The sequence below is a fragment of the Aphelocoma coerulescens genome, chromosome 4 (assembly GCF_041296385.1).
Source record: "Aphelocoma coerulescens isolate FSJ_1873_10779 chromosome 4, UR_Acoe_1.0, whole genome shotgun sequence".
In the NCBI taxonomy this organism is placed as follows: Eukaryota; Metazoa; Chordata; class Aves; order Passeriformes; family Corvidae; genus Aphelocoma; species Aphelocoma coerulescens.
In genome coordinates, this window is record NC_091017.1 from 28,021,441 (window position 1) to 28,165,619 (window position 144,179).

A 144,179-nucleotide genomic window follows, 5' to 3' on the forward strand; every position below is an offset into this window, starting at 1 on the left:
TGGTGGGAACATGTCTGCGTAAGAATGCCTTGCATATTTTCAGATGCAGACACAGGAGTATTTTTACATGCATCAAGCTATGAAAAATTTGTGAAAAGAGCCCAAATATTTTTTTTTTTCCCTTGTGGAAGTTTTTCGTCATGAATCTTGTTACTTTATCTTTTGCAGAGAAGAGTCCATTGCCACAGTGGTATTTTTTTTCATATGTGAATCTCCAGTTTAAAATCTTTTGACCTTTCTAAAGTCAATCAGAAAGGTTCTGTTAAGGTCATTGGAGACAGACCTTACCCTTAGTACTAAGGTACAAAGTTGTTGGACATTCATCAAAGTAAAATATTCCCTTGGAAGTACAGATCCCATTAGAATCTAATGTTTACTAATATGCAAACTTTGGTAGAATTTAACTTAGTCTCTTAGTCATGTTCTCCTATTCTTATATATATTTGCAAAATTGTACTGTTGCAGACAGAGCTGAACTGCATTCATGTGAACTTAATTTTATCTATTTGTCTGGGAATGGGACTAAATTGTAAAACAGCTTAATAGACATGGGGCTCATTAGGTGTTCATTATAAGTACATTTTTATAATCAAATCTTATGTAATTTTGTTACTGCAGAATTAATACACTCATAATGGAAAACATTGTACATTTCTGCTACAATAAGTAAAGGAGCCTGTTACATTTCAGGAAGTCTAACATAAATAGCAGAGGTTGGGGACAACTGAAACAAAGTTTTTTATGCCATTGATATTTTGGGTAATCCCTACAAACATTGTTGTGTGTAAGATGCAGCTGTGCTTTTGGGCTGAGGTGTACGTATGTCTTCAAATTCCTCTTTCTCTCCCAAGAAGAAAAAAAAGTAAGAGATGGCTAAAAGTCTCACGATATTTATAGCTAGGGTTTGTTAGTGGAATCTGGTTTGCTTTCTTGTAGTATGAATATCAAGTCCCAAAGTAGGAGAATGTTGACCAGGGTTGCCCTTCTAGCAATGCGAAATATTTAGGAATAAACATCTGCTGATGTGTGCAGTGAACTGATGAGGCTTGAGGCCATGGAAGTGGTCTTGGAATTCCTCTGTGAGCAACCATTGACGTTCAGGTCCCTTGGAGCTGCTCTTTTCTTATGGCTGGTGTGCATGCTGTCTCCATCATTAGTGTCGAACACCACTGTCATGCTGGAGTCCATCCTGGACACAGCGTAGAGGCTGCTTTGCCGTGTGGGGTGAAACCTGGCTGCCTTTAGCTCCAGCTCATCATAGCTGGACACCTCAATGAAGGGGCACCAGTGGAAAGCTCGTTTGAAGCCAGCTCGGAACCTAGGAGGGAAGAAGCCTGGTGAAAGCCTGTGCTTGGCAAGAGCCAGCCTCAGGCCTTCATCTGAAAACCTACATGGTGCTGGCAGGGCACTGACTTGGCAATTATCCTGCCCCTACACCTGGGTGTGGTGAAGTCAGTTGGAGTTTCCTTGACTGAAGTCTGAATAGGGTTAAAATGATGGTAGTAACAACTAATGTTGGTTTCTGATTTTCTATATGCTTTCCCTGCATTTTAACGGTGGTATTTTCCTCATAATGAATTTCCTGTCCTTTGCCCATGCTTAAGTGAACAAACACCAACTTTCATAGAACTGTCTTCAGAGAAAGTATTTTTGATTTGACCTCTAATGAAATCTGCACCTATATTTTTGTCTTCTTTCAGCAAGAAACTTTGTAACATTCTTTTCACTAAAATACTATCCCAGTTTCCAAATTTCAATATCTCTTCTGTGTTTCTCTCTTAACAGAGATGCTTTTACAGGAATGGTGTAATGACTAATAATTGTTAGTGTAAAATATTTGGAAAATAATTTTTAATAATTAAAGAGGATCCTAGAAAGTTGAAATCTGAATGTGAGCAATATAAAACCAGGTGTTTTGAGGCTTTAGATTATTAGGGTGTACAATATTTACACAGAGTTATTTTAATTCAGAGGCAGGGATTTACCAGAAAGACCATTATGTTTTGTGTGTATCCATTTCCAGAATAGAAGTTTAATATATTAGAGGAGCAATTCCCCATTATATCTATGTATAACTGGAAAAAGAACACCTTTTCACCTAGACCTAAAGCTTACCTGACTTTCTCACTTGTCTTGCTTCTCTTGTTTTATTCCAACAATCAGCTCTGTTGTTTATACTGTCTGTAAGTTTTTTTAAAAAATGGTTCAACTACCACAGTGATGTCTGCAGTTAAGAATTCAGATGAAGTGTTCAGTTAAAGTTAACTGATCTCACAGAAGTGACTTTTCCTTCCTCAAATTTTTAAGTTTGCCATGGAGTTCTCACATGATGACAATGGAGCAGGTAGGTTGCTATGCAGCATTCTCTGTTTACATGCAGTCAATATTTTGGAAATATTTTGGAAAAGTACTGAAAGAACCTCTGATGGAAATGGAATTAGTGCTGGAACTGTAAAACCAAAACATCTTTAAACTGTATTACTTTTCTTGGCACTTTCCATCCTCTTTTTAATTCAGAGCATGTTTTTTTTTATCTTGAAATAATGCTCTCTTTATCTAGATATGTAATATCCTAATTAGCCTGGAAGATGAAGCTGGGGATGGATGTTCTAACTCTGTCTGATACTAGATCCAGCAGAGACATGAATTTATCTGACTCCCAGCAACAAGCTCTATTTTCCTACTTAATGAAAAGGAAGCAGACATTCTGGCATCTTCATTTCAATGTAGACCTTAATTATAAGAAAATTGTCACCAGTATTTCATTCTTGCATCAAATTCTGAACAAGGTGACCTTTAGTGTGTCTCAAGATTATTAGTTTTTCTTTGGCTGTATTTTTTAATCCAGATGTTTAATTTTGCAGTGTGCAAGTGTCAACATAAGCAACATCAGAGATGATTTTTTAAAGAATACTTTTGTAACTGTGCCATTAAAAGTTTTTGAAGAAAATGGGGTTGGTTTAGAAGTTTTATGGTAGTAATTGAAAAATATGAGGCCTCATTCTTCCTTGCCTTTGATTTTTGCAGCCACTTACTGAAATCTGGTTTCTGTTGAAATTAATGGAAAATTTGCCATTTGAGTTACGGTTCTGTTCTGGCATGCTAAAATTTTACCTCATCTTTTAGCAGTTGTAAATGATGAAAAGAGGCAGAGAAGGCTGTATGAATTTAGTCATTACCTCGTCCTTTTGAAAGATCATGAATATTAATTGTCATAAATTATCCTCATCAAGGAGGAAGAGTCCAGTGTTTTTACACCAATAAAAACTCATTAGGATTTGTTAACTTCATTTTTGATTAGATTCCTTTTGTCAGGTACTGCATGATCTTTAGCAGGGGTTTGGAACTATCTTGCAAAATTGGTATAAAGTTTGACAGTAATTAAACTTGGCACTGGCTGCTAAGTTAAAAGAGATTTTAAATAATATTTAGGATTACTGATTCATACTGACTGAGTTTGTGAAGTAATTAATTGTTTTTGGTGATCTTTATTTAATAATACTAGAAGAAATACTGGAGAATAGGATTGCCAGGATGATGTTTGTGTAGATCCTGGTCCTACAAGTTGAAATGAAAAACTTGAGTCCCTTCTGCAATGGAGTAGTCTCAGACTATCAAATATCCATAAAATCTCACCAAACTCAACAGGTGCAGTGCCTTTGAAATTCCGAGCATCATGTGTTGCTATCAAACATTACTCTAATTTAGTATTGAGTAATGAGAATATAAGTCTTTGTACAATATTTATGAGCCTGTTGCAGCTCTCGGAGTGCAGCAGAAATCTAATGCTGAGGTATAGAAAACACAGTAAATCACGTTTTATGTTACGTCCTTCAGCAAAACAAAATTGGGGCTGCAGTTAGTGAACATATGGCTTGCACTTTATATCACTAGTGGCCATCTTCTTTATTTTAATCTTTTGCAAACCAAAAAACATTAAACTGCCATAGATTTTTAAATTTTGCAAGTGGACATAGGAAAGACTGGTTTCTGAAAACTGAATTTTGCTCTGAAATTTTAAGTACACCAAAATATTTACTAGAAGTGCATCTTTGGTTTTTTGGGATTCTTTTCAAGTACTAACCTAAAGAAAGGTTGGTTTGTTCTTGGTTTTTTAATTTTTTTTTTTATTTCCCACTCACTGAAAACTATTTAAGTGAAAATTCTATGTCTTTTATTTGATTGAAACAATTTATATTCTTGTTGCAGTTTTGCATCTCGTTTCATAACCAGCTCTTACCTTTTATTAAGACAGCAGTAGATAATGGGATTGTACATTGTAGAGCTCATGGCAAGCCAAAAGCTGGCTAAATAGATTTGCTGAATGTATTTCCACCGATTCAATTGTTGATAGATCCCAGTAACTATGAAGTAAATGTGGTAGGGCAGCCAGCAGACGGCAAATGTCAGCACAACCACAATCATCATTTTTACCACCTGAAAGAAAGAAATAATAATGATATTTTGCCTTTTTTATTTGAACTAGCATTTCAAGATCCATTAATAATTTTCTTGTAATTAATTTTTAAAGTTAGTAAAAGGAAAGATGAATATGCTTTTATATAGTTTTTCGTTTTAATCTGACTCTCTTAAATATTTTTTTTCTTGACTGGAGATATTCTTTTCCCTTAGAAAAATAACATGAAAATCTTCTCTAACTTTATTTGTATTTATTTTTCCAAGTAGAGTGTTTGCTTACTTATATTTGGCTATCTAAAATAGCACGTTTTTTCTGTATGCGTAATCATGGCGTAAGGTTACAGGGTGTTTTATTAGGACACCTCATTTTGGTCTTTATTTACCTTGGTGTCTCTTTTTTTTGTGGTCTGAGAGTCTATTTCTTGTCCCCCGTTTTCAGATGTGATTTGAATAACACTAGGTTGTAGGAAATGAGCAACTGCAGCATCCTGTGTAATTTCAGAGCCTAACAATTCTCTTGGCTGGTGATCCTTATTTGTTGTTTTCTGCAGGCATCACAACATCTGTTAGCTACCATAGTTTCCAGTAAGCACAAATGAAGAGGAGCTCTGCTTTGTGCTCCAAACACATGAAGAAATCTTGGAAGTCATGTAAAATTTTCACTCCCATCTTTCTCTTTTCAGCTATGTCAAACACTAATCCAGCTACCATTTTCAGCGCAGTATGTCACATATTTCCCCACAGGTTTTCTTTTTGTAGCTAAAATGAAACTAGACATGATAGATCTATGCTGGGAAGTCTTTGCTCCTTTGTACTTGTGAATACTGAGGAATAACAGGAATCACTATTAACAGTCCCTTTATTTTCTCTGTACAAGGTGGCATTTCATACTGTTTCTAGTTTTACCAGGGGGAAAAACCAAAAAGCTGAAATTTACTGTACTTATGTACCTTTAGTTATTACTTTTATAAAATTCCAACTAACATAATGAAATCATTTTCCCTATAAATGTTATGGTGTCCTCCTTATCTCATATTACATTTTCCTATGGGAAACATAAAGCAATTTTTCATTGAATAGCTGGCACCAGTTTACAATCTTTCCTGCTGGGTGGGACTGTAGCATGCAAGATTTTACTTATAAGAATATTTATTATTGCTGATATATATACACTGATCATCACTTAAAGGTAAAAAAGAGGCATCTGACCACATATACAACATTAATAATAGTTGGTTCTTCTAAAACACTTTTCATCAGTTGGCTATAAATCATCCTGTGATCAGGAAGATCAGTATTATTATAAAGGAAGGCAACACAGCAAAACATTGTATCACTTTCACCTTTCACATGTACATCTGTGTGTCTATATCTAAGCATATATAGACGTTTATGGGACTATATATGCAATTTTTTTGGGTGGGAAGGCAGAGGTTATGATATTATGTGGGCTTCCACTTTCTTTTGCTGGGGACTGGGCACTTACAGCTCTGCCTTGCACACATTGTATAGATAGAAGACTTAACTCTGTAGTTTTACCACAATACTTAAGCTCTCTGTCCTCTGATTTACAGGTGCACTTTGCTTGTTGCTGTGTTCTTATAGATCTGTCAGGAATGGTGTTACCTCAGTGACTTTCAAGACTTCTGTAATTTCAGAACATTTGAGAGTCAAATTACTTACCTTGATTTAATTAGCAATTCTTGCAGTACCACCTGTGCATGTGAAATTGTTCCTAGGGTTATTAATCATTGGACTATCATAGGTCCTAAATGAAAGGATTTGTGTGTCCAGATTTTCAAAATGTAAACAGACAAACCTGTATTTACGATTTACATTTCATCTGTGCAGTGCTTGAGAACCAAAACAGTAGAGTTTCCCAGCAACTAACGTAGCTTAATGTGATTGAACACCGTGTCACTCATGCCCCAGAGTTGCTAGAAATCACAGAAAGAGTCCAGGTTGCTCATTTCACATAGTCAATTGTGTTAATATTTTCCAAAAGAAAGTTGTTAGTCTTTTTTCTAACATCCAAATGTTTACTGTCTAGTTTTCTGTGTTATACTGAAGGGCAAGGCAAGCAGTGCTTCAAGAGTCTACTTAAAAGTCTCCTAAAAGCTAATAAACGTCCACAATCTGTACAAAAAATAGCTTTTAGATTTCAGCTGCTGCAAAAATTAACCCTGAAGGAATGAAGTTTCGATTTATATTACTGTTAAATATAATATTTCAGATTTTCATCAAGGGAACAGAAATCCCCAAATAACTTTTACCCTGCAAAGAAAATCAACAATTTTTATTGTCAAAATTTTGGGCAATAAAATTGTAATTTTGAACGTTTTAACTTCTTCTAAGTTTTGAAATGAAAAATGCCGAATCACCCCCAGAGAATTGCATCTTTTCCTGCAAGTTTATTGTTTCATTTAAAACAAATTAGTAATTTTTTAAAACAGTGAGAGTAGTATAAGATTTTTTTGTTGCTGTTTCTGTCTGGAAATCCATGATTAAATATTAAGTCATCATCATTCTGAAAGCAGAAATTTCTGAAGCAAATAGTGGAACTAGATAAAAAGCTAAAGATGATTTTAGATGGGCATTAGCATTTGATTTAATTTGTGAAGTAACAGGTCACTTGAATGACACACAGTGATACATATTACATTTTTAATCATTCAGGTTTGCAGCTGTTTTTCATAAATGAAAACATAATCTAAAATGTCCAGAATCATTTTTCTCTCAAGTAAGGCTGTATCAGTCTGCGTTCCACTGATGTGAATGGTGATATACTGATAAATGTATGTCTTGGGGCAGACATAAGATGGCGTTTCCTTATTAATATATAAAAATGGTTTTTCCCTGGATCAAAAAAGTACAAATTTTTCCTGGAGAAAGGGACATTTAAGAAAAATCAACGTTGTCATTTTGAGTATTTGTGCACTTACTGACATATTTCCTAGAAGATAAGTGAGATATTGCAAGTCTGTGTGGTGATAAAGTTGTTGGAAACACAAGGCAATTAGGGTTAAATTTGAAGTCAACTGCAGAAGTCGTGAGAGGAATCAAAAAGCCCTAGTCTATTCTCATTTTGTCATCTAAGAATGACTGTGTGTTGGCAGAAACAGAGGAAAAAAAAAAGAATCAGAGGAAAAGGAGGGAGATTATTGCCAATTTCCTCTTCTCTTTCAGAGGGTCACACATGCTGTGCAAGGCCATACCTTGCAGTTTATCGCTGCAGTTCTTGTCCATAATGTTGGTCTTACCTGTATAAAATTTCATTTATTGATTATATCAGTAACTATGAACAGAACGTGACTTCAAGGTCTAAAAACCCAGGGCATCTTGAGTTTACTTGAAATAAATTCTGATGAACAAGTGCCCGCAAACCAATAGGGCAAATAAATTAAACAGACCCACTATGAATTTACCACATAAACCTGATTGTCTTTTCCCAATACACTTGTGATATTTCACTAAAGAACCTCCAGTGACACTTCACAGGTCCAACTGTAGAGTATAAAAGACACCTTCAGTGTTGGGGTTGTTTTTGACTATTTAAACCTGTGACTGGAAAAAAAAAAGTTCTTTTTAATAAGCCTGTTCTGTTTCACTTTTATGAGATATTACCATTTTTCAGTTGCTTTTCCTTCTGTTCTGAGTTGCATAGAATTCATTAATAAGGGTTTGCTCTTGTGCATTTGGAAACATTTCTAAAGCAAGAAAATTACTGAATTCAGTTGCTTGGCTTAAAGTCTAGCTCTGTTCCTGCCACCATTTCACCATGGAGCTTTCCAAAATGTGAATTGCAGTGAAAATCGCTAACCTTTATCCCAGTGGCACCATTTTCCCTGGTGTTCTGTTCAATCTCCCTTTGTGTATTGTGGGCAGCAAGCATGACTGGAGGAAAGAGTGTTTTTTCTGTTCTAGGCAATAGTTTTGTTAAAATGAGTCATACTGAGTCTCTCAGTTGTGCAACCTTCATGCAAATCTAGAGGCTAGATTGGTAAATGGAAAACCAAAGTATTTGTTTTATGCACTGATTTCCATTAACCTGTTCTGCTGATATTGATGCACTGCTGCCTGTATCTAGTAAAGAAAGTTAATTTATGTGCTTTGTGGTCTTGTCCATTCCTTTAAATCCTTTCTGTCTGAGTAAGAAGCATTCTTTCATTAATGAATGTAATGAGAAAAAATACCTTTTTTGCTCTTTTAAGTATATAAGTTCATTGGAATTGGAGCTTGCAGGTTTGCCTTTGCTGTGAAACATTTGAAACAGTAAAAGTGAAAAGGAACTAACAAATTCAGCTGCACTCAGAAAAACCAGTAAGTACATTTCCCCCCCCCCCGCCCCATACTGTTTTTATTTTGCATGAAGAATAGCTAGAAAAATAGTCTAATTTAGATGTAGCATTGAGAACAACTCTTGAAAGATTAGGAATAAAATATACTTTTCTGAGAGACTCAGTCGCTGCTGGAGAAATATAGCAATTCACATTGCAAGGCATTGATTTGCCAGCAGTACCTAAGACTTGAACCATGCAGTCATTTCCTTTTCAATCTTCTCTGCAGCTCCTTATTGTCTTTCTAAGTCATCTTTGATACTGCTGCTTCTATGAGTACAGGAATTTGGCTTTTGATTGTATTTGCACTTTTATCACACAGAACAACTTAATTACTTGCAGAATTTTTGCTCCTGGGTGTTATGCAGATATAAATGAGAAGCAACCAATATAAGAACCCATGGAGTGTAAGAATGTCTTTGTTTACCCTCTCCTGGATGTTATTTATTCATGAAAACAACTTAAGCACAGTCCACAGATAATCCCTGAGGATCATAACTTTTGCCCTGTGCTCTTTTGGGAGAAGTAAAATGCCACACTAACATTTCACAAAGTGTTTCTTTCAACATGTTAGCATGCAGCCAGTAAATCCACTTCCCAGTCCTGGGGACATACATGGCACTTATGCATGAAGCACCAGAGAGAAAGGAACACAGATATGCCTTTGCTTCTCCACAATGCTTATTTGAAGTGAACTGGTTTTTGTGCAAGAAAAGTAGGATTCAAAGGGTAACTCTAAAGGCAGTAGTACAGAAATAGGACTGACTGCTAAGATACCAAGTGCTTTGACAAGCTCAGGGATTTTCGGTGTTCTCTCAGCTCATAGGAAAGGACAGATTCTTAATAGCTGAAGGAGATGCATGTTTAGGAGGAGAAAGTATGTGAGAGCTTGGAAGTCTTTCAGCTAGGTAAGGTACTTGGCAATTCCAATGCTCCAGATAATTTTAGTCTTCTGACTTATGCTTTCCATCTGTTTTTTTCAATTGCTTGAAATAAAGAAACTGTTATTCATTTCAGTTTGCATAATCCCTTGTCGCAAACAGAATTCATAATCATTTACTTTGTTATTTAAGCTCTGAAGTTCAAAAATATATTCTCTTCTAGTGTGAAGTAGTTTTTAATTAGTTTGCATTCTTCCAAATGCTAAAATGTGGGGCTCCCCTAAAAGCAAAGCAATTCTGACATTTTTTATGAGTGGCCTTAGCTACTGCTATTTTTAAATTATGTTTCCCCAAAGTTGCATAGACCACAGGTTTGACAGTGCCTTTGAGTTTCTCTCAACATGTCAAGAAATATCTGTTCCATTGCAAAAAGGGGTAAATATTTTGCTCAGAGTTTTATTTTGCTTGAGAATGCATGATTTTACAAGCATCTGATTGGGGACAAGGAGGAAAAGTTTCCACAAGTTTTATGTTACTTTATCTAAGAAGAGATGTCTAAATTTCTCACAAGAGATTGTTGGATATTAGGCAATATGATAATGTCTGCTGCTCAGACTGAGAGTTTTTTTCTGTAAGCTGGACGACAAGTAAAGGTAAGTGGCTTTGTATCATTGTCTTGGCCTTAAGCATCGAGTAGCATAAGAAGTTTATGTTCTTTAGAAAATGACTCTGTGTGGCTATTGTGGGATTGGCATTATTGGGCATGGTTATCTACCTGCGACCTATTTCTGCGAAAAAAGTGAAAAAGCTGATCTAGTGCTTTTGTACTTAAGATTCATACCACCACTTATTTTACAATACTTTCATTCCAGGTAAGGAAGGAATGATGGGGCATAATTCACTTCCATGCCTCTAACTAAATATGAGATTTAGTGTGGGGGAAACAAAATAATACTATCTTCTTTTGTTTTCCCAATAGGGGTAGTTAATTCTGAAGTCCACTTTCTGACACAATTCTGAAAGTGTTCTGGAACCGTTAATCCTCATTGAAGGCTCTCCCAGAACCTTGCCAATGTTTAAATGAATTTTCCATATAAGACTTCTGAAGGAATGGCACTAGTGAATGTTCTCTTTTGGAAACTAGATCTTATATGTTGGACACTGCAATAAACAACTAATGCTATGATGAATTATGCCAATGAATTATGCAAAAGTTGGATACCATCCTACCTGTGGTTTACTCTGTCTGGACTCCTTATAATGGAAACTGTCCTCCTGAAACTAAAATGAGATGGTACCTTTGGTTATCTTCAATAGAGGAGCACAGGCTCTTATTTCATCTTGAAAGACTACTTTTTGAATTGTTTTATTTCCAGTTTATTCACCTAGGGCAATTGAATAAGTGATTTATATAATTAGAAGCCATTTGAATGTTTACCATATTTCTCTATAATTTTGGCACCAGAATATCATGGGAAGGAATGCAGATTATTTACTACATAGTTTGAAAAACCTCTTTCTTCTCTGTTCTGTTGATAAGAAAAAAACTATGAGTTATTCCTGGACTGTACTTGTGTAAATTCGTAGGCAAAATTCTGTTAGGAAAAAAAGCACAGTTAAAGCTATTTTTTAATTGCCATCATAATTATGCATTTGCAGTGGTAGTAGCATCTTCCCTTACAAAGGTTGAAAAAAAATGTTTATTACCACCTAAGGAAAAAAAAAAGGCAAAAAAAATTTAATATTGTCCCCCAGTCTATTTTCTTTTAAGTTGACTTCAAAGGAAACTGTTAATGTCAGTGATGTTGAGGTTTATATTTTGCATTTGATGCACCTGGTTTGTTTTTGTCATTCTGCAAATGGCTGTACAAGGTTGTGAATTTATTAGGAGAAGTAGACTTGTGACTCACACACAGAACATTTTGGAAATACTTGGTCAGTAAAAAGTGGTATATGCTCTGGTCAGTTATTGATGAAAAGTATCAGGAGTGTCATTCTCCTGACAGCATCTACTTTTGTACAGAGAAGCATTGCTTCAAGCATTAAAGTAATCACATGACTTGGCCATAATGGTCAACACTTTGGTCATTATTGCACTGGTTTGATACTCCTGTGTTATCCCAATCCTGTGGAATAAGGTATAAGGTGACCCATGCCAGGGTGGCTGAAAGTGTTTCCTAGGAAACCTGCTCTAAAACCGGGAGAAATCAAAAAACTGCTATCCACCCCAGCAAATGAGTGATGAAATAAAGCTGCTTTGAATAGGTTATTTACAATGTTGCAGTACAGAAACTTCTAAACAATGAAGTATTTGAGTTAAAGGATTAAATTTGTTAGGTGAAGGCATTAATAGACATAACATAGGCACCCCTCTGTGTGTAGGTGTGTAGATTTCTGCTTTAACTCAGAAAAAAAACTGGTGAAGTTATGTTTTGTTTTCACATGAAGAGCAGCCTTGAGTGAATGCAGAAGTGTGTAAGTGCAATACTGGAACTGCAGTTCTGTTCTGCTGAATATACAGATCTTGGTTCTGCAGTCCTCCAAAATGACTGATCAGATTTCCTGGGTTTTTCACCACACAGATGCTTGGCAGTATTCCAGAAAGATCAACAGACTGAAAACTCACGCTAAAACTAATTAGTTCATGACTTCCCTCCAAGGACTCGATGAGGAAGAGATTTCTTATGCACAATCTCTTATCTCTTTCTGTGTGTGTATATATATATGTGTGTGTATATATATTTACACACCCATGCACACACAGGACTATTCATGTGGTCATAATTTAGGATATATAATGGGATAACTTTGCAGATTAGATAAGACAACAAAAGACCTTTTGAAGTTTCCAAGGTTTGTTTATATGCTGGTGAAAAAGTTTGCATACAACTTAAAGAACACACTTTGTCCTTCCTGAATGTGGGATTTTAAGGTTATCTGTCTGGAGGATCAGGTCCAAGACTTGAACTTGGGGAGAACTGCACAGAGAAAATGAAGTCTGTCTTAAAAACCCAACTCTATAGTTTGAAACATGGAGGTCATAATCTCCATGCTAAAAATCTGAATGTTGAAAAGGAGACATTTGACTTTCATTTGTCTTTCTTGTAGGTATCTCGGTTTTATTATTAAAGAACATTTATAGTTGAATTCAGCAATGCATTTGAAAACACACTGAACTCACTAACATTGGAGTGAAGCATTGTTGAAATTTTTGGTCTGTTAACCTAGTGTTACTTCGCTTCTTAAAAATATGAGGCATTACTAAGCAGAAATTTTTGCCCTAGGACTGTCCCTAGACTTAATATTTCGCATAAATTTTCTGCCACCAGTTATCAGAAATAGAAGAATAATGAGGAGAAACATCACAGCAACTGTGAATGCACAATTCTGAGCCTAATCACTGACCATGAGAAGCAGTCTCTTAAATCTGCCCCTGACCTGGAGATGTTGCCAGCTGTTCTATGGAAAAGTTATAACCAGAAAACTTCCATCAGTTTGCCAGTAAATACTTAAACTGGCAAGGTTTATGCACAGTATAAAGCCATTTTTAGTATTAACTCTGTGTTTACTTCCCTGTAGTTGCTGCTTGAAGCGTGGATGATGCCTGTGGAAAGATGTGCTTGTTCACAGTTCATAGCTGAGTTTTAGGAACTTGAGACAATGAATGGAAGCTGGCACTGCTGTGGAGTGTTCTGTAGCTATTCAGATATAGAGAGCAGAGAAAGCAACTTCCAGTAATTTTGTTACATTTCACTGTGTCAGTCATGTTCAGAAAATGTTCAAGAGGTCTGACTTTATTTTTACCTCAGTAGGAAATCTTCAAAATTGTGGGCAAATCATTAAAAAGAAAATAAATTACTAAAAAAAAAAATCCTGAAAAGGAGAACAGGTGAACCCTTTTTTCTTTCAAGTTCTAAGACCATAAAATAGCTCTGTAAAAAATATTTTGAGTTTAACATGCAATGAAAATAGTTCCCCTGTACCTCATGTCCCAGTCTTTCCCTAGGCAACTTCTAAGCATGTGAAGAGTGAGACTGTGAAATAAAAATTATGATTCACAACATTAATAATTACTTTGCTCATTCCCTACATGTTCAGTGGGTTTTCAGTCCATATACTCAGTAATAGAAAGAGTTTAACAGAACTTTTTTTAAAACTTAAACCCAAAGATTATTGGTTATTCTGCCTCATCCTACTGGAAAAAAGTGCTTCTTTGTGTGCATGTGTTTAGGGAGGGGGTCGTACATTGTAATTAATGTGATGATTTTGCAAGAATTTAATTAATGGTAAATGAAAATGCCGAAATCAGGCCTTCCTGTCAATACTCTATATCCTTGCTGAGATTTTTGATAACTATGGGAATGTATTACAGATCAAAATAGGAAAAGGTATGTTATTCTGCTAGTATTTTCACCACAAAGATATTCCTATGATATTCTGACCCTCATTACCCTTTTGAAGTTTTTCTTAAACTTAAGAGAAAATAAGCTTAAAAAAAATTCTTTTAGCTGTAATAGCAATTACTTGCAAGTAGAGACTTTGACTATTGTGTTAATACCAATCTGGTGAGTCTGGCAGGGTATTTGTGTTTATGGTTATGGAACAACTGCTCAAAATCTTAGTGGAACACTAACATTTGCAGTCTGGTCCAATAACCTTCTTAATGAGCAGTCCTGACTCACATGCAGAACCATGGAGAAGAGCAGCAGACAGGATCAGCATCTGTGCTTTGTAAGAAGCATACTAAGCAGTGTGTCAAATCTCCTTGTGTAACTAATTCCATCTGCAGGGTTACAAACCAAGTTTTAGGCACATGTTAGTTTGTGAAGTCAGGCTCTAGCTTTATTAGGATTGTTTTACATCTACCATATTAACAAGGGTATTTCATGCTTGCCATAAATGGTCAGAGTTAAGGATATCGTAGTAAGAGGTGCCCTGAAGCAGAATGAGAGGAAACATACCTTTAGTATTAATTTTTGTAAGTAATTTTACCTGTTACATTTCACTACTGAGCATGATTTGGAAAACACTTTGCACTGGAAAGGTAGTTGAGAGAAAAATATTTTTGTTAGAAAGTATTTAATACTAATTTCCCTCCAATCTGGGATATATTCTCTAAATACCAATTTTGATATCTACCTCATTTAATGTATTTACTGAGGAGTTTTGTACAGCAAAATAAAGGCATGCCAAATAATTTTGATGATGAGACACTTTTAAGCAACTTTGCTGCGACAGAGGCAAGGAGAGAAAGAATGTGGATGTGAGAGAAGAGAACTGCAGGAGCAGAAATCCAGCTTTGCAGTGCTGGTCATATACTTTGTATGGTACCAGTAGTGATTGTGTCCCTAGGTGGGGTGGTGGCAGTGACAGATATCACAGAGCAGATAGAAACTTCTGGACTGGTACTGTGCTAGTTTTGGGGGTCATTTTACACTGTACTTCCATGGGTAGGATCATACTCAGAAAAATTCTGGCATTTGCTCAATTAAGGGCTAATAAAATTATCTGCTGTGAATTTGTTTGCCTGTTGCGAACAGATGAAGAGGAGACAGATGTTATTGACTGATTATAGCATGACCAGGTCATGCATTTAATGAAAGGAAAAAATGAGATATTAGGATCTTCCAGATGAGGCATTCTCAGTGGAGAACAGAGAATTACTCCTGTGCAGGACCATGGTGACACTACATTGCTGGAATTCCTTGTCTGGTTTTGGTCACTTGTTGCATAAAGATGTTATGTAAAGATGCTATAGAAAAGATCAGAAGCACTTTTTTCATTTATATAACAAATGTAAACAAAACCAGAGAGAAAATGGATATAAAAACATCTGTAGAGGTGACACCACTGAGGATATTAAGTAATTAATTAAGCTATCTGAAAATAGTGGCATAAATAGAGCTGTTTATAAAGAAATTTAGCCTGGAAAAGTGAACTCTAGGACTGGTGAGATTTTTTAGAAGATGGAGGTTTAAGATGATACCAGAGGAATTCTGTTAGAGTTGCCTGTGGTGACAGGTCTGAAGGCTGGTTCCTATTCTGTTTTCATTTAACATTTAAATATTGAAAGAGACAAAATGACACTCAATGAGTAAGTAGAGAAATTACTGGACATAGTTCAACATCTTCCAGTGTCTGGCAAACAAAGGACGAGCTTGTTTTCAGGAGAGCCTTTAAAAGCATCTGAGGATTCCTTCTTACTGTTTTTTTTTCTTTTTCTTTACATTAAGTAAGAAATGTGACATTGTCAAACACAACCATAGATTAAAACTTGCCATGACTCATTGATGTGAAGATCTTCAAAAAGATTTAATTTCTAGAGTAGTTTCACAAAGTCTGAGATACGTGACTGATTATAACCTTGGAGGAGACTGATTTAACAGTATGAAGTCATAAAGTCAGACTAATTGCTTCAGAAATTTCTCATTCAATTTTTTGTATTTCACATAGAGGAAACACAGTGTATGAGCATAACAAGCTGACACTTTGTGTGGTATTTTTGTCACACCTTCGGTTGCCTGAGGAATTAATCAGCAGACATTTCCATGTAAGGACTGGAATCTTTAAAAGGCATCTCTGTTTCTCTTGATTGTTAGCTGATAACACAGCAGTGGAGTGTACAGGAGTGGTGCTAGCTGGGTTAAGTTGTCCTTCAACCTCATATTACTTAGTCTTTTTGCGTATTTGAATGTGCTGAACAATGATTGTTAAATTTGTCAATGTGGCTGCACTGAAGTACACCTGTGGTTTTCAATCACAATAGAGCTTTGGCCTACAAAAGGTGCTCACAGTGCATCAGCATTTTGGATAAATGATAATTTAACTGTAGCTGTAGGAAATTTCAGCTAGTCAAGCAATACAGCAACCCACACGTTATCATATAAGTTATAGGGCTATGACTGTTAGATCACTGAGACCACCTGTTCTTAAAACAGGTTTATTTAAAATGTAAAAATTTATTTCTCCAGCTTAATCTTTGCTGTTAGTTCTCTTCTAGTATTTATTTATTCTGTTTTGCATTTTATTTTCATTGTCAATCTCTGAAAAGTCAAAGAGTAGACGTATTTACAGAAGGTGAATACGGATGGACAAAAAATACTATACAGACACCTATTTTTGACAGGAGAGTTTGAAATTGAGACAGAAATTGAGTTTCTGAACCTCATTACCCCACAACAGAATGGGTAGGTTGTTCCACATATTGCTCCCAGAAATGTGAGATCAGCTAAAGGGAAGAGGTGCCTTCCCAGGGGAAAGTGCCTGTGACACTTTGTGTATGTTTGTACCATTCTGGAGTGCATCCCTGATTCATCCTCTCAGTATCTACTTGAACATTAGGGAGAATTTTTGGACATCAGGAAGCATTTCTTCACTGAAATGAAGTTGAATGGTTGTCAGCCATTGGAAAAGGCTGCCCAGAGAAGTGGTGGAGTACCTGAAAGTGTTCAAGAAATGAATGGACATGGCACTTAGTGCTGTGGTCTACTTGACAAAGTGGAGACTGGTCAGAGCTTGGACTTGTTGATCTTGGAGATCTTTTCCAACCTTAAGAACTCTATGAGTTATGAATTTATTGCTTGTTAATTTGCCTAAAACCTTTCTGAATCTTCTGAGAAGCATCTGGCAGTAAAGCATCTCAGATGCTCTTTACCAACTTTTAAATGACCCTTTCTTAAAATACTCTCTCTTCTACCTGCCTTAAGCTGCTCTCATATCTGTTCTTGTATTTCAGGATTTGGTGACCAACAGTTCTTCAGCCACTTGACCCATCACCTTTGTGTTTCTCTAAACCCTGACATCTTGTCCCTTGGCCTCCTTGTCTCCAAACTGAAAAGTTCAGGCCATTTTAATCTGTTCATAAGTCCATAGATGATTTTTAGCTGCCATTCCTTGGACTTTTTCTAAATCTATGAACTGGAGGGGGAACAAAATGAGAACAAACCTGAGAAATATGTATGAAGTGTTCATACAGGAGTTCTCACAAAGACTGCGACTCACCATCAAACATATGGGGTTTTTTTTCTTGTTTTAGACTCAAATTTGAGGAACAATTTTTATATTGAAACAATGCAGCTTTTAATCAATCTTCATTGCTAAAAGAAGTTGAGATGATACCTCGAACTGTGTTAGGAGAAGCAAAAATTACAGGCAGAAGCATAAGTGTGGAGGAATGAAACTTACTGAAAAAGATGCCTGATGACATCACAAAGTTAACAGTCATAAGTAAAAGGAACAGTAAAGAAAATATTAAAGTTAAGCACATTTCCCATTCCTCTATATTCTTCCCATTGTGGCCAGGCAATGGCATCTTCTGTTGAGATGAATGTTCTTTTTTTCAGAAAACAGTTGTATCAGAACTGTATCTCTTGATAAAAACAATAGTTAACTGATTTTATTTGCAGTACATGGTTATTCCCTCTTATGGGTTAATTAAAGCTGAAAGAGTGATTGAAACTTGTTAGATAGCAAAAACAGGGTGTAGAGACAACATCTGAGAGCAAGTATTTGCAGTGAATATAAAGAACATTTTGACCTAGTAAATCTTATAGTAACATTATGAGACACCTGTATAAACTTGTTACGTATGACAGCATTGAGACTGTAATTCCATATTATGAAAATAGGAATTGCAGGAGAATAAATGATGTTCAGCTGAACATCAGTCAGTCTCATGCCAGGAGATTTAAGAAGGGATAATGGCTGCAAAGTCTGCGTGTGAAGCAAATATTCAGAAGTTCAAAAGACTGATGTCAGGCAGATTTAAATGAGTCAGTCCCTGAAATATTTGAGCTGTCAAAAAAAAAAAAAAAGAAAAAAAAAAAGAAACAAAGAAAAAAAGAAGTAATGATGTAGTTGCATCCAGTCCTGAACTTCTAAACATTTTGTCTTTGACCTTAAAGATACTAAGCATGACTTTGTGTTGTCCAACCTGCAGTATGCACTGTGAAATTCTTTGAATCCTTTGTTCCTTAATTTCACTTTCAGGAGGATTCAGGACTGTGTTGCACAATCATATGTATGAAATGATGAGACTGTCTGTTGAACTACTAACAGCTTTCTTGAGCTTCAAATCTTTTGCTGGCAAACATTGTTTCCTTTAAAGGTTTTGCATGAACTGTTTATATGAACTACCTTCTTAATATTAAATACCATTTCAAACAACCCTAATCCAACACCTTTGCACTGTATCATTGCCTGATATGAAACATAGTCAGCTATTGTATATTTCTCTTTCATTATAAGTGTGCAGATATCCCATGTGTCTAGATACCTATTTACTAAATATCAAGAAAAACAGATGATTTCTTTGCCTGAAAAAGGCAAAGCACTAGCTCTGTTATCAGAGACAGGCTGAGTTATAGCTTTATTTGGATTCCAGTCTGTTAGTTCCTCTCCATGAATAACCAATTATGATTCATCTTTCCAAATACCAGTTATTTCATAAATCCTGCTGGAGAGCACAGCAGTGTAGCTAAAATGCTGTCATGGAGCTCTACCCAAAAAGTCACTGATGCAGTTATAATATATCTGCACATAATTTAATTCCCTTGTTGCATGTCTTGAAAGTATGCATTCCTGTACTCTCACATTTAAAATTCTTAATTAAGGATGCTATTCCTTGTCTCTTATATATATTTAGAATTCTAAACAGGTGCTGTTTTTAAAGTATTCAAGGGATTTAATTGGGCCCTCTATTTCATATGATAAAAGCCAGATTTTCTCTTCATGCCACAAGATTATTTTACTTAGTTATTATGATAACGGGTCCTGAAGTTCTGGCATGTCCTGGATCTCCAATAATTTAATAGTTTTCTTTCCACATTTGCTTTTGCAACTTGTGTCTGTTACAGAAAGTGATTTCTCAGGTTGTCTTTACAATCAGAACCCCGTCACCTCCAGCGGAGTATTTGCTTTATTTTTTTCCGATGGCTGGGTTAAAGGGGAGCATTGGTGTTAGCACAGCTAGTTGATCAGTGAAATCTTTTTCTGCTTATGTTCTGTAGGAAGGGCAATCTCGTAACTTTGAAAATACACTTTTGGGTAATTGACAACATGCATGGTGAAGACTGTAATGGTAATGTTGAACTTTTTGGGTAATGTCAAAGCGTGAAATCTGATCTTTTGAAATGATTTCAGTATTTCTGGAAATTAGTGTAATAATATTGCTTTGGGGCAAATACACAAAGCATACTGCATAGCTTTCTATGATTTTTTTTTTTTTTTTGGTAATTTTCTCTGTTTTCATTCCAAATAATTTTTGAACAGTTACAAAGCAATAGTAGTGGCAATACTGGTCAAGCTGCATTCCAGTTCCTTAAGAGAGGCTAACATTTTTCCCCTCTTAAAAAAGCTATGTTAAAACAAAAATAAATGACACTTTTGGTTTCATGGTAGACATTGCATGTCATGCCATAAAGCTGTCTAGGCATCTCTACTATTCTGACAACTGAAACTTCTGACAACTTGGCACTTTTCTCTTATGAGTCTGAAGATGTGTGAAGGAGAAAATGATCCTAATCTTTCTTTTCATATATCCTCTGCCATAACAACTTTTTCTGTGTAGTGTGGTGGGGGAAAAAACCCCACTTTCATATTCCTTGCAGTGTCCTGAAAGAAATGAAAATGTTAGTGCTCTCCAGAATTTGCAGGAGATCTCGTGCTGTCTCAGGACCCAATATGTCCCACTCTGCTATTGCTGCAGCAGAGTAATGTATTCCACTGTTCAAACATACTCACAGTGATAGGAAGCAAACAGCAACTGAAAATGTTGTCATCATTGTGAATGAGAAGTTTGTATTAGGGTACCCTTTTTTCAAATCTGAAAAGTTAAATACATTTTAGTATGAAAAAATTTTGTCAGAAATAAAAAGGAGAAGGCTGCCTTATTAAATAAGAAAAGTTAGGTTAAGAAAAGGAATGTTATAGGAAAGAAACCTTCATGGCACTGCAACATTTTGAAAACTAAACTGGAGATAGTCAAATACTCAGTTCATAAGAAGTCCCAAATCTAGTTAGATTAAGGAATACCTACAGTGAAAAAGATTGAAAGAAAATATCTGGGAAAATTTGTTTGCATTTCTCACAAAAAGGTTATTGTTTAAAAATCTAAATTATTCGTTACAAATAGGCTGATCAGTGCTTCTCTCAAATATATATGGACCTCAACCACCTGAGAATTACAGCAAGATTCACTTTTGTTTCAGTAGGATGAGAATCTTACCTAACAAGTGCTAATGGTTTGCTAGCCCATTGTCCAAAACCCAGTATTTTAACTCTGTGAAGGCTGAACTTTTTGTCTTAGTTTCCATATATCAGACACAATATGTGCTGCTACATGTGGAGTAAGAAGTTAAAACCCAAATGCTTCCTTTATTTAATGACAAACATTAAAGTTACAAGAAGAACAGCTAGTGAACGTAGAAGACAACTGTCCAACTTAATCAAATTTTGTATTGAAGATGATCTCTCGTTCCTGCTATTTCTAGTGATTTGGTGTTTCTGAAAGAATTTACTGTGATACATTGTGACACAATTGCAGACGATTTTGTAAATATTCACTTAGTGGGATTTAATGGAACAGTACCTTTCTTTTAGCTTTGAGCTGCTCGTGATATTTGTTGGATGTGTCGCCTGGTATTTCTCCTCCCCAGAGGGTAATTCCCACCATGGAATAAGTGATGCCCATGACAAGCAGTGGAAAGCAGTAGACCAGCACAATCACAATAACATGATACCTGCAATGAAAAGGTATTAAGGTGGTAAGTGCTTTCAGAGGAGCTATACCAATGGAATGGGCTGCTAGAAGTCAAGACTACTACTTTAGCACAAGACATGTTTTATATTAACTGGCTAGTCCTTGGTGTTTTCACTGTCCTTTTGAAAGTCTTGAATTGTGCTGCAAATTTACATGTGTTTTAGTGCATGTGCTTTGTGGGCTGTCTAATGCTGAGCCTGCACTAGCATATATTATGGATTACTCTATAGTTATCATGATTAGTGACCACAGAATAAGGTATGTTTGTCCATAACTAGCTGAGTTCATTTAATTGCACAGCCAAGTATCATGAGGGCAAGCTAGGCATTTGGAGCTCTAGTCTGGACCATAAATGAAAGGAAAATAAGTATTTTAGTGATACATTGATGCAAAGACCCTGATAAGAGTCCTGTCACTCAATGTTTTTCATATAGCAGATCTGTTGCACACAGACAGCACAGATCTGTAGCCTATGTGCAATATAGTCACTACTGCTGATGTAAGCCCTGGGAAAACAAAGATCATTTCTTTTGCCCCCTGTTAGCTCCTGGTTAAATGCCAACTTCAGATAAAATCCCCGTGAATGATCAGTGAAGAATCCTCAGCTGTCACTGAGCGTGACCTTCCTGCCCTAAAGAGAAATGTCTGTGTATGGCTCTTAAAGTGATAAAAATTACATATGACCAGGACTCCTTTCACCTGCCTCAAAAAGAGCAAAAGGTCAAATTTGATTCTAGATGGTTACACAGGCTTTCAGCCTTGAACACAATGTTTTTCTTAAATGCCAGTGAAGACTTGAAAGGACAGATGCCTAAGCAGCCACTTATTCCTAATTCTACCAGAGGGACAAACAGGATATATTTAATTTAATGACTGGTATTCTCACTTTTAGAAAGTGGAACCACTTATAGGTTTATCCAGTTTTCTCTTTTGGACTAATATCTGACATAAGTAATTGTGACAGTGTAACAGAATGAAATGGCAAAATCCATCCAGCCCTCTCATGAAGAGATCTAGAGAAAAAGATCTGGTTAGAGCCGTCTCATTCTCTACAATTACCTGAAAGGTAATGGTACCTGAAAGGAGATGGTAGAGAGGTGGGGGTGTTTCTTTCTTCTCCCTAGTTACAAGAGAAGAAATAGCCTCAAGTTGTGTCAGGAGAGGTTTAGACTGGATATTGGGAAAATTTTTTTCATGAGAAGGGTTGTCAAACATTGGAACAGGCTGCCCAGAGGAGCAATTGACTCACCATCCCTGAATGTATTTAAAAGACGTGTAGATGTGGCACTTAGGGGCATGGACTAGTGGTGGACTTGGTAGTGTGACTTGATGACCCTGGACGTCTTTTCCAGCCTAAATTATTTTAAGGAGAGACTAGAAATCCTTGTTTTCCTGGTTAGGATAAAAAGGAAGCTTGCTTTGAAATGCATGTTATGTTCCTGATTCTGACCATCTCTGTCCGTATAGAAGTAGCCATTTTAGATGGAGCAACGATGGTAAACGTGCAGCATGGGAGGGAGCACACTCAGAGACGTGGAAGAGAATAAATTTGTTCCATTTATCACGTAGAATGCTCTATCATCCTTACTTGGAAAACTGGCTCTACATTTCTCAGTGATCAAAGCTGCTAGTTATTCTGCATGTAGAGTATCTTCATGACACTCCAGAGATTTTGCCAAGCCCGTTGCAAGTCTAGACATCACCATACACAAGTTTAAAAGAACAAAAGCTTACGTAAAATGCTGTTTTGGACCACCTGGCCATGCTACATAGCAAAGAGTTCTTCCAGGCATCACCTTGGTTATGGAGTATAGGCACTGGGGAAAAGCCAACAGGAAAGCCAAAATCCATATGCTCCCAATGACCACCTTTGTAGCAGTTGCAGAGAGCCTAGGTTTCAAGGGATCAATAATGGCCATGTATCTGTAAAAGAAAGCAAAGACCTTTGTGTCAGAGATTCATATATATCTAGAATCAGTCAAAGCTTAGAATGAAAGAGAAGGATAAATGCAGAGATATTCATGTTCCTGGAGTTCTGATGTAATTGTGCTTATTGTGTGGTTCAGCTCCAATGAAGGCAGTGCTGGAAGGAGAAGGTTCATTGGATATTGTTTTGCAGGCATGGGACACCCAGTTAATCATATGTACATCAGCAGGGCAACAATTTTGCTAAGACCTCGACCATTCTGTTACTGTATAGCCTGATTGAAAATCAACAATGCAGCTGGATGCTCTGTTTCTCTGCTAGGTCATACAGCATTTATTTCTAATAGGAAAATTAACAGCCAAGCTGTCAGGATTATTAGTCATCTGTCCCAAAGCTACAGGAATCTGATAAATCCACATGCATTTATTTCACTAGAGATAGACTTGACTTTAGAATGTTTGCCAAAGAACCCCAGAGCAACTGGTTCATAGAGAGACTGAGAAAAGAGCCAGTTTAGAACTGGTAAGAGCACCAAGGGAAATAGATGCATGAAGCAAGAAAACACCTCATTTGCCTTCTCAGTTCCTGTAGGATAGCGTTATATCTGGGTAGGATAGTGTTCTTCTTGCTGCCCCATAATTGTATTGGCAATTAATGTATGCTGGTAACCTAAGAAGAACATGCAAAAAATCATCAGAAAGTTTACTCTAAGCAATTACAATGCAAAAGCTTAGGGGAAACAAAAGCAACGAGAGAGAAAGCATCAAGACAGACAGTAATAGAAGAACAAGTCTTGTTTTCTACCTCTTGATCTCTGTTAGGGATACAAGGAACAAGGGAGAAAGAAAATTTGTATCAATCATTTTTTTATGAATATATTGTGTTTGCTGCAATTAAAAAACAAGTACTCATTTCAAATGAAGGGAGGTGTGATACATCTTAATTGTTACAGTACACTCCTAGGTTCTTGTTAGACTTGCCCAAGATTTTTAGGTACAGACATTAGCCATGAGACAATAACAATAATATTTGCAAGATAATGTTCCTGATAAGAGTTTGTGCAAGAATCTTCTGCATCCATATTTACCTGCTGTGGTACATAAATATCACTCAAGATAGTCTTATTTTTTTTGGAAATTTTATACTTGACAGATGAGTAATTACAGAACAGATGTTTGTTTTAGCAAAGGTTAGTCTGTTTATAGTTAATAATAAAATATGTGATAATCCAACAAAAAGTGCTATGCATCCTCTAGTAGACATGATAATTGCCCTAATGTCTTAAAACCTCTCAATGCTGTCAGAAACAGGGAGTGATCTAAAACAGCTTCAGTTCTGAATTGTCAATTTCCATATCTAGAATTACAAGCTTGTTCATTTTTTTAGTGTTTTTACTGCACTTCATTGTTTTTCTCCACAGGGTAACAATTAGTTCCCCTCTCTTTCACATACCTTTTAGTTTTTTATTTCAGCTAAACTGGTACTTTTGGTATTACATACTATGAAATAGTTTTATTTGAGTGCTGGGTGTCTCTTGTTTCTTGAGAATAGCAGTTCTCAAGAAAATATGCATCAGTTGGATTGTTGCCCTCTACCATTTAGGTACTTTTTCCTTCAAAGACTAAGTACAACTTTGTAAAGCAGTCAGGTTTGTCAGTCAGTCATGAGCCCTGTCTTTCAAATTTGACCTGGCTTTTGTGTGGACTGCCAAGTACTGTCCAAAAGCTTGATGATCTTTACTTGTAGTAAGTGATAAGCCATAAACAATCATTTTCACATGCTTGTGAGACTCTTAAGGCATGTCCTTCTAGCCTGGAATTATTCCTTCAAATTGCTACTTTTCTTCAGATTGCACATTGCTATTATTTTATGTGCTATTGTCAGATTTCCATTACATTCCTATTATTCCCAGTTATATTATTCTTACTCCCAATAGATACCAAAAGACGTTCTTGTTGCCTAAGATAATATTTGGTTGTTTTATCTCCCTGTCTGCCCTTTAAAGACATGGATTGTTTAGGTGAAATGACTCATACAGCTGTACTGATGGAAATTTTAACAATTGGGTGTCTGAGTAAGGTAAGTCAAAGGACAAGGATTAGATGAAAAACAGGTTATTTATCTTTTGAGTTCAAATTTGAGTGATAAGCCAACAGCCTAGATATTGCACAAGATCAATTACAAAAATGTAGGAGGCAATCATTCTAACAAACAAGATGGGAAGGAAGTGGAGGAACCTTGACCATTCATTCCCTCAATAATACCTTTGTGCAGGATAGATTTAGCTGAGGAGAGTATTGACAGCTCTCTGTTACAGAGCCATGGATAACAAATCTAATTTATTCTACTTTGCCAGTACACTGACAATTACAGTGAGGTATCTAACTTGTTCTAAGTGGATTTTCTTAGAAACAAAATTGCCTAATTAGCATAGTGAGATATTACTTTATAACTGCAATTGTTACATTCACTCAGATTTGTCATACAAGTTTGGTAGCAGTTTCTTAGAGAAGCTATCAATGCCACAAGTAAGTATAGTAGAAAATGTGGAACAACTCTCAGTTGCAGGTAAAAAACTACCTCCACATTTGAACAGAATCTGGATGTTGATCTCTGTAGCCAAAAGAAGCCTTGAAAAGAACTGAGTTCTTCCTGCACTGTTAGCTGTCATTTGCAAAGGAGACACACACACTTCTGCCAATAATTTTGTTTGCTGTAAATGTTATCTTGCCATTGCAGGTATCTAAGGGTAGTTTATCTCTTTAGGCTCAATCTGAAGTAGCAGTAGCAAATTTTTCAGTTGGTTCTTGTCTTTGATCTCTGTCCATTTAGCAAGGGTGTTTCCAGCAGGAATGAAAGTTCCTGCTAGCACAGGCTAGAGGTTCCATGCTTACATGTTGCTCAGAAAATCAATGAGGAAAGGAGGCTAAGGATGGGATAATGTGTATGTATGATGAGCATATTGCCCTTATATATTACAATTACTCATGGCTGACAACTGTGTGTTGTCTCAAGGTGTAGCTCTGTCATTATGGCTCATTTTTTTACTCTGTGTGATAGCCATACATATATTAAGGATGGCAAAATGCCAGTTACAAGGAGGAAGAGTAGACATGCTGTCTGAATTGTGCACTGAATGGTGCTGAACATGGTGTAGAAAAAATAGGAATGTTTGAGTAGGCCAGGAGTAAAAGGGAGAATGATGAGACAGAGGATCTATCAAAAGAACTGAGACTGGGGAACAGTTTGCTGAATGAAAAAATAGAAGTGAAAAGAGGAAAATGAAAAACCAATAGAAGCAAAGAAAGGAGAACTGTAGAATAACAGCATATAGAAATTGTGTTGAGAGGAGAGAATAAGAAAGGAAACTGGGGTCATGTAAGAGCAAAAGACATGACAAAAATCAGCCCTAGCGTACCAGAGATTCCAAGGTAAGTAGAACTGGTATAAAACCAGAGCATTTTGGCAGCGGGGCTGTGTGGTGGCAAGCCCTTCTGTCTCTGCAGGTGTATGGGAGAGAACTCCCAAAGAGTTATTCTCTCTGTAACCAGTCAAACTGCATGCAAGGGGAACAGCAGGACTTCTTGGATGCTCTGGTGTCACCTGTCTGTATTACAGACTGTTCTGCTACTCCACTGTTTTTTCAAATGGTCTGAACTTCAACATAGAATCACAGAATATGCTGAGTTGGAAGCAACCCATGAGGATCATTGAGTCCAACTCCTGGCCCTGCACAGAACCATCTCCAAGAATCACACTGTGTGCCTGAGAGCATTGTCCAAACGCTTCATGAACTCAGGCTGGTGCTGTGACCTCTTCCCTGGGGAGCCTGTTCCAGTGCCCAACCACCCTCTGGGTGAAAAGTCTTTTCCTGATACCTGACCTAGACTTCCCCTGACACAGCTTCATGCTGTTCTCCCAGGTCCTGTCACTGGTCACAAGAGTGAAGAAATCAGTGCCTGTCCTTCTGCTTTCCATTGTGAGGATGTTAAAGACTGCAATGAGGTCTTCCCTCAGTCTCCTCCTCTCCAGGCTGAAAAAAACCAAGTGACCTCAGTCACTCCTTATAAGACTTCCCCTCCAGACCCTTCACCAGCTTTGTGGCCCTCCTTTGGGTGCTCTCTGATAGATTAATGCCTTTTTTATGTTGCAGTGCCTAAAATTTATGCAGTTGGTCTGAAGCCAGTGGCAAGTGCAGAAGCCCTCATAGGTTCACCATGTTCTGTGATATTTATACACAGACCTTGTACCTCTCTACACCTCATCTCCAAGGACAGTAAAAGGTGATAGTCATTTGAGCTGAAGAAGGATTTCTAATGCAGGAAGGCTTGTTATACCACTGAAAAGCATTCTGTAGCCACACAGACATTTTTTCAGTGGGGTGCTGTGTCAATTTGCTTTGCAGTCTTTGGACATTTACTGTTCAGTCTGTCACCAGCCTTGAGCAGTGGGACTTCTTGCTAAAATAAGGGCTCTGAACTTCCACTGAAGCGGTTTGATTTAAAGATCGGACTTCTAATGCTTTTTCACTCCAGTGGGAGCTGCTGACAGTGCCACAGATAGCTTATTCCACGCATCAAAGCAGGGATGATGAATGTAAAATACATTGCTGAAAGGAATTAACTCATTATACTCATTTATCACAACAGGCAGAAATCATTATTACCCTGCCCAACATAAACGTTTATACTTGGAAAGTGATTATAAGATTGAATATGCACATTTAGAAATGTAGGGATGGAAATATGTGCAGGTAGACTCAAGCCAGCACTTCTAAGAATGTGGATTGCTCACCAACTGCACCATCTTCTATGTATGACTCTAAAGCATTTTTAGGTAGCACTCCAGTTTCATATGCACATGATTAGCATGTGATTTTGTTTGTTGTGACTATATGATATCTCACTGTCATCACTTCTCTTACAGTTTTATCTTGTGTTAATCTTTGTCCCTAACTGATTACTTCTGAAGTCAACAAGAGTCTTTCCACTGAGCTTAATGAGAAAATCATTCAGGCTGCATGATATAATGGCTGGTGCATCATGGTGTACTTGTTGCTGCACTCTTTTCTTAGCTGCTGGGGTCAGAACAGATCTAGTTCCCTTCTGAACTGCTCTGTTTGTCTAGAATCTACAATTCAGTGTTCTGTTCTTGTTTCTTGGGTTCACCAAATCAAGAAAATCTGTTTTCTCTGAAACAATAGTAGAGACAGTCTTCTTTTGATTAATACTGATAAACTCTTTTAAGTCAGCAGTTTTACTGGCAGCATAATCATGTATTTCTTACAGTTTGCAATGAACATGAGACAAATAGCTGGTACATACTATAAAAGCTTAAGAAGATTGTGTATTATGGTCCCAACAGTAGAAAAGATAAAAAAATAAACCTAATTTGTCTTTTTGTAAAATAGCATACACTGGCTAATACAGCCAGGAAAAACCTTTCATCTTTAATATGTCATTTAGAAAATTGTGGCAAAAATACACAAGATGTTATTAAAACAAAATGATGTTCAGAATTGGATCCTACAAATGCCCATCTGGAGACACAGTTGGAAGCCTTTAATTATCCTAACTGATTTGTTTCACCTGTTTACAATGTGTTTATAAACTCACATGGGGCAAAATGTAATTGTCCCAGATTGTAACAGGAAATTGGAACTTGACAGAGGAAGAGACAGAGAGAAAAATCATAATGCTTGCATGTAAGTGGCTTGTCAACAGGAGACAGGAGAGCATGCTTCCTTCATGAATACACAGAAGCTGTTATTCCCTCAAGACAGAAGCTGATTTTGAGGCTTTGTGTTTAGAATCAACTGGTATTTAAGAAACTTAGGTCGGGAAATTGCTGTGATTCCCTGCCCTTGTTTAAAACATTGCTGTGGAAAATCCTACAAAAGGTAAGCTATATAGAGTAGACTAAAGATAATGGAATGAACTGGGCTTTTAAAGGCATTTTTTGTATGATGGAAACCAAGTCTTTAACTTTTGTATCCTTTAATCCCTATCTGCTAGCTCCTAGAGCAAGGCTCCTTTTCTTGCAGGACTGGTTTGTATTCATTTATTTAGACTGACTTTCTCTGCAGGAAGAGTGGCTGTGGGCTTTTCTGTAGGGCTGTAACTGGCTGTTGAGAAAGACTGGTTTTGGTGGCCTGAAGGGTCTGCTGTGCAGTGATCACCTTAAAGCTAACGCCATAAAGAAAGAGTGTGTGACAAAGTGTCAGATAAACACATGGTACATTTGAGAGATCAGTGGGCAATATCCCAGGGGTATAACTTGGCCTTGATTTACCCAGAGGAATGTGTGTTACTCTGGGTGAATGGCTATTTGTGCTTTGAGAAGGGAGAAACACTGAAGTTTTTCTGAAATCAGGACTGGCTTCCAATGCCTTATTTACAAGTACCTCTTAATGAAAACCAGGAATACTGAAAGTCTTCAGGAAGGCTGAGCTCTCAAAACCAGTGCTTTCTACTTGAGGAGCATCTGGTAACTGACAATGGGCTAGATTTTTATGAGTATGTAATTGATTTTACACAATGTATTCCATACCTATGAATATTGGTAGAAAAGGGATAAGACTTTTCTTTGGTCTGTCTCATAAAATGATAGACTGACTTCCCCTGACAAAAGGGTTTCTGTTTCTCCTTTTCTTTTAATATGTTCTACCTGGGCTATCAAGGACCAGTATCAGTGCAAAGTCTGTAGAAACAGCTCCATCTGCATAAACCCACTTTCAGTGTCTGTGTTTCTGCCACTGTTATCTAGATGGCTTACTTCTTCTTTTTGCATTTATTTTGAAATAATTTTATTTTAGGTAAACACAAATATGTGAATGATACAACTTTCTCTCCTGGTTGGTAAATCAGTCAGAAAAACATGCATTTAGGCAATAATATATAAAAAAATAAACAATGAAACAAACCTCTCTCCCCAAAGCACTCCGCACCTCAGCCCTTGGCTAACTTTCAAAAGTACCACAGGCTACATTGCATAGTAAACCACAGATACATATTTTGATAGTTTTCATTAAATTATAAACAAGAGGATGTATTTAAGGCTAAGACTCTGTTTAAATGAACTTCTTGTTTGAACATAAGGTTCAAACTTATCAGATGTTTCCTGTCTGGACAAAGGAGTCTGGGGGCTAGTTGCCGTTGCTGTTGTAAATGTTGCTTATATTTCTAAAGATATTGGTGTATCAACCTCCATTTTTTACAGTGCCTATTGAAAGCAGCTTTTAAAATATTTACTCAGTACAAAACAAAAAGGAAAATATAGCTGTTATGCTTGTATTTCTTCCCAGACTGACCCAGTATGTTATTAATAATGTAACTCTGACATGAATTTTGACCAAAACTGCAAAAAAAAAAAAAAAATCCTGTCTTTTTGCCTGATCACTGAAATTGTCCCATTGCAAGAAAAGGATTATTTTTCCTAGGGTTCTGCATGCTGAATCCTGCAACCATTGCATCAAAATGTTCTGCAGAAATGATTTCTCTTTTCTAGGAGAGAAAGAAAGACAATTGTCAAATCCAAGAAAATATTTTTAGGCCCCCAGGTGATAAAGAGTCCTTCACGTTTCAGCTCTTGATATTTGAACCCTTAATGCCCTCCTATTCAACTTTTTCTGTCCAGTTCTAAGGACTAGTATTTTTCAGAGGGCAGCCCAGGTACTGGAATGCACAAATAAGATGTGTTTCATCTTCAAATACTCTTTAAGGAAGACAGAGAAATGAGAAAGAGATTTCCTCTTCGAATTCTATAATTTGACTGGCAAAGTAAGAATAGAAATAATAGTGATAATTTCTAAAGCATATCTTGCATTTTTTCCCTTCATGATATGCAGTGACCAAGGCTAATTCCTGAAGTCATGATTATGAACTCATCCATTAGTTTGAAAAAAACGTAGTATTGCACTTCAGTGTGGCAGTAGGGGGTATGGCAGGTAGTGTTTTCTGTAGTTATGTGTCACCAGAGGCTTTAGGAAAAGCTAGGTAACAGTATAGTGGCATCTTATGGAAAAAAAAGACAGAAATGCTATCCATTTCTTCTGGTAAAAATATTCTCAGGTATGAGGGGGAGATCTCTAGCCTGTGAAGCACAAGAAACCTGAAAAAAACTCCATCTGCTTTTTTTTTTTTCTTCTTCTGATGTTCTTCGTCTCTCTCACAAGTCTTCACTGCAAATTCCCACTTCTTTTACATGAAAATAATTTCTTTTGAGACATCTAAATTTGAGGGAAAGGGAATGAGAGAGAGGCCAAAGGCTGCAGTTCTGTTTGAGCTAAGCTCTGCCAGGGCTGGCAACCGGCTGGGCAGCGCAGCTTTCCTGTCTGGGACTGCTTCAGCCTCCTCCATTCACCAGTGAGCCAAGAACAGAACACTTGGTGCCAAGCTCATGTTCAAGGATGCAAGTGCCAATAGACCTTCTCGGTGTGCATCTTCTGCTCACGCTGCTACCATGTGACCACAAAACAGGGTCATCCCCTGTGCACTCCATATCTTAACCTGCTAGAAATGTTGAGATCATTTTTACACATACACATTTCCCTGTACTTCAGTATTTCTGGGCACACAAGGTGGGTAACACATACTTAATAACAGTCAGATAATAGATAGTTTGGAAGGAATATCAGTTTAAAATGTTTATGGTGCATGAAGGCCTTGAGTAATTTGTCCCAGGAACAGGAAATCATGCAGAGACTGATACCAAAATGTATTCTACTGGAAAGATAAGACATTTTTCAGTGTGCCAACTGCCTACTTCAGAATTTCAGTAACATTAATTTATAGGGCTTGTGCTACTATTTTGTGACAATAATAACTGCTCTTACAGAATACACCTGGAGAGATTGAAGAGCCTAAGTGATATTTTGAGGATGTGAGTGTGTATATATGATGAGTTTAGGTTTTATTTTATAAGGTGAATCATGTGTTTATGCCTCATATCTGTCTTCTGTTACAAGCTTGTATCATATTACTTATGCTGGAGTCTAATGAGTGTATAGAGGGATTATTAACAGCCATCAGTAACTGAAAAATGTCACAGAAAAAAAGAAAACTGACCCAGTATATGTGTGCTTCTGTAGATATATTGAAAGTGAGAAAATAAGGTGGGAAACTAGAATGACAAGTATTGAATAAGGACATATATATGTATGCTAGAAACTAGGTAATACTAAGGTTCATAAAAACGAGAAAAGACTGTACAAGAGGAGAAATAAAACTGTATATTAAATATATTTTAAAGTCACATAAATGTTTTTTGCTTCGAAGACCAAAAACTTGCTTGCATACTAGAAAAAAAAAAAAAGAAATGCTAAGATATGAATAGGATCAGCAACTGCTCACCATCGCTATTAAAATACTTTAAGTCCAGAGGAGCTGCTTTTAAAAGAGTTAAATTCATTGACATGAGAAAATCATTATGGAATTGCAGAGAGAAAAGTAACTGAGGAAGTAATACTGTACATGTGCTAAAACCAGGAAAAAATGCATAATACTAAGTGCTCTACTGAAGGCATGCTATTTTATGCTATATTGCTACATCCCCAAACTTGCACTGTAACCATCAGGTATCTGCAGAGAATTTTTAGGCCTACACACAGAACTGGTTGTATGACGAGGCAGTCTTGGGACTCACAATCAATTGCTGGCATACCTGAGCCACTTTCTTTGCATGCAAAGATCTCACAGGAAAGGACAGTGGGTCTTCAGTGACCGGGTGGCTTAAATTCTGCCTAATTTACTGGCATTAGTATGTCCAAGAACAGTACTGCAGTCACACACTGTATTGCAATGATCACAGAGTTTAGGATCATGGATGGACCTTTTAGGATCATGCACTGGTCAGTGACAAGGGCATATTGGCTCCAGAATTATCTCCTATTCTGTCTGTCCTGGACTATTTACCAGTTTATCCCCATAAGGTAGCTAAAGGAACTGTTGCACTGGAAGCAATGTAACTGTGCAGTACAAGCTACAGAAGAATGCAGGAATGAATGCCCACGAAGCAACACAGTGTAAAATCTGTGCTGCTTCTGGTACCTGAGACAACTCGGTTAAAGCTACCTATGGCATCTCTGCAGTAGACTACAGCTAGCCTGTTGGAAAAGGAGAAAGCAGGGAGAAAAAAAGCACCAGGAAGAGGTGGTCAGAAGTGTGAATAAACCCACATAAATCTGAGTCTTTGTTCAATGATCAGGTACTCTTACACCAGTCTTGGATACTTTCATCCTCAGCTGCAGATGCAGCTCACCCCACTGCAGGAACTGCCTAGTGCACAAATTCTGTGTCAGTTCAGTAATCTCACAGTTCACACAACTTATAATGCCCTACAGAATCAGATGTGAAAGGAAACATGTACTACCCATGTATGACCTCTGTTCAGTGATGTCCAGGTTTACAGTGACACATTTATACTCTATGAACATTTGGATGCTCTAAAGCAACCAGTGGAGAATATCACAACATACTTTTTAGTGAGTTACAACCCATGACCTTTCAATATTTTGGGATGGTAACAATTTCTAATGGAAAGTCATCTGATCCCATCATTTCAGTTTCCTCAGCAGCTTTATCCTAATTTGCAGTTTTGTTTTAAATTTTTAAATTAAAAGAATGTGTAAAGATGAGTTTACTGGGTTAAGACTAAAGCAGAGTGTTCTGTCTAAAGTATTGGCTGAACTTTTACGAAAGGCAAATGGGAACCCAACTTTTAAAAATCATCCACCCAGCAGATCTTTGCCTTGAATAGGGCAGTCTGTACATGCAAGGACATTCCTTGGGACCTATTTTGACCCTTGGGTTTCCTCAACTTGGCAGAATCATTTTGCAGAGGTAGCCAGGGAATGTTTAAAGGCACTGAATGTATCAGGTGTGATTTGGTATAAAAGGAAAAGGAACAGCAGTGAGAATAGGGAAGGAGGCATAGACTGCTCTATGGCATTGTTCACTGGGAAGATTTTGATTTGCCTTTGGAGGCAGGTGAACTTGGAGGATGTGATGGCATGCAAATTGTGATTTCTTCAGGGGATTTTCAGACAAGAAGTAGATCAGAGTGAATAACAGTAGTTATTTACTCACTTCTGAGCACCAGCCTTTCATTGGTAAACCAAGGAAAACATTTCCAATATATTTGTCCATTGCACTTTAGTCAGTGTGGAGCAGAGCTATTTTCTCTCACTCTGGAAATGCAGTTTGGATTTCTAAGGAACTGTATTCACTTTTGTTCCCAGTTTCCTAGCATAAATTTAGGAACTGCCAAAGTAGTAAGTACTACATCTCTGTGGATAATTTTGTCAGGAAAAATGAAATGAAGCCTTACTCAGAACATCCAAGTAACTGCTCAACTAATGCCTTGATGAGCTGCAGCAGTAACTAATAAATACACAGCTCTAACTGTTAAATACTTAAACTAAAGCCCCTTTATGTTTCTGAAAACCTCAAGCTGGATGAGAATCTTAAGCTAAACTCAAAAAGGCAATGAAAGAAATCTCTGCCTGGTTAAAGGTACAATCACTGGTCTTACATTATCTTCTCAATTTTTAATGGGGACTAACAGTTGAGAAGATACATCACTCGCAGGAGGAAAGCATACTGATTTCCTCATGTTTTCACTCATCCCCAGAGCAGAGAAGTACAAGAGTTGCCAAGAATCTCATTTGCTCTTTCATTTCTAGCTTTACAGAACAGACATGCATCTAGCTGAGAATGCCACCAAAAATTTGCAATAAGTAGGGCAAACAGAAAAGCATTATTATGAACTTGTCCACAAGCACAAACAAAAGGCACAACAATGTACCCCAATTTTTGTACCCGGAAATAAGAAATAACTTTTCAGAAGGTGGATTGAACCTCATAAAATCTTAACTACCCTCACTTGGAAATACTGCAGTTGTGACAAGTCAATTCAGCAAAGATGTATAATGTGATTTGAAAATGTAGAATGGAGTTTAGTGAGTAATTTCAGTGCATTGCTAAAAGGAATAAAAGATCTGAAACACAAATCGATGTGTTTTTCTAAAAGAAAATACAGTATGTTATCTCTCCAGCACAGCAAATGTGTAAACAATAATAAAGAAACATTTTCCAGGGTAGACTCACAGCACTCTCTGAGAAACAGTCCATCAATGCATCTGTGTAGGAAACCTGGCAACTACATCTCCCCTTTGCGGTATGGGTACTACAGCTCTCCTATTCCATTATTGTCAGGAGTACAAACGTAAAGTTTTTCCCTGACCTTTTTTCTTTGACAGTCACAAAGCTTTATTTTGTTTCAAGAAATCAAAAAAAAAAAAAGAGCACTTTGAAACTATGTTCTTACCAGACCTCCAGATATGCACAGATGGCAACATAAATAGTCTCATTAGTTAAAATCAGGAGGAACATAGCATCTCAGAGCTGTCTGTGAGAAAAGCTGTTAAAAACAGGGTCTGAAGTGATTTCTGAAGAGGAGGCAAATGTCTCTGCCAGCTGCAAAAATACAGAGAAGAGGGAAATTTGAAATCCTCTCCCTTTACACACAATCTCTAGAGCTCCTTGTCAGTATGTATTAGATGACTGGCTGAGAAACAGACTGTTTTCACAGTGGGAAGCAAAACCCTGAGTAATGGCTGCTGTTACAGAGTAAGTATTTAAAGACAGAGCACAGAAAGCAGCTGAAGTCAAACAGAGAGAGGAAATGTTTGTTGTAAAAGAAAGCAGAAGAATAAAAACCAATGAAAGACTGAAGGAGAATGACCAGAGACCAGGAGATAAAGTGTGTTAGGGAGAGATCCTAAAGAAGTGCAGAGGAGAACAATGAATGAACTATTGAGGTCTTTGCCTCTCACCACTATGATTGTTATCTCTGTATTTTTATTTTGGCAGAGAATCTGATTGCAATCTCTCATCCCTAAACTTTTCTCACCTGTCCACAGCGATTGCTGTCATGGAGTAGATGCTGGCGAAGACAGCTGTGATTGGGAAAAAGTTGTGGAAGCGGCAGTAAGCCTCTCCGAAGTACCACTCACTGTGCAGTGCATAGATGAAGTTGATGAGAGTATTGAAAGCAGCCATGGAGGCATCAGAGAAGGCCAGGTTCACCAGGAAGTAATTTGTCACCGTCCTCATGCGCTTGTGAGCCAGGATAATCCAGATGACAATAAGATTTCCAAAAACAGCTACTGCCACCACACCACCGTAAGCCAGAGACCACAGGGCAATGCGCCAAGAAGGTTGTACGAACTGATTGGAGAAGTTGCCCTCCGAGGAGGCTACAGGGGCAGAAGTATTTGCAGCTGGTGCTTCCGGTGCCTGTCCCCAGGGATTGCCTGCTTCAGCAAGGCTCACATTCCACCTGCTGCTCATGCTCATGTTCCAGTTGGCTGTGGGAACCAAAGTCATCTTGGGTGTTCCTCTCCTCTCTTCCAGAAATGATGTACCTCTCCCACCTCCCTCTCCCAACCCTCCAAAATCCCCAGCACCAGGTAAGAAGAGGGAAGTAAGAAAAGGGGAAGTAAGGCAGCTGAACAGGTACTGGGAAGGAGAGCTCTGCCAGAAAAAAATCTTCAGCTATGCTGTTCAAACTGTTAGAAATGCTGTAACAGACACGTCAGGAGAGCTACCTCAGAGTAGAACAGCATCCTACTTCTCTTCTGTACAGCCTCTTGCTTTTGATTTTGCTCAAGGAGAAGGGGACTGGGAGCCAAGGCACATTTTATAGGCTTGTGAGTTCCCAGCGTCATGAAGGGAGTGGAGCGATAAACTCCATCGGCTGGTAAGCTAACACCTCTTTCCCTCTGCTCTCCCTCCCCTTTTATTTCATTCGTTTCCAGCAGCAGGCACTTTCAGGAGCTGTGGAGACCATCACAGGGAAAATGAATTCTCATCTCATTTATGTTGAGAGATTTGTTTTATATTGTTTTTTTTTAAGTTTCATTATTGTGGTTCCTTTTTTAAATAGTCTTTTTGCCTTGTATTTGTAGGGCTAATCAGCTGGCTTAGTTGAAAATCCCAGGACTGAGGCTGCCTTTTTTATTAAAGCTCTTTCCAGATGAATTTATTCCAGATCAATTCAGATCTGCTTTTTTGCTGCTGTCTTTTAATTTAGTACACACTTTCCTTTAAACCATTCTGTTTACCTACAGATTTAGAATAGTGACTCTTTCAGACAAATAAATACATCCTGCTGCTCTCTAATTTCACTTTTCATTCTGTAATATGTAATTGATATCAAGAAACGTTTATAAAGCTATTTGCATATTCAGCAGACACTGATTTTTACTGAAACAGTATGCAGCCCTTAACATACGTGCCCCTAGTTATGGGCAAAATATTAGGGGTTTGTTTTCTTTGTCTTTGAAAAAAATTATTTTAGTTCTTTTTACTGATTTGCATTTATTTCACTTTTAGTACTATTATTATTTTGAGCAAACAATATTTTTATGTGCCTTTTTTGTATGATTTATCTAGTGGTAGAAAAGGGTAAATGAGGAAATTTAAGACCTGTTGTTTTCACATCCCAAATCGGTTTTCTTCTTAATGTGTTAACAACAGCTGGCATTAGGAATGCATGTTTTATGCAAGGGTTGATTGCAAGGGACTTCAACTAACAAACCTTTGTTATTCAATAAGCTGCACTCTTAAGGGAGAAAATCTGTTTTGGTGACAATCTTTCATGTTTCAACAATTTAGAGCTACTACTTTCATCAGCAGAGATTTCAATTGTATCACAGCAGTGGGAGCTATTCAATGTCCCTATCAGCAATGACACATTCAGTACTTTTTAAACAAAAGCTTCAAACAAAAATCAAATACTCCCATGTACCACGTCCTCCCTGATGTATTTACCCAGTGGAAGCAGTGCCTGAACTTTAATTGTCAGGTCTTCACTGCAGTTTTAATTTGAATGACTGTAATTGTGGCTGTTTCTATATGAGCTTTTACCAGCTGACCCCAGCCCAAGCAGCAGCTCACGTCAGGCTTTGCTGAAAACCACAGAGGCTCTGCTGTAAATCACCTGGTGCTATAGCATGCCTAGAACCCACCCATACACTGCAGATGCTTGTAACAGGAAAGTCACTGGAGTTAATCCCACATGTCCGTTTCTTGCGCTTTCACATGTCGGAGGAAAATAACTTTCAGGGATGGGACTATGCAATTACACGAATTTATTGTTTAAAATAACAAACGCATCAGCCAAGGCGTGAGATTTTACAACACCTCAGAGTAATGGCGACTAGTCACAAGATTTAGGGTTACATCGTAATTTATAACTTTCTAATCCAATAGATACTTAAAATGACACTTTGTTTTAGATTAATGACCTATCACCTGTGGCACTTCTCACTGCAATGCAGCTATGTCTTGACCAATAACTTTTCATGTCGCGTACACACAGTTGTCTCTCTTATACCATCTACATTCTTAACTTAAACTATATAAAATCCCACTATTATATTTTAAAACCCTTCACCAAAATACCCAGTGTACAATTTTACTTATAATGATAGGAACAGAAGTTTGTAATCCTTTTGCTTAAAGTCCACAAATCTCTGTCAATTAAGCCAGACCTAGTCTCTTCCAGGGTTGTAAATTAAAGCCTTCTTTAATTGCAGGAGCTTCTACTCCTCTGTCTCCCACATCTCCCCCTCCTTTCTGCACCAAAAAATCTCTGATGGATTTATCAATCATTCGCTGTACACATTGAAACAGACAAGGCACCATTATGAGAACTATTACTATGACTGCCAAAATGTATAGGCCTGTTGTAAGACACTTCTTTACCCACGATGCTAAACCCCATCCACTAAACAAATTATCCAGCCAAGTTCCATCATCGATTCTTATTTTTGACACACCCTCTTTAAGTTGTTGTATGCTCTTGTAAATAGACTCCTAGTGGTCAGACAGATTCATACAGCACATCCCCTCAAAGTCTTTGCATCCATGTCCATGGGCCAGCAAAAGAAAATCAGTGGCTGCTCTATTTTGCAAAGTTGCATGCGTCACATTTTTGACATCTGCTAAAAGGCCACTTAATGCAAGGGATGTAGCGTTAGATTGTTTACTCAGCCAACATCCCAACCGATCCAACTGCTTTAACGCAACTACTGAGGCAACTGGTGGCATAAGAAGAGATGTTACAAGCCTTTTTCCATAGCCCCATGGGGTAAAATCATCTTTGCAATCTGGTCCATATTGATGTGGAGTAGACCTTTTTTGTCTGTGTCTCATGTTGGCAATTGTCTTCATATTAGGAGTAAACAATGTAAGCTCTCCCAAAGGACACGGACCACCCTTAATGTTTGAAGGGATAGCTGGCCATGCTCTGTCTCCACATACAAAAAACATTCCTCTTGGTAATTGCAGAGGAATAGAGCTAGGTGCAGATGAAACTACAAAAGTATTATTACACCAAAAGGAGTGGTTCTTATACACAGGGTGATACGGAGAAACATCTCTCATCAGTGATTGATTCATGTTTGTAGAATGGAACTCAACACAGAATTTCACTTTTACAGAACCAAGGATTTCCAATTCTTCAGGTTCATCAGAGGTTTTAGGAAGATAGGGAGTCCACCATTCCCATGTATTTACTGGAGTATAGTGTTCCCGGACTTCTGATCCTGCAAAGGTACCTCGTAAGGCCCTGCCAATTTTCTCTGGGATTGGCCAATTCTCTATTGGAACATTGACTAGACAAGTTGAAAATGGATTTTCTGGAGTTGTGGTAGACAGACATAGAGTATCCAACCCTGAAGCATTAGCTAAAGTCACCCAAACATTGGTCTTAGGTTGATCGACTGGCAAAGCTACTCCACCAAAAGTAAACAAGACAAACAAAGCAAAAAACAAACTTAACATTTGATTAAATTTCATGTTTCTTCAAAGTTCTCTTGGCAAAAGACTCCTTCTCAAATCTCAATCTCTAAACTAATTTGTAAGAATATTTTTGTATTTCCCAATTTTATTTTGACTTCATCTAATGATGAGGATTATTTGCCAAAAGATCTTTACAACACATTTGCTTATGCACTCTTACATCGATCTAAAACCTAAAATTTACAGCTTTAACAATAAAACAAAAGATTGCAGGTATGGGCTGTAGTCTCTGCGAAGTTCACGTCTGCGTACTCTCTTCTGTACTCGTAGAGTTGTCAGCTTCTTTCTGCGTGTGATATGGTTTCACATTCTTCGCAGGAAGCCATCTAGGTCCCGTACCTGTAGAAATACAAGCAAACCCTTTGCCCCAGGTTATTATTGGGAATAGACCTTTTATTTGTCCTGTTTCTGGATTTCTAATCAGAACCAAAGGATTTTCTCTTAATTTTGCATGTGTGCTATTAGAGAAATGCCTAAATATTGGAGGTCGGGCTCTGCAGAAGAACTATTCAAAAAGTTATAAGCATACAAAGCTTTACTTAATCACATCTGTGGTGTTGCTTGTGCTAGATCTCCCTTTTGCTGATCTAAAATACGTTTCAAGGAATGATGTGTCTTTTCTACAATTGCCTGACTCATGGGCGAATAAGGAATGCCAAAAGTATGGTGAACACCCCAATTCATCAAAAATGTGGCTACTTTCTGGGCTGTATAAGCAGGACCATTTTCTGTTTTTATTTCTTGAGGCACCCCCAAGGAAGCGAAAGCTTGCAAAAAATGCTGACACACATGATTTGCTGTCTCTCCTGTGTATACAGAAGCAAAAACTGCATTGGAAAATGTATCCACTGATAGATGGATATTTTTATATTTTCCAAAAGATGGATATTTAGTGATATCCATTTGCCACAATTGCAAACTCTGTAGCCCTCGAGGATTTACTGCTCCCATGGAGACAGGAGGCTGCACCAGTTGGCAATCTGGGCAGGTATTTACTATTGCTCTAGCCTGATCTCTAGAAAGACGAAACATTCTCATAAGAGCTTGTGCATTCTGATGAAAAAAGGCATGACTCAACTTTGCTTGTTCAAAAACATTTGGCAAGGTGTTCACTATGGCAACTGTTAACTTATCAGCCCTGGAGTTGCCTTCCGCCAGGAATCCTGGGAGTGAAGAATGAGCCCTAACATGGGAGACAAAATATTGATTAGTTCTATTTTGCACAAGTCTATTAAGACATTTAGGATGACCATACGGAGCATTATTGCTAACATCCTTCGAAACTAATCTTTCTATTCTCTTAACTATATTAGAAACATAAGCAGAATCTGTAATCAAATTAAAAGGCTCCGGGAAAAGCTGAATTGCCCTAACTACTGCTGCAAGTTCTACTACCTGGGTTGAACCCTCTGCTATTTGAATATTCTGTTTCCATGTTTTAGTTTCTGTGTCTTGCCATGTTACCACAGAACGATATGTCTTTCCTGATCCATCACTAAAAATTGTCACAGCATCCAAAGGCACTTCACTTAACAGTGGTCTTTCTCTAAAGCTTAATTTTGCCTGAAATAGTTTATGACTAGGGAAATGAATAGAACAAGTACCTGGATAATTCAATAATGCAATCTGAAGTTCTTCTGAGTTTAGTAATGCCCAATCAAAATATTGCTTCTTCAGAGGCAAATAAATTATCGCAAACTCCTTGCCTGCCATAGTTAACAACCTTGACCTGCCTCTGATTATAATCTGAGCTAACATTTCCATCATTGTGAAGATTGTTTTTGGAGATCTGTAAGGCAAAAAACCCTATTCTATTATTAATAAGGGATCTTTGGCAGAAGCATCCCATTGAAATATAAGACCATACAATTGCATTTTTGCCCCCAGTACTGCAAGGAAGAATGGTTGTGAATCTATACAATGATGTGCTTGTCTTTTCTGAAAAGCCTCTGTTACTCTGTCAAGTGCCTTTAGAGCTTCAGGTGTGAGGGTTCTTGGGGATGTAATGTCACAATCTCCCTTTAACAAATCAAAAACTGGAGCAAGTTCATCATTAGTAATCCCTAAAGTAACTCTAATCCAATTTATCTCTCCCAAAAGCTGCTGCAAATCTTGTAAAGTATGAACTTGAATTCGAAGCTGTATTTTCTGTGGCCTTATTGACTGTTCTGTCATTTTCCATCCCAAATATTTCCATGGTGGAGTTTCTTTTATTTTTGACGTAGAAATCTCAAGTCCAGCCCTTTTAATCTCAGTTACAACACTGTCACGAGCTTCCTCCATCTCGGGTTTGCTCCTCTCATATCTCACCGGCAATGCTAACAATTTACAAGCTGGGACAAGATCATCCTCTTTAGATACCTCCCGATGTATAACATTCCAATTTGTTAAAACAGGCTTTTCCCTTAGATTTATTTCTCTCTGCTTATCGGCAGAGGAAAGCCTATTCATATCTTGAAGGCTTAAATTAGATTCATCCACTGATGGTAAACACTCATCCTGAGTTTGCACATCTGCTGTGCTACCGGCGACCCTCCAAGTTGTCATGGGGGCATCCATCTTTGCTTTCATCACTTCCGAAGATGTCATTTCTTGAGGTGTAATTTCCGGGGCCTCCCGCCCTCTGGCACCATACGTCACTTCCGAGGGCTCCCCCCTCTTTTCTTCATCACCCCCCCCCTTTCAGGTGCAATATCACAAGTGGCCGGAGGGGGCGACTGCGAGGGAGCTTGTGGCGCAGTTAAAATTTCGGAGCTGCCATTAATCACTGAGCTGTTCAACAATTCTATCACCACGCGGCAAGCAGGGATTAACAGAGCCGCTGCCTTATCGCGTTTTGAAGCGAGATTGTAAAGTCTGGTTGCAATATCATCCCAAACTGATTTAGTAAAAAGAAGGTCAAAGTCAACATCAGGGGAATTACGGAAAACCTAAAGGAATAAATCTTTCACTTCTTTGCTGGGAAGAGGCTCAGAATGTAACTTCAGCAAGGCATCTAACTTACTATAAACATCCCTCTGTTCTTTTGAAATATTCTCACCCATCTCTTAACCTCCCCGGCCCCTGCCTTCACTCAATGTTGAAGACGGTTTTCCTACTGGCGTGCTTGGGAGAAATCGGCCCGCGACCCTCCATTAAGCTTCCTTTCAGCTTTAGCTCCTGCCGGATCACCCTTCGTTTCAGGGTTCGGCTAACTCACGTTGACCGGGGGAATCCTCTTCATCCTACTCCGACCTCTGCGCTGTAAATCCGCCGCACACCGGGCACTACTTGCCCCTTTCTCGTGCTTTCATGTGTCGGAGGAAAATAACTTTCAGGGATGGGACTATGCAACTACACGAATTTATTGTTTAAAATAACAAACGCATCATTCAAGGCGTGAGATTTTACAACACCTCAGAGTAATGGCGACTAGTCACAAGATTTAGGGTTACATCGTAATTTATAACTTTCTAATCCAATAGATACTTAAAATGACACTTTGTTTTAGATTAATGACCTATCACCTGTGGCACTTCTCACTGCAATGCAGCTATGTCTTGACCAATAACTTTTCATGTCGCGTACACACAGTTGTCTCTCTTATACCATCTACATTCTTAACTTAAACTATATAAAATCCCACTATTATATTTTAAAACCCTTCACCAAAACACCCAGTGTACAATTTTACTTATAATGATAGGAACAGAAGTTTGTAATCCTTTTGCTTAAAGTCCACAAATCTCTGTCAATTAAACCAGACCTAGTCTCTTCCAGGGTTGTAAATTAAAGCCTTCTTTACTTGCAGGAGTTTCTACTCCTCTGTCTCCCACATCTACAGTTCCATTTTGAATTTTAGATCTTCCACCTACCTCTTCTTTCTTCCTCTCCCTGGAGGTGAGCCTGAAGAAAGGCATGGTAGAAAATCTCTGAGTTTGAGAGATGAAAAAATTCAAATGGTGGTTCCAAAGAGTGAGGAACAATGGACTGACTAGTTATAGCAGAGACTTGGACACTCAGCTCTTGACTCCAGCAGTTTCACTCAAGATTTTCATATGGCTATAAGCCAGAGAGTACAAACCCAGCCCTGTAGCCTATACCTTTCTATCTTTATGCCCAAACTAGGAACAAACTAGGACTAGGACTTCATCCTTTTACTAAGCTGATGTGTTTTTCACATTCCCACACCAGCTGCACAAGTGTCCCACACATGCTTCCATTGCTTCCATCCAGCTCTCCCAACCTCAGCTCTATTATTCCTTTCCCTTGATTTCAGCAGAGACACAGGTACCTTATTTCATGCACGCTGTACTGACAAGTGTGCAGCAGAGTGCAAACATACAGGAGCAGAGTGCTGTAGAGCACTGTGGTAACTTTCCCTGCATAGGAACATAAAGGATCTCTTTGAAGTACTTGCTATAGTTCATGGAGTCACATTCTGGTCACACATGTAAATTATGTCTCAGGTTTTCCTGAAAAATGTGCAGTAGTGCTGCAAACTAGGGGCTGGATTTTGAGTTTGAAAGCAGAAGTCTAATTTCTTGTTCTGGAATGAGGCTTATTCTAGCTTTGTCTTGAAAAATTGCTTGCCATTGCATGTCAGGGTTTCAGGAGAGACCATTCCCGTGTGTCTTTTCCTAATCATCTACAGTGCCCCCAAAGGAATTTGTTTTCAATGCATTCTTAGTCACAATGTGAGAAGTCAGTACAAGGTAACGTCTCCTTATTCTAGCAGAGCTATAGGTAAACTGAGTCCTTGAGACTTCCTTTAAACACAATTCAGGGAGTATTTTTAGTCTGTGTTTATGAAATGTCAGCCAGACCACCAACACAGGAGCGTCAGCTTTGCAGTGTAGAAATCAAAAGTATCATTCATTCTGTTTTCCTGTTCAGAGGTACCCTGAGGGAATAAGCCATTCCTGTAGGGAAATTTTTATATGCTATGCTGTTCTCCATCCCCTCTCCCCCATAGATGAGAAGAAAAACTGTGGGGTACCATTAGCATAAAAGGACAACCTAGATTTTTTTATTAGTCATTTGCTCAGTAAGGTGGATGTTATTGGCCTGCAGTATATATCTGAAACTGGCAGAAGAGGTGGCTAATATCTGGAGTTGCTTTGTTTTGAAAAGTGAGAAACTGAACAGCACAGGATAAATGTTGGGCAGCTAGATCACTCTCCCGTGAGGAATATTTATGACTCCTTTTGGAGATGTAAAAATCTGATAGAATAAATTCTCTGTATTCTGTCATTCATTCTTACTGAAACCATAGAGAAGCAGTTTGGTACAATCAATTGGAGGAAAACTAGATTGTCCTACATCCAAAGGGCTACAGCAAAAAAATAGGGTCACCTGCCTTGCTAACATTTTACTTAACTAAATAAGAAAAGATGCTAGGCAGCCAGTCGTTAATTAGATCTTATCTATAGGGGAAATTCACATATGTTATGTGAATTGTCACATCACACATATGTGATATTAGCTGTGCTTCTCTGTCAAAATTTGTATTGATTACACATGTACTGATTGGAGTTTAGTCAGCTGAAAGCCATCGGCATTGAGTTTCTCAAAAAAGTTCCACAGCGACTTTGGTGAAAACATTTGTATTAATAACTTCTGAGTAACATAATCTGCCTGACTGGGATGCACTTTATGCAAAGGAGTAGTACAAAAGAGTAGGATCCGTGTTTTTTCTCAGTATCTCCTAGATAATAGAGGGTAACTGTGCTGGCATTTTCTTCCACAACTCTTACAGGTATGTGATTTCTTATGTTAACTTTTGGCCATTCTAGCTTATGCATATTTGCAGTGGGAATGTTTGATTTTCCACTCTGTAAGACTACTCAATTTTAGAGTGACTTTTTTCTGGTCGTCTGCTATCTGCTATTTGCTGATGGTCATTTGCCCCTTTGCTTTTCCACTGATTGCTACTTTGTGCTTGTGTAAAAGCATGTTGTATTTTTAAACTGTGGTTAAACTTGGCACTATTAGCAGTTCCCCATTCCCAGCTTCACAGAAATACTAGGAAATGTAAAAGAAACATCTGAAGTGTGAACAGAAAAGTAGCTGTGATTGTCTCTACTTCTTTCTTTGTGTTATATAGTTTTAAGCTATTTCTTCACAGTTCCAGCTTAGCTAGCTCCTACTTAGCCAGAGTGGAAGCTAAACTCTTGACTTAGCATCTTGACTAGAAGTTAGATTTAATAGTTATTCTTTTCTTAGCTATTTATGAGATTATGATTTCATTTTCTGCAGCTCTTCTAGTGTACTTGAGTTTTTGTTGGAAATCGTTCTTCCAGTAAATTTTTCTGTGTGCTATGGGAATGATAGACAGTGAATATCATCATTATTGCACAAGTAGGGATTTGTGGTAAAATAGCAGCCCGCATAGTATATCTAATTAGCATAAGCGATAACTGTATCATTAAAATATTTACAAGGCCTGTCCTCTGTCCTTTCTTCAGTATATAGAACAGAGGGCATTGTGAAGTTTGCTTTTGGATTTGCTTGCTTGATTAGGCTTAGCCTATTAACCTCATTCCCTGCCTATTTCCTCCAGTGCCCAGCTGCGAGAAATGATCCTTCAGCAGGAACTTTTTTTATTCTTCAGCTTTGATAGCCGCCATTCATCAGTCGGTCATGAAAAGGTTTAGCTAGGGCAGCAGAATTTATGCAATTTAAGGATGTTCAGCACTGTCCTATTTATCATGCCTGTGTGTTTGCATTGTGCTGCTGTCATGACAGTGCCAAACTACCTAGATTTTGAACGGGTTGCTTTTATTTGTGTAGCTTAAAACACAGTTGGAAAACTCTGAACTTGGTTTCTGATAATTGTTTATGAATGCAAAAGTTTTATTCCTGTCACCAACTGCAAATGACTCAGTAGGATATTTAGCCCCAAACGACACCTCTGACCTGACCCTGAGACACTGGGGGAATGAGGTTTTTTTCCCATGGAAAATGGCTACCATTAGCGTCCAGGCGCATGTGGCTGACAGTGGGGTGCTGCCTCCTAAAATGGTGAATGGCGCAGGATTCCTCCCAGACTAGAGCTGCCAGTGACTAGGATGGTGGCTGCCCTTGGAGTCCCAAACACCACCTCTCACCTGACCCCGCCCCATTGTCGGCCACATGTGACTGGGGGAGAAAGATGGCCATTTTCAATGGGGAAAAAACCTCAGTCTCCAGGTGTCTTGGGGTCAGGTCAGAGGTGGTGTCTGGGACTCCAAGCATAACAAGAGTCCTGGTTGTGGGCAGCTTTGGTCTGGGAGAAATCCTGTGCCAGTCACCATTTTAGGAGGCAGCACCCCACTGTCAGCCATATGCGCCTGGATGCGAATGGTGGCCATTTTCCATGGGAAAAACCCCTCATTTCCCTAGTGTCTCAGATATTGCAGCAAAGGGGTAGACCAAAACCAGAAATATGGTATGTGGCTCTTCATCATGGCTAGAGTGGGCCAAAGGGTGGGGAAAATCAGAGCCAAAGAACTGATTAGAAAGAAGTTTTCTTCTGGAAGATGATGCTGAGATTCAACTTTGCTGGAACTATTTTTAGAATAAAGTAAAACTCAATGTGTCTAGAGATCAGGTATGAGAAACAAACAGTAAATAGAAATGAAGACTATTTTGAATTTCAGATAATATTCACAAATTATTTAGTATGAGAAAACTTTTTTCTTCTTCGATGAAAGATTTCTTCAGCCATTAAGAGTCTTCTTATCCTCCTGAAAGGATAAATATATGTGTTTTACGTTTTTATCAGCATAGCTTAGCTCTCTGCTCTTTAGCTGCTACACACAGGACATGACTGAAGGTGCTAAATAGCTGGTACAGTGAGGTGTCCGTGCCAAAATGTAATTTGTAGGGCACAGTCATTCTGTGAAAAGTAATTCTTATTCATTTGCTTTCCTGGTCAGCTAGGGCTTTGAGAGGAAAATACATTATACAAAGTGTGATACTACCAATTTTTTGGAAGAAATTAAGTGGATTGATTCAAGTGGTTCTTCTACCTGACAGCAGCATATCTGGACAGGAGGTAAAGGCAAAGTGAAATGGAAACATTTTCTTGGGTTATTGTGATTAGTGTTCTTTCCTGCTATTATTGTTTTCCTCTTTACATTCTGTGGGACAGTCCTTGATGCAAATTAATGGGGAACCTTCACGATATTTTTTTTTTCCTAACTGCTGTTTATGCTTTATTTTCTCTAGTGGGAGACAATTTATTTGCAATTGTAAATCCAGGCACCTCTTCCTTTTCATCTTTCTCCAACTTCCTAAGTGCTCATCTAATGACATAGGTGAGGTGAATTAGCAACTAACTTCTATGTGTGCACTGAAAACGTGTTTCCCCGTATTCTTATCTTCTTTTAAATTGCTTAAGTAACTTTTTAAAAAGTTACATTTAACAACAGAATTATACATAAGTCAGAATATGTTCAATTGGATCTTGTAGGTTCAGAACATACAGTCTTGAAATTAACAGGTAGCTGCTGTAGCCACCTGAAATTCCTGTGGGCCTGTTTGCAAGGCCACTGATGTCAATTGAAAATACACCTACTGGCAAAACTATTTCCTCTGTCACCTATGGGGCTCTTTCCAGCAATATTTCCTTGCCAACATCCAAATTAAGGGGGATTTTATTGGTCACTTTTCTGACTCTTGAAGCTACTTATTCAGTTATATATATCACATATAATAAATTTACATCCATATTCTTACATAATAAAATGCATATTTTAAGGTCTCAAGTTGAAAAGGCATGAATGGAGCCACAGTAGCTCAGTGCTGAGTAAAATCAGAAAATAAGATTTTTCGATAGCTTTACCATGTTATTTATATAGCATTAGTAACAAGTCTGTGTTTCACTGTTACCAGAAAAGTAAAACAGATAGGCTTTTTGACTTGGTTTTTTAGTAACAGGAGATATTATTTTATCATTGTGGTATCAAGAGAATATTCTATATTTTTTTTTCTTTAACTAAAATAAAATTTTTATGGATTGGTCTTCATATAAAGCACTACAGGCAATTCACAGATTTAAAATACTGTCTAGAGAGTATTTTAAAAAAAAAAGAATATAATCTCATCCACTTTAGAAGACTAATTGGAATGTTTGTATGAAACTGTATTCTGTCAGCATCAAAATAGTTGGTTGCTCTTTGTTGTACAAGAAAAAAAAAGGAAAAAAGGTATAAATTTACATATGATGTTACTATGTTCATATGACTTTTGACCAAAAATTATTTTACATTTTAAGTGCTAGAGCAGGATCGGAGTAAGTGAATTTTGTAATTGCTTGTGTGGTAGGCATGTGATAATTTAAAAAAGGTGTATCTGCCAATGTGTAATAAATATAGGAGGGAGCCTTTGGCAACATAGCAAACTCTTGTCTTGAAATATATCTATTTTGCATGGGAAGTAAAGCATAAAATGAAAATGTTCTCAGCTATTCTCTCAAATGTGAAACAACACTTGTGTTTTCCTGGTCTACATTTTCTAATCTGATTTGTGCCCTGCCTTTTTCAGAATCCAGTTTTTTTATTTGAGATACAAGTGGAAAGGATATCTGAACTTTTCCACATCCTAAACTACTGTTGTGGGGTAAATGGTGACAATGTCTTGTTGTATCTTGTGCATTTGCCCGTGTGACTGTCAGCGCAAAAAAAAAATTACTGTCAAAACTGATGCACACAGATTATGGTATTCTTATGACATGTTATCACACACTTTCTATTTCTAAACTATAGACCTTCTTAAGCCAAAACTTCTGCTGGTTAGTTGGTGTTCAGTAAAATAAGTCATTTATTTGTCCAAAATCCCATATGAATCACCTCTGTAGACTTTTATGGAGCCTATATATGAAATTACCATGTCTTAAGAACTAGTATTTTTTACTGAAAGTTTATCTGTTGCAAAATGTATTTCTTTTCTTCTCCCTAGTATTAAGGGTCTGTTTCTCTGTTGTGTGACCTTTCTTCTGCCTTTGGAATTGGAATGAAAGGAAAAGCAACTACTGCCGTATCAGTGAAATTCTATTCGTGGCTTCAAGAAGTCAGTCAATCTCTCACACCTTTTCTGCAAACCATTGCACTATCTTATTTCTGCTATGACATATATTTACAAAGGAGTTCCTATTAATTTGATTTTCTATATTCATGTTGAAAGAGATTATTTAAGTGAGAACAAGAGTTTGCGTGACCTAACCTTTCTCAATAATTCAGCAAGTTCCGGAGGTATTGTAAGGCAACAGCAAGGAAGGCAATTAATTTTCTGAGGTGAAGTGACTTAGGCTAATTTATTTTTTTGTGGATATGACATATATCACTAGATGAGTTTTGAACAAGCAGTAGCAAAGAGGGAGGGAGAGGCATGAAAGCAAAATGTAGTAAGTAAATATAATTTGCAAAGAATGCACCTTATTAATTTGGCTCCAAGCATTAGCATTTAGATTTGGTGACTAATAACTTTTGAACAATGTAGAAGGTACTTAGATTTTTATCATAAGGTTCTTTTACAATTTTTTTTTATTAATTCTCAAGTAACAAGCCACTTCTGATCCTCACTGCTGGTTTTGGAAAAAGAAAGTAACTTTCATGTGGAAATGATAAAAAAATCAGTAGATAGCCTTGCTACTGCTTTCCTGATCCCAGTCAAGGCAGGTGGATTGACAGTGTGTCTACGCCTGTAATATGTCATTGTGTTAACAGTGATGGTAATTGATCCTCTGGCGATTTCTCTAACCACATTAATCTGGCAAAGACATTGTTCTCTTTAAAGAGTACCATTTATTTAGGATTGGCACCAGGTAGCTATATCTTGCTAAAAATGCCTTCTAGCTTTGCTGGATTTCTTTTAAAATCAAGATGAACAGCCTTCATGTCTAGGTAAACAGCAAAGGAAGAGGCTCACAGCTTGAATTTTTCACACGTGCACATCCCTGTTCAAAGACTTAAACAAATAGAGAAAAGGTTGTTTTGAAGATATTTTTTTTGTCTTATGGTTGAATAAGATGTTTGATTCCAACAAGTGACAAATGAAAATGAGTTCTATGGAATTATGAACTTAAAAACTAAGCCTCGCTGTAGAAAAATAGATGCAACTACCCTTGCCTGATGCAATGGTTCTTATAAGAGAGTAGCTGATAAACAGACTATCAAAGGAGGTAAGGGGACCAGAATTGTAAAAATTAAAGTGTGAGTCTTCCTTACCCTTCCTGAGGCAAACAGGGAAAAAAAAAAAATCTTTCTATTAAATCTCTTACATTCCCTTCTAGCTATTGTCTGAAAAGAATTTGTTCTCATATAGCAAGCACTGGGGATTAAAGCTATTTTATAAATCTTTAGCTCTTTTAAAACCAGATGGTGGGTGTTGATAAATGTTTGTTGTCTCTCTAAATTGTTCAGATAATCTCATTTTATCAAGTAGAATTTGTAGTGGTAGGAATTATGTGTAGAGGTAGCATTTGTAGGCCGAAGAAATTAATTTCTTGTGTCTGACTTCATGTATTCAGAGTGTTATCTAATGTATTTATTTCCAGATTTATCTGGTGGAGAAAGGGCCCTCCATCTCTCCTGCTGCAGAACACACATTTTCTTTTATGGATGATAAAGATAGGGAAATTTTGGGCTGGCGTACAAATTCCAGCATTGCCCATGAAACACTGCTATCTTAGAAAGATGAACTAATGTTCCCTGCTGCAAAGCAGTGTTTTTCCTTCATGTTCTTGTTCCTTACTGAGTTAGTGTGGGGGATGCCCAAGAAGGAAAAGCAAGGGGCAACTGGAGTCTGAATCTGTGGAAGTAGACAATGACAGCTACTAAAACCAATTTACATTCACTACAAAAAGAGAGAAAACTGGAGAGAAGGAATCCAAAGAAAGAACTAAAGGGTAAAAGAAAAATTACTGAATAGCAGAGAAATGGGTGACTGGAAAGAAAGCATTGAAGATAATTGGAAACTGAACCAAATTGTTTGGGGGATGAGGGAGAGGCGGAAGGACTGAAACACTGCTTTTGTCTGTGGTTGTATTAAGGCTTGTATAATGATGAATTTTGACAGGAATCCATAGTGATGGATGCAGTTTTATCTGTCATCACAGAGCAGCATTTTTTAGACCCCTGCCTTTCAGCAGCAGAATTTTATTCATCCTCCATTACCACAGAGTCCAGATGCTTCTCATGTCTCCAGACTTCAATTGAAAGCATTTGACTTGCAGATTGTGGAAATTGTTTCTGTTGTGAAATATAGCAAAGCATTTTGCTTGGGGGTGGGATTTTTAATGTTTGGGTTTTATGTTTTTTTAAATCTAAACTTTTGAGAATTTCCACTTGGGAGAAAAATCTCCAGCTCTATGTTGATATTTTTGTCTTGATTCAGGACCAAAGTCCATATTGGAATTTCTCATGGCTATACACTGGAGGCTGGGTTTTTGCACGCTATCCAGCTTATGGCATCTCTTACCGGCATCTCTAAGTCATAATGTCAGGAAATTGCGTTTTGATAATATGGACATAAAATGGTATGTTTTACTTAAGGATTTTCTTTACCCAGTTGCAACTTCCTCACCACAACTGCAATCAATCTGCAGCAATCAACTGCGTTTTTCACTGCTGTCACCTCTTGTTTGAAAAGAGCAAACTGTTCTTTTTGTAAAGCAAAGTGCAACCTAGCATTCCAGGTTTATATGACTGACAAATTCACATTGATATGTTAATCAATGTATGTTGTTAGCTTTGTGCCGAGCTCTTTCCTGTCAGAATGGCTCTTTGTCCCACAGGCTTTATTTTCTGCAAGGTGCTTTGCTAATGCAATTAATCATCTAATCCAGGAAATCATCTCCCAACACAGAGAACTGACATCATCTTCTCTGCTGTATATACTCTGTATCTTTTGTCCATGGTGCAATCATAGACTCTTAGATACATTTGCGATGTATTTTATCATTGTAAATTGTTAACCAGCCCTAGCTCGGAATCCCATGCAAAGGGGCTACTGTATATGTATGCATATATATATAGGTATGTATGTATGTATTTATAAGCTTTTCTATCTTTACCATTGATTTTGCTGAGCAGTTGGTCCAGTGGAAATCTCTTCTTCAATCCTATGATGTTAAGTCTTGAAAAGCACATGTATCCAAAAGTTCTAGTTCTATATATAGTATTTCCTGGTTGGCACAGAATGTGTGAGACTAGATTTAGAGATAAAAACCTTCAATTTTTAAAATAAAGGAAGCTCAGTGAAGTAAATTACTCTCCTGAATTTCTACTGCAATGAAAATGTTATTCAACAGCCACTGAGGGTTTCAAATAAAGTGATGCTGCTGCTGGCTTTTTTATCCAATAGAAGATGCCTCAATAGTTCCAGGTAAGTACGGGATGACTCTTGAAAGGTGGGCTTCTGGGTGAAGAGCTGGCCACCAGGTCTTTTCCAGTACAAAGATGGGTAAAGCTGAACCCTCTACGTGACTATGATCAGCTGTAACTTTCTATGTCAGACATATAAAGAAATGAAGAAGTGTATTACGGTCTTTTCCCCAGTGTGCCATTCAACTTTTTGTTCTATGGTGTCCTGGGAAATTACTGAGGAGATCAGATTTAGGGTACCACTCTTAATAGTCATGATGAGACCTAGAAAAAGTGGTTTTATTTACACTTTTGGTAGATCCAAAAGTAAATAATATCCTGCCCCAGGATATTCCATCTTGTCTCTTAAATTTGTGGCCTGATAATTTCTTTGGACTCTCCCTAATATTGTGGTTTATAAAACTCCAAAAATAGCCATTCTCTATTTTCTCCAAATCTGTTAAGATGTATTAGATGTCTTTCTCTTGCAAGGAGAGGATTTATGGTATTTTTAAACGTTCCCAAGTGTAAAATACATCATAAGTCTCATTTCTGTTAAGTGTTGTTGCCTTCCTCTGCAAATCTTGTAGTTACCTGTATCTTTTTTCCTGAATGGTTATAGTTGCATTATATATTAATAGAGCAGTATAATTGTGTTTTGTTCTTTTTACCCTTTCTGGCAGTTAATATGAAGAGTTAATATGTAAATTAGCATGAATAGTTAATACGTGAATTTTAGTTGCTATAAGCCAATACTTTCTAAGAGTCAATCAGCTATTTAAAGCCTAACATGGTGGGCCCATAGCCACAGGGAAAAGCTCTTTATTCTGTGAAATTTGTTACTGACTCTTGGGAGTAAAGGCTCTTTCTATACATGCCATGTTGTTATTTACAGGATTTTAAATTTTTTTCATTAAAATAATATTTCAAAAAGTCTTGCAGAAGGCAATTTGAAGAACTGAAAACATACCCTGAGAAACAGAAGGCAAATGAGAAGGATTTTCACTGGACCACTTTTGCCTTCCAAGATCAGAATCCTAACTTCTGGATTCTTGATATGATTGTCCTTGTGTTAGGGAATTGCAATGGATGCATGCCCAGAGAAAGAGAGAGAGGATCGGAGTCTGGCTGCAGAAATCTTGGAAGCAGATATCCCTTAGGAGAAGACATAGATTAGGATAAGTGGGACATGAGAATTGCCCTGGTAGAAGAAAGCTGGGGCACCTGTCAATTAATTTCTTTTAGAATTATCTATGTATCAGCTAATGAGGTAGGAAAGGGCAGGTTTTTGTTGTATGATGAGTTGATAATTTATAACTGAGGCAGTAACATGATTTTACCTTCTTGTATTTTCTTGGATTATTAAGAGAAAATATAGGCATTCCTATAGGACTTAAAAAAAAGGAACATCAATAGATTGTCAAAACCTGAATAAAAATATCACTCCCTATTACATGCTACTGGTTTTCTACAATGTATAAAAATAACATGATTTCTTCTAAATCCTGTAAGATTTTTCTAGTTGGGATGAATTTTAAAATTAGATTCATAGTAGGCTTTAGCTAGAGATTTTAGCAGTGCCTTTCAGAAGTATAGAAAGCAGAAAATGTAGAAGGAAACTACTGAATAATCATAGAATGGTTTGGGTTGGAAGGGAACTTAAAGGTCATCTAGTTTCAACCTTCCATCCTGGGCAGGGACACCTCCTTCTTGACCAGGTTGTTCAAAGCCCCATCCAGCCAGGCCTTGAACACTGCCAGGGATGGGGTATCTGCAGTTTTTCTGGGCAACCTATTCCAGTTCTTCATTACCCTCACATTAGAAGGTTTCTTCCTAATATCTAATCAAAACCTACCCTCTTAGTTTGAAACCATTCCCTCTTAACCTATCACTACATGCTCTTGCTAAAAGTCTCTCTCAAGCTTTCCTGTAAGCTCCTTTTAAGTACTTGACGGCTGCTGTCAGGTATCCCTGGAGCCTTCTTTGGGCTGAACAACCCGAACTCTCCCAGCCTTTTGTTGGCAGTTTAAAGTTTCTGGAAGATAATCATCATGAGTAAAATGCATAATTCCTTTATAAGGAATATGCATTAGATAAAAAGCAAGCAACAGCTTAAAGTAGTAAGTCTCCAAACTGGTAGGACTGTGGATTAGAAGTGGATAAACATACCCTTTATTTAGCAAAATAGCATAGAAAAAAAAAGAGGCAAAATATACAGTTAGTCCCTCATTAATTATTACTTATGAGGTCACAAGTGGTGTTTCCCACCAGGGCTCAGTATTGGGGCCAGTCTTGTTTAATATCTTTATTGACAAACTGGATGAGGGAATTGAGTGCAATTTGCAGACAACACCAAGCTCGGTGGGAATGTTGATCTGCTGGCAGGTAGAAAGGGTCTGCAGAGGAGTCTGGACAGGCTGGACCAATGTGCCAAGTTGTATGAGATTCAACAGGGCTGAGGGCCAAGTCCTGTCCTTGGGTCACAACAACCGCAGGCAGTGCCACAGGCTGGGGACAGCGTGGCTGGGAAGATGCCCTATGGGAAAAGGACCTGAGGTGCTGGTCAGCAGTGGCTGAACATGAGCCAGTGTGTGCCCAGGTGGCCAAGAAGGCCAATGGCTTCCTGGCCTGTGTCTGTGGCCAGAAGGACCAGGAGGCCACATTTCAAGTTCTATGTCCAGTTCTGAGTCCCTCATTACAAGAAGTACATTGCAGTGCTGAAGCATGTCTAGAGAAGGGCAATGGAGCTGCTGAAGGGTCTGGAGCACAAGTCCTGTGAGGAGTGGCTGAGAGAGCTGGGGGTGTTTAGCCTGGAGAAAAGGAGGCTCAGGCAGAGGGAACCTTATTATGCTACAACTGCCTGAAAGAGGTTGTGGATAGGTGGGGGTCATTCTCTTCTCCCACATAACAAGCAATTTGACAAGAGGACATGGCCTCAACTTGAACCAGGGGAGGCTTAGGTTTGATAATAAGAAAAATATCTTCAAGCATTGGAACAGGTTGCCCAGGGAAGTGGTGGAATCGTTAACAACTAACCCTGGAGGTATTTGCAAGACAGGTAGATGTGGTGCTTGGGGAGATGGCTTAGTGGTGGCTTAGTGGTGACTTAGTGGTGCTGGGTTAGCAGTTGAACCTGATGATATTAGAAGTATTTTCCAATCATATGATTCTATGATAATTAGGCTGGTTGATTAATTTTATCTTCTAATCTGCCTTGTATCTGAAAAACAGTCTGTGCCAGAAATACCTTGACTGCATAACTGCTATTCTCTTGGGATAAGAATCTAAGAATTACACTGACAAGAGAAAACTGAAGACAGCCTAAACGATAAGGGGGAAAACTAGCATTTGCTTCAGAAGGGCAGGAGGCTGTTTACATTTATGTCTGTCACATCTACTTCTTAAAGGTCAATACAGTTTCTTTTTAAGAAAACAATAAATTAAGTAATACAGCAATAAGACATCAAACACTGTAAAAAAATATACACTGTCATTGAAGAAGAATGCTGACATTTTGTAAGAGATGTTGGGGGAGTCAATGGAAAACACTGAAGAAGGGAAATTATGTATTTTCAAACATTAGTAAGAGTTAGTGATATTTTCATGAGAGTGACAGTATTTGCAGTTCAGTAATGGCATTCATTTCAGGCATTTGGGACTGAATTTTGATTTAGAGCAGCTGAAGTAGAATTGTGAGCCCTTCATCAGCCCAGCTACTCCAGTGGAAGCTAACAAAACTGTGTAAGGAACTGCTCAGGAGCTCTTGTTTGCAAATGAGCCTGGAGTTAGCAAAATCGTTAGCGCTTATTCAGATAATCTCCAAAGCATTTAAATTGAGGTACAGGATCTTCTTGGAAGAGAGTACTGCATTTTTGGTGATGAAATGTTCTGGTTTTGTTAGTCTGCTTTTACACCTTGGGAAAGTACCCTGAAATCCTCCTTTCAAAGCCTATGGTATGGACGTCCGTGAATAAATTGTGCAGTCTGGGAGGGTTCTCCATTGCTCTTATAGCGACTTGTGTGTGCCACTTCCTTGCTGAAGGCGGCACTTCCAGCTCCTTCCAGATACCTGTAAGATTGGTGCTAATTAGAGAGAAGGAGAGGTGAGAAAATGTAAAGGTGCTTGTCTTGAGGAAGAAGCAGCTGATGGATATATAGAAGCACAAAGGACAGAGCTCACTGTGTAGCTGCTGTCCACTAAAGAAAGCCTCTGGAAAAGTAGCAGAATTAATTTCAAAGAAGGACCTTCCACCACCAAGCTCTTATTAATAATAGTCAAACTTTTAATAAATGTTAGTCAAGCTACGTATTCCCTTTTATAAAGCCGGCAATATTTTTTTTCTCTAAATATGAATATTTTGAAAACAGCTGCCTGAGAGCAGTGAGAAACATAGAGCAGAAACATCTTGTTTTGTTCTTAATAAAGTTTACCGTGGTGTCTAATTGGCTGCGCTTGGAGAGGTACAGGCCATCTAGGACAGCAACAGCATTCTGAACAAAGAACAGCCACCCTTCACAAAGTCACCCATTGCCTGTCCTTTGATGCTGTTTAATTGCAAAGACCCTAGTTTATAGGAAGATTTTTTGAAAAGGGGTAAGACAGACTGTCTTTTAAATGGTTCACTTCTGCAGCTGAAGTAGAAAGATAAACCTGTAAACAGTAATTCACAGTAATTATCTGAATGATTTTCCAGCAGAGATTTATGTTAGAAGTATGTGAAAGTCAAAGCATGAGAAAAGGTTAAAGAAAGTATCTCTAGGTTGTGTTCTTCAGGCATTTATCTAATAATCACTTCCTTTGGATGCTTGTTTTGTAAAGTAAATGACTGATGTTTATAAAGCTTTTGGGAAAATATGAATATAAAGAGTGTGCAAATGCTCACTGTTGTTACTACACATGAATCATTGCATTAACAACAGCAATGACTTGTCTCAGGCATGGAGCAAATCCATTTCACAATGGGTTTCATGGGATGCATTTCTCTAGGCTAATGAGGAGGTCCATGTAGTTGACTTTTTCACGTTATTTAGGGAGGAAAACCAATTCTTTTTCCTAACATTTTCATTCTATATAGAGACTCTAATAGAACTCCTGTGAATTTTTTCTTTATGCGTAATAGCAGTTCCTGTAAGTGTTGATTGTTCAAATGGTACAAATAATATTCTTGTCTTGGAAAAATAGCTGAAAGCCCAGACTTTCTAGTACAGAGGAATAGCTTGGGAGTGACAATGTCTGCTCAAAGGTAAATTCATCAGCCAGTTCACATTGTTGTATCAGAGTACTGAAATAATAGTTTTGACAGCCATCGCTTCTTGACAGAGACTGAATAGAAATCCCTGCAATTTGGGACTTTTGGTTACAAATGCTTACCTATCTCCGTTTTTAGTTCTGCTTAATGGGTAGCTGTATCACGCCATTTCACAGCTGTTCCTGTTGTAAGAAATACTTACTACTATGGAAACTTACTCTAACAGAGCTTTGTTTCTTGTCTCTTCTGCCAGCTGTTTTAATAGTACAGAACAGACTATGACACAGAATTGTCTTAAGCATCATGACTTAAGAAAATTTTAATACATGCTGGAAGTGAGTGAGAGAAAATGGATCATTGAAGAAATATTTAAGAAAACTGACATTAACAGAGAGAAAAATACTACGATCTTAAATCATCCATATTGCTTACACTGCCTGGAGTAGCTACTGATAGTGTAAGCCCAGTCGGATATTACTTGCATAGGTTTTTGGGTTTTTTTACAATTTCCTTTTGTCAATTTTTTCTCCTGTCTTTTCATTTGACTTTGTTCCCTGATTTCAAGATTTCAGTGAGTATAATTTTGGCAAATGTGGATCCTTTTCACTGCACCTTATTTCATTGCAATCCATTTGGTTGTAGTCACTCCATTTCAAAATTTTCTTTTAACTGCATTTTGTTTTATCATATCTCCTTTCCAGAGTGTTAGTTAGACTTTCTTCTCTGATTTCAAGAAATTCTTCATTTCATGAAAGGAAATGAAATCTTGCGATTTCAATGAAGATCAATTTGGCAAGGTTTGTTCGGTCCATTTCACTGTCCCTCATTTCATCCCAATCCATTTCATTTTAGTCACTTTGTTTCAGAATTTTTATCACCCCACATTTAGTATTTGATAAGAAAATACTTATTCAAGGAAGGCTTTTTAAGGTGTTGCTTTCTGTCTGCACTGAAGTCTTCTGTGTTTATTCTACCAAAGCTAGCAGAGTGCCTGTCTGACTTCACCAGTCTATTATGTGCAGCAACTTTTTATTGAGGTTTGCTATATATCACCCTGCTATGTAATTTCCTTCTATTTTCTTAGCAGACATTATTTTCCCTTTATAGACATGCCGGCAATCAGATGTCTCTCAGTTCCAGCATTTTTAGCATTCATATGTGGGAAAGTTTAGTAGTGTTAATTAAGCCCTATGTCAAAACCAAGCAAAATGGTTGTGACCTAGACTCGTGCTTCAAGAGCATGGTGTGTCTTTTGCCCTCATGGTGTTACCATGCGAAAGTATTAAGAATACTCAGCTGCCTGTTTTACTCAAGTACAACAAAATCAATGAGCACCCAGAGCCTTTCTGTAAAACTTGTGGGACTGAACAGGAGATTTGGGCATGTGGCTCAGAGAGCTGTGGGCTGAGTGAAGAATCTTCGTGTGCACACGGGAACATCTGCCTTGCTTGTCTAAAGTTACTTATCTGACATGTTTTGTCGTGTAGAGTGTTGAAGTCTGTGAGTCAGAGGCCTGAGCCCACATATAATTATAAATTCATTTTATAAATGTGTCTTGATACCATTTTTCTGTTTTCTTAGTATTCAGCTCAACCAGCAGCACAGGCTTTTTTTTTTTTTGGCAGTTTGAAAGAGTTGACTTCCCCTTGCTCACCTTTCCTGTACCACTGTAGCCTGGAACAGCCCCATGTTAGAATACGAGTAGACTAGACAGAAACGTCAGCTTGGAAAGCACAGATCTAAGATTGTGGCAATGGTGTTAGAGAATTTATTTAATTTTTATTGTACAGTTAATTTATCTATCCTCAGGCCTCTCTCCACATCTCTGTACATGGCATGAAAGGCATAAAATTCCAATGATGAGATCCATACAGTATCTGAATCAATTTCTATCTCCTTTGTTTCTAAAGCCTAGTTTTACTTCAGTTTGCTCTAAACAAAGATCATTGAAGAACACTAAACGCCCTTGATTTCTGAACCATAAAAAGTTTGACACTGAATGTATAGGGCTTTACATTTTCTTAATTTAATCCACAGAAAATGGCAGGAAATGTAAGTAAAACCTCTTTATTTTAAGTGTAAAATTTTCAGAGTTATAACAATTTCTTATAGACTAAAAATATTTGCAATTCACTGTACATTTAAAGAATTCCTACAATTTTTTTAGAATACAGAATCTTTCAATGTTTCTAAAAAGAAGTATCTTTTCTGGAATATCACCTATCCATCTATGTGTCTAGTCAAGACAACAGGACCTTAGACTTTTAGCAATCATTGATTGCTTGGGCAGTGGCTTTCCTCCTTTTCATGTTCAAGATAAAGAATTTCAGAAGATACATTTGTAGCTAAAGAAAAGAGCTTGTGTGGCATTTGAAGCCACACATTACAGACTGAATACAGGATAACACAGGATCGAATGGGAGCTGCGTTTCTGTCTCCACAGATACATAATTAGGGAGGAATAGACGGCAGTGCAGAAGAGCAACGAGTCATACAATTGGACAGAAGAAATAATATTTAGTATTTGGTAACTAATGCAAATGAAGTCATGCTGAACTGGCAACTGTGGCAACCATATGTAGCTGTATAAATTATTAAAAAACTTCCTGGTTTGAAGATAGAGTTGAAGAATGATTTATGAAGCTCTTTTTCTTCAAGGGGGTGAAATGATGGTAGATGTTTACCTTGTTTCTGCCATGCTGTTGTTATAAGTTATCAAATACATTGTTAGAATTGGCCCTTATTTCAGCACCAAACATGATTACGTGCTTAGTTCGTTGGGTGGGGATCTGTGCAAATGCAACTTACACAACTACTTACAGAAATTTGTGTAGAAGACAGTTTTAGAGAAACACAACTAACAGCAAATGCTGAGGCAGGATTTGGAAACTTGGTATGAAAGTGGAACCAACAATAAAATACCATTTTATAGTTTAAGAAAGAAACAAAATTTAAATTAATTTCCATTCCTGTCATTGTTGGCCAGTTTGCTGTTACAGCTGAAGTGACAGGCTTTTCACAGCTTTCGTTCCTTGAGTTGATTGGCTGAAAAGTTCCCAGTAAATAAGAACTTGAAAAAGGAACAGGGGGACTTGAAGCACAGCACAAGACAGCTGTCAGTGCTGCGAAGGAGTTAAAGAATTACAGCCTGGAGATAATTCAGAGGTGCTACCTTATGTGTCCTGCTTAACCCTTGGCACTGATCCACACTCTATGCCACAGCCTTGTGAACAGCTATAAGGGTGGACAGAAGATGGTTGTGAGGGATAAGTGAAAAGAAAAATAGGTGCAATCAGTGGTCTTCTGATTCTTGAGTACCCTACTAAGCTCTTGAGAGTACAGTGTTATTATAAGACCTAGTTTCTTTTCTGTTCAGTACCATTTTTCATGTAGTTCCTTTGGAACGAACTACAGCAGCATAACTGTCTGTTAATTTGCATCCAGCTCTTACTCTGGCAAAGATCAGGATAAGTTTTGCTGCTTTTTCCAGCTGAAGCCTTGATAGGTCCTTAGCTCTGCTCTGGAGATAAGAAATGGTAGAGACTCCAATGGAAAAGGGTGAGCAGTGTTAAGAGCTGCCAGGAAAGTAAATGGGCATCAGCTGAGCAACTTGGTGTTCAAGAAGGAGGACAAGAGTATAAACAATCCACATTAAACAAGTGTGTAAGAGTAGAGGGGCCCCAAATTTGTTGACTAGGCAGAGCTGGGAGCCCAGTGTACTACTGAAAACTTCGCCATTTGCAATTACTTCTCTTTGAGGCTTTTCTTTGTCTATGCTTAGTATCAAAGCTGGGCCACCAAAAAAAAAAAATTAACAATATTCCTGATGTATTCTGTTAAAAGAGTTACATCAGCACCATCTCTTTATGTGGCTTGATTTCCTTTCAAAGGAGAGCATGAAGGCTCTATTGTAACTGTTCCTAGAATAGAGTGTGATGTGCACTGTACTGCCATGCCTGCTGCAGACAAAAGTCATTCTCTGCATGACCTAAGTGCTCATGTGCACTAGCTGGTTTTGTCTGATGGCTACATAGTGCTAGCATTTTTGTCTCTTAAAGGGAAAAACTAAGTGAAATTTAAATTTAATTTATTAACTGAATCCTTTCTTATTCTACAGATTTTTCTGCAAATATCGCACCAGAAGTGTCTCCTTTCTGGTGCTGAGACCTTTCTGTTCAGTTTACTTTATAATATCTTGTTATTCTATTTATGATGATTAGTTATGGTTTTTATTCTTAAAACTACTGAATGTAGATACTCTCTGAATGGGAACATTTTTATTTTCCATTTAGAGGGTATCTGAATTCAGTTTATGCCTTCTCACCTTTTGGGTCCTGTAAAAGTTTAATTGGTCTCTTATTTATGTCTGCATCTGCATCTGCATCTCAGTTTTATTTACTCATTTTTGAAGGGTCAAAGGCAATAGATGGTGAACTTTTTAAAGTGAGTGTGTCTGGTAATTTCTACTATGCTTTGATATTGAATTGACTAGATTAAAAGCAGTTTCAGTAACAGAAGTATTGCATTTGTATTGCTCTTTATACTAGTAAAGATAAGGTGGTTATTTCATCTACTTCTCCAGTTGGGAAGACTAGGAGACTCCTACTGTAACTAAGCCAAAATTACTGTCAGTGGGATTTTGAAGACTTCTTGTGCATTTCCATGACATTATTGCAAGGGTCAACAAAAGGAGCTACATGATACAAATATTGTTTGAATCAAATGCAAATGTGTTTTGTGGTTGAAAATACAAATAGGTCTAGAAAGTTCTTAATAAGAGCAGGGAGTGCATAAAAGTAATTCTAAGAGCTGAAAGTAGGGAGTGATTGGAAATGTGTCTCTGTAGGAATTATACAACTACTTTATAAAATCAGAAAATAATCTTTTCTACTTGGATCTACAACCCAAAATGTTATCCTGAGGGCTAATGTATGATAAGCAATGTTTCTAATTTCTAATTCCATAACAGAATTTATGCTTTTCAGTCAGTCTTATTGCTGTTAATGCTGATCATATACTATCCAGCTGGCTAAGAGTCCTAGTATACACAGTGTGTAATTGCTGTGAAATCCTGTATCTTGCTGGGAGTTGTAGTGAATTGAGCCTGTCTCCAGCTTCCAAAAAGTCTGGATCATGATGCTGCTCTGGACTTCCACTCTTCTGTTGAAAGTGGGCCAGTGTCCACTAAAGAACTGAAGAAAAAGCAAATATGGAACAGGGTGGGCTTGTGGCCCAGAGGTAAGAGCACTTGTTTGAACGATCTGTGTCAGACACCTCAGTGTTCATCTCTGTATTTCATTCAGTGCTCAGTTTAATACATATCACAGAAACAAGTGTTGCTTGGGATGGAAGAGGTTGCAATGCAACAGGCTAGTGCCTTAGTATGTGCTGGGGTCATGAAAGAGAATGGTCAGCCCTGGACATAGAAAATATCTATTTTGGCAGTTGGAGAATACACCTTTTGAAGTGTTTGTTCCCTAGGACTGCAACGTGATTGAGCAGGAAGGAAAACATGTAATAAGATTTGATAAAACACCTAGTTACATATTTCTGTGCAAAACTGAGGACTGGTGTCCTAGAAAGTGATGTGGATGCACAGAAAGCTATGCAAAGTTCATGAAAGATGCACCTTGTTTTTTCTGACACCTTCTTGTTCTTGTGCCTTATGCGTGTTCTCAGCTTATTACTGTGCATGATCACTACCTTAAAGACAAAAAGGGTTTTAAGGAATTCATAAATACCTATTCATAAATGACACCACTCACCTTGTATTTGCCGTGCTGCCTACATATGAGAACTAGTTTGTTGTTAGAACTGACTTTCTTTCAACTCAAGAAAGTTAGCTTATGTCTTGTTTTATTCTGTGTAATTTCAACTGCAGGCAGTAATTCTTTGTACGTGACCACTGAGAGGAGTAAGTCTTTACCACCCTTGACACCTCCTGAAAGACTAGCAGCAATTTCTGACGTCATGCATTTCCAGGTATTTAGGTTTCATAATAGATTTTAACCAAACAAATGAATATTTTTTTAAAATAAATGAGTTTGTGTTAGAATAGGAAGGAAAAAATGAGTGCCATTACTCAGCAATATATTTTTTTTTCCCTGCTTTTGGCCTGGTCTGTTGCAGCACTAGGGATTTTTCTTCCTTCTAAGTAAGCATACAACCTCTGCAAGTGTCAAGAGTGAGACATTTCATACACAGAATAAATCCTCCAAAGGCGTCAGTTGCTGTAGAGTTCAAAACATGTTTACATGGTTGTTCCTGAAGTAGCGTAGCACCACCACCTTCAACAGAGGGAAAAAAAGGTTTTTTACAGAAAAATTCTATGGCCTCACCTTCAGTTCAAATGAACTACAGTTTCAATTCAATCATCAGTCCATGACACTAATACTAACTACATATTTGTGCCTTTAAGAATTCAAGAACCAAAACAATCTTTGGATCTAAAACTGACCTGATATAAGGGAGGAAAATGACAGAGTATTTGACAGGTGGCCCAGACAGACTGTGAAAGAATGAAATGTTGATGTTTGTACTTTCTTTGAGTATTCTCCCACAGTTTCTGTCTTTAGCACTCTATAGCTGCATGCATTGCTGTTCTGAGGTTTAACAACAACAAATGTAGTTAGGATGATATGGCATTAATTTGTGGAAAGAAACAACAATTTAAAATGGGACAAAGAACAGGATAATTTAAAATTAATTAAAATGCTGACACTTACTAGTGTCTGAAGCAAATGAAATTAAGTAAAACATGCTTTGATGTTTTAGCTGGGAGGAAGCAGTGCTAATAGTCTTTACTTGAGTAATCATAGCAATAAAAAATTCCTGCTGTGATCAGTATTTATTAGATGTTAATATTTTGGTAATACTCCATATTGCTGTTAAAATCTAATTGGTGGTACTTTTATAAATGCAGCCAAAAGCATGTTCAAAGGGTGGTGTTAACTGCTGTTTCCTAATGAGCCATTTACAAGATTTTTTTGCTTTCTAAGTATGCTTCAGCCTTTTGTTGTTCCTTGTAATGCTTTGAAAAAAATGCCTAAATTCTTACTGATACATTCACTTTTTTTTTTTTCTTCCTAATAACCAGTAGGCCAGATGGAAGAGTTGTGATTTACTGGTATATTCTTTTTCAGAAAATATCAAACCACTGAGTTGTACCCAGGAATTCATTCAAGAAAGGAGATGAGCTCCCTCCAAGCAGACAGGACCACATGTTTTTGAAAAATATTGAATTTTACTCAATAAATCCAAGTCCAACTACATCCGCTGATAACCTACTACAAATATTTGTTCCCTTGACCACTTCTATTGGTGGCCCATTACCTAGGTATACCCTCTAAAAAAAGTCTGTTCCTGTCTTCCAGTGAGGATTGCAATTTGTTGTATCCCCTACCAACAGTCTTCTGTGAGATTGTTAAATCCACAACATCCCTCTTAATGTCCCTCCTTTTGTCCTTGCTTTTGTTCCCTGCCTGATCAAACTCTTCCCTCTTTTATTACCACTCTCAAAGCCTATGCCCAGTTTTTCAAACATTTTAGTGACTTTAGTCCTTTCAAACTAGTTTAGGCTGAAATCCTTGATTCTTCTCTGACTTGTAGCCTGATTTCCATCTGTCCAATTGCCTCTTCTACTTGTATGGCTCATTTGTATTTGCATTATGTTGTGTTCTGTATGAGAAATGAGAGTTTTCTTCTCAGATATTGTATTATCAGTCTCAGTAATTTGATGCAGCCTGGAGTAACACCTGAAAAGTTCTGGGACAATGTTTGGATACATTTGTTGTCAAATTCAGTCAAGTGTTTAAGGAGCATGTGGGACCTGTGACCCTGAGGAGCTATGGTGTGCCACCAAATTTCAAGGCATTGTTCTGCATCATGACATGCTAGAGATTTTTAGTAAACAGCTTAGGCAAAATGATGTATTTTCCAAAGCCATCTTCTGCAGAACACTTGAAAATTTCCCCTGTGAGCCCTGCAACTCTCAAAATCAATATGAAAATTAATATGAAAATAATATAACTTTGCTAGTGAGAAGATAGAATTGTTTATGTTGGAAAGGACCTCTAAGATCATTGAATCCAACCCTTTAACCAGACTTTCCAGGTTCATCACTAAACCATGTCCCTAACCACCATATCTGCATATCTCCTATATGCCACTTCAGATTTTTCTTGTCTTTTAAAGTTGTAGCCACTGAAAGAATATATACTTAAAGTTACAAGAGCAGAATTAGAAATCCTGCTTGGATTAATGATCCAGTGGATTAAAAAAAAATAAAAGTGAAGAAAAGTTTGCTTATTACTTTAATTAACAAGAATATCAATTTTCTATGAGGACTCTTGACCTGCTTTCTTGGCAGATCCCCCATGACTGGGCTATTTCTTGACTTAGGTAGCTCACTATGTTCAGACCACTGTCTATTACCTTAGTTATATTTTGAAATTATGCTTTGAAGTTCAAACCCCTTAGAAGGGGAAAAGGATATTTTTTGGCATTGAAGTAGATGCAGGGGTTTGGAAAGAACTAGTGCTTTATAATAATTTCACATCACAAGTCAGACCATATATAGGTGTAGAAAAGATTTGAACAAAGCGCTGTATGAATTTAATGTATAACATTATTGTAGAGATCACTTCATCCACGTCTGTGTTAATCACTGACTGCAAAATGAGTATATTACAGTGGGATTAGCAGCTATTGCCTAAACATATTGCTTTTTCTGTAACACTGAACTCAGTCATGCCTTCTTCTCCATCAGCACTGAATAAGTAGAGATAATATAGTCCCATGTGACAGACTGAAAGCTAAGGGATCTGGAAACATTCACTTCATTTTGAGAAATTAAGTGCTGGGATCCCATTTTTTCTGCAATATAAGAAAAGTAACCTGAACCCTACATCACAGTTGTTCATACATCCAAAGAGAATAAGGCCATTTTGCAAAAAAAATTAATTGGGCAGCAGGGATTTCCCCGTGACCTCAAAATCCCTGCACTTCTGCCTCCTGGTAGCCAAGCAAGCTAGAGTCAGAGCTACAGAATTGGGTCAGAGCTAGGTTAGTGCATGGGAATATGGTTTAGGAGTTTCAAGGTGTAGGGGGCTTGCTCCAGGGATTAGTGAATAGAAGTGGATTGAGGGACTAGTGTACAGTGCAGGGTTAGAGATAAGGGTTGAAGCCTAACTGAAATGTTTTGCAATCACCATCTCACCCTATTACCGTGATGACTCAGATCTCCATGAATTTTTTTTCTCATACACTGAATCATCAATTTGATGCTCTGAAGAGACCTGAGGACTTCCAAGCTATCAACAGAGAGTGGAACCTTTTTACACAAAATTCACTGTAGATAATTCTCCTGTGTGTGAACATCCACTCTGAAGGTAGCAAGAGGTTTTATATGACCACGTACAAATGATGAAACCAGGTATTGGAAGACAGAGGAATCTGGCATATGGGATCAAAACTGGCAAGAAAATGAGCTGATTTATGAGTGTCAGTGGGTTCCCTTCTGTGGATATAAATATGCTGCTAGCAAGAATTTTTCTTGCTCCTTTCCAGTCCCGTGAGATATTTTTCTCTCTCACAGAAGATACTAGTAGAGTTATATAAGCTATGAACACCTGCGACCTTGCAAACCTTTCTTTATGGTATAGTAGAAAAATATTTTGACAATGGATGTTTTAGGATTTTAGCCAATCACCCCAAGGGGTGGCTGATCCTTTGTCCAATTAGACTATGAAGAAAAAAGTCTATGAAAGAGTTTTAAAATAATTGAATGAATGAATCTTGCTGCACAATTCCTGCCTGCTGGATCTCCCTTCTCCTCCCTACCACTGTGGGACACTGCAACACCCTCCCACTAAACACGTCGACTGAATCAATCTGCCAGGAGAGAATTCAGATGAATGGACATCAGACAGCTGATGTGTGTCTGATCCAAGAATGCAAGAATCATATGGTTGATCCTAGGAGAGGAAGGGAAGGACTAGATATCTATGTACAATAGAGATGAGAAAGAGTAGCTGATAACATTATTACAATTACAACAGAATTTTAACGTATTGTCATGAAATGGGTTCAAAGCCATACGGGTCACCTACTATGGTTCAATTCTGTTCTGTTTCAGTTCACTTATTAGGAGATAAATGTGAAATTGCAATTCATTTCCAATTGATGCTTAAGGCTTTTAGCCAGTAGCATATATTGATTCAACTAAATCAGCTTTAAGGCTGATTTAGGTTAAGTTGGTCTAACATTTAGGGTCAGGCAAGACATTTCAAGATCTAGACAGGAATGATACCTCACCCTCCAAAACGTTTTCTGTGGTACTGATTTCCACTGTGTTTCAGCATGTGAAAAGTATCAGAGCATATGTCTAATAGTTCCTCTGTAAACTAGAAATAACCATTGTTTTGCATCTTTTTATAAATAGGATTGTACCTTGCCAATAGAAATTCTACTGCTTCTTGATAAAAATATAAAGGATGGAGAGAAGGTAGGGACAAAAAAAAAAAAAGTTACTGCTTGGAATTTTATTGAATTTCCTATAAAATCTTAGCTGAAACTGAGTATGAACTAGCTTGAATAGGGCTACAGTAATAAGCTAGCCAGAACAGTTAATGTCATAGGCAATGAGTAACATCAGTCTGTCTGGAAATTAGTATTAGGAACAGTTTTATTAAATGTCTCATTATGTAAGCATTCAGAGAGGGTATTGATAACAGTTTAATGAAATTTGAAGGTAGTACTGAAATGATGAAAGAGGTGCTCACAGTAGTTGAAGCAGATAATAAAATGTTAATTTTAGGAAAATACAAATTTGTAATATAAGAAAATAAAAAGGTGAACATTGGCAAAAACAAACAAAAGAAGAGGTAATTTATATAGCTGAGGAGGATCTCAGCAGTGCCTTACAAAAACTCACATACGTGAGTGGGAAGAGACTTGCATGAAAAGTGGTTTTAACAAAGGAGATCTCAGGTGGCAGAAATGTGGTAGAAAACAATGATGGCTCATAGTGATGCTGCAAAGATAACCCACTCAAAGCTGACTTGCCATCCAACAGCATGTAAGGTAGGGAACTCTTCTTTGTATGGCACTGTTGTGACAACTCAGAACAATTTATTATCAGAGAAGTAACAAAACAGGCATTTCAAAGATGCTGGGAACCATCCTGTGCCACTCCATTTTCTGCATAAAATAGGGGTGAATTTTAAGAATTTTGGAAAAAAAAAAAAAAAAAAAGCTGTAAGGACTGTTTTCCATAGCTACTCTAATACGGATGTGCATGTATTGAAATTGCTTATGGCAGGTTGAAAATAAACAAAAAAGTCCCATATAAAGAGCTAAGCTATGCAATTCCTTGCCACAGGCTATTGCAGATACTAAAAGTTTTCTGGTGTTCAGAACTGATTGGATACATTAATAGAAGAAAAAATAATCTAGGCTATTAAAAGAAAGATGTCAATGGTGGTCAGGAAATTTTAGAATGAAGAACTAAAAGCTAGGTGTCAGTTCTTGGGAAATATATTTCTCATTTTCTTTCTGCTTTCCTCTAGGAATCATCTACTGTTGTAACTGAGTACAGCATACTGACCTAGACAGACCTTTCGTCTGACGTTCTATGGTTGGTTCCATTTTCTCACTAAATCTTTTTAAACCTAAAGCTGTACTTTATCTAAACCTAGTAAGTGATCCTCACCCTTGCAAATCTTCCTCTTTACCTCCTAGGGCTCATAGATGTGGTTACTGAGTCCATGTAGTCCATAAAACAATGAGACACCAGTTTTTCACTAAATGGTCTCATTTAAAAGGAAGATATTTTCTGGGAAGAATGAGACTGTAAATAATCAAAAATAGCCTTGCTTTAATATGCATTTTTTGGTAATAATTGGGCAAAAAGATATTATTCTAATGCATGCCTTCCTTGCAAGTTTCCATTTTCCTGTGCTCCTGATCTCTTAAAAATTGACATGAAGTGACGTACTGGAACTAGCTCTAGGAATTATAAAACTTAGAAAAAAATCTTCTGGTTTATAGGTCCTTAATATTGCTCGAGGAATAGTATGCTTTATTTTGAATAAAATAGCATAGCTGTGATGAATGCCTATGAATCCTTGTCATGCAAAAAACATTTTGCTTTCTGGATGTATTTAAAAGCATCTGGTATAGACAATTTCCTAGGAAAACAAATTTCTTTTTTGTCCCGCGGTACAGCACAAGTGTCCTTTAATCTCTTGCAGAAGAATTGCATAGGCAGTACTTACTTTTTTGCAGTTCATAAGCTTATTTTTCATCAATTCCATCTGTATTGCTACAGTGAGAAAAGCTTGTGGCATTATGTCCCCAGGACTTTCAAAACAAAAAATAAAGCTGGTAAGTTTCAGGTTAACTCTGGTGGTCCTTCCCTGAAATGATGTGAAATATTATTGTATGTGATCTTACCAGCAACCTGCCTTCCTGTTTCTTAATATAATATGCTCTTAATTTTAAAAAAATTAACTGAGCTAAAGTGAGCGGAACTGAACAGTTTGTGGTAACTCAACTGATAGAAATGGCACACTCAAGTGGCACAAATGGATAGCCTGTAAGTTCTATCTTAAAATTTCATGTCCTCTTGTGTGTGTGTTTTCTCAAATTTCTTTGCCTAAACTGTTGTGTGTTTGCAAAGCTTCTGTTCCTTTCTTAAATAGAAAGAATGAAAAGGTCTTACTGGAGTGGATATAAAGGGCTGGGATCTGCTATATTTTCATGGATAACCAGACTGAATTTCTGAAAAGAAGTATGTTGCTGAAACAGTGATTGCCTCAGCATACTTTTGGTTTAGGAGATAAATTTTACTGTTTTCTATTATGAGGTTAACTTTTATCTGAATAGGAGATTCACTAATTTTTAATAGCTTAGTGGTAGGATTACTTCCTGAATCATCAGGAAAAAATAGTATTCTCCTTTTTTGCAATACTCTGCAATTAAATTTAAGTGAAATCTAGAATTAAGCATGTGTACAGAAAATTAATGAATACTAGTGTTAAACATAAAAGAATATGTATTTAAAAATCAGTCCAGTAGTGAGAGGGTTAAAAGAGTTGAGGGTGAAAATATCATTTGTTTATTGTAGGCAGCATTTGATTAGGGTACACATCACTTTCCAGTTAGTGTATAAAAAACCCATTTCTATCTAGATTGGGAAGTTTTCACAGAGGCAAACAAAAATCTGATGTTAATCAGAGAAAGAGCAGAGGTTTAGAGGGATCAGTGTTCTGATCTGGCATTCCACACTCCCACCTCCTTATTGCTGTGTACTGGAGCAGAGATTGTGACATTCCAATCCTTTGAAACACTGCAAAAATACGTCTCTACAGTCAGGTGTTTCAAACAAAGATTGGGTGTAGTGGAAAGGGGGAGAAGTGTTTCTCCAATTGAGTCTGAATACCTAAAGAGATCTCGAGTGTCCATTAAAGATCCATGGGGAGATTGGAATAAAAATCCCTAAAGACCCAACTGACTTTTCAAGGACAGTCCCCTCTGGTCAGACAACCAAGAGATCCACCTGAATGTGATGGGTACATTCTATCTGTAGCTTTTCCATCTAGTGAGTAGTAGTAGTCAGTAAAGAATATGCACGGTGAGTTGTATATTTCATAGAAAATTGCTAGTGATAAGAAAACACACTTAGGCTGTCAAAAGCTGAACTGTTAGAGGAAATTATTCTTTCCATTCATTGTCAGACTCTTTCCTCTCTCCCTTGCCATGATAGCTGCTTTTGAGTGTGTCCTGGGTTGAGGTGCATTCTATTACCATCCTCATGAGCTGTTGAAATCAGGTGGAGCAGTGTTTCCTTGCCTCCTCCCCCCAGACTATTTTTCTGTTAATGGCCCATCATTGTCCTGCTGCATAACTCAGAGATAACTCCCTCCGGACTATCTTCTGTTAACGAGCCTAATCAACACTTGGCCTCATGACTCATTACCCCATTGTGAGATGCTCCACCCAGAGGGAGGAACCAAGCATCCCATCGTGGATATAATCTGGGACTCTGAGCACCAGAGACACTCTCTCCACTGGATTTCCAGAGGACAGGAGCTACACAGCCACCACTGGACTCTCTGAGGAAGAGCAGACCCCTTCTACTACAGGATCACCACTTCAGAGGATTGCAGCCACCATTCCACCAGACTGCTACCACTACCCTGCCTAATAGGGACTCAGGTTGTATCTTGACTCTGTCAGTGTTTTCTTTTACTTTCTTTTCCTTTCCTTTAATTTCCATTAAATTGTTATTCTGACTTGGTGCTTCCCACTGGTTTGTTTTCCAACTAGCACAGAGTGCCCCCTGTGAGTGACCCAGGAGGTAGGTCCTGCTAAGTAGAGAGGAATGGATTCCTCAGTGTGGACTGAATTGTGCCATGCTCCTGCAGGGAAGCTTGTGCACTGATTTGCAAAAGGATGGAGCACAGGGAAAAGCTGAATATACAAGATGGAAAAAGAAGACTGCCTAGTTCCTTTGTGCTTAGGAGCAAACACAATCCCAAACATTTTCTTTCATCACTGGTCTCAGGATGATAACTCCATGAAATGAACAATCACAGAAAGCTGACAAGCAGCATTGTTGTTGGATGGTCACTTGCCGTTCAAAAATGTTTGTTCTGTCTGTGCTGAAAAGTTACAATTTACCCTGCATGGCAGGTAAAGACACTGTCCAGCCCTGAAGGTGCTGCAGGCCCAGTGTTTGCTTAATCAGAAAACTTTTTTTTGAGCAAACCATCAAGGGTTACACCCTAGGGATACTTCCAACAAAAGGACATAGGGTGCTAGTGAAATTGTGCCTGATTTCCTCTGAACTCACTCTCTTAACTAAGCATCCTGTGCTGCAATACGGATAGGACCTCCTCACTCCATGTGTCTGGGATACAAAGTCCATTTAAGTATCATGGGAATGAAAGGAAGAGCAAAAGGCTAGGAATTTTCTGTCTTTTTTGAAAGAATTGGCATTTTCTGAAAAGGGAAAGGTGATGAAACATAGATTTAGAAGAAACATAAAGATTTTAGTTATAGGCTAGCTGTATTGAGATTAGTTAGAATAGGAAGGAATTTGGGCCCAGCTAGAGTTAAGAGAGCTGGACCTGAAATGGGTTTTAAGATGTTAGTAACTGATTGCCAAATAACTGATGATCTGTCATTTGCATGTTTGCTTAGCTGTGCTTAGAATGAGGAGTAGAAACATTGATAAGTTGGTGTAGGGAGCAAGGACAATCACCAATTTCCTCCCTTTGTGGAATCCAGTCCAAAAGTCACACAAGAAGAAACTTAGAGGTCACTAAAGTAATTAGGATTGTTAAAACTCAGAAAGGCAAAAAGGCCAAAAAGAGGAAGATGAGTTGCTTCATCTTTTTTAGGACCACTGACCTAAATTAGAGACCACCGACTCAATTCAGGACACACGCTATGCATGCTTAATGACATGTAAGCTCATTTCCATACGAAGTGGAGAATGGGAGGTGTTATTGTTATGAATATGCATTTGTATTTGGATATTCATAATTTTTTGTAAATAAAAAGCTTTGTGTTTGCTTGGATCGGGGCCCTGTGTCTTAGGGAGCTATCCCACGCAGTGCCTGGTGCCAAATAAAACATACACTTTCTAACTCTAAACTGTTAGAGAGTTTTTGTCCGTATCAGTTGGATATTGATATTAGATTGATATTCATATTTTGGTAAATCAATGATAAAAAATGCATAGAAAAGATGAAGAGGGAATGATTACTTTAGGGTTTGTCATTCAAGTATTAGTTTTGCTTCCAAGAAATCAGGGTTATAAAATGAAACTACAAAGAGATAGATTTAAAAAAGCAGACAAATTTCTTTGTGCCTTATATAGTGAAACTGGGGATCTCTGCTGCAATGCTTTGTAAAGACCAGTGTTTACATGGATGCAGAAAAGCCACTAGAAGGCTTTGTAGATGAAAAAGAGCTGTTGATCTGTTATCAAGAGCTGATAAATCACAGATATTACCTCAAACCCCAGAATTTATAAATGAGCTTCATTAGATGATCTTTCAGGTCCTTTCCAACTCAAGTCTTTCTATGACTGTATGAATTTCTTGCACCACAGATCACTTGTGACAAGATGACTATATGGGGAGGGATAAATACCTTTGTTGTCTTATTATCTTTCTTAGTAATTTGCTGTTACCTGCTGTCAGAACAGTTAGACGTTTGGTGAGGCTGTCACTGGGCAAGCTAAGCCCTCCCCTGATACAGGTTTCTTATGTGGTGGACTCAGATCTCTAAACTGTAACAAATGTAATTAGAATATTCACTGTAATTTCCATGAGCTCTGACATGGATGTTGTTGCCATTCTGTTCTGGCATGTCTGTGACTGAAGCCCCTTAGATCATGCATGTAGGATTTTGGGAGAGCATTAAGAGAGGAGATACTTTAGCAAGGAAGGAGTGAAAACAAAATTATGGGACTACTAGTGCATGAAGTAATTTCTGTGCTTACTGACATTTTGCAAGGTCAGTAAGCTTCCTGGTGCTTAAGCAGAAAACTTAGCTGTTGCTTTTTTCCTCTGGTTTGACTTCATTCACATGTGTCAAGATTCTAGAAAGCTGCCAGTAAAATTTCTGTCTAAAGTCTCCAAGGTTGGCGTCTTCTGTTTTTAGATAGGTAAATATTTTGATGAACTTTTAATTCAGTATATTTATTAGACATGCAATGTCCTAATTAACAAAGTAATAAACCACATACAGACACTTACCAACTTTCCAACTAATTATTGGAGAAATCTGATTTTGATTTCTGCTGTATTGTTTGCTACTTTTCTTCCTCTTAGAAAAATTGCTTACCACCTACACCTTAGCAGTACTGTTGATACTCTAGGCATTACATTTCTTCTAAACTTGACTACATTGCAATGCTGAGAGCACTTGCTGACTGAATTAGGAAGTTTTTCCTCCTGTTTTCATTTCTTTGCAAAGGAACAGGAGAGTGTTTAATTTCAAACTGCCTTACATATGTTTATATCCTTGAACAAACATGGTGGAGGGAATCAGATAACTCACATGAACGTTTGTCACACAAATTTTGGCCATGCGTATGATCTCTAAAATAGCTTATCTTACCCCTTTCCTTTTTCTATGACCTCCTGTAAAATGTATGTCACAGTTCATTTCTGACAGTTCTCTGCAATCATGCCTGCAGTATGAAACCCTTCTGCAGGGTTGGGTTGCTACAAAAGTAGATGGTACAGTGAAAAATGGAAGAGAAACCGAGATCTCTGCATTTGATTTCCACTAATGCCAGAAGCCATTTGTGCTTTGCATGTACAGAGCACTTCATGAAACCATATGTAAATGGTCCTTCTTTTCCCTCTTTTTTCATTTATAATACAGATACAAATTTTGTAATTTCCTCAGGAAATCAATATTAAAATTGAGATTAAATTACTTCAATTTTGTTTCCTCCTTTAATGTACTACATTGTTGTTAAGAAGATTTCAGTTATTCATCCCTATTTGTCTCCATTAGAAAATGAAAGGGTACTCAGGGAGAGAAAGTTGTCTAACTAAAGTCAGGTTTGTATTTTGTTCCAGGAGAATGCTCTGGCTATCTTGGACCTACAGATGTAAACAGTCATTAAAATGCTGCACACATTTCAATAGTAGAGTTAACCTTGGTATTAGGTATAAAGCAAAACATACTGTAATATGAATAAATAATAATAAAATCACTTAGTTCTCCTTTCTGCACACACCTTTTATTTGTTTCTTAAGGTTGACCGTGCTGTTGCAAATACATTCTATTTTTATACATTTATTTTTATATTCTATTTTCTGTGTATATTCACGTATGAGTGACTGTGCAGTTATTGCTAAAAGTAAGAGAACTTTTAAATGCTTTTTCTTACTGTGCTGGCAGTCTCTAGAATCTGCACTTCAAGTCTGGAAAGCAAAGTTTAAGGGTGAATTGAACAAAGTTTAACATGGTCTAATCAAAATTGTGCTCTCTTCTCTTGCCAGCTGACAGAAGTAGTCTGCAGTGATTTTTAAAAATGCCTGTGTACCTTCCAAACAATTCAGATAAATGGAATTGTAATATTATTTCAGTATACTGGTCTCCAGTAGGTAACCCTTAGCTTAAAATTGAGTCCATTGTAGAGTTACTGTAAGGAGCAAATATCCTGTCTGCTTGGTATTCTGAAGTATTTTTAAAACCATTTTTTATATCGATGAAGATCTTGAGAACTGAAGTTTGGAGGGTGTTCTGGTTGATTCCATTCTGCTCTTGTGCTCAAATCTTACATTCCTAAAATAGTCACAGAAGATTTGAGTGAAATTTTGAATGCTGTAAATGTTTTCAACTTGACACAGTGACAAGTTTACAAGACTCCCTGCAGGGTCTGAGCTAATTTTAGATATAATTACAAAGATGTATTTAACTGATTGTGTCTAATTAACACCAAAAGATATAACTGGAGCTTTTATAACACTGAATTCATGTAAGCTACTTTAATATTTTGGTATAAATCTAAACCAAATTAATCCATCTGCAATATCTCTAGATCAACTGGATACTAAAAAGAAGTCATCTCTAGTTGCATAAACTATTATATGAACCATTGTTGTGTAAAGCATGAAATGAGCACAATTGTGCTATAATCTACACTGAAAAGTAATATTTATTTTAACAACTTACAGGATGATGTCCTGTGTTCTACATCCAATGAGGGGAATTAATTTCAAATGTTTATAGCATTTTTATTTCCTAAAAGGAACAAATGAAAATACGGTGAAATATTTCTGCTGTTGAAACATTTCATAGAATCACAGAATGGTTTGGGTCAGATGGGACCTCAAAGATTGTCCAGTTCAAATCTTGCCTTTATTCAATTCACACAGAAATAATATATCTCTAGCTCCTAAACAGAAATAAACTTTTAGTCATGAATTTAGTTACTAAAGCTGAATTTCTTAGTAAGTTCATTAATTGTTTCTGTGCAGTGCCTGCTAATGACGTTGTGAAATACATGACTGAAAATATGTGTGCAAATACAACTGTGCTCATGCTGGAGAGAGGCTCACCTTCTCATACTTTTGAGAGGTAAAATGTTTATGCAAACATTGTAACACACATTGACATGAAAATACTTTACCAGCCATGCATAATCATTCTGGTCAGTCCTTTCCAGCTGCTTGCAAACTGTAGGAGACAAACTGTACAGAATGCCATATTGAGATTTTTTGTCCTCATCAGCTCTGCAGTGCAATTCACCCATGCAACAGCAAATATACAACCTAGGGAGGGGGATAAGGGAGTTTAGCAGGAAAGCAAACTTTTGAGACATTTGATTCTGGCTGGTCTTATTTCTTCTGGTGGTTTCTTCATGATTTTCCTTTATGTCTGGTTGGAAAATGGGGCACAGTATGGAATGACTGATAAGACTGTCTGTGGTGGGAGTAAACTGATATGATCAGAGCCTTAAGATGCACTTAACTGGTTCTTTAACAGTAACAACTTGAGTGCTGTCAGTGATTCAGGTGCTAAACTTTATATTAATGCTTTCCTTACTTTGTTACCCATTAGGCATAAGTCATGTGGTGCCAGGTATTAATAACAATAGCCAATTTTCAAACAAAAATAAAACAATCACAGGGCTAGCTGGTAGCAGAAGTGTCCCTCAGGAATGCTTGCTTAATGCAGGTCATGTAGCACATGAGAGGGGAAATACCTCACTCATGTGCAATCTTATGTATGCATGGGTAAAAACCATAATTCCTATTACAGAATAAGATATAAACAGATACTCTGCTCATTTATGTAGCTGTGGCCAGCAAAGACAATCTCATTTGATTTCAGATATCTGAAAGGTGGATTTCCACATCTAAGTTCGTTGTCTAAGCTCCCTGTGCAGCCAAATCAGAGGAGTTACCTCTGATTTGTTAAAATAAAGTTCCAGGCTGCTGTGCTTCAATGAAGCTGAACCATCCTGAAGAGGACCCTGTTGCTCCAGTCTGATTCCAAAGAATTTCGATGAGCATCTTTGGAAATAGCTACAGTCAGGTGGGGGCTTAACGGACTGAACTCAAATACATAGTACTGTTTGTATTCCTCTGACAGAAGGAAGTCTTCTACCTCATTGCTCAAGTTTGTAGCATTGTCCTGGTCTTGCAATAACTCAGTCATGTGCCCAATACTTATTTAGATAATACCAAAGGGTTGTTTTTTTTTTTAAATTGTGGAACTTGAATGCAGGTATGAATAGGAGCAAGATCTATTAGCAAGATTATGCATTCTAGGCAATATAGGAAGGTCTAGAATGTGAGAACAATTCTTTGTTGAAAAAGTATAATACCTTCCCATTGTTTACTAATAACTCAAGTGATGTATTTACCATCTATTACCACAGGCCTGGTTCCTAGGGTATATCACCGTGTCCCGCAGCCATAGGGACGAGGAGGAGGAGAAGATCCAGCAGGCAGGAGTTGTGCAGCAAGATTGATTTATTTAATTATTTTACAAACTCTTTTATAGACTTTTTTCTTCTTAATCTAATTGGACAAAGGATCAGCCATCCCTTGGGGGTGATTGGCTAAAATCCTAAAACATCCATTGTCAAAATATTTTTCTACTATACCATAAACAAGACTTTTCAAGGTTGCAGGTGTCTGGGTTGTTTACATTCCCTGCCACCTCTTCTGTGAGAGAGAAAAGTCTCTCACGGACTTAGAAAATAGCAAGAAAACCCTTGCTAGCAGCATTTTTGTATCTACAACCATGTACATGATTTAATTTTGAAAATAATAAAAAACATACCTCATTCAGAGATAACCAGATCATATTCTTGCATTATTTTTTGAAAGCAATATTATTTTAATAATGAAAGTAACTCAGAGGACCAAAATGCCAGGTGATTTTTTAAAATTAGTTGGTTGTGCTATTAATCATTCTTATTGCTTGCTTTGCATTTTCATGTATTGTTTATGCAAATGTTCATAAATACTTGTGGACTGTTTTCATGTTGGCTATTTAATTTGCTAGAAATGGTTTGCTTTAGTATTCTCTTCTTTCATTTTGTATCTGTAGCTGTAAACTTGAAAGCTGCTTACAAGAAAAAGGAAGAATAATTTTCTGTGTGACATAGCTTTAATTTGCAGCTACTTCTTTCTTTCCTCTTTCCCCTGTGTTGGTCCATTCTGCCTTGTATAATATAATCTTTCTACTATTCTTTACCCTGGGAGGATTTTTTTTTTAACATGTCATGTAGTTTCTAAACTAGATTTTGCTGCTTGAGCTGATTTTTAAACACCTATAGCTATAAAAGCAATAAATCTTTACTGTGGTTTACATGGGGGACTAAAGCATGGCCACATCCTTAGTCAAGAGTATCTGTTATTCCCATGAAAACTTACTTACACCTAGGCAGCAGGATTTATCAATGTCCAATGAAGGAAGGAGTTTAGTTTCACTGTTTTAGATGGTTTAGGAAAGAATTAACTTCAGTGTAAGGCTGTCTAGAACGGAGGGCTTCTGCACAGCTGACATTATCTTAGAGAGCCCATGCTGCAAGCTTTCTGTGGAAAGATCTAAAAGACACTGTAACTGACTTATTTGCAAATGCCTTATTTGTGTTCCCTCCTGGTTTGTTTTGCTTTACTTTAAGATATTCAGAGCTGGTAGAAATTATTTTTCTTGCCTGTAGTTGTTATATCTTCCTCTGTGACTTTTGTAATAATAATTGTGAATTAGAAAAGGCAGAGAGAAAAATATTGAAATATAATGTGCTGTTTCATGTTTCCTCAGGTCTGTATTTTTGTTAATTTGGGAAGAAAAATACTGGATTTAATCCAAATAGTTATGTAAAGACAGAACTAATTTATCCTGTGTAGCTTTTGCCACACTTATCTTTGCTCTGCTTTTAAATTGGTATGGATATGTTTCCAAATATAAAAGTTATTCTTTGCATTTATAATTTCATTTAACTCCTCATTCTCTGGGATTGGACTGAGAAATTGTTTGTGTGTGTACATGTAAGAAACACTCAGTTATTTTTCAGAAGGTAAAAATTAATATTTAGCACTAAGACATACTTTGATAGATTAGAATTGTTTGAAGCATCTAGTCAAACCCCCTGTGCAATCCAGGGCAAACTTTAAATTACAAGGGAAGTGCCCAGGGCTTTGTCTAGTTGAGTTTTGAATGCAGTTTCTCTGGGCTGTAATCCAGAGCCTGGCCATCATCAGAGTGAATTTTGTTTTTCCATTTATGCAAGCAGAATTTCCCTTGCTTAAACTTTTCACTATTTTTCCTTGTCCTTTTCTTGTGAAGATATGTAATGTGCCAATCCTACCTTTTATCAATAATGTTGTCTCAGAATATAAATAGACTTGTCAAAGCCTGTTTCATTCCTCAGCACATAGCGTAAAACAGCTTTGAGAAGTACTGCTTACAAAACAGTGGACGAGATAATACCTAATGACTCCAGTATTTTTTATTTATATGTGGAGTGCTGTATTTTGAATGCTTATTTAATTGAAATTTGGTTAGCAGTACCAGTCAACTTTTTAAATCAATATGTTATACATTCCCCACTATATTTTTTTCCTTTAATGTCTAAAGTAAATGTCCTTTAAAAATGTGTACTCTATTAGATTTCTGATATATAATGATTAGGGTGCTGTAAGCTAGTTTTTCCCACTCCCACATGCTTGTATGTAGGGGTTATATTAAATTGTCCATTGCAAACACAAGAGGAGGGCAAATACAGGAATTCTTGTGAGGTATTTTGTGTGTGTGTGTGAAAGCAGACCCCAACTACACAACAGTTTGAACTGTTCTGAAAACAAGTAAGGTGACATTCAGCTCAGGATTTTCCCATTTATTCTTTAGTACAAATTCTCTGACGTCCAATCTTGCCCTGCAGTTTTTTCTAGAGAAGTTTAATTTTCAAGTAGCAAGAGAAGAGGCTCCTCTGCAGCTTGTCCCCACACTATCCATTCAATTAAAAACACAACCCCAAATATACCTGAAACATCTCAGACAGACAAGTCCAAACTGGTATCCAAGTGTCCTAACTATTCAGAAACAGCTGTAATCTTCTCAGTCCTCATCATAATCTAGCCACATGAGTGGATTTTACCACAGTGTGGCTGGCTTAGTTTAAATTGCTTTCACTTGTTCTCCTTGAGCTGAAAATTACTTATTCAACAAGTATGTTAGTGAGAGCAAGATGTACATTCCTAAAGAAAAAAAGGCTTTTACCATACTTGCAAGGAATAGAAGAACTAGCTTTACAACTCCTCCTTGAGAGGCAACTTGGTTTTTCACATAAAGTAAAATTGCATGAGGATAAAAACATAGAAATGTAAAAATAGAATTTTGCTTAACATCTTCAACCTCAGAAATACTGACAAAACCAGTGAAACCTATAACAATTGCTCCCCCATGTACAAGAATGAGAGCTTAAATTTCTGGGTATTGTTAGTGTTCTTCTATAAAGTTGCAGAATATAAATGGGAATATAGTGGTGATAAAACAGGTTTTTTTTATCTCATAACAAACATGAAATATTGCCATTTACTAATCATAGCCATCATCACATTTTGATGATGAAAAAATAAGATTGTGTACTTTTTAGTTACTCTTTGACATCCACCAAACCAGCTTAATTTTAACCACTTCCATAGGGAGAAAAATTATAATATAAAAAGATTTTTACTTTATTGCATGGGATTAAATCACTATGGTTTATGTAACTATGAAGGAAGATGGACCACTGACTTACAGGAGTTTTGAAAAGCTGTCCTTGTTGCCTACTGGTGTCCCAATTAAAGATGTATTGTGTTCTCTGGTAGCTGCTTAAGCTTCTTTTATGTCTTGGCCCCCCATTATGGATGACAATATATTCACCCATTTTTTCAGTGTGTTTTCTAACAGTACCTGCAGGTCCTAAGCACAGGACACAGTAAAAAGGGCCACCTGTTTGACTGGGAAGCTGAAAAGGATTCTATTCCCACTAAACTTGGTGAATGTTTGTGGCCAACTTAGAACAGAGAGCATGAGTGAGAATTTACCCATCTAAATAAACAGCACAAGAGGGGAGGGAGCTTATCTCAAGGGTCTGGAGTTTTTCCTTGCTTGGCTGTAACCTGTTGTGGAACACTTCCGTTTCTCGCTTCATTTTCAGTCACCTGGAGCCTTTACTTTAAACAGAATCTAAACTCCATGCTTCAATTTTATTATTTCAGTTCATATATTTTATCAAATAAGGATAACAAACAGCATTGTTAGAACCTATATAATTTTTAAGTTACATTGTTAGAATTATTACAATATTAATAGAAGAGCTCTCAAAACTATCTCTCGGAATCTCTCAATTGATGAATTCCTAATTCTTGTAGAATTCTAGTATTTTTCCATGAAGAAGACATCAGTAATAGTAGTGTAATAATAGTAAAGTCAGTATATATGCAAATAAATTAAGTACTTATTAGCCAGCAGAAGCCTGTCATTGCTCCCTGGTAATCTTCACCTGGGTGGTCTCCTCTGCCATCCCTTCTATTTGCAATTCCATTCACTCAATTAGTGCGTTGCACCTTGTCATTTCCTGGAGACAACCTCTTGTCTGCCGGTCTTTACCAGGAGAAGTTTCTCCCTTCTGTCAAATGAGAGTTACAAAGTGCTCCCCAGCTTCTGGGCAGTGGAAGGAGGAGATGGTGGCCCGAGGGACAGGAACAGGATGGAATGAGATGTTGCAGAAGCGCTGGGCAAGAGGCAAATGAGATTGACCCTGCAGGCTACAGCTCCACCCAGAGCCGTGTTTCATATGGGCTGTGCACAGAGGTAGGAGCAGCTGGTGTGGAACTGATCTGATGACAGGAACAAAATTTCCTGCTTCCTAGGGTGGATGCTGGAAGGACAGATTCGTGCATGAACCTAGGTGCTCATTTCCTTCACAGTCAAAACATGTTAAAACTAACTGCCCCGTTCTGTGCCACTGGGAGTGGATCTGGAAGAAGGCTATAGATGCTGAGCAGGTCTATCCTCCCAGATGGAAAGCTAGCTCTGACAACAAGCAGCTACAGAAGCTGAATAAATCCATCTTTACCTTTCTGTGACCATAAATCAGGTGCAAACTGCTTCACCAAGTAGTCAGACATATTGCTGTACTCGTATTTGTGAGAAAAATGGGACAAAGTATGCATAGATTTGACTTCCTCTTTACAGAAAATGAATATGTAATATTTGCATTTCTTTGGATAAAGATTTATGTAGGGATTGCAGGTCATTATCTCCATTCTTTTAATATAGTTGAGATTAAAAACTTCCAAGGCAGTATTTCCCCCCTGTGACAGTTACTGCATGATCTGATGGAAAAGCTTCCTAAATCAACAATGCAGTGACAAAAAGAACAAAAGCATTTGGCTTTCTGTCTATTAGAATGCCCCAAAGCAGTAAAATATTTAAAGGATTTGCTGTCTATTTATAGTGCCATTTATATTCACTAGTTTAGTAAGAAATGTAGCTGTCTCCAAGCAGTGCACAAGATAAATGACAATGGACTTTCTGCCTGCAATATCTCTTAGTGCCCCCATCAGTACCTAATAACAAGTCAAAAACAATAAGAAGAGTAACAGACTTTGGAAACTGCAGAATAGTGATTAGTGGGAGGGAAGTTATTTTTAATTTCAGAAAAGGACAAAATGAATTTTTACTGATTTCTATATGATGAGTAATAATTGATCTTTTGACATTTAATTCACACTTGTTCAAAACCTAAATCATAAATAATACATAGAATAATTTTGCAATGATAAGTGATCAGTTAGGATTTCCATTATGTTTGAGGAAAAACAAATTGGCAAAGATTTGAATGACTGGAATACGTTCACATGTGGTGTGTTGGTCTGCAATCAGAACGTGGCCTTCGGTCACCCAGAGCTTTTCTTGTTATGTAGCCAGAGTATCTGAAAGCACAGAGCTGTCATTTAAAGATGATATTATTAACTGATAAGTTGCTTTTATGTGAAATTAAAAATTCTTGGGAACCACTGATTGAACGTGGAAGCAAATTCAGAATAAATAGTAGGCGTAGGATAACTTTTACACACTGTTTTCAGTGCAGTACTAGAGCATCCCTAGGCTGTCATTTTTTCCCCCCATGTACCTGGTGTGGCTGTCCATCACTGTGACAGTCTACAATAAATATAAAGCAGTCACCATGTCATTGTTGTGTATTTGTCACCTACTGGTATGAAATGAGTGAATGTGGAAAGGTAAACTGGAATTACAGGAAGAAATATACTGAACTTTGCTCTCATTTTTTTCTCTATAGCTAACATCATGTAAACGTCTATTTTTTTCTCTTTGTTAAGGGGAAATATATGATTAAAAATTTAGTATATATCAAATTGCTGTATCAAGAGTAAGGTATAACAAGGGGGTTAGGCTCCTCTGCTGAAGAAGTAGCTCAAACACAAAGTACCACTTCCTCGGTGTTGAGACCTGGTTTGTCCCAACCCAGAGCTGATTTGCTGTCTGAGAGACAGGCAGCCATACAGAGCTCCTGTCAGCTCATTTGTCTCAGCATTTCTGCCACTGGTGGTGACTCCTCGACTGCCAAAGTGTCCCCTGGTCCTTCAAAACCAAATCAGCATGTGTCCTGAGGATGTTGGAGCTGTGGGAGAACAAACTGGCATGGGACAGAGCACTGGAGTTCTTGCTGTAGGGTTGTGTGTTGTTGATAAATTTTGAAGTGCCAAATGATTGTGTGAGATTAATGAAGGTCAGGATATCTTCAACAATTATCACAGGGATCTCCCTGCAAGCTGTTTCCATGGTGACCCTTTATAATAATGGCGCACTGGGGGTGTGAGAGGATGGAGGGGATGATGTGGAAGGGACAGTTAAATCTGGGGGACAAACAAACAACACTTGAGAAGGATATCAATAAACAAGGAGAAAGACCTGTCTTGCTTTTGAAAGTGACCCAAAACTAGATGACTTGCTTTGATCCAGTGGCAGCGTGGAGAAGGGAAGAGAGGCATAGTACAGAATACAAAGTTCTGTTTTGCTGGAAGTTTCTCTTTAACCAAGGCCCTCTTATATCATGTGAAACAGAAGCACAGAAAATCTAGACACATCTGGATAGGAGTGGAGACACATCTGGAGAAGAGAGGAGATGAGGAGACCAAGAACATGAGAAGGAGAACACTTTTAAGATAATCAGTTTCAAACTTAATCTCCTGGGTTTGATTTTTTATACAAGTTTCTCACTGACTATGCGAGTGACCAAGCACTGGAACAGATCACCCAGAGAGGTTGTGGAGCTTCCTTCATGGGCTCTTCTTGGTGGTGCCAAGCAATAGGACCAGAGGCAACAGGCAGATACTGATACACAGGAAGTGCCACCCGAATGTGAGTAACCAAACCAGAGAGGATAACCCAGGCATACCTAGGGACCTCCTCTCACTGGAGGTACTCAAGAACCGTCTGGACACAATCGTGTGCCTTGTGCTACAGGATGACCCTGCTTGAGCAGGGAGTTTGGACCACTGTGGTCCCTTCCAGCCTGACCCATTCTGTGATTATGTGATAGGTTTTACAGCTGGGCTAGAAGCAAGTCTTTAGACTATATTAATTGAAACACTGCAAATTCATTTGCTAGTAGTTTGATAATGAGATTAATAAATGAAGCCAATTCAGTTGAAGTTCCCTTTTCTCTCTTTATGACAAAATGTAATTCCTCAATGCAATCTTGAAAGAAAAGGAATAGCATTCAGAGTAATGAAAATTTTGCAAGGAGCAGCGAATCTGACCTGAGCATTGGCAGCTCTGAGCTAGTAAAAGCAGGAGCTTTATTTTAACAAAAGCAGAAAGCATTCTTCCTGTCTTTATATTTAGCTTACTGTGGACTTGAGTATAATATACTGGGATGGAGAGCAGGGTTAATAGCAATCTGGGCTGTGTGGGTGGAGGCTACTGGATGCCCCTGGAGGGACTGCTGCTGGGGTCAGGTAGGATGGCTCTGAGAAGGGCAAGGGAGCAGGCATTGCTTGGTGCAATGTATGGTTCAAGTAACCTGCCTCGGTGTGCCAGTGGGGTGGTAAATCAGCACTAAAAAGCTTGAAGCAGGAATATTGTGCAAAGAAAATGCTTTAAATGCTCTGTACAAGAAGCATATGGAGAAAAGAGTCATGTTCCTATCTGGCACTAAAGGTCCTGAGTCAATAATGATCTTTTTATTTACATGATTTTTCTGACCACTGTGGAGGACCACAGCAGCTCTGAACAATTTTCTTCCTATCAGTGTTAAGTGGGGCCTTTGCAGGGGCATACCTTATAAAGCATTTAGAGGGTACAAATAACTGAAGTTGGAGTAGCCTGCTCTTCTTGATGTTCTGGCTAAGAGGAGTTTTTAAAGCAGCTTTGAAAAAAACCCATGTTTTTCAATAGTGAAAGCATAGCTTCAGAATGGAGAGATCAGAAACATTTCTTTGAAGTTAACACACTTCTGACATTTAGAACAGACTCTCTGCACATCCTGTGTAATTCGTCTCTATTTAAATTGTACCACATACATTGTTGGAAAATACTGGTTATGTTTTACATGTACAAGTAAAACTAACTTTACCCTCTGCATAACTAACTGCATTTAAAATGCTCTTATCAATTAGGAAAGAAGCTTGTTAAAAACAATGAGAACTTGTAGTAAACTTTGTCCTAGGTTTTTGTATTTACATTACAAGTAAATGTAATCCAAAGGGAAAACAAAATGGGGGGAAAACTGTAAAAGCACAGGAAATTTAACTGTTCCGGTATTATGCTCTACTAAAAAGCTTATTTTTTTTTAAAGTTTACTTTTTCTGGCTAAACCACTTCAGTTTTATACTAATCAACTATCAGTGGTAGTTAGAGAGTTTAAGAAAGTTCTTTGCTGAAAGGTCTTTGTAGCTCAGAATGTGGTTGCCATCAGGTCTAGAAATGCACAAGTTAAACGACCTGCAGCTGAATTCTGCTGGTCCCTTGAATAACATCAGTGCTGCAGTGGTGTCCCAGTGGACTGATGACTTACACATTCTGCTATGGAATCTTAATTGCAGAGATTTGGTGCCCAACTATACTGTCTTCTACATGTTAAAGCAGACTGTTGCTATGGAGTTTTGTGTCCCATGCAAACACCATGTATCCTGCCTTAACTTCTCACTGTATGACTAGAGAACAGCAGGGTTTAATACTTTTTTTTTCTTTTTCTGGCTAACTTTAATTACAAAGATGGTACCAACAACTATTAATTGGTTTACTCTTCAGGTGTACAAATTATTACTGTAGCTATGAGCTTATATGATGATAAAGTTCACAAGATTTGTCTGTTTTATTTTTGGTTTTGTTCTTTTTATTTATCCAAGAGTTATATAGTAATTAGCAGGAATTCTTACATGTCATTTATCAATGCCAAGTTGCCTTTGTATACCTAGATGAAATTATGATCACAGGAAATCATGTATGGGAGGTCTCAGAGCTGCATCATAGACTTCTTCAGCCTCAAAGGATATTTGATCATGGAAGGGATGCTGCCAAAATGTGGGTGGAAAGTGTTAAAGTGGTTTTTAAACTTCTCTACGTACTTGTTTCACTTCTTTCATAACCTGTGGAGTGTTCTTAGAGTGTTAACTGGTAGTGCTACATTTTGGTCGGTGCTTCTGCTGGTAACTTAATGAGAACAAACTTCAGGAAGTGTTTTAACAAAGTACCTGTTGTCTGAGCATGGACAAAGAAAAGTTGGGAAGGAACAACTTCCATAAGGTCTCTGTTTCAATGCAAAAGCAAGGAGGGATGGGGGAGGAGAGTTGTACACATCCAAATTTGTGCTACTCACATGTTTGGCTCATTAGTACTAACTGATAAGCAAGATTCTAGGCCTCTTGGCAGAAGATACCAGTCATTACATCACGCTGTACAGACAGATGTACAGACTACAGAGAGCTGCTGAGAGTGATCACTGGCCTGGCTGATATGTTCGCTATTGACTCACTGTGGGCATTGCATTGTCTCTGATCAGGCTGCTTGGCACTTAAAATGCACGATAAAGCCTCTTCACAAGTTAAATCTTGTTTTTCTTTGTACTCATTTTAACTTTCTAATCATGCAGGTATGATTCTATTAACTGTGATTAGTGCAAGTAGTTCATTCCTGGCTCTTGACTGAGATCAGACCAAGTGGCAATTAATTATACTGAGAGAAAGATAGATGGGCTGAGGAGCATCCACTTTCAACCCTACCTTTGGGGTCAGCTGCAAGGGTGGTGTTCTGTAATTTCTAGTGAGCTAAATGAGGATGTCAAATGAAAGATGCTGCTGCTGCTGATAATGGTTTTCTCTCTGAGAGCTTGCCTTCGGAGCACTTCACAAACACTAATTAAAGAACCACTGGAAGGCTTTGCCTACCCATGGATCTGTGTGTTGTGTCTGCCTTCTCTGGATAAGAAAATCATTGCAAAAGAAATGTCTTCCTGCAGGGGAAATCAGCGTAGAACTAAGATTATTGATCAGGACTTTGTTCCCAGGACTGTGCTCAGATGTCTTGTTATACAGGGATGATCCACTGAAAATGCAGCTATGAATACCAAGACACTGAGCAATCCTTTTAAAAAGAAGTAAATAAAAATGCACCATCTATTTGCAGAAGAAACTTTCTTAAGTGAGAATGCTTGCTTAGTTCCTCAACTTTTTTCTCATTTCAAGTCCATGTAACTAGTGGGAAAAAAAACCAAATTGAGACAAGTTCTTTGCAGTTGCTATCCCCCAAGTCTTTTTGCTCAACAACTATTTTTAAGGTCTGAACTCAAACATGTGTCAAATGATTAATGATTTTTCTAAATGCAAGTCTCAAGGTGGCTCTCTATTTCACAAACTCTTTCTGAATCTTATAATGGACTGGGTTTTGGAAGTAAAAGTGGTTTTTTTAAAAAAAATTCAAATAGCATAATGCCAGTCTCTTAACTGCTTTTGTAATCGCTATTGCTTGTCATTTTCCTCTGGTATAAGAAGTGACTTTATGGTTAAACTGAGTCAAGACATCATGTATTTCTTTCTGTACTGTTGTTTCAACCTATTGGTATTGTAATGAGTGTTGAACATTGTGTCTTCCACTGTGTAGTCACCTCTTGCACAGCCCAGCCTCTTTGGCATTAATTTAATGAGTAAGATGGAGTAGAAATTTTTCAAAATTCCATGGCTACTTTAACAGTCTCTGTATGTGAATGATCAAATTTTTCTGCTTTGGAGCCTTCGTGTTCAAGTGTAATTCCCACTTCTGAAATGATCTTTGTAGAGGACCTTGCAGTCACTTCAGGAGGAGGTATAACTAGAAAAGAAATAACATGTCTTCCATTGTGCAGCCTAACTAATGCTCTAATTAATGGGGTGTGTGTTTTCCATCAGTTATAATTATGTGTTACTGCAGAAACACACATATTTTTTTTCTTTACTGTGATTCTGTTTGTATAAATATCTCATTCCTAATAACTTGATACTGCCAATGTCATGGCTGTACAAGTGATCTTAGCAATGTATGCCACAGATTAAATGGAGTCTGAATTTATAGAGTTCACTGTGCATATAATAGGCACACAATGCAATCTGATGTCTTAATGGTACCATTGGACAGAAACCACGTTTTGAACAATCCTAAATTCTTGTGTAAATGTGGGTACCTGGCCTGGTGGAAAAGGTGAAGAGGTCTGCATGTTTGAGAAGGAGGGTGTGAAGTCCTGACTGAATGAGGAAAGAAAAATAGGATATGTAGAAAGAGAAATGAGAAGCCATTATTAGAAAGCAAGAGGGAAGAAGAGGATAAAAATATGAACACAAAAGAATCATGAATATATGGAAAGAGTATGGGAGAGCATAGAGGATGGAATGAGATGCTTAGAAAAGGAGGGAGACACTATTACTTACCTAGTGCTGACTCTGGCTTTCTAAAAGTGTTTTTGTTGTTGGTCACATAGCTAAACTATGAGAAAGCTGAGAGGAAATAATGATATAATGTGTGTATAAATAAATAAATAAATGTTAATATCCCAAAATAAAAAATGACTAACTGTACAAAATCATTCTCAGAAGTTAGGAAATGCTAATGATCCTTGACCTTAATCAACCCCACTTGTGTATAGTCTTTAATTACGATTACGTATGACTGATTATTCAAAAATAAACAAGTAGCATCTGGATTAGGGAATTTTACTTAATCAAAAAGCATTAAATACTTTTTATTCTATTTTATTAGTAAAGGCTTACATTTCCTCACCTGACCTGGCAATCTAATGGTCAAACTAAAGTAGCTCTATTTTCAAGGTATTTCGAAAGAGTTTCAGATGCCAGCATGTCTTTAGCGAGATCACAGTTCACTACTCCCTCCGATACCTGACTGCATTTCTTCTTATTAAAATGTCATTCCAGGAAAATAGGTAATTTCCTCACTAGAAGAAGATTAAAAAACATCAGAAAGGTCCTTGAACTGTTCCATTTTTCTACTTTTCAGAGATAGGAAAAAACCCCAAACCACTACTTTCTTTTCAAGTGATCATCAGCTCTGTCTGTCACAAATAACTATTGTCAGCCTTTCTGGCATAGCTATGAATGAGGCTGACTTCCCAGAACAGCAACATTCCTCTAGCAGAAGTTTGTATTGCAAAAAGAAGCCAGATATTCAGGTGACTTGATGGGGACAGGAAGCAAACTGTTTTTCAGTTGTCACGGCCTGTAACGTCCTCTTGCATTTCTAGTTACTCCTGTCAAAAAAATTTCTTCCTTCCCCTCTCCAAATAGTAATAAAGCACAACTTGGTATCTTCTTCCTGCAACCCAGGTTTTCCAAAACTTCTGTGTTCAATAAGTTTTAATCATTGCTGTGGGTGGTACCTTCATAGAGAAGTTATTGAAAGGAGTCATGTTGATATGCCAGGAGACTAAACAAATGAAATTCTTAATGGCTGATTCCACAGGCATAGAAAACAGGGTTCCATGCTAATGCTGGAACGTTGACTTATAGACAGAAATTATGTGTATCTGTAGCAGAGAAAACCAGCTTATTATGTGTTGTGTGCAATTAAAGCACGACAAGCAACAGCCCCAGCAGAGTTGATTATAATGATTTTCAATACTTGGTGACATTCCATTTAGGATGAAGTTGTGGAGTCCAGTCTTCTGAAAATGCAGATGCAGCAGCTGATGGTTTTCATAGCTATTGTAGGAGTTTTAGCTGGCAGGAACACTCTTTTAGGTATTGTTGGTACAATTGATCTTCAGGCTGCCAAAGTAGCTTGTTAGTTATGTTCGGATCCAGCCTATTTTGAATTGACCCAATGCAATTTAGGAGGGTTATTTATTTATTTAAAATACAGAAGGAAAACTGAGAAGGTGTTAAGATTGGGGTGGTGGAATAGGAACAACTATATAGCTGCACACCAAGAATTCCTTTAGATTTGTTAATATGAAGTGTCATACAGTGATTGCATTCATCTGCAGTTCTTGTACATAGCACTATGAGACCAAGTATTAGAGGCCTGCAAATAAGTTCTTGGCTTAGATTAAAGATCCCTGATATTAGAAGTGTTGTCCTTTTCTTTATAACATTTGTGTAACGTGTGAAAAGGAGCATATACGTCATAAAGCTTCTCTGGCAGGGGCCACTGTTCTCCTTTGGCTTCTTCTAGTCTGTGTTCATGTAGTCCACTGAGCACAACAGGATGGAGCTCAAGTGCTGTATTTTAGAAAAGGACATACTGTGCACAGGATGTAAAACTGAGGTGCAGTTTTACATGGTTATGGTGGTTGAAAAATGAGTTAAGCAGCGAGTCCATAGGTCCTGTTGAACCGCCCAGCCCTGTGCAGGGGCTGTGTGTGGCTCTGGGCTGACATGTGGGTGTGCTTTCTGAGCACCATTAGTGCTCAGCATCTCTGTGTTTTCAATTGGGAGAGGGAGGAGCTCACTGCTGACGCTGTAATAAACAAAGACTTGGCAAACTCCGACACCTGTTAATTCCCCACAGCTGTCTGGAGTCTTTCAGTATGTTTGCTTGCTATTGCAGGTAAATCTTGTAAAGCAGACTGCAAGAAAAATTCCCTGGAGGAAAATCCCTCCCTGCAGATATTTGTTACAAACTTCCAGTTGCTGCCTCGCTGTGTGCAGATGGCTGGTCTGTGCTGAGCCATGTGCTGCCAGCAGCCATCCTCACACTGCACTGTGCTTTGCTCCCAGCCCCTGGGGAACCACTCTTTGGCTGGAGCCCCACTGGTGGCACAGCAGAAGAGAAAGGGAGTATGCACCTTTATCAGCTCAGGAAACCTTTTAAACTTCTGTCTGTCCATGCCTGCTACAGCAGCTTGTTCTCACTTGTGTTGTCCTAGTGCCACCTTGCCTCCTTCCAGTACCCTTCGTCAGATTTAATGAAGGGGAGCTGTGAGTCACGATGACTCCTGCAGTACCTAGGCATGGAAACTGCTTGGTGGATCTTACCCACCATTAGCAGCACCTGTTGCCAGGGCTGTCCCCTCCTTTGAACAGAGTTGGCTTTAGGGCCCGTGGGGAGGAAGGGTGGAAACCTGCTTGGAGGTGCAGTGATGGCAGTAGTTCCCCTTCAGAAGGATTCCTTGCAGAGGAGGCCCTTGTTTCACAGGGACCAGAATGAGGCAAACCCTCAGCCTTTCAGATTATCCTCTTTGTGCCCATGCCAAGGCCAGAGTAAGACGCCTACCACCGAAGCTGTGGAACTCCTGTTCCGCTCTTGAGTTTTTCAATCTGCCTTTCTGGTGGCAGTCCCCAAAACCATGTGACCTGAACGCTGCTGGGCTTAGAGTGATGGCAGACTGGCTGTTGCTGAAGCCCCTTTAATGGCAAGCCAACATTTTAGTCACTTTGATAAGACTTCACTAGTATAGTACTGACCTGCATTTGCAATCTGATTTAGGGTAGCCTGACAATGTCTAGACACCATGACTGTGACATTTTTCCAACAGCTGTTGGTAGGAACTTTTTTGATACTAGTTTTTCCTGTATGCAATCAGTGATTTCCTAGCAGTAAAATATAATAGCTCTCTAATGGCCTCTGTCTGCTGCTGTGCTGTTGTTCACTATGAATAAGGCACTCAGGAAAAAGAACTTGGCTTCTGGATGGGAATTTATTATAGAGGGGGAGTTGGTGTTTTAAAAGAAGCTGGTTTGGTCTATTCTATGAAGTGAAGAGGAAATACCTTCTCAGGCTGCCAGGGTTTCCTCTAAAAAGGGGTCCCTTGCAACAGCCTGGCAATCTCCTTCCCAGGCACAGGGGCATTTGTCTTCTTGGCCAGGCTGACACTAGGAGGGCTGCTCCTTTTCTCTGTGGGTTTTGCCTCAGGAAAGAGGCCTGGGTCTGCTTACGCTGCTTGGGGTAATCACAGCTTAGCATTGTGGCAGGCCAGGACCTAAATAGTTTAATATCCTGCCACCAGCATTCCTGCCCCTCTGGTCCAAGTGCAGGAGAGGCCTCATATATGTGAGCAGTGCCACTTTGGGAAGCACTCCTTTAAGCGAATACAGCCTTGCTGGGGATTAACTTGGGTGGGCAGTCTGCAGATCAACTCTGTGCCCAGGTTGTCCTCTGACCTTGGGCAAATCTCTCAACCTTCTGACACTTCTCCATTCACATCCTTCTAGTAAAAAGTGTTACATGTCTTAAAATGCTGCTATGAAGTAGGCTGAAATACCTGTGTGTCTTTAAAATTCTGCTGTGGTTGGATTGGAGAACTTGATCTGGGCACCTCAATGCTCTGCAGAATCACTGGGAATGAATCTAAAGCACCCCCTGGGGTGAGATTTCATTGTACAGAAGGGCATTGACAGCTTGATGTAAACACTCAGTTAGAAATTAGGAACAAAAGACAGTTTACTAGTGAGGTCCTTTTAAATGTCAAGCTATATGGGAGGAACGCCCACAGAAATACAGTGCTGAAAGTTAAGGGCATTGAGTAGCAGATTTAAAGAAAATAAGCAGTTTTATTAATAAAAGAATTGAGCTACACAGTGCTCATACACTTTAAATCCACCCTTTTACTTGAATTTAGGCTTAACCAGCTTGCTACAGCTCTTTTTCTCCCTCTCCCACTCACCTACAGCAGCACAAAAAAACCTAGGGTCTTATATGTAATAAGATGAATGATTCAACTGCTCTTTTAACTAGGAAAGCTATCGGAGATGAACCTTTCATGTAACACCTGTGATTCTCTGAGCTCTCTCATATATCTGTCAATGTATTATCTGATAAATGGAGTCATGGTATGAAAAAGATACCTTCAAAAAATTGCTCTTAAGAACATTAGTTGCTATCTCTTATATCGGTATGAAAGTCCTCCCTAATGCTGTCACTCCCACTCCTTGCTACTCTCTTCAGAAAGCAATTAATCAGATTAAACATTTTTGGGAGATAAAGCTTAGCTGTTACTACAACCCAGTGGGTCTTGCTGTCTCGAGTCCACCTACCTTAGAACAAAGCCTGGCTTTTCTGGAGTTAAATGTCCCTCTAGGGCACGCCATGTACCTCTGGAGAGAGTGGGAAGGGTGTCTGTGTCCTTGGCAGGAATCAGTGTCTGTAGTAAGGAAAGAAAACAAAGCAGGGCACGCCAGCTACTCCTGTAGCAGACTGGCTGGAGGTGCAGCCTTCTTGGCCTCTACAAGCAGAGCCAAGTTCTGCCTGGTTTTGGGAAAGGACCATGTTGGTAGCAGCTCTCAGATATTCCATATCTGTCTGTTCAGGGTCCCAGTTTAACTCGTAATTCAAAACTCCTTCCCCTCCCACTCGTTCCCCATAAGTCACCACTTTCTTCGAGTATTGCTAATGGTGGCGCTGTTATTCTAGGGTCAAAAATACTCTCTTAGGTCCCATTAGTTCATTTCCTTGTCAGAGTCCAGCTAACAGTGGTTTTCAGCCCTTCTCTCTAGCCTACGTCAGCCCTCTTGACCCGTTCCTTACTAGGAATTTTTGCATCCTGGAGCAGAGAGACTGCGAGAACCACAGCAGCCATGAATCTTTGTGTGAGCATCTTCCTTCTGTCCCATTTCTGTGCTAAGAGGTCTTTCACAGTGTGCCATCAGCATTGCTTCATTAAGACACTGGGGGAGAAACAAGAGGAATGAGAAGGAGATGTTGACAAATGCTGTCAACAAACTGCCCCTCCACCTGTTGATGAAATTCAGTGAAATAAATGCCAGAACTTTTTGAAATTGTAGGCAAAGTACCGGATTATTGGATTTTATTTTTTTAAAATGATAGAACAGGAGGCCCAGAGAGGTGCAAATGTGAGCAGATCACTTTAAACTCTTGCTTACTGCCCTAGGAATAAATTCTGATGTGTAGGGGAGAGGGGAAGATGCACATGGAACACTGTGGTCTTGGTTTGAACTCTGTATTTAGTGGTGGTCAGCTCGACTTAGGAGAGCGCAATGACAGCACTGAAGTAGAGTATGGGGTACAACAGGAGCCTGACACTGAGGTGTCTTTTTACTGAACCAACTCATGCCAGCTTGCTCTTAAGCAATCCTGAATTGTAAATGTGCTTCACTTTTGGAGGATCATTTTTATTGACCAGAAGGAGAAATCTGTGGCTTTGGGAAGGGTCAGGAAGGAGGCAGTGTGATAACTGGGAACCAGACTGCTACAAGTTAGGAGTAGAGAATTGCCAAAAACTCTGTCAAGCTCGCTCCTTTGAAATGCAAATAAGACCAGTGATCAAAGAACTACAGAGGTGATTTTAATGATCTCTCCAGTTGCTTCTCAAGCAGACTGATCTAAAAAATTGTAATTCTCCATTGTACTGTATGTACTTGGATTCCTTCTTTTAAGGGCTAAGTGGTATTTTCCTTCCACTATCTGCTTTTCCTGCAGATCTTTTTTGATGTAAAATTACTTCTCTAGTCCAACCCAGAGATAAAGCATTGAAACAGAAGTAGTGATGAGCAGTCTATGTTTGAGCAAAAATTTGCAGCAATTCCACAGGAAATATGCTCACTGGGGATGGCTTTTGAGCCAAAGGAAGGCTTCAAAAAAATATGAAGCTTCCACGTAGGAAGAACTTGTAGACAAGTATTAATATTTCCATAATTTCATCAGGAGACATTCACCAGATAGTCAATGCTCCTTACCACTTGCATTACCAGGGCTCTCAGAAGATGCTGTAACTCTCAATTCCTTATGAGACCCTGCATCAAAGGGTAAAGCAGTGCATCTAACTTGAGATGAGTGACTGAAGGGGATTTGTCCCAAAACTCACTCTTTTAAACTTGAAATATCTAGAGTCTAATGAATAAAATTCATGGCCCAGGCTCCATTGTCAGACTTTGGCAATGGTTCTTCTAACTTTGTAAAAGTGAGAGTTTGTGAGATTTTGGATATAGAGCATGAGAAGTGAGAGACATCCTGCTCAGAGGGAGGTGCTGGCACAGCCCTCTGCAGTCCAGGAGAGCTCAAAGGGCCTCACTTAGGACCATTGTTTATAGGATCACAGGATGATTTGGTTTATTCATCCATAAATTTCCATCCTGACCACATTCAGGTCCATGAAAAACAGCCCTGGATAAAACACACACTATTCATGTATAAATCATATGAGTGATGTTCCAAGCTCATATGCATTGATGCTTACTGGGTTACTCTGCCACTGTGTGAGTTTTCTGGAGGAGTTCTTGGCCCAGCTACAGCTCAAGCTTTATCTCCTTTGTAGCCTGTGTCCACACCATTGCTAGTTTGGATAGGGGGGTTGAGTGCATCCATCACACCTGCCTAGGATTTATGCCCCCTCAGTACCCTAATTACAATTTTATGTGCCCTTGTGCTTGGCAAATTAAGAGAAATAATTGGTAGCTGGAGCCGTTTGCCCTTTGCATCCTGCCATTGCAGGAAAACCCAAAGGTGCACAGGTATAGTTGCACTGCTACTGAACCAAAAACCTCATAGCCTGCAGAGGCAGAAACTGGCTCATGTTGCTGCCAGGAGAGTTCAGTTCCAGCACTGCTGTTGCCTTCCTCTCTCTCAGGATAGTTGGAACTTGGCAGCTCAGCCTGTGGACTTTCCACAGGCCTGTTACTGGGGAAACAATCCCTCTGTTGTCATTCAAAAGCTGTTGACAAAGTGTTTTGACCCTTCCAATTTTTTGTCTCCACACCTGGATTGGCATAGAAAGATACCTGGCTTTTATCTGGCTGTCTGTGCTTTTTTACAGGTAGGTCTCTTAAACCTGGGGTCCATCGAGATTCCTGTGTTGGCACCACTGACAAGGACATCCTTATATAGTCTGAAAGATTGCTGGGTGAAGGATCACCTTTGTTCCTTTTTTTTTTTTTTTGTGATATATGTATAAAGCCAATAAATACTCCTATGAAATCCTGTAAGGCAGCTTGTGACATAACAGATGCTAGAGATATGCTGGAAATCATAGTGTTATTGTCCTCTTCACACTCAATCTAGCAGCCACCTCCCTATAGCAAGGAATGAAGCAGTGCTGTCATTAAAATTAATGAAAAAATGTTTTAAAAAAACTGTTGGTGCATTAATGATTTTGCTTACAAACTAGTACAACAGAGCTGATATGTAGTATCTTACTGCTGAAGTGACATCTATGGTAACTTTTCAGAGCTTGATCCTATATTTTGTGGAAATCTATCACAGAAATTTGTGATATGGTAAATTAAAAAAAGAAAAAAAAAGGTTGTGTCCGAACAGATTTAACATGTGTGCTAATGAGCTAATGATTTACCCCACACCTTGCCAGCACTTAATTTAGACTTCCGTAATGCAGAACTTCTGATGCTCAGGTTGGTCAGTGGGTTTTATTCAGGGCCTTTCATTTCCCCACTTTGATAGCTCCCATTTTAGACAGCACTTAATAGAGGTGGTTATTAATGCTCTTGGCAACTCCTCTTTGAATGCTGACCTGGCAGTGTTCACTTCATGGTTTTGCCTTGCATACTCTTTTCCTCTCTCACACTATTCCTTGGGAATAGTGAAAGGATACATGGCACATTTAGATAGTAAAAACCCCCCAAAGCTTCCTTTAATATTTAAGATATTATGCCTTCATTGAAGAAAAGTACTGTTTCAGGAAGAATATTACAGAATTTCTACATTCAAGCAGGCATGTACATAGTATAGACCTGGTATATTTCCTTCCAAATACAGTAACAGGGGCAGGTCATGCTTAGAACATGAGATTTTTAATGATGGAGGAAAAAAAATGTAGTTATCTTTTCAGAGTTTGTTAGGCTGTAGAAGCAGCAAAGCCAAAATCAGTGAATTTAAACATGAATCATGTCTTTTGGGAATATGATATTGTGTATAGGTCTTGTGTGAAGATGGCAGATCTTAGGACTGCATGATGTGTTTAAACATTAGATTCTTCTTTGCTGAGAGCACAGCTTCTCTGAAGGCAACAACCATAGCTAAATCATGCACACTGCCCAGGCACAAGGGCATTTGCCTTTGGGAGCCAGCCAGAGCTTGGCAACTTATTCCAGGAAGCTGCCAGGACTTCAGGAAGAGCATCAGTTTGGATAGCACCTGGTTTCACTCACCAAGCATTCTTGAAATGTACTTTGTTTTTGATTGTTTCTTGTTCATTTAAAATGCAGTTGTGTTGAGAGATTCAGGGAGGCTATTGCAAGCACTTATGCTGCTGTTCAGAGGTCAAGAGTCTCCAGGCAGTTTTCTTTAGGACCACATGGAATTTCTGACTCTAAGGGGGTTTTGAATAAGCAGGAGAGAATGAAGGACCTTAATTTACCTTAAGGGAGATGACAGTGTGGTGCCTAGGCATTCCTCTAGTCTATAGTAAAAAGGGTTTGAGGTATTCTAGCAAATTGAATGCAATAGAGATTGTCTGAAGAGTCCTTAGTTGCAGTTGTATGGGCTAATTCGGGCTGGGAGAGACCAAAATACTGTGCTGTCCTACACATAGGAAAATACTGCCTGACCATTGAGGATTTTTTAACATATAAGCCTAAATAGAAATTATAGAAGTATGAAAATAAGTTCTGAACAGCCTGTAATGTTTGTTTCCTTTGAATGTTTATATATATTTACATAAATGTCTGTACTTACAAATTAATTTTGCATGAACCATTATTTTGGGGAGGTGTGGTGGTGTACCTTAATCCCTTGGCAATACCTTCCATAAGACACTTTACTAATACCAACCTGAACCAAACGGCTGTCTTTGTTAGACTTGTTTAAAGAAAAAATAATAAATCTGAAGAGGTGGAATATCTCAGGGGTTTCCCTGAAAAGAGTTGGAAAATGTAAGGATAAGACCCAGTACAATGGTTAGATAAAAGCTTCCAAATTATTAGAGGAGTCCTAAGGATGTGAAATTCGTGATACCTAATAAGGATAAATACTTAACAACTGCAAGAACCACTGAAAAGATGAGGTTAACTCTTCTGACAATAGGAAGTACAGCACTCAGTCTGGCATCTCCTCTTTTGACATCCTCCTGCTAACAGCTTCTTTCCCATTTAAATGGAGTCATATTAGGGTCATACTGGCAGCCTGCCAGTACCTAAAGTGGGCCGACAAGAAAGCTGGAGAGGGATTTTTTTACAAGGGCATGTAGTGATAGGACGAGGGGGAATGGCTTTAAACTGAAAGAGGGTAGGTTTAGATCAGATCTTAGGAAGAAATTCTTTGCTGTGAGGGTGCTGAGGCACTGGAACAAGTTGCCCAGAGAAGCTCTGACTGCCCCCATCCCTGGAAGCGTTCAAGGCCAGGTTGGATGGGGCTTTGAGCAGCCTGGTCTAGTGAATGGTGTCCCTGCCCATGGTCAGAGGGTTGAAAATAGATGACCTTTAAGGTCCCTTCCAACCCAAACCATTCTATGAGTCTATGATATTTCTCATTTTCAAGACTGTTTCATTTCTGGTTCAAAACTTGAAGCTTGCACCCTGCTCCTCAGTTGGATTACCTGACCATTTGCTTTCTGATCCTTCAATCTCACATTTAAGAAAACACTGATTGTAAAATATTCTAGAAGTTGCCCATATGGTGGAGAGTTGAGTCATGAAGACCCTAATAAGTTGTTGATTAACAGTTTAACAGTTGTTTAACAAATCTGGCTGCTCCTTTCTTTGCTGATTGTACAGGATACAACTTAAAACACATTGGCAAGCATTATGTTGTGATGTGTTTTTGCCAAAAGACACCAAGGTCTGGGTTATCTTGGCATGTGTGCTGAAATAACACAGATAAGAGATGTGGAGGTTATCCTCTGACAAAACCTGCCAACCAAAATTTCCAGCAGAGAATAAAGAAGCAGTGATGACATGTTGGTTTTCACAGATGATATTTTTGTGTTGCTGCATTTCAGCTTTTCAGGATTGTGCTGTGGGCAGTCTGTAGCAGAACATTGTGCTCCTCCCTTTCCCTGCACCTAAGTAGCATCCCCATTCTTGCACAGGGCCGGGCTGGTCCCCTTGCACCAGGTCAGACTGAGCTCTGCTGAGTGAACAGTAAGACTGCTTCTCTCCAATGGTTTTTTTTTTTCATTAGGAGCAGAGATGTTTTACAGTAGGCAGCAGGTGCAGTTCATTCTATCAACTCCAAGTACAGTGCATCACTTCAGCTGAAGCAACTCAAAAGCTGCTGACTGTGGAAATCTAAAATAGTGGGGTTCTGATGACTATTAATTCCCCAGGCACAGCACACACTGCATATCGCTCACAGAAGTAAAGGGGAACCTCTCCACTTTCAGTATTTCCTCCTTGAAATCAGGGAGAAAAGACTACCTGAGGAATAGCCATTGCTGTTGCCATAACATTAGAAATTAATACCAATTCATATTTGCTTCATGTTCTTAGCACTTTCTAATTTCCCACAAGGAAATCATGACAATGACAGGGCGAGAGAGGGAATAAAGCAAGAGCAGGAAAGACTAGAAGACAAAATACATTGGCTTGGATCTGAGTGAGAGGGAGAAACCAAGGATAATGACAAAGTTGAGGTTGGGGTAGCTGGGGAATATCATCAGCAGAAAATGTGAACAAAGATAACAGAGAAATTACATTCTGTCCCTTTTTATGCCTACCTAATTGGAACTGCCAGAAAACTGATGCCCAGTGCATGGAGAAGACTTAGAGAAATCTATAGTGGCCCAAAGAACCAAAGAGGACTCCTGAATGACAAACAGCAACCAAAATCCTCTAATTACATAGAGGACTATTTCCTTAGAAGAAAAACAAGTTTAATATAAATACAAAAGGACTGGAAAAAAAAAAAACAAAATTATCCACAAAGATGAGACAGGAATTGCATGACAGAAAAAGAAACTGAAGAAAATGTTATGGAACCCAGATGCAGGAGGAGTGTTTTAGACCTTGATTACCCAGTGGCTTGAATTTACAGCCTTTCCATTCCAGAAGCTTTATTAGAGAAGCAAAGGTCTCAGTCTTTTCATCTTGGAGGCTGTGAGGAAGGACTGCACAGCCTTGCTGCACTGCCCTGCCTGTCCCCTGAGAATTGTGGCTATGTGCCCTTTACAGTACCTTTCAAGAAGTCAGGAATTAACTTTTGATAACTTCAATTTGTACTTGTATGAAGGCTATATTCATCTATGATAAAGACTTCCTATAGAATTCTATCAGAAAGGTCGTATTGATTTTTTTCTGCACCAAACCCCCTATACTTGATGGATTTTATATTTACCCTTAAATGTTTTTCTTTCTGCATGAGGATGCCTTTCTAACCACAAAGTAATAAAGAAAAGGAAATGATCATGTTATTTTCACTGTGGCTTTAAAAAAAAAGTGTCTTTAAAATATAAGATGATGTAATTTCAACCCAGCTACAATTTCTCTGCTTTATGGTAGGCAGTGCTGTGTAAAAGCAGTTTCCAGTTACTATGGAAACATGTTTGTACACACACACTCACCAGCACACATGAAGAGGCTAAAAAGTGCCATCTATTGGAAATGATGTCTAAGTCTGTCCCTATGGCTAAAAGGAGACCTGTATGACTGCTGGAGTGCTAGAACAACACTGTATATTAAAGGTAATACTGTCACAACAACAAATGTGCATAAATTGGCTACACTTAGTCAGAAGCTGTCTTCTCACATTAAAGCAGCTCAATTTGATGCCCAAGGTGAATACAGCAACAATTTGCAGCAGGTTTAGAACAGAAGCAGAACTGGATTTCCTGGTGTGATTGACTGCAGTAAAAAGAGTTGGCTGCCCTCTGCCAGCTTCCCTTTGACTATTTACATGCATGATATCTGCAAAGGTATTTTTGCTTGGCCTTGCCTTTTTGTTTTTCCTATGCTGTCACAAGCCACAACATCCAAAGTGCTCCTGCTTTCTGCCAGTGGCTGCCTGGCTGACAGCTCATGCAACCCCGGCAGCAGCCAACAGCTGATTGTCCACCTGAAACTATGAGCTCAAGGAGCAGTGAAGAAAGGGCTTATCTGCCTTGAAGATTGGCAAATGTGTCAGAGACCCAGAAGAACCAATTTCAAATGCACAGGGTAAAGCTTTAACAGGAGAAAGCTGGAAAGGAGCATGAGTCGGGTGAGATATATGAGCAGGAGAGGCAACAGTGGGGCATCTTCAGGCATAAATGAAATTGCATAAGTCCTAAATTCATCATATGGAAAACTGTTTTCCTTGCTAACAAGGCTGAGAGCTTACAAGATCTAGAACTTGCCAAATCCTGAAGCACATGCAATCATGGAGGTAGAAATGCCTAGGAAGTTACAGTGTATAAATTCAACTGAAAAAATGCTACGCAAGACCAGATGCGGGTTTTTTGAGAATCACTTAACAATATGATTTATTTTGTATTCTTTTATGTACCCAGTGCTTTTGAAAATGTCAGAGCACTGTTTGTATGTTTTATATATATATTCTATGTCAATAGGTGGAAGAGACTTTACTAAGTGGGAAAATTAGGTCTGAATGATGCTGTGTTTTGTGATGAGATGGGCCTTTCTTTTGGTCTGTCACTGTCCTGGTTCCACCTGCAATAGAATTAATTTCTTTCCTATAGCTGGCACAGTGCTGTGTTTTGAGTTTAGTATGCGAATAATGTAGATACCAGACTGTTGTTTTGGCTGTTGCTCAGCAGTGCTTACCCTAAGTCAAGGACTTATCAATGCTCAATGCTCTGGCAGCGAGCAGCTGCCCAAGAAGCTGGGAGGGAGCGTGACCAGGACAGCTGGCCCAAACTGGCCAAAGGGATATTCCACACTGTGAAACAACATATTTGGTGTATAAACTGGGGGGAATTGGCCAGGAGGTGCTGACTGTGGCCCGGGAACAAGCTGGGCCTCGGTCAGGGGGTGGTGAGCAATTGTATCAGGCATCACTGGTGTTTTTTCGATTTTGTTCCTTTTTCTTTCCCCTTATTAATATTACTTATTTATTACTTTATTTCAATTATTAAATTGTTCTTATCTCAACTCATGGGTTTCACCTTTTATCTGCTTCTTCTGCCCAGCCACTGTCGGTAAGAGTGAAAGAGTGGCTGTGTTGAGGGCTGGGGTTAAACCATGACAGAGACAATGCTGAGGTGAATTTTATGTCAGTAGAAACCAAACCAGATTGGACTAGGTTGCTAATGTTTTCTCACTTGATGAGAATTGAATGTAATTTGCAAAGCCAAAAGAGTAATTACACTGTAATTATCAATTGTCAATGCAATTATGTGTGTGTCTAGTGTAATTCAGCTCTTAAAGGCAGAGCACTGTCCTAAATCAGACACTTGGGTTCGGTGAATGTTCTGTAATAATGCAGCTGAGAAAATTTATTGTCCTACTTAAACCTTTCAGGTAGGTTTTCTGGGTTATCTCAGCAGCTGATTTATAGCTTCTCAAGACAGAGGACAAGCAGCCCTTGGTAGGGTGCATCAGTCATCTACAATCAGGGAGAAAATATCCAACTGCTTTTTTTTTGTCATCTCAATTACAAGGTTCATAGAAATGGCCTCCCCTTCTGCAAAAAAAAGACAAAATGGGACTTGAAGAGGAAAACACCACATTGCGAGGGCCTAGGAAAGTCAGTGAGGGAATATATGCCTGCACTAAAAGCTCCAAATATAGCATTACTTCCTAATCAGCTGAATGGTTTTGTTTTGTGAGAATGCAAACCCTTTTTCTTTAGCCAGCATATGGAAGTATGAAAATACATCTGCCTGTTGTTTATCCTTTGTACAAGTGGGTAGTCCATAACTACAGCGTGAGCAGGGTTTTCTGCCTTGCCTGGGCTGTTTTTCCTGAGCCTCTGCAAAGTGCTGTGACAGCGGAGGAGGCAGTGCAGGGTTTGCTGTATGTGACAACAGATCATCAGTGTGCTTTGTGAGCCCAACACAATGTTTGTGTGTTTTGAGATGCTAAATTGCTAGTTTGTCTGTAGAATACCATTGGAAATTTGCTGTTCATTTTTTTTGTCATGTTTTGAGGAAAAGTGTTTTCAAAGTTGTATCAGCTACTGCATTTCAGAGGGGTTTATACTACAAGAAAGGCAAGCTGCTTAGCCAAAAATGTTGGTTTGCTTTCTTTAATAAACTTAATCTTTATTTCTGAGTCTCATCAAAGCCTTTTGAATGTATGAGTATCCAGCAGTCTGTTTACCAAGGATCTATTGAATTAATTGTGAATCTGAGAAAAAATCAGTTGTGTCTGTAAGGTCCTTTACTTTTCAGATATAGTGTTACAGCCTAGGCACTTTTTCCACCAGAAAACCCTTTTCTGTAATAATAAAGAAGGTTAATTTATAAAAGGCTAATTTCTAAATTAGCACTTCTAGTTATGAGTTTTTCTCCAAAGTTCCTGAATTGTAACTCATAAAGTACTTGTTTGTTGTTGTGAAGTTTGGATGATGACACAAAATTAATTTACTGATGGCAGCCTTGGTCTAATTTATTACCAACCAAACATCAGGAGGAAATTCTATGTTGCATGGGATTTTCATGAGGTGTGATTAATTAATACCAATTCATCAAAGCTCACAGTCTGTTAGTTCCAAAAGGAAATAAACACAATTAGAGAGCAGCTGTTAATACATTTTTTTAGCAGGAATTTAAGCTGTGCTTGAACCTTTCAGTAACTAGAGAGAAACTGAGCTCAAATAACTTTAAGGTTTTGTACTGGAACAAATTACTGCTAGCACTAACTATTGATTATTAAAGCATTTTTTTCATACTTTAAAGCACTAGTTTATGTTCCAAATTTTGGTCAGCTCAGGGGCAAAATTAGATTGGTCTGTTAACAGTTGATGTTGCAGAAACCAGCAGAGTTAGCACTGATTGGAGATGATGTGTTGTGACTCTCACAGCTCATCCTTTTTATCCAATGGGCTGTTACTGATATTAAGATTTAGATGGGATATATTTTGTTTCCTAACTTTCCTCCACTGTTGTTTGTGGGTTATACCTTTGGGCTTCGTAGGGCAAGGTTCACAGAATCTAATCTGAGATGGATATTGTTCAGTGACCATTGAGAACCAATCACTAAATGTTTGGTTCTTCTGGGTTCTGGTTAACACACACACCCCCGCACATTCCTGAATTCCTTCTCTTGTTCCTTTGTATCACAAGCAAGTCTTTTTAGAGGTGAAAGGAACCCAAGGTGGCAATTGTCAGTACCTTATTTCTAAAAATAAATAAGTGTCGAATGTTTGTGCTGATGGAAAAATCAGGAAAATAAATATTAAACAGAAAATTATGGACACATGAAAGGTTTATGGATTTATAATCCAAAAGAAATCAGTAGATTTTATTCTAGTACTGCTTAGTCTGTGTTCAGAATCTAAGCACTAAATAATTCTATCACCCAGTATGATATTTTGCAACTAACTGCCAATTAGGAAGATTTGAGCAGGACAATTAGCACCAGAAAATGGCAGGTGTTTAAAACTCCCCTTGAAAAATCACCTGGAAGTGCCTTTCTTTGGAAGCCATTTAAGTTGCTCATTTCTGATATAAAACTTCTGCCAAATGTTTGGATCTGTAGCATAGATATGCCAGGATTATTAAGCACTAGGGAGTTCTTTGTGGTAATTTAGCAATTCATTATCCTGCTGTAGATCCCTCTCCGGAAGTTAGCTCACTGTGAGTGCAGCCTTAATCTGTTGCAATGCAGAATAGAATGGATTCACACCATTGACCATTGGCTGTGATAGAAGATGATTTGCAAAAGCCACGTGAGGAAAATCTGATGTTAGGTTCCAGGATGCTTGGCATCTGGAACTTTATGTAGGGTAGACCACACAAACAGCAGCAAAACAACTTTTCTTTGGATACTCACCTGTCTAACTCTGCCCTGTAACAGATGAGAGGTGCAAGTAAAGCCAGTTCCCGTGCCTCACCCGTGGAAACAGTGATCTCCTGGCTGAGGCTCCCCTAAGGCTTTTTACTGCTTTGATGCTTGGGTTTGTCTTTGTTCATAGTCTATGAAACGTTTCCCTCCATGTCTGAAAATAGAAATAGATGGTCTTGCTTTGCTTCTAAAAGCAACACTGCTATGTTAATACAGTGCTCTGCTGCTCAGATGGGTTAATTAGCTGTGTTATTTGGCCCCTGGTGAGTGAGCTCATTTAGACAGCAGCTAGGGGCATTGGAAGAAGTTTGGAATTGCTGTTCAGAAATCCCTAAATAACTCACACCGTATGTACACACTTACATTTCATAATTTGTGCTCTTCATGCCAGTTTGATTTAGTTCAGTCTGCTTCCTTAATTATACCAGAATAAGATATTCTGCAGTAAAATTTTCAAACATGGACTACTTTAGGAATAGCTGTTGTATTTTACACTTGCACCCTATGTTACTGTATTTCAACTTTCAAATGTAGATCACCTTTACCATATAAAAATTCAGAAGTTTGGAAAAGCAAAAACTTTTAATCAAATAACCATAAAATTACCAATAATTTTTGACATCTGCATTAAGAATATGAGTAGAAATGGTTATGTGAGACTGTTATTCCTAACAGATGACTAATGAAAACATGGGTTTAGAAGTAAACTGTATGGAGTTCAGTTTTTATGTAAGCTAAAAAATACAAAAGAAACAGCTGATTCCTGGAGAGTGGTAGGTATTTGTTAGAGACACCATAAATTATGGATCAAAATCAAAATCCTACCACCTGCAGCCAATGGCGATGGGCAAATCAGTAAATAACATTTAATATCAACCCACTGAAAAATTTAGAATCGTATTATTTCTGATAAGGTTTGTCACAAAAAATGTCAATACCTCCTCCCCACAAGTAGAAGCTGTGAAATTAAGTTCTACCTCTATTTGCAACTCCCAGCACCAGATATGGGTGTGGGCTATGATGTATAAAGACATTATATCTGGCAGAGAAATTTAGGTCCAGAAATCAGTGAAGACTGGGAAATATCACTCTCTGTTGTCCATCTTCTGGCATGCAGGCACAGATGTCTGATATTGATCATCACTGGAGATTGAACACCAGACTAAATGTACCTTTGGTTTGTTGTGATATACAATTCTCATAATTGTGGGTGAGCTGGAGTAAAGAGTGATTTGGAAGTGTCTTTTAGATAGTGAGTACAGAAAATTAAGAACAATGGTGCAGAGGCAAAACAAGAAGCCAAAGGCAAAACAATGCAAGTGCCACCACAGTGCCCTTGCAACTTTGGACAGGATTTGCAAAGTGGATTTTGCTAGCTGCCTTATTGGAAACCTTTTCTGAAGTTCCAGATGCACGATTCAAGTTCAATTAAAGGGCAGTAGCTTGAAACAGAGTTTGCAGTTTGTGTGCTTGTTCCGCAGGCAGCACTTCAATTGCTGTGATACCCACAGAGGGTAAAAATCTAGAGCAAGGTGCCAGCTCTGCTTCTGACAGCAAACAGAAGGTGCAGCAGAGTGCATGTGATTGTATACAGCCTTGTCCATAGAGGCAGTAGAAGATTTCCTTTGTACAAATTAAGTCAAGTGTTTATCAAAAGAAGTGTGGAAATATGAACTTGTGTTAAGAACTGCACTGGGACTATCTTCAGTTTCTCACTGCTTTGCCTGGGTACCTCTGAGCAAGTTAATTAGATGGTTTTCTATCTGAGGTGGTTTTTTTTCAAATCCAGTCTGAATCTCTCTTACTTTGAGGGGTTTTGGTTTTTTGGGTGTTGGTTTTTTTTTTGGTTTTTTTTTTGGTTTTTTTTGGTGTGTGTTTTTGTTGGTTTGTTTTTGTTTTGTTTATTTGTTTTGTGGGGTTTTTTTGCAAACACAGGGATGCACTTACTGATGTAAAGTCATCAAAAGGGTGACTCTTTTGGTTTGTGCTTTGGAAAACAGCACAATAGGGCTCCATCTCAGCTGCTGTTTCTGGATTCCTAGTTACTGTGAAATAATACTGTGGATAATGTATTACCACCTGTAGCAGAAACAAACCTCTCCTTTGTCAAGCAGAAAGACATTTGGCAGATGGCTTTTTTCACCATTGGCCTGAGAGATGACCCAGCACATACTCTAGGATAATGTGTTTACAGTGTACACAAGACCTCTTTAAACAGAGGTGGGGTGGTCCAAATGGCACAAAAGCAATTACACTTGCAGAGCTCTCAGAGCACTACATGCAGCTCTATTGTCAGGAATCCACTTTTAATTTTCTCCTCTCGTTTTTGGTGTCTCTCTCTGCTCCCAGCTCACAGCCAGTTTCCATTTTCTGCTGTGTCCTGTAAGTTCATTTGGCAAAACCTCTGTCTCAGCTTTGGTTGACTTGAGCATGAAGTGCTCATGTTTTTGCTACTGAGCCCAGCATAGTTCAGGGGTGGAAGTGTGCATTAATAACACTTTTTGTGTCAGGTCAATGAGGGCTAATGGCCCCTGGAGTCAGTTGCTGATACTGTCAAGTTAAAATACACCAAGTAACTATGTGCTCTTGCACTGTATCCTATCAACCTTTCTAGTTTATTACATACATGACACGAATTATGTCAATATTTTTACATAACACTATGTAGAGAAAACATACACAGAAAAAGCTCAAGTCTTTTCCCTCTTTCAACAGGCAGAAAAACAAGGCACGCTGGTTTCTGTGCCTGGACATTGCAGTTCAGCCACTAAGCTGCAAATCCAGCAACAAAAGAAGGGAGAGAGAGCTCAGCACAACATTTTTGCTCAGAACTCGTTGCATGTTGCTAAGACACCTTTGCAATTGTAAAGCTGTAAGAGCCGAAAACACCTTCTATATATGCTGTTGCTTTTATGAAGAATTGTGCTTCTCTGACACAAAAAGCCCCCAGGCAAATGCAAAACTTAAAACTGAGTAAGAACCTCACTTCAGTATTACCTCTGATGCTTTTTCTTAGAATAACTTTCTTTCAGTGAAATATGAACCCAGCTGCTTTTGGATTAGAACTTGGCTGGAGCATCTGCCAGCTCCCAGGTACAGAGTGCACTCCCAGGTCCACTCTCACAGCTGTGTCCAGCAGCTCACTACTATTAGGCTGGGAGAAACAACCAGGGAGGACTGCCTTCTGCTTTGCCTTCATGCACCAGCATTGAAACAGGATGTGAGAGGCTGGCAGGAGAGCTCTCATAAAATGAGCAAATCAGCCTACACAGGCTGGGAACTTGCTGATGGCAGGAGACTGGCACAGAGGTTTATGAGCCAATTTTTCTGGGGAACAGCTTCATAAAGCATTTTTGTCATTGATGTGCTTGTGGACCGAGTGGCCCTTCTGTAGAAGGATTGAGCTTTTACACTTGATAATACACATCCTTAAATGTTAGCACTTGGAAAGATTTTTCTTTCTAAAAAGAAAAATATATTTATTAGGCAATTAGGCAATATATGGCATTGACAGTGGTGTGCCAGTGGTCTTTGGCCTCCTTCATAAATACATAGAATCTGGGACAAGCTGCTGAATGGAAGAATCAAAGTTAAGCCTATAACTAAATGTGCCCAAATATAATGCATCTTGTGCATTTGGAATTAGCAAAGGCAGTTTAGATTGAACAGAAACAAGTATGAAAGAAAACAAGTAGGTTTTCAGGGAAAAAAAACCAAAAACAAACCAAAACCCCAAAAACAAGCCATAACATAAATGTCAAACTTATTTGTGCACAAAACCAAGCCCATATGAAATCATATAGACAGCACAGCATGTGTGAGCCCTGGGCAAATGCACAGGTGGTCAGATAACCATACCAGGAGCCTGCTGGTAGAAATTAGCATGTACTGCTTCTTTCCTGGCTGGCTGGAAAAAGTCTTTCAGCTGGAAATTATTTAAAAGCCCTCAGTTTGCCCCGGGTTACCCACTGAGTCCTACAGCATGGATGACCTCAGCATTTGGGGCTTAGAGGGTTAAGAGAGACAAATTATGAGATGCTTTCCATAAAAACCAATGTAGCCAAGCATTTATGCAGTGCTCTTGTTTTCTGGGTCAGCCAAAGAAGCCAGCATGCCTCAGAGATGGGCTTGGCAATCCATTGTCCCTGCAAGGAACTGTGAAAGGAAATGCTGTGCAAGGCAGCACAGTCATGTTAGATCTGTCACTGTTGTAGCCCAGATGGCTGTGAGATACTGTGCTATGAGATGGCTCCAGAAAGCCTCCTTCTCTCCTAGTAGGCCATAAGTAATTTTCTTCTTGTTCAGTAATGCTTCATGAGAGAACCAGTCATTGCATAGCATTGAAGGTCTTTTGAGAAGCACTAAGAGGTTTCAAGTTCTGTTGGCTCAAGCGCCCAGAAGTTAAAAGTACTTCTGAGTTTAGATGATTCTATGCAGTTTAGGCTATTCTGAGGATAACGACCTCAGGCTGGATATCACACACTTCAGCATCATCAGGCTACGAACCATTTCTTGATTTAAGGGAGCTAATGGTATTGGTAGGACAGAAGATTAATTTAGTTGCTCCTGTTTTATATTACATTAACATCTAGAAACACAAAAAGGAGCTCGTCATGTTGTACTTGATGCCATTTATCAGTATATTAAGAGGCTATCTCTGTCCCAGATTTATATTCTCATCAAAACCAGAATCAACAAAAAGCAGAAGTAGAAACGAAAGTCGAATAAGCTGAAGTGGCTCCCCAAGGTCATGCAGCAGACTTCTGGGAAAGCTGATGTCTCCTGATTTCCAGCCTTGTGCTGTGCCTGCAGATGTATGCCACTGACACTTCTGAAAGGGATAGCAAAGCAGCAATAGTCAAAAGCCTAAGGGAGTTTGATAACCAAGCATAGCCTCTATTTTTCCTGAAGTTAGCCAGTTGCCTGTTTATCCCCTTGAAGACTAATGGGGAGGAAAGCAAGCAGTCTATAAAGCAAGGCGGCCACTGACTTCTGAGGAGTGATGTAGGAGTGCGTGGTTCAGAGCTCATCACAGCAGTCACGGCAGCCAAGGGTTTGGGGGGATTTCTGTTGCTATGAATGCAGAAGGTTTGGCTGGGATGGGGCAGAAGGCTGGAACCAGTAGATAAACAGCACCAGAGATAAATTTGTAATGAGCAGTTGTAGCTGTACTATGATTATTTTTCATTCCCCTGGTATTTATTATTCTGTTGAGCTGTGCTGCAGGGGTTTGGCTCTGGAGGTGTGTGGCAGTGAACTAATATTAAGTCTGTCAAAGTGAGAAATCTGAACTGTAACAGAGCTGAAGCTATTTTTATATGGTTCAGGAGTGTCAGTGGAGGAAAAATAGATGAGGTAAAATCTACTTCATTTACTTCACTTTAGGCTGAATTCAAACAGAAAGATTTAGAAAGCATCCAAAAATGTGGATTGTCAAATCGATATAAACTAATAAAGGCTAGCAGACAATTAGAGCAGGAGTGGCAATAGCATTTCTGGCCTAAGTGCTAAATAAAACCAGATTTCTCTCAGTAGCTTCACTGGAAGAAATAATCCGTTTCTAATTAAAAAGAGCTTGAATAGAAGTGTGGGATGCAATGGCAAGTATCCATAGCTGAGGCATCATTAGACTTAAAGCCTAACTGGGTAATACTAAAGAAACTTTCTAGCTCTAAACTCAATGAGTTACAGAACTAGCATATAAAATGTGCCTTTGGAGAAGTGTACATGTGGACTATGATCCATACCAAACTCTAAATAAAGTTGCATGCTCAGCTTTGTCATTAGCTTTTCCTAACTCGAGGCCTCAAGTGTTCCAAGTTGACTATGAATTAAGGTGGCAGGAGAGGAAAAATGACATTTTAGCATCCGGATCTTATAAACAGAGCCTCATGAATAGAAACCAAGTTTTTAAATTAGCCAGGCCCAAACCATCTGGATTGATGGTTCCTTTGCATCATCTTTCGTAACTGAGGATCCCAGGACATAATCTTGGACTGAAGCAATTACATGAGCTTCTTTGGGAATCAGGGAAACAAAGGCCCTAAGTGATATTAAGGAAGTTGTGTATATTATTGTTTCTGGCCTGAAAAATTCATGGAAAATTCATGTTTATATTATCTGACTCTGTTTTAATCACTGCTTTCATGGCTGAGTACCTCCCCAGGACTGGTTGTGAGGTTAACCAGACTTCTGCAATCTAGTATAACTAGCAGATGAATCAGTCTCAAGCAAAATCATAGTGTATTCTAGTTTAGTAGACTGTTTAGTATTTGATCCTGAAGTATTTCACAGTATATGGAATATATTTCTGTATTATCTCTTGCTGCTGCTCTTAGCATAGTACTCTGAGATTAATTTGGTTCTGGTTCAGAGGCTTGCTTGACTCTGTTCCCTCTGAGGCAAACTGGTACAGCTGCATTTACTTTGGCAGACTTTGGTCCTTGGTCAAACAGATTAAATACTAGAGGGTCGTTCTGCCACTTGCCTTTGAGTGGGACGTTAGTATGTGTGTGTTCCCCAGGTGTCTCTGCACAGGGCAGAAGCAGGCTCGGTGACATGGTAAAGCTGCTTCTGCAGGAAAGCAATGTTCAGATACAGCAAAAAGGTCAAGGAGCTATTCAGCATGAAGAAAGCTGAAAATATCAGGCCTAGAGAAAGAAAAGTCTATTTATTGGAACAAGAGCTGTGACACTGAGTGCTTTCCAAACCTTTCTGTGTATCTTGGAGTGGCCAAATTAAGCAGGGAGTGTTCTCCCATTTCTTCCATGGTGTTGGGCACTTCAGTCTATGACAAGCCTTATATTGTTTCTCATGGCAGAGTTCAGCAGGGCTCTTCTGGACCTGGCCAGCATCTGAAGTCCTCTGTCTTGCCATGTTTCCCACCCCTCTGCTCACCAAAGGAAGCTGGCTGTTTCTAGCAGTAGTTGTCATGTGGTGATAGCAGACTAAGCAGCTGGCTGGAAGACAGACAATAATCACTCACTGTAGGAATCTCCTGAATTATCAAGTCCTGTCCCTGTCCCTAACAGGCAAGCCCGACACATCATGCTTTTCACAAACCAGCTAAACACCACCTTAAGACAATTTGGCTCTTTACCCTCTCTACTTGTCTTGGAACACAGTTCTTGTAGTTAGAAATTATCTAATTCCCAGTTTAAATGTATTTCTGGTGACTTTATATCCTTATGCTTCTTTCTCATATTTTTAAGCCCACCAATTCAATTTTATTTTTTCCCTGCCAAGGAAAATTCAAAATGCATAAGATGTAGTAAAGGAGTCTAAGCCCGAACCTCTTCTGTTTTACTTGTCCTAATTGTTTTGTGATGTGATTGAAAAATAGCATGGATGCAAAAGTATAATGTGAGTTGATTTGCAAAGACTTCTGATTAATTGAACCTGTCACAGTATTAGTTGCTTCACAGTGTGTAAAAAGTACCTTAAAAAGGGCATTGGTTGCCCCTGGATTGCCCCGTTGGACATTAAAATATTCCTGCTGGTCATTTCCAGTTTCTTTCTGGAAGACCATTTGGATACCTCTGAGCATGTGCATTATGATCTCCTAACTGATGTACTGAAGTTTTATTCTCTTTCTGTTGTCTGTTATTTGTTGGAATTAACCTAATGCTTAAAACTATATATTTTGATTATATACCTTGGAAGCCTTTCCTTTCTTTGTTGTCCTCCAGCCTCCTGGTTGGTTCAGTATGGCTTTTTAACAGGTTTCCCACACTTTTCAAAATTTCAAAAACTGAATTTGTAAAACAGAACCAAACGAAGGTAAATGAAGAAAAACAGTCAAAAATTAAAAACTGACACTATTTTCAAAGAGTAAAGACAGACATACAAGTTGGCTCATTTTGTACATTCCATTTCTTTAATGCATATGTTATTTTGGCCTATTTATAAACACATCACAGGTCTCATCTATCATAAGAGTGGGTCACTGCTCCATACCTTGCACTTAACCCTCTTGAAGTTTTTCCTTCCTTCACAGCCAACAGAGCAGGAACAAATTAAATATTTTTTTGTCTTTAGGAACTTCAGTAGAAGAAGGGTAGTTCTAATTTAATTAATCTCAGGTGACATTAAGATAGAAGAGTGATTTGGCAAAACACTTCTTGTTTACTTGCTTTGCTGATGGTAACAAAAGCTGTTACAGGGTCTGGTTCTGTTCTCACTCACCTGGCCACAGGGGGATGAAGTCAGTGGAAGTAGTTGTGCTCTAAATAAACAGAGTTGGCATGGAGTAGGCATGGGTCTTACTGAAAATCCTCTACTGGGACTTTAACCATTGATTCTATGGGATGGGATCTGCTTCTGGGTCAGAGCAAGGGCCACCATAGTGCAGGGATTCAGCATACACTTGCTGGAATGGTTCAAGCTAAACTAAGTGACTGCAATTCCTCTATTACAAGGATTTTGCAGCCCAGTGCAACTGGGACATCTACCCTTACCCCAGCACTTGCTGAAGGAAGTATTGTCCTGCTGTGTACAGCCTGAGCCCTAAGGAAATAAATGCCTGAGGAATACATTGAGTGCACCCAGTGTTAGGAGAAGAGTAAGAGAGATGTAAGTACAGCCAGAGTGAAGTCCTGTAAATTTAATCTTCCAATATGCTTGTCAAACATGTGCAGGGACTTACTGACATGTATTTAATAAGATCTGGGAAAAATGTTTCGTAATGTTATGACTAAAACTAAGAAAACAGTGGAGGAGTATATAATTTCATCCCAGGCAACACGGTTTCCTGGCAAATTGCACAGTGCTTAAAGACTTGTTTTTTGCCTTTCAAAGCAATTAAAGTCTCCTACCTTTGTTTTCTGCTAACTAGAAGTAGTGAAAGCATTCTAAATGTGAGGTATTTCCCTATAATTCTGAGTACGGGACAAGGATAAACAGAGTTGGTCATTTATTGACAGCTCAGTCTCCTTTCGCTTTTTTCTGCTTGCATGTCTGCATCAACGTGACAGGCAAAGTAAAATCCTGTTTTGGTACAGTTCAAGATCTGTGGGTGCATGAATACATTGTGAAGAAAGCTGTGAATATTTTTTTAAAATGATACTCAGAAATTGCAACTTGTGTGGCCATGTTTATTGCCCTGAATTATTTCTGGAATAATATTTCTCTGCAGATAGAGAGCACTTTGATTTAGACCCCTGCTTTGCCTTCACTGTCTCTGATTAAAAAAACCCCAGCTTTGTAGGCAGGGGAGCACTGGCACTGGTTGTCTGTATCAAGCAGGGCCTCCTCCCCACAACTGTGGGCAGGAGAAGACAGAAGCATTGCTGCCTGTGCTTACCCTGTGCTCCCTCACATGGCATCCCAGCAGCAGGGAAAATACAGAGGGTTTAGGAAATGGCCTGTGTTTTGGGCTGTGTGGCCATGGCCCTGAGGCAGCTGCTGCCCAGCAGATGTAGGCTCTGGCCAGGCTCAGGGTCTCTGCAGAACTGGCAGCCTGGTGCCCGTCAGGAGCAGCCATGGCAGTTATTACAGGCAGCAAGGAGAGCGCAGTGTTTGTGTTCTGTGGGCTTCAGGCATTTATTCATTCCTGCCTTTTTTCCAGCTTCCTTGCACTCAGTGGAGACTTCTGGCTCTGTCATTAGCCAAGGGTGTGCTGCCTCGATTCCTGAGCAGGGACCAGTGGGAATGATGGGGAGCCAGCCTGGTGTGGGATCTGTCTCATGCTGACAGAGCAGAAGGGCATGTTTGGCATCATGGAGCCCTCCCTACTTCAGGGAACTCATTTCAGGTGCTGCTCTGCATCCTGTGGGTGGCTCCCACAGTGAACTGGAACCATCAAACCAAAACTGGCTCACCCAGTAGGTACCCTTGGTAGACCAGCTCTGAGAGTCAGTGCAAAACTTTGGCACAAGCATTTGCAGAAGAGATTTTGCTTTAGTTATTACCACTATTTCTCTTAGATGTCTAGCTTCGAGCAAGATTGTAGTGTACATCAAACATTTGCAAAGTGAAACTCAAATCCCAGTGTTGTGTTTCCATCATTTCTGATCTGTTTTAACCTTCAGTCTTGAGATGCCTCCTAGGTGTTTTTTTCACTCCAGTCATTTGACTGTGTAAGTGAGAAAAAAATCAGTGACACTTTCAATTAATATTGCTAGCTGAATTCAGCTGATGACTAAGTGCCACTTTTTTTTTTTTAAAGTTACTACAATGATAACTGAACATTTAACAAAATATATTTCTGTTGTTGTTCAATCTAGTAATGATCTCATTTGGGAGGGGAACACAAACCTCTGAAATACAAAATACTATCATTTCAAAGTTGAGTGTATTACTCATGGAGTGAATAGAATTAGTTGACTTCATGACTACTTCTGCCTAAGTGTCCTTCATTCCTCTGGGCACCATAAAACAAGTCACTCAAAATTTTAGTCTCAGGAGGGGAAGATAAAGGTAATTTCATACAAACTCCCCACACAGCATCCAGAAAGCTCTTAGTAGTGATAAACATCAGTGTATTTTCCCCCAACTATATTTAAATTACTTTTGTTATATTTATTTTTATTCTAACTAAACATTTGCATAGATAAACCATGAAACAAAGAGGAAAGCATCTCCCTTTTGGGTTTTTCTTTGTGCAAAGTAGGCATCCTAAGTTGGCATAGGTCAGTATGGTGGGTTTTGTTCTGTAATATGAATGTGTTTTGTAAGTGGGCTTAAATTCATAAAGTTAGTTCAGAAAAATACTAACTATATTTTACATGGAGAAGCTGTTGGACAATGAAGAACCAGAAGGAGCTTTGATGAGGGTGCAGAAAGTCTTGCTGGCTGCTGTATGTTGAACTTGGTGGGTGATTTCATGCTGAGTGAGATACAGCCCAGGAAAATCTTGTTCCACTTGTTCCAAATCAGCAGTGAAGGTGAAATGGAGCTCTCTGCAGGAGCAGTACAATCCCATTCCTCTGTAATACTCCATCATGGTCCAGCCATTGTTCCAGTAAAGCCACTGTTAAAAGGGAGGTTCAACAGCCTGTGTTTGCCTGGGAAAGCAAACATCAAGGAAACTCCTGATTTTGTCCTACAGATTTTAGATCCTCTGGTGCATTTTAAAAGGTGTGTTGTAAAGATCAGAGGTACCAGTAACCATGCTTCAAAATGTATTAGGTCTGTTAATTTTCTGTGAAAGCCATCACTATGTGTCTCTCTGCTTTCCCTTGCCAAAACCATTGGACAGAAGCTCTTCTGTCTTATATTTAATTATGCACCATAAGCTCAAAAGCTCAAACCTTTTCCTACTGAGAGTGATGGGTAAATTTACACTGTTTACACTGAGCTGCTCCTGTAAAGTAGGAGAAATGTGAGTTTAATTGGTGCCAAGGTCCTTGCATGACAAAATCCTGATAATTGTAATAGTTACTGGTGGCCCATGCTGATAATGTTAGCTGTACTGACTTTATCTCCACCAGATAGTTGGCTTACTGAGCGAATCACAGATGTCATTGTGCATCTTTGTTTATGAGAATGAGAAGAAATTGGTGTGAGCGCTTTCCAGGCCAGTTATGGGTAAGCAGAGTAAATGAATTTTTTTTTTTGCGTTTTCACCACCTAGAGACACTCATATCACTTGCAGAGAGACAAAAGAAATGGAAAATGGTGTTATTCTTGTGCTTATTCTAACTGCTTATCTGGGGTGTGGCTCTTGGAAATGAAGTGTAGCACGAAAAATCCACATTAAACTCTACATGCTGCCAGTCTCCCCCAGCACAGTCACACAACCCCCTTTTGGGGAGCAGTTCCTGCTGCCACAGAGGCAAAGTACATGCCTGTGGTGGTGATGGGGTGTCCAGCTCAAGCTGAACATATCCACCTGGCTCCTAAATGTCATCCCCCCTCAGTAATGCCCTCTGGGGCAATGAGTGCCACTGCTTTGCCTCTGGGTGCCCCTGCTATGCTGCCCCACAGGCCATGGGAGAGATGGCACCCTGATGGGGCACAGTTGGGGTGCCTCCAAGGAAGGCACTAGGCTCAGACGGAGAGGGATGCAGGAGCAGCTAGAAACCTTTTCTAAACCCACCACCCTACTACTATATCACAGAAAAATAAGCTGTTAGAGGGAGCAGTGAACAGAATGCTCAAACTCTCCCCCTGCTATGTGAGTGTAGCCTAGCACTGACTTTTTAAATAGAGGCTTTCACAGCAAAATGAAGTTTCAGAAAAATAAGTCAGCTATTATGTTTCACTTGCTATTGGAGAAATGTATGCTTGAAAGATATACTTCTTCACAAACTTGGTTCTTCACCTATGTTTTTTGACTCTCACAAATGAATTAGCTTCATTTCAGTTGTAAAGGAAAGAGTCACACAAAAGGAGTCCAGGGCAAGCAAATGAGAAAGCCTCAGAGGGCAGACAGTGTGTCCTTGCCAGTACCTTGCTGCCCACAAAGCTTTCCCTCTGCCTGCACGTAGTCTTGGGGATAAAATGCCAGTGTTGAACTTTCTGTAAAAGACACTGCACTTGAAATTGTACAAATAGTTCAATCCATATCATATCCCCACTTAGGTACCCCTACTGTGGGTGTCAGGCACACAGTGATCTGTTGCACAGAATTGACTCAAGCCCCTCTGGTTCAGCATTGTGATCACTGGTGACAGTCTCAGGATGTTAGGAAAGGTACAATCAGTTTATCCTCTTAATAACTCTTGCCTTGAATACTTAACAACTGGTTAAAAAAAAAAAAAAAAGCTTAAAGGCACCACCCAGACACCCAGACTAAGGTACACTTAGAAACAGAGGCTTACAGACAAAACTGCTAGAGACCTCCAGTGTGGTATTTGACAAAATGTATGAGTTTAGTTTTAAGTACAGTAATTGATTATATTGAGGAAAACACCAGTGTTTATACTAGTGAGGACTTTTGAGGATCACTCTTTGCTTAGCTTCAGCAGATACATGCCTTGTCAATCTCTACCTGAGGTAGGGGATACTTCAATCATTGTTGTGTAATGAATGATATGAAAAAAAGTAGGCATTATGACAAACAGATTTGTTCTGTGCAAAATGAATGCAAAAAAATAGCTCAATATCCACTTAAAAAACCTTGTAGTTTTTCCTGTGAAAAGTAAAAATGAAAAAGGTTTCATTCTGTAAATGACTTGCATCCACCATATCTGAGCTGGGCAGAACTAAGTTTCAATGGAAAGTAAGGAATTCCTCCCAGAGTAAACGTAGCATTTTTAAATTACTTTTTCGATCACATGCAGCATAAGTTCTACATTTCAAAGGAATTGCATATAATTTCATGAGGCATCTGTGCAGATCTGAAATAAGAACCGGTATTAATCAAAACTGACTTTCTTCAGGAACAGGGGTGTGTGTCTCTGTCCTTTACTGGCCTGTCACGCATTTTAGCACCAGAGCAAAGCAAGAGATGACTTTCTGTTTGTTACAGCTTCTGTAAATTCATTCTGTTTTCATCTGTTAATAAAGAAGATGAGAATATCTTGCCTGGAACACAAACACCCCCAAACCTTCTGGACATATACATACATGGTTATCTTTTATGAGCTGTTTCCCCTCTGGAGTCTGTAAAACCATGACATGAAAGGCTGCGGCAGCTGTCGCTTTGGTTGCCATAGGTTATGCTCCCCTTCTGGCTTCACTGGTTTCTATCCCCCTGAGCCACCTTGAAAGTGTTGACTGAAACTACAAAGCTTTGCCACATCCAAGGCAGACAACAAAAAGGTTATGCTGGAGAGAAGAGTGGTGATGGAGGTGGGGAGAAAGGGGGATGTGGAAAGAGCTTCTCACCAGCTGCTCCCTCCTCCCCAGGTGACTCCTGGCCCTGACACCCCTGGATCTCATTTTCAGTTAGCTTCTGGGAACTCTTTGTGAACACTTGCACTACCTGATGAGCACTGGCCTTTAAGGGGAGCAAAAGAGCAGATTTCAGGCTCCTGATGGTACGGTTTTACTTCAGCCATAAGCAAGAGAGTATGAGTAAAAAGAAATGGAGGAGAAGTATAATAAATTAAGGTGGTATTTCACAGTAGCCTGCTGTCAACTAAAGATCCTGGCCCTGTTTATGATAACATTTATGTTTTTAGGCTTCTGATTTTTGAAGAAATCACCACACTAGTTGAACAGGTAAATCTTGGTATTGCTATGGAATTGCAGAACAGTAAGCAGGCAGTATTATTGGAATAAATGTATGTTGGCAGCTATTAGCCCAGAGAATTATTATGCATGCAAATTTGAAGAGCCCAATGTATTGGCTCCAGAAGCAAAATCTCTATGCATTAGTCCCTCTAAGCAGTGATGACATGATCAAACATTATGGATAGGCTGTTACATAGGCTATCTCACCCATAAATTATACTCTGGAAGTGCTTGATATTAGCCACAACAGTTTGGCAGCAGATAGCATAAATCAGCTGTGTATGTTAAACATTGCTTACAAGCAGGACATGGGGAGCTCCTTGGGTTGCTTTGCTACTGCCTCGTTTTTAAAAGCCTCAGAGCAAGCATTATTTTTCTCAAGGTTCCTTTCAAAACAGTGTTACTGGCCACTCAAACTCTGGGCTTTTCATGAGGTGCAACAGCAGTCACACTTCTGTGGCAGCACCATTTGCACCTTCAGTCCCAGGTGGCAGTGGGAGAAGCCAAACCTGCCTCTGAGGATGCCCCTTTGGATGACATTTCTGTAGAGCACAAGGCTGTGGGCACCTGTAGCAAGCAGCAGCCTCCCACTTGCTGCCCTGGGAAACTCTGTCCTGACAGTCTGCATTCAGATGTGTTTATTGACGGAATATCTTGCTGGCAGTCCTGAGACGACAAACAGGTACTTAGCATTCAAAATCCTATACAGGTTGTGAATTGCTAACAGGCAAGCAAATGGGGACTCAGGCTTTCAAGAACCAAATCTGTTTGTCCCAAAAGCACTTTCTTTGCTACATTTTCCTATCGAATTTGCTACTCCTGGATGTTACAGTTCCCACAGGCTTGAGTCCTGACACCTCCCTCTCTTGGTAGAATGGAGCAATACACTCACTTTGCGTTTCCAGAACAACAAACATAGCAGGGTAGTTGTTAGATTTGTGCATTGATCTTTCCTCATTGTTGGGAAAACCATGAGCTTTTAGCTTTAAGATATATATTTCTACATTCTCCAGTCTGCAAAATGAAAAATAAAGAATGCAAGGGAGTACAGATGGAGTAGAGAGTCAATACAGTGTATAGTCAGATTTTGATAAATCTATTTGTATTATCTTGGGGGGGCTTTTCTGGTTTCTTCATGGGACAAGGCATGCCTTGACTGTGCAAAATACTTGCCAACATTGAATTTCTGTGCTGTTTGTGAAAGGATACATGGCTGGATATTCTCAAGGAGAGAGAGTGGCTTTTCCAGATTTGAAAGGTTTTGGCACTTCTGATATTGGGGGCTCTTTAGACAAAGTGAATGGGAATGTTACCTTAGCAGCTAAGCCAGCATCATGCTCAGAAATGTTTATAGTTTCACCCTACCCCAAACATTTCCATTTCTGAGTGCCAGGTGGTGTGCAGGGAGGTGTTGGAGGCGTTTGATGATGCAGCACTGCAGATGGGCCATGCACGGGGCCGTCTAGCAGGGAGGCAGCAGTCAGGAGCACCAGGCGGCCCCTGCATGCACAGCCCTGGCAGAGCAGGCGCAGCACCACCACATCTGGGAAGGCTCTGAGCAGCTGCAGCCTGCCGCGCAGGTTTTAGCAGGCGAGAGAACTGGTGCGAGATGAGGCACAGGGAGGCAGAGGCCAGGTATGGTATTTCACACAGGATGTGTGAGACTTGACTTACTCGCCTTGTCTCTGGGCACCTGAGCAGTGCTCGTCACAGCCACTGCAGCCCTGCAGCAGGATCAGTGGGGCTGCAGATGAGGCACAACTGCTGCTTGTCTAACCAGTGCCACCTGAACCGGTGTGCGCACACGTCCCACTCCTCTTCAGCAACCCAGGCTGGCACAAAGGCATGCTCCCCACAGAGCACAGTGTGAATCTAGCCTCTGTTTTCAAATCCAATTATAAAACTGTTTTATAAACCTCTGACACGCCACGTTATTGTTAGCAAAAGTCTTCAGGTACTTTTAACACCAATTCATTTACCAGCATGCAGCTGCTAAGTGGGCATGCAGCCTATTGTTTCCCCTGTGGGCCCCAGCAGGAATATCTGAAATAGGTACTGAGTGGGCAGCAGCACAGTTTGCAGCCACCAGAGCACAGAGCTCGACGGGGAGAGGCTCAGCAGGCTCGCACTGCTGCCTGCAGGCACGGCTCTCTGGGGACATAATTACATCACTGTCACGAGGGAGAGGGAAAACAGTCCTACTGTGGCAGCAGAGGTAATAAACGAGAGCAGCCGTCTCCCTCAGCGGGGACAAGAAAAAACTGACAGACAAAAGCAGAAGAAATTCCCTTCTGTGCTAGTTCTTGCATCAGTCCAAGGCGGACTCTTGGCCGCTGCTGGCTCTAATCACACCTGAAAATTTCTTCTTAGCAAGAAACTCTTCCTTAGCTCTTCTTGCCACTCGATTTGCTACAGTGTCTCCTTTCCATTTCTAAGTTTCCTATCCCAAGATATCCCTTCTTCAGGGCCCACCACACATCCCTCTTTTCCCTCTTGGTCCTCCCAAGAATAGAAGAAGCCCATCTACAGTTTCCCTTTGATTTGAATGGCTTGTCCCAGGGCAGGAACCATTTCTGAGTCCTTAGCCTTCAGAAAAGCTTTTATGCTATATATGTAAAATACTGTCTATATAATGTCTAGTCGGACTGAGGACAACAGAGCTAATGCCCTGCTTCAGATGAAACAAGCACATTTAAATGCCTCTATGAATGAGAGTTTCTAGAGAGAGAACATCTCTACAAACTTTTTTTTCACTTGTCATCTCCATCCCATAGTCACTGACTTCTGTTGCAGTCTGAGATACTTCCTTAGCATTGCAGTAGACACTTTAATTTCTTCTGCCTGTGAAGCAGCATACGGGGCATTTCTTGTGTGTTTTCTGTGTGTGCGTCTGTCACCTCACCTTTCCGTGTAACCTAGAAGGGCACTTGATTTGTTTTTCTTAAGCCAATGTTGCCCTCAAGTGGACAAAGAAATACATGCAAGTACCTCCACTTTCTTTGAAAAGAGCGCGTCTGCAGGAGAGTTTTCAGCCTTTATTTTCACTGAGCGGAGCTACAGCAGTGAAGTTTGGGGGGGGGCAGTTCAGCTGAGGATAAGGACTATGTGAAGGCCCAAAGTTTTATATGAGCACTGAGACAAAGTATGGAGGCAAGGTTTAAAAGGCCGTCCTTGTCAGGGCAGCCCGGACACGTGGGTGTTACTCCAGCTGCACGGTTGGAATTGCCTCCAGGTAGGAGAGAAATGGAGTCCTCCAGCATAGCCTGGTCTCCCTTGCGTGTGTCAACATATGCCAGGTCTCCAGGCATGAGAGAGCTGTTCATTCCCTTCGGCACTGCCTCCAGCTGGTGTTGGGCCGCATTTGCTCTGCTAGTCACAAGGTGCTGAGGGCTGTTTTCTCCCAGGAAGCCTCAGTGGCACATGTGGTTTGTGACAGACAAAGGTTTGCTGTCCTGGGAAAAAGGAGTCCTTCTCACAACCTGTTTTCTGTTTATGAGGAGCTGCTTCTCACAGGCTATTAGTGCAAAGCCAGTGCAAACCCCCTTGTTCTTGCTCTGCAAAATGAGCAAGCCTTAACTGGTGGGCCATAGTTTTCACTCACGTATATGACTCCAGAGGGACTGGAAACATGGCCACATCCTGAGCTTTGTGGAAAGGGTGGGCAGTTCAGTTCATATTTAAAAAACTTCTACCTGAGAACAAGAAAATACAGGACACTAGTGCTGCCATTCTATTGCAGGCAGCTGTGAACTTAGACTGGGATGTTACAATTCAGTGCAGAGCTCTTTCTATAAATATTGAATTCTGGAAGATGAAGACAAAGGAGAAAAGCCAAGGCCAGTAGGAAGGAAGCAATAAACCCCATAATTGTCTATATACACATGCAGAGTGTATAGGAAATGAGCTCGAAGTGACATTACAGGAAGGAAATTATGACTTAGCTGGTAATGTAGAATTGTAATGAGATAAATCAGAGACCTGAAATTTTAATATTGATGGATGCAATCTGTGCAGAAAGGAAAGGAGAAAAAAATGAGAAAAGGTTGCACTGTACATCAAAATCTTGTGTGCAAGCTGCACAGCATAGGTGGATAATGAAAGAAATTGTAATGGTGATTTTTATGAGTCAAGAGGAGAAATCAGAGACAATATAAAAAGAAACATACAGATAGCTCCAGATATAGATCACTGACTTGGAATTAAGAGGCTGATAAACTGTGTCCGAAAAAAGATATCAAAGCTGATGGTGTTGCAGAAAAATGAGTATGATGGAATCATTGTCCCTATAATGGCATCTGTTATCCGTACAAAGAAGAACGTTTACCAGTGCACAGTGGAAAAAGATTCCCATTTTTAAAAAGTCACAGAGAAATACATTTTTACTGAATGCAACCTTGTCCACTAAGGAAAACATCCTTGAAGTAGTAATTTAGGAACCACTAATGTTCATTTGTGCTGGTCCCAAGATAAAGATACCAGTAGTCTTCATGATCTGTGAAGGTGATACCTTCTTAATGTTCCTATACCCACAGGATAATCTAGAGCTAGGCTCCTTTCTTCTTTAAACTTGGTGGTTCTTAAAATCAAATACCACTGAAAATTAAGACAATTAAGGCTAGATTCACTAGATGTATGCTGAATCCTATGGTTTGCACAGGATTACTTCTCCTATAAGATTGTGTGGTTTTTTTCCAGGTTTAGAAAAGAACTATTTTTAACATGCCTTTTGAAGGTATTCTACTTCTCATGGGCTGAGTGTAAATGTAGAGCAAGAGCTATGATATAATGAAAGGTTGGAATTCTTGGCTGAAGAAAGATGTGTTTTCCTTGCTCTGCTGAAAATCTAATATCAAAACCACGCAGGGAAGCAGAGCTAGAAGCCCACATTGCCTTCTCTCAGTCACGTATTCAATCCATTAGGCTTTTACTGTCATCAGTGTCTGTATAATTATTCTGAACCCTGACAGCCTTTTGAAGAAGAAAAAAAATCTGAGACCAAGTTCAGGCACTTTCAAGATTTTGTGTGAGCTTTTCAGGCTCTGAAGATCCGGATTTTGCTCGTGCTGGCTTTTAAATAGGAAGCAAAGATTTCTGGCATAAGTATTTTTATACTGCAAAGAATAAGAAATCAGTTGTTAATTTATCAAAGAGTATCTATATTGACTTACTCTGATTATGATTATTGTGAGAGTTTTTGCTTCTACATTAGTGGTTTTAAAGAGTAAGAAGATTGTTGTGAAAGAAGGTAAGAAAATCATTTGTGGAATACGACAAGAGAACCTTAGCGAAAAGAATACAGTAGTAATTGGGTATTTTGAGTAATGAAGAGAGATATTAATTGAATACATTATTGATTAACTGTAGAAATTATTTCCAACTTGTGAATACTCTTAATCACTTGGCTACATTTTGTGGAAGAATAAGGGAATCTTCTCAAGAAAAACAGAAAAAAGAGTACTAAAAAAGAAGGGAAACAAGAAAAGAAACATAGAGGCCAAGTTCTCATTATTGTAAATCTGGTTTAACTGATTAAGATGGCTTCATAGATGCTGTGCATCAGCTGAACAGCACAAAGTAGCTAAAAGCACAAGTAGATCTAGTCCTCCTTTTGGAAAACAGTGATGTCTTAATACCAGAGATTAATGCTAAAATTTATAAATGCACAAATAGATGTTATGAGGGAAATTGCAAGAACACCAAAATAAAAATAAGCTGAGATAATCAAAGGAAGAAAGAAAACAAACACACAAAAAGTTGAAAATTAAAGAGAAGGAAGAAGAAATCATTAAGGCTAATGCACAGTACTACACAACTGTATTTATCAAAAAAAAAGTTCTTCAGCCAAGATTTTGTGAAATAGTCAACTTAAATCTAGAGGTATCAAAACAATGAAGAATGCTTTCATTTGAATAGTTACAGTCTCAAGTCAATCACCTTCAGCTACATTTCTGTCTCATTTTTGTATATGATCAAAACTATTTGCTACATGAAACTACTTTTGGAAAAGAAATACAAAAGCAATTCTTCAGTTGCACCTTGAGGTGTTTCAGGGCACCAGATTTTGTTTTGAAGGACAACATACTGTCACCAGAGGGGCTGGTGGGCTTGCTGGAGAAAAGAACTGATGTGGTATCAGAAATCCTGTCTGATCTCTTGCAGCCAAACCAAATTATTTGGGCTTATTTGTCATTAACCCATAGATGAATGACTGGTGTAAATCTAAGTAACACATTTCAGCAGCTAGGGAAAAGCACAAATAGATTTATGGATATTCTGAGCTATGATAAATTGGCTTCATTCACTTCATAAATAATTTCTGTCTAATTCCTCTATTTGAACCATGTAGTTTAATAAAGAAAACTTTGTTCTATTTAAGATTTGTATCAGAAGTTCAGGTATGAGATTCCTTCCTGTATTTTTCTGACATGATCACGTGGTTCCTTTTGTCCAGTTAAAGAGGGGACTCTTCTATTTTTATGGTAGAACAGATCTAAAAATGCCTGATCTACTCCATAGAGCTCCACTGCAGTGAGTGCCTTATGAGTGCCCACCAAAGAATAATGCCAGTCACAACAGTTTACAGTTTAAATGGTGAAGACAGACAACAAGCGAAAAATGGCATTACTAAGAGCTGAGATGAAGAGGTTAGAACTACCAAGTGAGACAGACAGCTAGGGATGAAACACAAGCTCCCTGATTCCTAAGCCAGTGTCTCTCCCCTAGATCATACCACTACTTTCATGAGATTACTTTGGAGCTTTACACTGAGTACTAATGACCCAGAATATAAAGCCCTTTTTATTTAATGTTTCCTCAGCTTAAAATAAGATCTATATGTTCCTGCACAAGCACAGAATGGCTGCTCTAGGAAACAGTATTTTGCCAGGGTGAACACAACACTATTTCTAGTTTGTATGTGTCATACAGTAAGATTCTGTCACTGCATCTTTTAGTGATTTTTATAACTTATAAATAGTATTTTCTTATCGTGCCAGTAAATAAAAAATAACCTGCCCCGGGAAGGTTCAGTTCCAATCACTCCAGCATAATAACACTATAAACTTTTATTCCAAGACAAAACATGATACAGCTTCTATCTACCTTCTGCAGAGTGCTTGCAAAGACAAGACAAAAGTAATAATTATTATAACCATCCTTTTATGTGGATGTGCAGGAACATAGTGAAATGCCAGGGTGAATTTATGGTGAAGTAAAGGATAAAACATTAGCTCTGCATCAACTCCATCACAAGTTGTGCCTGAGAGGCAGCCGTTCACTTTTGGTGTTTCTGATTTTAAGCATAAATTACTGGTGCAGACACCATAGTTATAAGAAATTCACTTTCACTGTGGATTAATGACTTTCAGAAAGTTAAAATGAAGTCAGGCACTCTTGGAACTAAAGATATAAAAGGTCATGAGGCTTGGAGGACGTGCTTGCTCTCTTCAGAATTGTACAAGAAGTGATTGATAATAATTTCAGGTAATAAATAATGATTAGGAACAAAAGGAAAATAAAAAGATCTGCAGCATTGTGTTGTGCAATATGTAGGCCACATCATTACATCGCAGCTGGCATACTTGCAAGACTGTGAATAAAACCAAGACCAATAAATCACAGGCTCAGGCTTTTTTCTAGTTTAGATTTGGTTCATTTTTTGTTTTGGTTCTTTGTTTTGCTGTTTTGTTGTTTTTTTTTTTCAATTGTTTGCTTGCTTGCTTGTTTGACAATGGAATTATGTAAAGATCATCTGTCAAAATATATTGGGGGGAGTGTCTCACTCTGCAAGATACTAGAAATCTTTTTTAATATAGGGACTGTGAAAATACTGGGTCCTTAAGCAAGACATGCCTAGGAAGAGATTAAACCATGGATGCCTTATTACTGGGAGATAGAGGGCAAAATGTGTCTATTTCTGCCAATGCACTGAATTTCAAACCTAAATATTATATGCTTAGTACTGAAGTAGAGCTTAAACTGAAACAGAAAAGCGATGTTTTCTCTGATTGCCACCCTGAAAGTCACATTTGTAAGGAGGTTTTAACGTAGGTTCATAGAAAAATGCAATAATTGGTTCTTTGTGTAATCACAAAGGCCTAATCCTATACTCATTAAAGTAATTGATAAAACTCTCACTGACGTCAGTGGTGTGGGATTGAGCCCTAATACAGCACACTGGCTTTTAGACATATGTGTCACATGTGAGAGTTAATAAATGAAAGGCACAGAGACACAGACAGACACTACTTGGAAGAACATCTTTTCAAAGACTGAATACTGTGTCCTTATCTCACAGACACACACAGACAGTGAAATGGCTGATCCAACCCAATATTCCTCCTGCTCCAGGATAATGGCAATGTTTTTAGTCAGTGATGGGAGATGTAGTGAGGGAAAGGAATGCTTCTAGATATGCTTTAGCCTACCAAGGAGAAAACACACATTTCCAAAATTGTGAAAAAGAAAATGAGAACATACAATAATTTTACCCACCACACAACAGAGATGTTCTTGAAGAATCACACAAATTAATCACAGTATCGACTAAGGAATCTCCAACTTCATTTCTTGGAAAAGCAATTCTACATGCACAAAGGAAAAGCTGAATAAGGGTTTAGTGATTTAGGACCAACTGACACGCTGAGCATAGTAACTGTATCTTACACAAGGTAATACTTTTGTGCCCAAAATACTTCTCCTAGATCAGTAGCTGCAGACCAGATGCTTTTTTCACTGTAAACAAATGAAAGAGCCTGGACTCTTCATCTTCTCCAGCCGAATTAAATCCCCCAATTCCATACTAGGCCAGATCTTGGCCTTAGGTAAAGTAATAGAATTGAAATTAATTTATGTTGATATTGTGTTTAGATTTGAATGGTGACAACTAAAGCAGGGGACCCTCAAAACTCTGACTTCTGTTGTCAATATTAATCATGTTTGTTATAATAATGCCTAAAACTAACCAAAAATCAAGTTCCATCATACTGACACTTTACAGAAAAGTTCTTTATTCCACTTTTTTGGAATGTTTGTATTCCCATGTTTGTATTCTCAACAATTTATAAAAACTAGTGTTGTAACTGTCTTTTATTTCCTCATACTCTTTGAATAGGAAACTAGCCTCATAACCAGTCATGAAATGCCTCCTTTCTCTCGCTTTCATTCATAAAACCCACAAAATTCCACAATCAAATGCTCCTGCAGGATTACACCCACACAAAACCAGATGAGGAATTCAGAATCCTACTGACCCAGAATTAAACATGCAAGCTGGTTCACATCTGGGGATTTAAATCCAAACTCCTTTCCATAGAAATTCAAAGAGGATGAGATCAGAGGTTCTGGTTTTGCACCATTTCTAATCCTAATAATTTTAACTTAATCCAAACCTCAGCTACAGAACTGTACAATTTTAATCAGGACACTACTGACAAATTTGAAAGTGAAAATAGGAAGCTGAGAGTGACATTTGCAGCTACTGCCATCCATTAGTAACACATTTTCTATCAAGTAGGCATTTAAAGAACTTCATTTTTCTCTCAGTCTGTTTCTGCACTATTGTGACTACTAATTTCAGTGGAGTTATCCCTAACTCACCCCCATATAAGTGGAAAAAGGTTCCATCTTCAAAACGGGTACCAACATGGCCTTATGTAGGCAGCATTAATTTTCATTTGCTCTCTGTTCTTTGAAAAAAAAGGTACTTTTATTTCTTCCCAAACTTTATCTTAAAGTAATTATTTGCCCAAGTCATCCTCAACGAGGAGTGGGTTTTTGGTTACTGAGTACATTTTCTGGTTTATATTTACCATCATAAAGCATGCTGGTTTTGTTGAACATTTTTTACTAGGAAATGAAATGTGATTACCCATCAGAACTTTTAGACATTGCCTTGATTCAGTTTGAAAATGAGCACATTTTCAAGTTCCCTAAATAAAACTTCTTTTATCCACAAACAGGTCAAATGTGACTTTGCAGCCAGCCACAGCACATGGGCAATTAGAAGTGCCACATCAATTCTTGAGGCCATCCAACTCAGGTAAGTGGATTTACAGCTGGGGTGCCTGGGTCAGTCTGCTGTGAGAGCAGGCTACAAACCTCCACAGCTTGTGGACAGAGAGGTAGAAAAGGTCAAGATGTTTGTCATATCAACGTCAACACATACATTTAAAAACCACATCACATCAACAGATACATTTAAAAACAGCAATTTAAACCCAGGCACAAACCAGTAACTTTTCAGTTCAACATGAGCTTACAGCTTAGTTCTTCTACACCTGGGAAGAAAGGCATTCTCTGACTTTGTATCTAGATAAAACCTCCAGGTTTGCCTGACAGCAACATAATTGGGAACTTTTCCCATACCAAGCAGGAAACTCACATTTTGTTTTGCTAAGATGCAAACTGATTTCCTTGACAGGAATTCAGGCTTTCTATGTTTAAAACATTGCTGTTATCAGGACAAAGGCTTGGTGCCCTCACAGTGCCAATGTGCTCTAGGTGCCTCCTGGCAACAGTGAGTTACCCTCATGGGCAAGCACTGTCTTCGGTGTGTGCCAGAAGGGGCTGCTTGGTCTTTCCACAGCTCCCATGTAAAAGTGAGATCCCTTTTTTCACCAGTCTTCTGATCCCAGAAAACTATTTGCCATTAACCATTATGTGAAAGAAGTTGTCTTACGTACAAGAGAGATGAGACAACCCAATCATAGAATCATTGAGGCTGGAGAAGACCTCCAAGGCCATTGATTACAACTATTAATCTAACACTGTCAGGTCCACCATGAAAACATCTCCCTAAGCACCACACTTACATGTTTTTTGAATACTTCCAGGGGATGGGAATCCTACCACTTCCCTGTGCATCCTCTTTCAATGCTGGACTACCCTTTTGAGGAGGAAACTTTTCATAACATCCAACATAAACCCCTCTGGTGCAATGTCCTCTCATTCTGTCTTGTTTTTACTTGGGAGAAGAGGCTGAGCTCCACCTGGCTACAATCTCCTTTCAAGTAGTTGTAGGGAGTGATAAGGTCTCCCCTGATCTTCCTTTGCTTCAGGATAAACAGCTCCCTCAGCTGCTTCTCACCAGATTTGTGCTCCAGACTCTTCCCCTGCTCTGTTGCCCTTCTCTGAACACGCTCCCACACTGCAGTGCCTTTCTTGTAGTGAGGGGCCAGAACTGGACATAACACCAGAGGTGTGGCCGAGTACAGGGGGACAGTCCCTGCCCTGGTCCCGCTGGACACACCATTGCTGATACAGGCCAGGATGCCGTTGGCTTTCTTGGCCACCTGGGCACACCCTGGCTCATGTTCAGCCAGCTACAAGGTCAGGATTGTCACAGGATTCCTGTTGGTATAGTGAGAGCTTAGCGCTAGAGGGCCAGCGGCAGGGCTTTCGCTTGGAGGGGAAATGAGAAATTGCGATTCGGCGCTGCGCGTGTGTTTGTGTGCCCGACCCCGGCGGCCCCTCAGCCTCTCCCTGCTGAGGGCTCCCCGGGCAGGCCCCGCCGCTCTCCCGGCCATGGCCGCTAGAGACCGCACCGGCCCGGCCAGGCCCGGCGCTCATCCCTCGGCTCCCGGCGCTCATCCCCCCGCTCCCGGCGCTCATCCCTCGCTCCTGGCGCTCATCTCCCCGCTCCCGGCCCTCATCCCCCTGCTCCCGGCGCTCCTCACTCCACCCCGAGCAGCTCTGGCGGCCGTGAACGCCCCCGCGGGGGGACCGGGGGCGCTGCCGATGGTAGGGGGAAGGCGGTGGGAGAGGCGGGGGCGGCGCGTCTCCGGCATCTGCCCGGCGCTCCCGCGGGCGGGGTCGTCTCCCGGGGCGCCTCATCCCTGCTCCTGCCGGCGGCGCCGCGGGGAGCGCTCATCGCCTGCCGCAGTGCCCCTGCAGCCCGCCGAAGCCATCTTCTCCCGGGCGCTCCATTCGGCGTTCCCGGGCTGTGCCTGGGAGCGGGGCCCCCTGCGCTCACAGCCTGGAGCAGGAGGCGGCGGCAGGTGACACTGGAGCTCTCCCTGGAGATGCTGCTGATCCGAGCGCTCCGCGGCCACCGGCGGGCCTCGGTGCCACATCTCGCCCAGGCTCCGCGCTGGGGCGCCGGGAGCGCCTGGCTCTGAGGCACGGGCATCCTTCTCGTGGGCTGTGCTGTGCTTGCTCACTTCGCGAGCTTGGGAATGTCCGGGTGTAGTGACAAGGATGGAGCGGTGCTGATCAAGTTTCCCCGTCCTCAGCCCCAGCGCATCGCTCTGCCCCGCGATCAAGCGTCACCCCTCTGCATCTGGGCAGAGAGCGAAGGTGACAAAAAACTAAGGCATCCTTTTAGGACAATGTTTGACCAGCAAAATATCCACTATAGATGCATGATGGGATTTTTCAGACAGGCTCAGGTGCTTTTGAAAATGCTGTGACTTCTGTTTCTCTTGTTTAGGTTATACAAACCCTTCATACACTGGCTCTGAACAGGAAAGACAGGAGTTGTTCTAAATGACAGTAACACATCTCATCCATCCATCCATCTACCTGTGCATCCAACCGACCAGTAGAATGCCTCTGCTCACAGCAAAGTTTCAGTGCCAGCAGCTGTAGCTTGGGTTTTCCTAGGGTAGTTATTCCTAACAATACCACTGGACTTGGCCAGCTGGACATCAGACCCAGCCGAACACCTTCAGTGTGGTTTGCGGTCTGGATTAGGTCGCTAGCGACAAGCCCAAGCCGATGTCATGGAGGATACTAAGAAGCTTTCAAATAATTAAGGCCAGGTATTTTTCAACACTATGTATTTGCCCAGGATTTTAATGCCTATTCCTCTGTAGCTTGGAATAATAGTTTAAATCTTTCTCACCTTTTCCCATATGAGCAGGGGTGGCTTTTAACTAGAGAAGAGTGGTGATTGGGTAATGGTTAGGATACTATTTCAGAAAAATATGGGCACAAAAGAGTTAGAGACAGCAAAAGCAGGTATTCTGCCTAATGCCCTCAGCTACCATTAAGAAACGTGAAAATCTAATTGTACTGAATGGAAACGTACATCTTCATCACTGATTATGACACGGAAGAAAATTACTATATGATTGGCATCATAATGGCCAATGTTGAAATGTGATGACACGCCAATATGATGTACATCTCCATCAGGAATGATAAATCAAAGGTTATTCATTTGTGCTTGATTTATGCCTGGGAAATGCTACCAAGGGAAATCTTGATTTAAATCTCTCAAGTCATAAAAAAAAAAAGCCGGGAGTGCCCTCTTCTGGCAACAGATGACAACTGTAGGCCCTGCAGTTCTCCCTGTTGCTTTTTATTTCTGAATATAATTTAAATTTTCGATCTTTCATTGTCCCTTTTATCACCACCATGGTTTGTGATATTTTCAATAATATAATTCATATTCCTTTCTTGTATTTTATCCTCTGTTTCAGAAGTATACTGGATAACATTTAATCCTGTGAAATCTCCCTTCTCACAACCAGAGGCCTTAATCTTGCTGGTAATCTTATTCCAGGAATACAGCAGGAAACTGCACAGGGTCTGTGCAGTTTATTACTGAGCATGGAGCAAAGGAGTCTTATTTTTTCTGAGTTAGATGAGAGACACAATCTCATGGGCATATTGAACAGGATCTAGACCACACGAGAAAATAACTATTGATGGGACTGAAATGATTTGCTGAATTGTTGGCTTATCCTAGGCATCTACTCTGTAGTTGCCTGGATTTAATAGCTGCAGAGAAAAGAGTGGAACAGGAGATGAGAGGGAGGAAATGCCTTGACTTTGTGCTTGCTACCATTCCCTGCACTTGTTGAGCTTGTGCACAGCATGCCATGCTGTCTGTCACTCACAGCTGTGTGGGAGCATCGGCTCTGACCTCTCTTACATATAGGTAAAGCCTTTCAGCTGCTTGTACCACCTCACCTCCAATTCCTAAATCTTCTAGCTTTTAAGATGCATCTTTCTCACTCTTCATGCAGTTAAAATTCTTGCTTAAGTTCACATTTAACAGCTGAGTTGCTGCAACTTCCTTTTCTCTGGCCTTGACACATGTGGGCTTGCCTTTGCCCTAATCATACTGCATGTGACTGCTCTTGCTTCAAAGATCATTTCCCTGGCCTGTCTCTTTGAACATGTCACTTCTCTCTTGGCATCACTGTGCTACCTCCCCCCCCACATCAACATAAGCTGCCTGTCTTCATTTCCAAGGTCCCCTGGGACCCTACCTATCATCTCTTATTGTCAGGAAGCAGGAGCAGGTAACAGAGCAGCTACAATAACTGCCCTGCCTGAGCAGACTTCTAGCTCTGCCACACTTGGTCCTTACATTCCTTTTTGGAGGAGGATGTGGGTGAATATTACTGGTCAGGAGCAAAAGACGGGGTGACTATTAAAGGGAGTCAGGAATGAAGACAACTCTGACATTTAAGTGCTCTTAAAACCTTAAAATGGTTCATCACCTTTTGTTCAGAGTTACCATCTGTCATAGGTTAGCAAGCACAGTCCCGGAAGGGATGTCCTTGCTAAGGGGTGCTTACAGCTTCCTCTGGGACCTGATAGAACCTATCAGCTGGCCAGTTTGAATATGGACAATTCTTTAAGCCACTTAAAGCTGTGACTGCCTCTGTGATACACACTTAAGAACAGACAAACTCCCCCCCAAGCTCTCTCTCGTTTCCGGTGCTGGCACAGGTGGCTGCAGGCCCCATGTGGGGGCCAGGCCGGGCCGGGCCACGGCCATCCTGGAGTTGATGGACCTGTTCCAGTCGTGGAACCCCGCCCCCCACTGCCTTGCCGTGGGCAGCCAGAGCAGCTCGGCTCTCCCCCTCTCCACTGCGATAAGAAACATTCAACATTCCAGCTGCAAAGCTGCAAGGCCGAGGTGAGATTAACCCTTTTATTGCTGTGAAGAGCTGAAAACCTGAGGGAAGAGAGAGAGGAGATGCTTAAAGCTGAAATTCTGTTGTGAAGCTATGATATATCAGAGTATCCCGTTGTAATTTCATGAAGATATGGGGGGTGGAGTGTTCAACTCGTAAGCAAAAGCACCTGTGCTGAGATAGGCAGATGCTGACACAGCTGTAATTTCATGAGTATTTTAGACCAAACCACTACACTAAATTGGTGTTTCCGCCCGGTTACAAACCCAACCCGCTACACCATCCTGTGTTCATCTCCAAGCAAACACATTCTCATTTTCTTCTTTTTCTGCCCTTTCTCATTTGCCCTTTCTTCTCGTGGTATCTGTCACGCTTGGGAGGTACCCTACATAAACACTCTCAAATTTATGCTGGTAGCTCTCTAGAATCTCCTTAAAGCTCTCCTTTGCCATGAGGTCTCCAAAAGATTTGACAGCCCTTAGACTGCTAGTGAGGTAATATTGCTGTCACTGAGCATTCATTTCCTTTATTCTCCCTCTGTCTGCTTGTATCCATCTGTGGTCTCTTGTCCTCTGTTTAGTTTGTAACCACTTTGGGACAGCACCATCATTTTGGTTGATGTTTACACAGTGCTCTAGACAATATTTGTTGTTGGGGTTCCTTTGTGGTCTAATAGTACAGAAAATAAATAAAACCAGTAACAGCCTGTGGCAGGTGCTCTCTTCTTGCATAGTCCTCATTGATTTCAGGGTGTGGGCTGAGCAAATTGCATGAATGTGGCTTGAGTCCTGTGAGTAACTGAGCAAAGGACAGAAACAGAAGAACAGTGCTGTGTGTTCTAGTCTAAATGTTGGCCAAAATGCCTCTAATCAAATTCTTCAGCCCCGCCCCCCCCTTTTTTTTTTTTCATGGACCAATGTAGAGCAGATCCAGGAACAACCATTTAGCTTTTGTTTCTTTCTGAAAAATAAAACAGAAGGGCTATGAACAGCAGGAGGAAGAAAAAAATCCAGATATTTAAAGATCTTTAGACCTCACCTTTTGCCCTTTTTAGTTGGCATAAAACTACTTTAAAACCCTAATCCTCAGCTATTTTCATAACCAGTAGTAAACTGTGTCTTTGCCTGAGTTTCCAAATCTTTAAGTTGAGCATCTCTTGCTTTAACTAACATAGGGGCCATAACCCTATTTTTGTAAGTCTTCTGATGATTGACAGGGAGATGTCATGAATTGTTATTATTCTATGATAACTTGAGTTTGGTTTTATTAGAAAAATATAATAAAATACTATTTGATTCTATTGCCTGCTCTGACCAACCTCCAGAAATGCCCAGGGCTTGCTAGAGAGGGCAGGGGATATGGCTGTATTGCAAAACGTTCAAAAACAATTCTCTATGGCTCTGAACTGCAAAGCTATCCATAGAGAGCTCTCTTTAGGTCGATACAACTCATAAAGTGAGCAATCTTTGGGATCAGATCTGAATCCAAATGGCACAAAAGTGAGTTAAAGTACCTTCTGAATGCCAGTACGACACAGAACCCCAGTCTGTGTGGTTTACAATACCAGTCAAGAGCAGACAAAAAAGAGTTACTTTGTGTAATAAATCAGAGTTCAGTGTTAATTCTGTATCAAAGTATAGGATAAAAAGGACAAGTATTGAGTGGGGTATAAAGGAACTATATGAAACCCATAGAAGGCTGAACTTTTAGTCTGAGCTGTGCTTAGGGGGGTTGTAGAGCCCGATGTTTAGTGTCTCTTAATCTGGAAGTTCCCCATACACTTTCAGGGTACTTATTGAGAACATTAAGATATTCTGTGGTAGACAAAAAGAGCCCCAAAAGAAGACCACAGGAAACAGCCATTGATGAGCATAAGAGAAGCCAGGCTGTGTAATGGGACATATCACATGATGCAGTAGACAGCTGTAACACAAGATGCTGGATTGTAAAGTCATGCTTATCCTCAGTGAGAATGCTTTGCTTATTGGCACTGATCCCTGCAGAGCCAGCAGTCCAAAGAAGGTGTCATACTGAGAAACAGAACCCAAATTATTAAAGACCTTAAAGCAATGCAGCTTCTGTCATCTACTCTGAACTAAGCCTTAGGAGGATCATTAGGTTTGTGATCTGATTGCCAGAGTATGATCAAAAGTTACATACCTGAAAGACCATAAATGCATGAGAAAAAGGAAATTAGAGAAAAAAAATATTTCTGTGAGATCTTAAGTGCAAAATTTAGATACAGACTTGGATGAAGAACATTCAGCTTCCTTTAAGTCAGTCTTTTAAATTCTTTTTGTCCCATGCCCATCTTTCCTCAGCTTTAAGCTGATCCTGGTGCCTGCAAGCTGTCCCTTTTTTGTCCTTATTAGTGTCACTTATGGACAGACTTAGTCAGGACTTGACAATTAAACAGTAATATGGCATTTCTGTTGATGTCATGGGGACCATCCTACAGAGGCATTCAATTTGGGAAGCATGAAATTATTTTTTTTAATGGCCTGAATGATTTTTTTGGGAGGTATTTTTTGTGTTGGTTGGGGTTTGGTTTTTCTTCAATATCTAGTAAAACTATTCTAGAAGTAGAAGGAAACACAATAGGTGAAAAGCAAGGCAGCTAATGAGACTGAACAGGCATAAGAACACAGTAGTTAGATGGTATGCTGTGGGCCAAAGTGAAAGCATTTATTTATTGTCTCAATCAAATGACAACATAAGGTTCTTCTTTCCCCCCTTGCGTTATTAGTCTTATAACATGGAAAACATTTCCTTTCCCTGTGGAGCTCCTCCAAGTCAATCCACGACGGTAAGGAAACCCAACCTTTAATACTTTGTGATAAATAAAACATCAGGAATAAAGATATACAACAACACATTATGACAGATATTACCAAAAAGCTTGCACAGATCTGTTCAATAATGTCTCTTTGGAAAATTCCTCTCCTGATGTTTCTAAGCACTTAGGAATTTAATATCTGAGCACCTCACAATCACTAATGGATTTTAGTCTCCCTTCACTCCAAAGGCAGAAAAGTACATTGCCCTTTCACAGTTTAAGAAGTGAATAGTCGGGGACTTGCCTGAGGTCATATGTAATACTTCTGCTGGCAGTGGGGCTTGAGTCAGGTTTTCTGTGTCATGGTCCAGTACCTTGAGACATCTTTTCACCCACTGACAGATCTGCATCACAGCATTTAGGAAAGGGCTGCGTGATGCATAATGCTCTTTGGCCTTTTTTAATATTCCAGGTCTTTCTAGTCCTGACTAATTATCCGAAAGAGTTTGCTATTAGCTTAGCCTTTGAAAGAAGCTGCTCTCCAGTGTGGTATATATTTGCCCTGACCTTAGGGGTTGTACACAGCCCTACAACAATTTCTATATTTGTAGCCCACCTCCCAAAGGAAATTGTCCCGGCATGGTTTGGGACTGAGATTTGCAATGTGTTTAAAAAGCACTTTGCTGCATATGGCTTGGTTGGGAAAATTCTACACAGGCAAAGTGATAAAGAAACAATCAAATGAAAAAACTTCCCTCCGGCCAAGATCTAAAAGGGTGGATGGTGCCCAATCGATTCTCCCCCCATATTTAAGTTCTCTAACCCCTACCTATGGGAGCACTTAAGCACTTCAGCCTTAAATGCATGAGCAATCACGTTGCCTCAGGGTGGGGGGTTGGGGAGAATATTCATCTGCTTTCCTGGGTCAGGACCTTGACCTGGAGACTGTGGATGTTTGATTCTTTTGAAAACCAGGGCATTTCTTTAGCACATTACATGGATTTGGGAGTCTAATTGTAGGCAGTTGTATTTTTAAAATCCAAGCTTAAATGCACTCCCCATAGAAAATACAGGATCCCTGTTTTTGGGGCAAAATGCTCCCACCAGGGATGATTTCTTAAAACCACTGGCCAGCAAAGAAAGAAACTAACCCAACCAACCATCCTAGCAGCACCCTCCCCCTGCAAGCCTTTCCTATCCCCAAGGTTAGTTTGGGATCCTGGGTACATTTTGAATGGCTGTTGATACAAAGTCGTGCTCTTTTCATTTTCATGTCACTTATTTAAAGAGGAGTCTTGAAGCTGTTGTTTACTGCAGCAATGCTTAGGAGGGAAAAGAATAGCGAGTGTATTTTCAAATGCCCTTAGCAGCTTTCTTTTTGTTTTGCTCTCCAAGCCCCTGCTATTCAAGTTCCCTTCTCCTCAGAGCACTAACAGCTAGATTGTTCTGTGCAACCAGCTCCCATTAGCAAAAGGAGTCATGCACATCATTCCCATGAACTGCTTTAACAGCACAGTCTTATATGACGAGCTGTGCCTCAAAGACAGAGGAAGCTAGATAAATATTAGCCACACAGTGTTCTCATTTAAACTTGCATTTAAAATAGCATTTGGATTTTTAAAATGGATGCTTGTATTATTTGGTATCCATCATCTTTGTCTTTCCAGTTTAAGAAATTAGATATGCCAGGGCATAACAAATCTATATTAGAAGCATGGGGTTTGCTGGTTTATGTTGGAGAAAAAAGAAGGGGGGTGGGGGCTGACATTTGGATTTACTGTTATACCTCAATAATCTACAAACCCTAATTTCTCATCAGTGAGTTTGTTTCCTTTGTTTGCGTTAATTGCATTGAAATTTCTGTCAATTATTTAAACTCTGAGTAGTCACAACTCATTTATTGCTTTGTATAGATAACATGAGATCTGACTGTGACTAAACTCATATATGGACAGACAGATTGATTTCCTTAGATTGCGGAGATTCCCTGGAAATCCTTCTTCCTCCTGGAAAAGAGGAGTTCAGTTTGATATGAATTAAAATATGCCTGTGACTAACTGTCATTTGGGAAGCATATTAATTTCATTGGTTGTATCAAAATCAAGCTCAAAAGTATAATCGGAAATGGATATACTCTCATTGCATAGATGCCAACATGCTACACAATATAAAAGAAACAGAAATATTATTTTGTTGGGTAGTGTGGGAGGAGAGAAAGACATATTTTCTCCTAATGTCAGACAATTAGTTTCTGATTTATATCTTAAAGCACACCAGTTGTTAAACCTTGCAGTTTCATCTTAGCTACCACAGCTGTGTTTGGCTTTACAGAAAACTCATAAAAATTTAAAACCATTTTCTAAGGCTGCTAGACTTCTTCTTTATTATCAATGACAGTGAATCCTGTGTCTAGATGTGGATTTTGCATTTTTTACAAAAAAGACCTCTTCTTTTGGTTGAGTTTCAGGGTTGTTTTTTGTTAAATCAGTGTACCTTTCATTCTTTGTGGTTAACAACAGTGATTGACAGTCACATGGATGTTTTTCTGTAGCCATCAGTACCAGTGACTAGGAAAACAAGCAAATAGTCCCAACTGCATATTAAGAAGTAGAAATTGTGTATCTTAAATACTTCAATCCACTTTCAAAATGACCATGCAACCCTGCTCGAGTGCATGGATATAACTTAAAACACAGTGACCTTAAAGGTGGAATGCACCCCTGATAACTGAAATTCTCTGACCTGTGGTTACCATTTACTCACAATTTTGGATAATGCAAAAAAGCTTCTGTTTCCAGGATTGTTGCATATTACCACCATTCATCAAAACATTGTGGTAGTTGTCTGTTCTTCCCCACTTTATATTATTTTCATATTTTTTTATCTCTTGGAGACTGTGAGAATCTGCACAATAACAAACCAATGGGTTTATGCATTGCAGTATGGACAAGAGAAAGATTTCAAGTGCCCTGCTTCCAGGAGGCTTATTTAAACCATAACAAAATAATTAAAAATTGCTTGACCATACCTTTTTAATTGGCTCCCTGATAGAAGGGTTAATAGGAATCCTAATACCTGTAAAAAAAAAGACAAATAAAGAAAACAGTGTAATGTAAAATAATTGAGATTGTCTCTGCGTAAATGAGGCAATAAATGCCTGCAACATGAAGCTCAGTCTGACTTCACAGCAGGGCTCGGTGCTTAATTGAAAGTCCTAACTAGACCCATTTATCAAAGAAATCACTCAGAGGGAAATTTAACTATCACAATTAATCTGTATTTTTTAGAAAGTCCCAGCAAGGCACATTGAAAATTTCTTTGGAAAGAGTTTTACAATGCTATTGCTGAAAAAAGTCAAGTGCAAAACCTCTCATAGGTAAAAAAAAATAAAATGTGGGCAGGCACAGGGCACGTTTTGCGAGGAGCAACTTGTATTGCCACTTAGACACAGCTCAGAGTAATGAGCACTGTCACAGCAGGAGCTCAAATGGAAATATTTCTTCCTAAGTCACAAAACTGCTCCCTTTGCAAACTGGAGAGAACATCTGGCTTCTTAAGAGAGCTGCCCCACAATGTGCCCGTGGACTTGGCGTCCTTGGCACAGTTTTGCTTGGCTCTTCAGGGCCCCCGGCATCCTTCAGCTACCCCCATGAGTCCCTACTCACAGTTTGTCCCAGTGCAGGAGTGAGGAGCCAATGGCACTTTTTGTTTCAAACACTTGTGTTGAGAGGAGATCTCTCCAGTAGAGTTGCCCATGCTTGCATCAATGTTGAGTGTCCTCCAGTGAGCAAAGTTTCATCCTGAAACCAGGGTATTTCCCCTGAGTAACTGGTGATATTCAACTCCCAGCTGGCATTGACTTAGCAGCTGTACAAGTTGGGAAAAAAAGGTGAATCTGTTCTTGCACAGCTTCACCAAAATTTGGTGTTTCTCAAGAGGTTTACCATTGGTTTTGCTTTGTAAAGACTTGGTAACATTTGACAGTTTAGTTCCATTTTCTTTCTTATTTTGAAAAGCAGCCCCTTGCTTTATGCTGAACCCTACCTCCATTTCCAAGCCTCCAGTGTAAGCCTGGTATGCTGCAGAAGGCTACTTCTGTAGCAGACAACAAGTAGAATTACATTTATGTACATCACGTGGCACTTGATGTGCCTGAATGAAGATGAAAAGAAAGCCCGAAGAAAGTATGCAAGTCTCTGTCATAAGATTCCCCCTCAGTCACTCAGTGAGCTGATGGATGGTAGTTTTTAGGGCTTCTGGACAATCATGTACAGCACCTGGTAGGCAGGAGTCTGCTTCTTCACGTTGAGACTGCAGAGCTCCAGCACCTGCATTGGAGGCAGGATGCAAGGAAGTGGTGTACTCACACTGGCTTCAGTGAAGGGCAGCAGCAGGCACTTCAAAGCACAGAGAAAATGAGGACAGAGATTTTCTCTCACTTTTGTGTGTCTTGCACAGCCCCCAGCTACTCATGTTTCCCCAGGCTTAAAGGGGGCCCATAACTCACCCTAAGGTAGCATAATTTTCTCTTCCATTCTTCATAGTCAGAACATTAGAAAGTATGACCCATGTTAACATTTTTGTGCATGACTTTCCTCCTTTGTCTTCTGTGGGAAAAGTTTCAGCTTGGTCTCTTGATGTCACTGAAGTTGTTTACTGCCTTTTTTTTTTTCTATATTTCCTACATTATTCAGGTTATACTAATCACCAGAGGGGAAGGCAACAACTCCAGAGCAGACTGAATTGACGTTTAATTGGACATCCTGTGAAATAAACATTGAGACTTGTGGATAAGATTAAAATGTGAGTCACAAGTCTGGTGAGTTTTCAACTGTCAGGGAATGCAGTGAAGGAATGAGGCAAGAACAGCAAAGAGAGAGCAGCTAGAAGCAATGCTCAGTAGAACAGCAACTGCTGGACTTGCATACTTGTTTTCACTAGGCTTAGACTAAAGGTCCAGTGGACAAAATTGGAGAAAACAACTGACAGTTCTTTATTTAAGAATTATTACATTTTCAAACAGATTTTCATTTATATTGATTTGCCTGTACTGAACCCATCTGTGAGTGCCCTCTGGCAGTAAACCACTGTCCAGCTCAGCTAAATTCTTGGATATTAAAGATGAGTACTTAGAAGCACTTCTGGAGAAGAAACCTTCAACAACAGGTTTGGCATCTTTTATGTACTCCCTTTTTATGTTTGATACTTTGCAATACTTCTGGTGAGTAAATTTGCTGGAAGAAACAATTTGAAAACTACATTGTAGTATATTTGTTAAAATATGAGTTCCAAATCATAGAATCACTGAATGGGTCAGGTTGA

At 39.1% G+C, this 144,179-nt stretch overlaps 1 protein-coding gene and 1 long non-coding RNA gene across 2 annotated transcripts; one reads left to right on the forward strand and one right to left on the reverse strand.

Moving 5' to 3' along the window:
- Positions 1–836: 836 nt before the first annotated feature.
- TACR3 (tachykinin receptor 3) lies at positions 837–36,708 on the reverse strand. Its single transcript, XM_069013276.1, has 5 exons — positions 36,232–36,708; positions 23,130–23,318; positions 21,225–21,375; positions 4,241–4,437; positions 837–1,318 (listed from the first exon to the last, which is right to left on the reverse strand). Exons 1-5 carry the CDS (start codon positions 36,705–36,707, stop codon positions 1,003–1,005), a joined length of 1,329 nt encoding a protein of 442 aa, XP_068869377.1. The 5' UTR covers position 36,708; the 3' UTR covers positions 837–1,002.
- Positions 36,709–37,010: 302 nt separating this feature from the next.
- LOC138109599 (uncharacterized) lies at positions 37,011–66,979 on the forward strand. Its single transcript, XR_011150637.1, has 3 exons — positions 37,011–37,080; positions 64,643–64,743; positions 65,904–66,979. It is a non-coding gene; the product is annotated as an uncharacterized lncRNA (long non-coding RNA).
- The last annotated feature ends 77,200 nt before the right edge of the window (positions 66,980–144,179 follow it).

Coding starts and splice junctions, on each gene's coding strand:
- TACR3 (XM_069013276.1), bottom strand. CDS start 36,707: ATGACTTTGGTTCCCACAGCCAACTGGAACATGAGCATGAGCAGCAGG. Junction 21,376..23,129: donor GGTCCAAAACAGCATTTTAC/GTAAGCTTTTGT, acceptor TTTTCATTGCAG/GTATCATGTTATTGTGATTG. Junction 4,438..21,224: donor AGCTCAAAGCTAAAAGAAAG/GTACTGTTCCAT, acceptor TCTTTCTTTCAG/GTGGTAAAAATGATGATTGT.